This window comes from Erythrolamprus reginae, chromosome 1, assembly GCF_031021105.1.
Source record: "Erythrolamprus reginae isolate rEryReg1 chromosome 1, rEryReg1.hap1, whole genome shotgun sequence".
NCBI lineage: Eukaryota > Metazoa > Chordata > Lepidosauria > Squamata > Dipsadidae > Erythrolamprus > Erythrolamprus reginae.
In genome coordinates this window covers 225,318,346-225,458,312 of record NC_091950.1, presented here as the reverse complement: position 1 = coordinate 225,458,312, position 139,967 = coordinate 225,318,346, and the positions used below count along the sequence as shown (strand labels likewise).

The 139,967-nt window shown below is 42.2% G+C and overlaps 1 protein-coding gene across 9 annotated transcripts; it reads right to left on the bottom strand.

Annotated features, from left to right (window-relative positions):
- Positions 1-28,515: 28,515 nt before the first annotated feature.
- On the bottom strand, positions 28,516-118,315 carry PCBP3 (poly(rC) binding protein 3). Of its 9 annotated transcripts, none has more exons than XM_070732291.1 (13): positions 118,247-118,315; positions 111,206-111,229; positions 105,150-105,182; positions 100,443-100,559; positions 99,438-99,569; positions 98,013-98,162; positions 95,747-95,890; positions 79,353-79,394; positions 53,418-53,496; positions 52,679-52,738; positions 42,662-42,714; positions 35,148-35,317; positions 28,516-28,599 (listed from the first exon to the last, which is right to left on the bottom strand). In XM_070732291.1, exons 1-13 carry the CDS (start codon positions 118,313-118,315, stop codon positions 28,563-28,565), a joined length of 1,110 nt encoding a protein of 369 aa, XP_070588392.1. In that variant the 3' UTR covers positions 28,516-28,562. The 9 variants fall into 9 exon arrangements, with proteins under 9 accessions (XP_070588392.1, XP_070588393.1, XP_070588394.1 ...); XM_070732292.1 differs by having other exon boundaries at positions 98,034-98,162; XM_070732293.1 differs by having other exon boundaries at positions 53,418-53,493; positions 98,034-98,162.
- Between the last annotated feature and the right edge of the window lie 21,652 nt (positions 118,316-139,967).

The window sequence follows — 139,967 nt, the reverse complement described above, 5'->3', positions numbered from 1 at the left end:
CCTTTTTAAATGTCAAGGGGATTTTCTGGTACACACAAGGCACAGGTTAAATGCAATCCAATTTCTCACCCAGTAACTAGCAAATTGAGTCCAAATTCCAAAGTCCAGAAAGTCCACACACAGTCTTGAACAGGGAAACAGCAAAACCACGATCTTGACGAACTATGAATCAGATAAACTTCCACAAGGCTAAACCAGCACGCTGTTCTTTTTATCTGTAGCACTAATTACAGCAGCCCCACCCAACCACAGGTGGCCTCATTTATCTCCTGTAATAATCCTTCAATTGTTCTCTCCTATGCATCACTCTACGCATGTGTGGATCTGTCATAAGTTCTTGTTCAGAATCCAGGGATGATAAGGATGATTGATCTCCTCCTGGGCTGTCTGCCAAACTCTCCCCTTCCCTGCTACTTACGCTTCCTTCGTCAGAGGAGCCTTCGTTGGGAGATTCTATTGGGAGCAAAACAGACCTGTGGCATGTGGATGTTTCCCCCACATCCATCTCCACATTCCTTGGGGCAGGAGCTGGACCAGAGCCAACCACAACAATATAGGTACATAAAAATGTGTGTATTTAAATTTCAAAGCAGTTACTGAACTTTTGAAGATTTAAGGTTTTGAACAAACAAACATTTACATTTTTATTTATATAGATTTATTCTTCCTTAACTAAAATGGCAGGTGGATTTCGTTCCTCATCACCACCTATTATACATCCTTTCCCCCCACAATACCTCATCTTTACTAAGAGGGTGAGATGGCAACATCTTCATGCAGTATTTATTTATTTATTGGATTTATATGCCGCCCCTCTCCGAGGACTCAGGGTGGCTTACAACATGTAAAATGGCTAAATCCAATTAATTAAAACTAAATAAATTGATCTAAAATCCCCAAGTATGTTAAAAATCAATTGTACCCATTCAGGCATCGACCATACATAACAGTCATCGGCCAGGGGACCAAGATCTAATTGCCCCAAGCCTGGTGACATAAATGAGTCTTAAGACTCTTGCGGAAGGCAAGGAGGGTGGGGCAGGGTGAATATCCAGAGGGAGCTGATTCCAGAGGGCCGGGCCCCCACAGAGAAGGCTCTTCCCCTAGGCCCCACCAACCATCATTGTCTGGTTGATGGGACCTGGAGAAGGCCAACTCTGTGGGACCTAACCGGTTGCTGGGACTCATATGGCAGAAGGCGGTCCCATAAGTAATCTGATCCAATGCCAAGTAGGGCTTTATAGGACATTACCAACACTTTGAATTGTGTCCGGAAACCAATCAGCAGCCAATGCAGTCCACAGATTGTTGGAAAAACATGGGCATATCTAGGAAGGCCCATGATGGCTCTCACGGCTGCATTTTGCACAATTTGCCATTTTCAAACACTCTTCAAAGATAGCCTCCAATCTGTAGAGAGCAATGCAATAATTAAATATCAAGGTGATAAGGGCATGACTGACTGTGAGTTGAGACTCTTGGTCCAAATAGGTCGCAACTGGTGCATCAGACAAACTTGGGCAAACGTCCCCCTTGCTACAGCTGAAAGATGATATTCCAAAGTCAGCTGTGGATCGAGGAGGATGCCCAAGTTGTGGACCCTCTCTGAGGGGGTCAAAAGTTCTCCCTGCCCCAGAATAATGGATGGACAGATGGAAGTGTCCTTGGGAGGCAGGACCCACTGCCACTCCGTCTTGTCGGGGTTGAATCTGAGCCTGTTAACACCCAACCAGTCCCTAACAACCTCCAGACACTGGCACATTACTACCATTACTTCACTGAGTGGACACGGGGTGGAGATGTATAATTGGGTATCATTAGCATACTGATGGTAACTCACCTCGTGCCCTCAGATAATCTCACCCAGTGGTTTCATGTAGCTATTAAACAGCGGGGGGACAGGACTGACCCCTGAGGAACCCGACAAGGGAGAGAGCTAGGCGTTGACCTCTGACCCCCTGCTAACACCAACCGATCAGAGAGGTAGAAGGAGAACCATTGTAAAATGGTGCCCCCCATTCCCATATCATAGTTGATGGTTTTGAAAGCCACTGAGAGATCAAGAAACACCAGGATGGAGGATTGACCCATTTCCCAGGCCCGCCAGAGATCAGTGCAACCAAAGCAGTTTCTGTGCTGTAGCTGGGCCTGAATCCTGACTTTTGAGTACCCAGATAATCAGCTTCGTCCATGGACCATTGGGGCTGGAGTGACACCATCTTCTCAACAATCTTCCCCATGAAGGGAAGGTTGGAGACTGGACAATAGTTATTGAATACAGCTGAGTCCATGAAAGGCTTCTTGAAGAGGGGGCACACAAGTGCCTCCTTGTAGGGAGCTGGAAAGGGCCCATCCCTCAAGGAAACATTGAAAATCTCCAGCTCTGTGTCATCTCCCTGCTGCCAAAACCAGTCAGGAGGGACACGTGTCCAACAAACAGGTGGCAGAGCTCACAGCTCCCATGGCTTTGTCCACTTCATCAGGTGTTATTAGGTCAAACTCCTCCCACCAAACAGGACTAAGACAAGCCCCTGTCATCTCAACTGATTCGTTGTCAGTTGACACTGCATTACAATTGGAGTCAAGGTCTGTCGGATCTGAGCAATTTTATCCACAAAAAACTTATTAAAATCCTCAGCACTACCCTGCAAGAGTTTGTCAACCCCTTCCCTGCTTAAGGAGGGAGAGAGTCACCCTAAACAGGGCGGCTGGGCAGGATTCCGCGGATGCAATCAGGGCAACATGATATGCACATCTTGTTGCTCTGAGAGCCACCTGGTAAGTCTTAACATAAGCATTTACCAGTGTTCAGTTGGATTCAGATTTATTTTCCCTTTAGTGCTTCTCTAGACATCTCTTCTGGCATTTCATCCCCCGGAGTTCCTCAGTGAACCAAGGAGATCTCCAGGGTCTACGGCCACAGAGAGGTCGCAAAGGCGCAATCTGGTAAAAAGTCCCTGCTGCTGCCGTATTCCAGGCTGCAATAAGGGACTCTGCTGGACTATGTACAAACGAATCCAGCAAAACCCCAAGAGCCCTCTGAAAGCCCTCCGGGTCTTGATTTGGTTCAAGATTAATCAAACAATTGCGACATAGTGGTGTTAACAGTTGAGTCAGCCTGTAGTAGGCTGCAATATTCATTGGCATTAGATGGGTTAATATTTTCCCAGTTAACTCATGTTGGCTTCTGATTATATGGAAAATTTCAAAGCATCTGGTAATAATATATCTTTTAATAGCTGTCTGCCTTTGCGGAAAAGTTTGACTTGATTTTCTTAAAAATTAGGATAGATTTGGTTTGAAGAATGCAATACAGAAAAGGCAGTCTAAAAGAAGGTAGTGTGCAAATGAACCTCCCCAGATGAACAATATATGCGTTCATATTAAGAGTTAGATTAAAAACAAAACCCTTTTTAAAAAGCTTGTAGATAAAATGTTTAGGATAGCCAACTTTGGTATCTATAAGGAAATAGCACAGTGGTATGTGCTACAGTGTTTTTTTAAGGAATTCATATTTAGTAGGAACATACCCATCTAGGATTCTTTGCTGTAGGAAATTGGAAAGTGTGACTTCAGATATATAATGTCTGGTTTCAAACAGAGAATGATTAAAAGATGATTAAAAGTGTCTGAACTAAGATATAATGTTCAATAATTTTTTTGAATAAACTTGCAACATTAAGTACTGTATTTTTTGAAGTATAAGACACACCTTTCCCCCGTCCTGGGAGAAATGTAGCCATTTTTTGCCGTCCTAAAGCCCTGTCCCTGCATCCCAGTTTTGTGAAAAAAAGGCCCATTTTTCACAAAAATGGAGTGGACAAAGGAGCTGGGGAAAAAATTGATGAAAAATGGCCATTTTCATCAAAATGAGACTGTTTTTGCCTTCTAATGATCTCATCTAGCATGACTGGAAGAGAAATTCCACTAGTCTTAAAGCTGTCAAGTTTGAAATTTGTAAAAAGTGTAGATGGTTGTAAAAGTATACACGTTTGTAAAAGGTATTCTGCTATACTGGTATTTTATTAAATAATATATTACTACACCATTTGGTTCAAAATACTTTCCCCTTGCTTTTCCCCTCTAAAATCTAGGTGTGTCTTATACTCTGAAAAATATAATTTTATTTATTTATTTATTTATTGGATTTGTATGCCGCCCCTCTCCGTAGACTCGGGGCGGTTAACAACAATGATAAAAACAGCATGTAACAATCCAATCCAATACTAAAATAACTAAAAAAAACCTTATTATAATATATATTAATATGTAATAATTGGCTTGAAATTCAACATTAGGAAAACTAAGACCATGGCATCTGGCCCTCTCAATTCCTGGTCAATAGATGGGAAAGAAATGGAGGAAATGACAGATTTTATTTTCCTGGGCTCCAAGATCACCTCAGAAGGGGACTGCAGCCAAGAAATTAAAAGACGCTTGCTCTTGGGGAGGAAAGCTATGGCGAATCTAGATAGCAAACTAAAAAGCAAAGACATCAAATGCGTATAGTTAAGGCTACGGCTTTCCCAGTTGCAATGTATGGCTGTGGAAGTTGGACCATAAGAAAGACTGAGTACCAAAGAATTGAGGCCTTTGAACGATGATGCTGGAGAAGATTCCTGCAAGTCCTTTGGACTGCAAGGTGATCAAGTTGGTCAGTTCTAGAGGGTATCAATCCTGATTGTTCTTTAGAAGGCAAGATCCTGAAGATACTTTGATCATCTAATGAGAAGGAGGGACTCACTGGAGAAGCGCCTAATGCTGGGAAAGATTGAGGGCAAAAGATTGAGAGTGTGCATAGGTGCACCACTGTGCTTACCATCCCTGTCCTATTGTCCAAATTTACCCATACCTACTTTGCTTTTGTTTATGTTTATACCATGCCTATTATCTTGTACACATTTTGACAAATAAATAAAATAATAATAAAGAAAGGGATGGACACAACTTCACAACTAATGGCCTGGAGCCGTTGAGCGTTAACATTCTGCTCCGGCCGATAGTATGCTTTTGGTATGACTTTGGTTGAATGGTTTCTTTTAATATTAAGGTTTTTAGATTTTGTATTGTTGTATCTTGTATGGTCTTTGACGTTTGGGTTTTTAATTTTTTTTAAATTCTTTTATCTTGTTCGCTACCCTGAGTCTACTGGAGTAGGGCAGCCTACAAATGCAAACAAATAAACAAAGAAATAAGCAACAACAATAAATGATAAACTGTAGGACTGTGCATAAATAGCTTTTCAGAATTCTCCAGGAATTTAGTGGAGAGAGAAATAGGGTAGATAATTTCTCTGAATTTCTCCAGAAGGAGAAATTCTCCATAAATTTTGCAAGAGCAGGATTTTACATTCATAATTGTGATAGTTCTTCTCCTGAAACAGTTCATCTGGCAGAGTGCATCATGATGATTTCTTTAGAATTTAATTGAAGTATGAGAAATCAGAGATGAGGACCAATGTACAAGGTCATTGTATGCTGAAAAATAGTATCTTTATTCCTGGAAACATTGCAATTAAATTAAGTGCAAGAGGACAAATTGTAAATATTTTTTTCATAAGAGGAAGAATTGGAAGGAGCATTTCACTGCCTAGCACTCAAAAGTCCCTTTCAAAATGTTCCATGTGTTTAATTTTATCTTTATTTATTTGATGCATTAGGTGCTACACAGTGCATAATAGTTAAAAATCATCATTCTAAGACATCAGAGCATCAGAAAACACATCATTTGCATTGGCATCCTTCAGTCTTGAAAGACCATGGTGTCATGCTCTGGATTCCCCAGAAAACACATACAGCAGTAATAAAAACATTTAAAACTATTATTAAAAAACTGATTAAAATATTATTGGCAATTTCTATGTTTCAAAAATTGCACATAATATTTTTCACACATTCTTCCTTTTTTTGCTGAAACTCCGCCCCCCCAAATGTAGCTTCTAGACTGAAACTGAATCCAACAGTTTGTCATCCATTCTGAAGTATTTTGCTTGGTTCCCATTAACTTTTCCCATTAACTGTCCTTGATGGTTAACACTGTAATCTCAAAGAGTTGGATCCCTTTCATATACATAGTTTGGCGGAAGAGCCAATCAGATAGTGACCATTTTATCTGCATCTTAGTAACATAAAAACATATGATAATTTCTTTTTAAAATCAATCCCTAGTGTCAGTATGGGACTAGATTTAGGGCTAAATGGAACAATAACAAAAACTTGAATTTCTCTTTTCTGATTTTATCTACCATAACTGAGGGTATGTCTGAGAACTCTGTTACAGAGATATACCAAACATATTCAGTTATTCCAGCCAGCATTATCAGCTCTAATTAATTAATTAATTAATTTATCAAACATAAAATTAAAGGTTTACTGACAGTAAGGCTTACTCCTGTCGTTCCTGATTTGATCCTGAGTGCTTTGAGTCCAAAATTTAATTGGTTAGGCAGTTTAAACCATATAATGATGATCCATTCCATATACCATTCATGATATTTTACTACTAAGAAAGCAGTAGAAACACTATAAATTTTTAAAAAGAGAATTTACCTGTGTTTTCCCAAAAATAAGACCAAATAATTTTTAATATGATAATCAGGAACATCAATTCATGATGTTCCTTGTGTTTGTTTTCTTCACAATGATTGGGACTAGGTCATCATTGCTTTCTTCTTAGTCCTCTCTGTAGCTGTAGAATGCCTTAGTGGTCCACATACATATACTAACAAAGCCTAATTCTGTTTAACATCTTTTTTTGAATCAGTCAAGGTCACCTATATATAATCCTGATATATATATCTATATATCTCATTCCCTCTCTCTTGTCCCCCCCCCTTCTCTCAAACACTCCTGTTTTTACAGATCATACTTGGTACATAGACCTAATCTCCTACCTTATCAGGAGATTCTTAATCTGGCCTGAATTTGATATTGTGCTAATTCTATAGAGAGTAATATACATATTTGTGTGTGTATCCTTCAATATACCAGGGTCACTTGACAAAAAAAAAAAATCACACATAACCCTTCTTTGGTACAAGCTGATAAAGGAGTTGAGCCGCTAGTGTAATGGTTCAAATCCCAATAAGGATGTGGCTACCTATCCTGAAGGCAAATAAGCCCAAAATAGATCCATAGTAGTCTCCCTTCCTTTTCATTATCAGCAAAAATATGTTACATCTATATAGTTGTCGGCTATAAAAATTTATCTGCCTTGGAATATAATCACTTATAAAAGTCACAAAATTCTATGGTTCAGCAATTGCATTTAGAAGATGATGGGTGACATGAATGGCATTGACTGCCCCATTGTACATATAGTTACTCATGTATGTACATATACGTCCTGTATCCTCACTTTTCCCTTTTATTCATACTTAGTTTAAGTCTTCCTTAATGTTCGTGATGCTATGTTTCTATCATTTTAACAAATCATTTATAAACATTTAAATGAAAAAAAATGTCAGTGATTTCAGAATATCATATAGGAAGTCTCACTTTTCAGATTCTTACAAAAGAGAGAAAAAAAGAATTCTATTCTAGGATTGATACAAGAGCTCCTTCTAGTGGTTACTGTGGTTATTTATGTTATTCATACATCAAAGAAAACCAGGGGAAATAAAATTGAGCAAAATGCAACCTTTTTCCTTTCTTATTTGATTCAAGAAGCTAAGACTGAAAAATGTGAATTGAATATTGTTCTCTGAATCAGTGAAAGTAAGATGAAACATTTGTAGCAGGGGTGAAATGTTACCAGTTCGAAGTGGTCCTGGTGTCCGGGTAGGGAAATTTTTGATTGGTTTGGAGAATCATTGGGGAAATTTTTGATTGGCCCCACCCACCTGCCCTCCCCCTCCTCTCACATCTCCTATATTCTGTTGTTTATTAGCTCATCTGATTCTCACGGCTGGTGGCTTTCAAGGTAGTAGTAAACCAGAAATGTAGTTAATCAGCACACTTCTGTTTCTTTGGGTATTTTATTGGTTTTCGATGGAGCTACATTTACATATACCATCTGTGATGCATTGCTTGTTCATGTTTTAATCCTTGAGCAGTATGGAGACAAGTCAGACATTTTGATGAATGGCTCAAATGCTGTTCTTTCTTTAGTAGTGTTCAAGAAAACCCTCCAACTAGCTTGAAGCTATTAAGGCACTGCTGGAATAACATTAGACTTGGTGACATGGTGACCTGGCGACATAGTGCTGTTTTAGAGCTTGGTACACTCTCCCAAGTTCATAGCTGCACTCCTTGAAAGAACTGAAACTTTTACACATAGCAGTGAAACCTCATCCCGTTATAATAGTGCCAGTATTGAGAGGGAAAGTACTGAAAATACTTTCAAGATGAATTTTCCACGTGGACTTTGGATGAAAACTGACTTGGCTCTGAGCATGAAGTACAGATAGTTCTACTTCAGAAAAGTAAATGGGAGGCCAACTAATTATGTATAAATTTTGCTGCCTACCAGCATTGATCTTGAATCCTCTGACACAGCTGGTCAGAAGAGGGAAGTAAACAAAGACTAGAATGTGCAACTGTTAAGTAAACCCTAAGAGAAACCTCACCTCACCCTTCTGAAACAGAATATTGAGAATAAACCTCTGGAGATATCGATGGCCTTCAAGCTGTCATGCTGGATATCAGAACTTTCAGCTTGGCAAGGATAAACCACTGAGGACAGTGAGGGCTTTGACTTTCAGAGAAGTTGCAAATTTCAGAGCTTTGCCATTTGCAGATGCTCTAGCAGTAACTTTCCCAAGCATTCCAGCGACGACAATAAAGCTCCCGGGCCAGTGCTGGATCTCCTATGTGATTTCCTCAGAACTGTCAGCTCTAACAGTGATACATAGCATTTTACCCTGGGAAGTACAAGAGATGGCAGGAATTGTAAAATTGAAAGTCCTGCTAGGAGGAAGATATAAACCTCTTCATGGACTCTACATAATATTCTTATTATTGCTTTGATAGAATTAAATAAAAGGAAGCTGCAGAATGTTCTGTGTCTTTTTATCTGGAAAGCTATCCTGCTGTATGTCTTTGATTTTAATCATGTCTGTTCTTAATAATACCTTTCCCCCAACCAATTGACACTACTTTTTCCCTTACATGGTGAATGAATGAATGAATGAATCAATCAATCAATCAATTAATGTTTAATTTTCTAATTGCACAGCATTCCTACTGTAATATACCAGGGGCTGGGCAAAAAAATGGAAACACCTTGAAAAATCATCAAAATATCTTTTAATATAGTGTTGGTCCACCTTTTGCGGCAAATACAGCCTAACTCTCTGAGGTATTGATTCATACAAATTGTGAATTGTTTCCAAAGGAATTTTAGCCCATTCTAAAGCCCATTCTTCAGTTAAAGCACCCTCCAGTTCTTTTAGAGACGATGGTGGTGGAAATCAACTTCTTACTTGAATCTCTAAAATCGACCATAAATGCTCAATAATGTTGAGGTCTGGTGATTGTGGTGGCCAGATGAGATGCTGAACTTCATTAGAATGTTCCTCGTGCCATTCTTTAACAATTCTTGCTATATGGATTGGTGCACTATCATCTTGAAAGATGGCATCCCCCTCTGGAAACAGTTCTTGAACCATAGGATGAATTTGGTCGGCCAAAATTCCTAAAAAGTGATGGCTGTTAATTCTTCCATGAAGGGAAATCATTGGCCTCGTGGATTTCCAAGAAATAGCACCCCAGATCATCACTGAACCCCCGCCATGTTTGACGGTTGGGAGAAGGCAGTCTAGATGAAATGATTCTTTTGGCTGTCTCCAAATGTAAACACGGTCGAAGGTCGGAAAAAGGGTAAACAATGATTCATCAGAGAAAAATCACATTTTGCTACTGCTCGAGGGACCATTTCTAGTGGTTTCGACACCACTCTAAACGCTTTGAAACATTTGTCTTTGAGAGTAGAAGTTTTCTAATTGCAGCTCTTCCATGGAATCCAGATTTCTGAAGTTCCCTTCAAACAGTTTTTGTGGAAACTGGGTTCTGTACATATCTATTGAGCTCTGCAGTGATTTTAGGAGCTGTGGTCTTGCGATCCGCTCTAACAATTTGCTTTAGAGTCCAACGGTCTCTCTCAGACAACTTTGACTTTTGACCAGATCTGTGCTTGACTGAGGATGTTTTCCCTTCTCTTTCAAAAGCAGTCAATACTTTTGAGACATTACCTCTTGAAACGCCAAACATTCGGGCACGTTCTATTACACTAGCGCCTGCCATTCAAGCGCCAATAATTTGGCCTCTTTGAAAGTCTGAGAGGTCTGCCATTTCTAGAAAGTTATAACCAATTTCCTTAAATTTCTATAAAAATCATATCAAATAACAGAATTAAAAAAACACCATTAAAATATGTCAAGTTTTGATTGATTTGAACATGTTCAAACATTATGATGCCAAAAAGTCACAAACACAATTAGAGAAGTGTATAGTAATAAGCTACGTATATCCTTCATACACACATAGGACAGATTCTAATGGATGTATCAAAACTTTCACTAACAGAATGAAAAAGGGACAATTTCCCTAGTGCCTTTTTGCAAAATCTGCTCTGAAAAGCTCTTCTGGATAAAGCTCTATTAAGATAATAGTCTGGAGGGGGAAACTAGAAAAGGGGTATTTTGTGTTCTCATACTTACTTGGATGCAACTTATAATCATTTGGTATTTTTACATTTTCATTTAAGTGCTCATTTAAAATGTACAGGTAACTTAACCCAAAAAAAGTAATGATATACTGTATACACATTTCTTACTGAAATTGGCAATGATAATTTACTCTAAAATATTTTTTAAATAATTCATTGAATTATTCATTGTGAAAAATAAAGGACTTAATTAAAACCAGAACCTTATTAAATTCAGCCAGAATTAGCATTCTTTAGCTGAAAATGGGAATTATGGCCTGGAAAGTTTATGCAATAACTACTGACCAGTGCTTACCTCTGACAATTTAAAGAACAAATTTCTTCCCTGTTTTGATTAGCATTTATTTTCTGTTCCTCATGGTCCACTGAAAAAAAATGGGTTCTTTTATAGAAAAAAAGATGCAAAATAGGAATGAAAGTAGTTCCACCTTTCTTCTTGTTGTTAGTCACCATCTTGCCATCTTCTTCAAACAGCTGATTATTTTCCTGACTCTTCTCTGGTTCCACAAATAGCCAATTTGGAAAATGCCCTGGTCTGCTTAAAGATCTCCTCCTTGCTTATAAACAATTTTTTAAAACCAGCATCTGATCTTGTTCATGTTACATGTTTAAATGGTTTAAAGATTAACATACTCTTTAGGCAGGGCCACCATCAGGAATTTTGGGGCCCCATACAGCCTAAGTGTCTGCCCCCCCCCACCATTTAAAAACTATTTTAAGTCGCCAAGCCACTCCATCCCCCGGGGATCATTTCCCGCTTCACGCCAAGTGAGGCGGTCCCATAGGCCAGTGTTTCCCAACCTTGGCAACTTGAAGATATCTGGACTTTAACTCCCAGAATTCCCCAGCCAGCGAATGCTGGCTGGGGAATTCTGGGAGTTGAAGTCCAAATATCTTCAAGTTGTCAAGGTTGGGAAGCACTGCCATAGGCCATTTCAGGAACTGGGTTAAGCCGATTGTGTGGACTCGTCCAGGAGAAAGAAAGAAGCGGGAGTGACAAGGGAAAGAAAGATCCTGGCATCGGTCAGGCGGAGCGAGGCTTATTTACGGCTCCTTGGCACTTCTCCCTTCTTGTTGACAAAACCATGTGCTTTCTAGTGAGGGGAGAGGGGAGGGGGATCCCACACCCGGCAGCCACCTGCGAGGAGCTGGAAAGGACGAGGGGAGAGAAAAAGCAGGGTACCAGCAGTCAGGCAGGTGTCTTGAGGGGGCACTCCCATCTGGAAGGAAGGGAAGAAAGGCGAGGGCGAGCTATGAAGGAAGGAAGGAAGGAAGGAAGTGGGAGGGAGGAAAGAAGGGGAGGGAGGAAGAGGGAGGAAGGAAAGAAGAAAGGAAGGGGAGAAGGAAGGAAGGAAGGAAGAGGGAGGGAGGGAGGAAAGAAGGGGAGGAAGGAAGAGGGAGGAAGGAAGGAAGGGGGAGAAGGAAGGAAGGGGGAGAAGGAAGGAAGGGGGAGAAGGAAGGAAGGGGGAGAAGGAAGGAAGGGAGGGAGGGGGAGGGAGGGAGGGAGGAAAGAAGGGGAGGGAGGAAGAGGGAGGAAGGAAGGGGAGAAGGAAGGAAGGAAGGAAGGAAGGAAGGAAGAAAGGAAGGAAGGCTTTGATCAACCCAAAGAGAAAAAGAAAAGGGTCTCGGAGATCTCCTTGACTTTTGGGAAGAAAAGCTGAAACCGAACCTTCGAAGAAAAGAAGTTTGGCCAAGCGGGGGAACTCCGCTCCTTCGAAGTGAGTCTTCCTCCTTTGGCGGCCGCCCTCCGCTTCACCCTGGTGGAGGGGGTGGGGCCACGACATCCGGATACAATCGGAATCTCCTGAGCGCCAGGACTGAAAGGGCGGCTCCACTTGCGTTCCAAGGGGGCGGGGCAAGAGACTCTTCGCGGTGGCCTCATTGGAGGAGGGAAGGAAAGAAGGAGTGGCCGAAGGGACGCTTGGAAATCTCTGGGTAATTAGCAGCGCCGGCGCCGGCTGGAGACGGAGGGCGAAGGCGGGAAAGGTGCCCAAAAGGGAGCCCTCAGAACGGGAGGGTTCCTGTTTCCCTGCAAAACCACGAGGAGGTGGCCCAGTCGGAAATGTGGGAAGCAATTATATCACTGTTATTATTTAAAAGCCTCCAACCATTCTCTCTGCCTTATTATGTTCAAGCCTACAATAAATGTAACTCTATAGAGTCCAGGGTCCCCAAGCTTGGCCATTAGGGGAAGAAAGAACAGAAATAATGTGCAATGGATTATTTTTTCTTTTTCTTTCTGCTGTGCTTTGTCTTGACTGGAATTCTTGGGCTGGCCTCTATATCAAGTTTCCTAGAGGACAAGTATTTTATTTATTTGTAGGTCATTTAGTCCAACCTTCTGCAGAAGCAGGAGACCCTACACCACCCAGTCAGATGGCAGTCCAATCTCTTTTTGAATGTATCGAGTGTTGGGGTGTTCATAACCTCAGCTGGCAAGCTGTTTCCACTGGTTGATCGCTCTCATTGTCAGAAAGTTCCTCCTAATTTCCACGTTGAATCTCTCCTTGGTCAGTTTCCATCCATTTCTTTCCTTCTTTCTTTCCTTCCTTCCTTCCTTCCTTCCTTCTTTCCTTCCTTCCTTCCTTCCTTCCTTCCTTCCTTCCTACCTACCTACCTACCTACCTACCTACTTACTTACTTACTTACTTACTTATTGGATTTGTATGCCGCCCCTCTCCCTGGCTTACATCTTACATCTCTTTTCTCTCATTTTGATGACCAAAACTTCAGAGATGCAGTTTCTCGATCATTACATGTAATTCAGCTAATAAACCTGTTATTTTGCATCTTAAGCATATGTCTGTAAATTTGCTTAATGAGCTTGATTCTACTGAGCCACATACCATCTTCTAATTATGGATCCCAATCAAGGTTATCTCAACCTTTTCTCTACAAAGCCTCCCTTGGCTGTCTCCAAACAGATCAGGTCAGCATGAGTTTGTTCCGCCAGGAAAAAAAGAGCAGGGAACTGACAGTGTCCTCGTTTTCTTTTCAGCAGCTGAGTTCTGTTCTAAAATGGCTACTGTCCAGTTCATTGGGTTGCTACTGACAATCATATACTTCAAGAGCAAAAGGGGCACAGGATCTTCTATGAAATCAAACATCTACATAATTAAGTAGGGGATGGAAGTATATATGCATGTGGATAAGGAAGAATGAAACTGGGGTCATATGGCTCTTCTCTGAACTGTTGGGGAATTTGACTGTCTTTGCATAGCCTACATATTTAAGCTTTGTGTAGGAAATGAGATAAATTTGAATTTGTTTGAGTTCTATGCCATCCAATCCTGTAGGACTCAGGGTGGCTTACAACAATATAGAACAAAATAAAATACAATAATAAAAGAAGTCAATATTAATACTAAAAGATTAAAATAATAATAAAAAATATTACAATACCCCACAGAGATCCAACCAACCAAGCATACATACCTATCCAATGAACACTATTCAGCCATGACAGATGGTAGTATTCATGGCCCCAAGGCTTGCTGGCACAGCCAGGTCTTTACTGCCTTTCGGAAGACCAGTAGGGTGGGAGCAGTACAAACATCGGGGGGGGGGGTAGTTGGTTCTATAGAGTCGGGGCAGCTACAGAGAAGGCCCTCCCGCAAGGCCCCGCTAACCTGCATTGCTTAATTGACGGGATCTGAAGCAGGCCAACGCTATGAGATCTTATTGGTCTCTGGGAGGTATGTGGCAGAAGACGGTCCTGAAGATAGTCTGGTTCTAAGTCATGTAGAGCTTTATAGGTAATAACCAACACCTTGAATTGTGACCCAAAACTAATTGGTAGCCAGTGCAGTTTGCAGAGCGCTGGTGTTATATGGGTGTATCGAGGTACACCCATAATGGCTCGCACGGCTATGTTCTGGACTACTTGCAGTCTCCGAACACTCTTCAAGGGTAGCCCCATGTAGAGCACATTGCACTAATCAAGACAGCAGGTGATGAGGGCCTGAGTGACTGTGCACAAAGCCTCTTGGTCCAAATAGGTCCGCAACTGGTATACAAGACAAATCTGGGCAAAGGTCCCCCTGGCCACAGCCAAGAGATGGTAATCAAGGCTCAGCTATGGGTCCAGGAGGACACTCAAGTTACAGACCTTGTCTGAGGGGGGCAGAGTCCCCTCCCCCCACCGAACAATGGAAGGAGAGATGGAGCAGTCCTTTGGAGTGAATGCCCAAAGCCACTCGGTCTTGTCTGGGTTGAACCTGAGCCTGTTGGTTTTTATCCAGACCCTTACTGCTTCCAGGCACATCAACTGCTTCACTGAATTGGCATGAGGTGGAGATGTATAACTGGGTATCATCAGCCTACCGGTGATACCTCATCCCATGCTGTTGGATGATCTCACCCAGCGGCTTCAAAACATGTTCAAACCCCACAGAGAACCGGCACCAGCCTCTCAGCCAGCAGCTGAAACAGACAACCCCCAAAAGCTGGTCACAAACAAATGGATTGTTTGAAGAGATCATGAATTACCTGGGTGAAAAGATCTAAGAGTATGTGCTTGAGAGAGGTGGAGAAGTACTGAAGCCGGTGAGTGCTTGGCCAATATAAAGATTAAAAGAAGAAAATTAAAATGTAAAGGAGAACAAAAGAGGCTTTAAAATGGAGGGAGCAGCTATCTAGCAATTTGAAAGATCCTAGAGAAATTTAAAGGAACAGGATCAAAAGCCCAACTTGGAGGGATGTTTTTATAACAGACTAGGTGGAAGTTAAAAAGAAAATAACTTACAAGTGCTAAGTGGATCCAAAATACAGAAATATAGAAACTTACTCCTTAAAAAAAAGCTGATTTGCTATACAGTATTAGGAAGTTACAGTGCTATTTGTTGGTTAAAAGAAAACATTGTAATAGGCTATGAAAGCATGTTTATGTGAACAGCTGGAAATTGACCTTGGCTAAAGGAAAATATCTAAGAGACTGAAATAACTTAAGTAACTGGTTATTGTGTTTGATGGTATAATGCTTTGGTGAACGAAGATAAGAAGATTTTGAATTGGATTGGACAGGTGTGGACTGCATTAATAATAATCCTTTGAATTTGACATTATGGAGGTATGTGATGGAGGCATGTGATTATGAGGAATTGGTTGGGATGCTAAAATTAAAAAGATTTGTGATATTGGGAATAGACAATACTATCTATTGTTTTGAAAAATAATTATTGAGCGTTGGTGGCACAGTTGTTAGAGTGCAGTATTGCAAGCTGTAGTATCTGCTGACTGCTGCTGTAGTTCACCAGTTCAAATCAAACCAGGTTCAAGGTTGACTCAGCCTTCAATCCTTCCGAGGTGGGTAAAATGGGAGTCCAGATTGTTGGGGGCAATATGCTGATTCTGTAAACCGCTAGGAGAAGGCTGTAAAAGCACTATGAGGTGGTATATGTTTAATTGCTAATGCTAAATGCTATTGCTATCTACTTACATATCAATGCTGACTTTGGATCTGAGAAAGGAAGCTTATTTTATGTATGATGATTTCTTCATTCTAATTTCTTTTATTATATAAAATCGTTTATATGCACAAATAGTCAAATAATATAGTTTCTTTAACCTCATTACTTTTCCAAATGAAAGCAAACATGTGTCCCAGAATAATGTTAGAGGATCCAGTCTGGGTCAGTCACCAGAACCAGAGGTTTAGTCTTCTGATCTTTCAGACTCAGGAAACTTCTTTCTGTTGGAATGTAAACTGCTTTGAGAGGGCTGTAAAGCACTGTAAAGTGGTATATAAGTCTAAGTGCTATTGCTATTAGAACAGACTGTAGAAACTTGTTCAGGTTGACAGCTGAGACTGACCTTGAATAGAAGGAATTATGTTAGAGTTGAAAAAAATTCAAAGACAGTGTATTTTGGTTTGGACTGGATTAGACTTTATTTCTGAAACCTAGTGAACTGGATCAGATTATTTTAAAAGACTATAAACTTGAAACGATGTGATTGGAAAAAAAGAATTCAAAGAAAATAATCTTTAAAGCACTAAGTGGATCTAAAATAGTTCTTTGTTAAAAAGACTTGCCTCATTAATTGATAATTTTATTTATTTATTTATTTATTCATTCATTCATTTCATTCATTCATTCGATTTTTATGCCGTCCTTCTCCTTAGACTCAGGGCGGCTTACAACATGTTAGCAATAGCACTTTTTAACAGAGCCAGCATATTGCCCCCACCATCCGGGTCCTCATTATACCCACCTCGGAAGGATGGAAGGCTAAGTTAACCTTGAGCCGGTGATGAGATTTGAACCGCTAACCTTCAGATCTACAGTCAGCTTCAGTGGCCTGCAGTGTAGCACTCTACCTGCTGCGCCACCCCGGCTCATTTACTATCTAAAAGAAAATATTATAAAAGGCTGTGGAAGTAGCTTAATGCTAACAGTTGGAGACTGAATTTAAACTTTTAAGTTTGTGAAGTGTGATTTTGATGATATGGAAGCATATGTTTATGAGGAGTTGGTTGGATTTTTAAAATACCTTTGTGAAGAGTTAAAAAGATGTTTTATGGAAATTGGAGGTGGAAATAGAAAACAGTTGGATTACAATGAACATTTAGAAATAATATCAGTTAAAAATGGAAATAAGGAGGATGGAAGAAGAAGAATAGAGCAAAGAGAAGAAGAGAAAAACAAAACAAAACAGATGGATGATTATACTGGGAGCTACAGTGACAAAAAGGAAAAAGACATTGAAAATGAAGGACATATTGATTATTATATTGGGACTTATAATGATTACATTGGGATTTACAGTGACAAAAAAAAGCAAGAGGGGAAAATTGGTATCAGAGGAAAAAATTTAAAAACAAGAGGGGAAAGAACAGAGAAAAGATTAAGAGGAATTGAAGGTAGACCTACACAAATAATACATTTAAAAGGGAGAAAAGGAGTTTGGGGGAAAATAAGTTATTGGTATTTGGTACAAAAGTAAAAGAAAGAGAAAGAAGCTAAGAAAATGGGTGTGGAAGAGATCCATTTATAAGAATGGAATAGTGAAAGATTAAAAGAAAACGGATGATTGATGGTGGAATGTCACAGAATTTTTTCTCTTTTTAGAATTATTCTATTATATTTAATTGTGATAAGAATATTAATTGTTTATTATTATTATTATTATTATTATTATTATTATTATTATTATTATTATTATATATTAATTGTCTATCAAAAACTGCCCAAAAGCTAAAGAAATTTTTAATCTAAAATCATATTTTTAAAATGTTTTTCTATGGAAAAAAATCATGAAGCAATACTGAGAGCCATGCATTTTAGAGGGTAGAAGGAAACATGCCATTCATGAAAAGTGTGTCCATCACTTCTTAGTGTGCAATGTTTGGATCTTGGTACGTCTAAAGGAGCATATACAGAAGTGCTGTCAAGCATAGAATAAATGAGGAAAGGCAAAGTGTTTCATTTTTTTCAGGGCTGTAATTGTCCAATTCATAGCATCCTGTGCAGAGCAATTAATACACAAATATTTTTAAAGATTTTCTTCTCCACTGGAGCCCCATTTGCCACTTACTGTGAGCTTTAATTGGAGAATATCAGAAGTTTGGTAGCAGCTTTTCCAACAAATTTTATAAGAGGAGAAACTAAGTTTAGATACTAAATTTAATTATTTAAAGTTAGAAAAGGTGCTCATTGGATTTTTTTTTGCCACCATACAGTAACACAGTTCTCCTCCTGTAACAGGCAGAATGTTTTTGAGCACAGAAATACAGTGGTACCTCTACTTAAGAACTTTTCTAGATAAGAACTGGGTGTTCAAGATTTTTTTGTCTCTTCTTAAGAACCATTTTCTACTTAAGAACCCGAGCCCGGAAAAATTTCTCGGGCTTTTCTGGGCTGCCAGAGGAGCCTTTCGGTGTTAAGGAGGCTTTGGCAGTCTAGAGCGAACAAAGCATTTTCCTTACTCTGGGTGCTTGGAGAGGGAATAAACCACTTTGCTGTGGTGACTCCCTCATGCTGCCTCCCATACACCCAGCGCGAGGTTGCCTCCCGCAGCGTCTGGGTGCGGAAAGGCAAAAGGGGACGCTTTACCCTAGCCGGATCAACTCGGCTTCAGCCAAACCAAGGAGTCACCACAGTGAAGGAAAGGGCTGGCTACAAAGCGAACGAGTGAGAGGAGAGGGAAGCCCTTTAGCATGGGAAGGAAGAGGAAGCAGGTAGCAGCAGCAGCCACCTTTCGGTCAAAGGAGCGGGAGGTTCCTCCCTCTCGCCCACCTGGGTTTCTCTCTCTGGCGCAGTGCATGAGAGGCAGCCTTGTGCTGGGTGCATGAGAGGTGCGTGCTCCTCCTCGCCGCTTCAGAGTCCCTCTTTTTTTTTTAAGCCTTAAAGTTTTGGATTTTTTTGATTCCCTTCACCTCACCTTCTTCCTTTGGCAGTGACTGACCTCCTCCTCTTCTTCTTCCTCCTCCTCCCACCCAAATTCCGAGCTTTTATTTCTTTCCTAATGGTTTTGCACGCATTATTTGCTTTTACATTGATTCCTATGGGAAAAATTGCTTCTACTTACAAACTTTTCTACTTAAGAACCTGGTCATGGAATGAATTAAGTTCTTAAGTAGAGGTACCACTGTACTGTAGAATAATCACCATGAATACACTGAACCTGGTTAATGGTTGCAACAGGAATAACATTTTTTTTCTTTCAAAATACTTTAAACTTCAATTAGGACTCCAAATATCCATAGCAACCAGCAGAAAATATTGAAAAGTTCTCAGAAAATGCTTCTGATCCAGGAAGCTGTCTTAAAAATTATGTGGCTGTTGTTTCAGATGATTGGCAAGCACAATGGAATTCTGAAGCTTCTACAAAAGAATTTAAGTAGGACATTTGTTGGTCTTGGCTGTATTTGCCCGTTAGAATATCCAGCAATAAAATAGGTCCAAAGGCTGAATGAATCTCTGCTGGTTCTGAACAATAATTTTGAAAAACATCCCCAGAGATACTTTATTTAATAATAAAACAGTCAGAAAAAGTCCTCAATCATACTGCAAGAATGTAACATGTCCTTAAATATTTTGGATAGCCTTACACAGAAGTTATCATATTGATGATGGGCCTGTTCTCCTGAAATTACACTGAATAGATTAGCAAATACTGCACAGTTCATAAACTCTGTTTCTTCATGCAATTATTCCTTGATTTGAAAATCTTAATAGGTTGCTTCAGCATGAAATATGTGCTCGTATATGGAAGCTATATGTGGGCTTGTTGTGATATTTTATTAAACCACAGATGTGTGAACAAATTTAGAGTACAGTACTATTTCTTAAAATCATCAAGAGGTTTCAGACAACACATTCCTAATTAGGTTTTGTTGTAAATAAAAAAAAGTTGATCTTGATAGGTCATCTGAAATTGGCAAGTAAATAGATATTGCTTATAAAATAGTTGTGTTCAACCTATAAAAATAAAATCTGAGAATGTCCTAATGTTTTATTGCAGAACATAAAAATGATCACTGTGTGACATTTGCTTCTAACATTTCACAATATTTCAGTATTTTCTTTTTTTCTGTAAAACATGTTTTTAATATCCCACAAAAATATTTTCAGCTTGTTTAAAGAGTAAAAGCACAGAAACTCTTTAAGGAAATTAGGGATATGGCATGTATTTCTGGAGTTTATGGATACGGTAAAGTATAAAAAAATAGAGACTGTTCAGGGAGAAGAGGGCCATCTTTTTCCATATGATATTTGGAGTTACTGAATAATATTTTCCAAACCCTGTCTTTGTAGGTTTTTTTAATTGTTCTAATTGCTCTGAATGTTTCTTTCTAGCACTAACCAGGTACTAATAATGTTCTCAGCTCTTACCAGCTTGAAAGATCTCTCTTTGTTACTCTCTGCTAATGTTTCCCAAGCCCTAAGTCTTTGCGTGTATTTTTTTCATTGATCTAACCTGCTCCAAATGTTTCTTTCCAGCCCTAACCAGGTGCCAATAATGTTCCCAGCTCTTACTGGCGTGCAAGTCTTTCATTGTTATTCTCTGCAAAGAATGTTTTCCAAGCCCTAAATCTACAGCTTTTTTTAATTGCTCTACTTGCTCAGAATTTTTCTTTCCAGCCCTAACCAGGTTCTAACAATGTTCCAGTTCTTACTGGCTTGCAAGCTCTTTCATTGTTACTCTCTCCAAATAAAGTTTTTTTAAAGCCCTCACCAGGAGATAAAATAATGTGCTGAAACTGACCAAACTAAGGACGCAAGCCAGATGAATATCTGGTAAACAGATTCTTTTTCCTATTTTCCTTCTCCAAAACTAAGGTGCGTCTTATACTCTGGTGCGTCTTATTCTCCAAAAATACAGTACTTCTTTTTAATTTTGGGGGGTATTTGGACAGTAATTCATGGACATATTTCTCCCTCGTTTAGGAATGTATCTTGCCAAATTCAGATAGATAGGCCTAAAGGAATTTTATTATTATTATTTATTAGATTTGTATGCCGCCCTTATCCGAAGACTCGTAACGGCTTTTGCTAAGGATATGTTTACAAACCAGCACACACACACACACACACACACACACATATAGTCTAGTATGTATTGGTAATACACATAAATATAATGCTGTTTATATACATGAGATGGGTACTAATAAGAGGGAAACATTAGGACAGGGATGGTAGGCATGCTAGTGCACTTATGCACGCCCCTTACTGATCTCTTAGGAATCAGGTGAGGTTAACAGTGGATAGACTAAGGATAAAGTTTTGGGGGTTTGGTGACAAAACTACAGAGTCAGGTAGTGAGTTCCAGGTATTAACTACTTGGTTGCTGAAGTTGTATTTTCTACAATCTAATTTGGAGTGGTTTACTTTGAGTTTGTATCTCATATGTGCTTGTGTATTGTTGTGGTTGAAGCTGAAGTAGTCATTGATAGGAAGGACATTGTAGCAGATGATTTTATGAGCTATGCTTAAGTCGTGTTCAAGGTGACATAGTTCTAAGCTTTCTAAATTTATTATTTCAAGTCTGGTTGCATAAGATATCCTGTTGGAAGTAGAGGAGTAGAGCCTCTTCTCGTAAAATATCTCTGGACACTTTCTAATGTATTTATGTCCAAAATATGGTGTGGATTCCAGACAGATGAGCTGTATTCAAGGATTGGTCTGGCGAACGTTTTGTATGCTCTGGTTAGTAGTGTGATATTATTGGAGAAGAAGGTACGTGTGGACTTCAACTTCCAGAATTCCTGAGCTAGAATGATTGGTTTAGGAATTGGGGAGTTGAAGTTCACAAGTCATAGAAGAACCAATTTTGCCTACCTCTGTGTTAATATAAACCACTATTTATGGTCTTTTAAAATTATCAAGTCATTGTTGAATCCAGGGGTGGGTTCTAATTTTTTTTACTGCTGGTTCTAAAAGCACAGCTTATTTTGTGGTCATGGCTTTGTGGTCATGTGATGATGGGTGTGGCTCCATGGTCATGTGACTGAGCGTGCATGGCCAACTCAATGTCACTCATGTCAAGGGGTGCCTCTCCTGGCCCTTTCCCTCCCGGCCATTCCTTCTCACACCTAGCCTCAACATATCTATAATTGCATAAAAATGTTGTTCATCTTTTTTCAACTTTATTATCTACATACTAAAGATGTACTTTCATGGACCACTGAAAGGAAGAAATGGCTCACATGCTTTGCCCAAGAATGTGATAGGCAACAGTCTTTTAAGGTGCTGCCACAAAGAAGGGGGGCAATGCATTTCCAAACAAGCAAAAGGAAAAACAAATAGCAATGGATGGAAATTGAACAAAGAGAGAAGCAACCTAAAACTAAAGAGAAACTTCCCGAGAGTGAGAACAATTAACCAGTGGAACTGCTTGCTTCTGGAAGTTCTGGGTGCTCCAACACTGCAGGTTTTTAAGAGGAAACTGGACAGCCATTTAGGGCAGTGGTTCTCAACCTGGGGGCTGGGACACCTTTGGGGGTCGAATGACCATTTCACGGGGGTCTCCAAAGGCCATGGGAAAAGACAAATTTCCCATGGTTGTTAGGAACTAAAGCTTCTATTCTGGCACCTTGGAACATATTTTTACAATCTGACCAATCAGGTGCTTACAGTGGGAGTGTCCCTCTTACATTCCTGCCAATCAGTTTAAAGCTCTGTTGGGACTTATGGTTGGGGTTCACCACAACATGAGGAATGGTATTAAGGGGTTGTAGCATTAGAAAGGTTGAGAACCACTGGTATAAGACCCCCCCAAGGTCCTTTCTAAGTATTATTGTGACACCTTTACCAGACCCTCTACTCAGATTTTGGCATCCTCAATTTCTCTGCCTGAGCAGAGGGTTGGAATCTTTTTTGCTTCCTTTGGAGCTAAGCTGCCTCTAGACGTTCATTTTAATAAGAGTTTTAGAAACCTGCAGTTGACAGTTCTTCATATCTCCTTACCCTGAAGACCCAATTTCATTTGGAATTTAATCCCAAACTGATTGCCTTTTTAGCATTTATTTTGATCTCCAAATTCTCACAAATTCTTTGTGTCTCCAATCACACTTGGACAATAAAACATTATATTCTGTTCCGTTCCATTCCATTCTGAAATGCACCCCTAAGAAGCCACATATCAAAAAGCAGCAGGGCTGCTGGTAACCAAATGCTAGGGCAGGATTTATCTCAGACCCTCACTATCTCTCATTATAATCTTCCTTCCTGCCTCCCCCTCCTCGCAGCTCTTTTGTTAAAAAAGAAATCAGAGAAAGGGAGAAAAAAAGCTACACACAAACACACGCTCTCTTGCTCTCTCTCTCTCCAGGTGCCCCCTGTGTATGATACAGATAGCCCATTTTCACTTCCCAGCAGGAGGAGATGTGGTTCAACAGGGCTGTTTTGTTTGTTACCAAAGGAGCCATTGACCAACTGACTGACCTGATCCCAGTGTAGTGAAGGCTGTGGGGTTGATTCAGTGAAGGGCTACCAAAATTTTTACTACCACACTGTGGGCGTGGCTTATGCATTTTCTTTCAACATCTTTCAGTGCAAATTGGGTGCTCTGGAGTGGAGCTCCATTTTTACTACCCCACTGCATCCTCCCCCCACTGGTCTGGGCAGTAGCCCACCTCTGGGTTAGTTTGGCCAGGCAAATTATCCCCTCCCCTTTGCTATCAAAGTGGATCATCCTGCAGCTCCACTGCGATTTAGAAATGGGAAATAGAGCAGATAACATGAGGGAAGGAGATGCAGCAGGGAGAAGAGAGTTTGTCATCACTTGCCCCACCCACCACCAGCCAGATGCCCTCACTTCTCCGAAACATTTTTTTGCCTACCTGATTTCCAGCACTGTCACATTTCTGGGTGTCGTGTGTGTAGGAAAACAAAAGTTTGTAGGATTTTTTTCTTTTGTGAGCAGTTGAAATCCATTGATTGCACTTTATTTTTAGCCCCACAACCTTTTGTTTCTTTGCATAAGAAACGCAGGTAGGCTTTTGCCACCTTTCTCCCCTCCCATAATACCACAAGCCACATGCCTTCAAATAGCACCCATGTACAGGTATTGATCGAACCAGATCCATGACATGTACAGGTATTGATCGAACCAGATCCATGACATCATCGTGATTGATTGATTTTATTTATTATTAGAGTTGGAAGGGACCTTGTAGGTCATCTAGTCCAATCCCTGCTGGTGCAGGAGATCCTATGTCACACTAGACAAATGGCAGTCCAGTCTCTTCTTGAATGTTTCTAGTGTTGGAGTGTTCATATCTTCCACAGGCAAGACGTTCCACTAGTTCAGAGGTAGGGAATGTTGGCTCTTCTATGACAATGTTGGCTCTTCTATGACATGTGGACTTCAATCCCCAGGATTCCTGAGCTAGCATGATTGGCTCAGGAACTCTGGGAATTGAAGTCCACAAGGCGATAGAAGAGCCAACGTTCCCTACCCCTGCACTAGTTGATAGCTCTCACCATCAGAAAGTTCTTCCTTATTTCCAGGTTGAGTCTCTCCTTGGTCAGCTTCCAACCGTTGCTCCTTGTCTGGCCTTCTGGTGCTTTGGAAAACAGTGTGACCCTCTCCTCTCTGTGGCAGCCCTTCAAGTATTTGTAATATATGTCTCCCCTGGACCTCCTCTTCTCTAGACTATCCATGCCTAGTTCCTGCAACATTTCTTCGTATGTTTTACTTTTCAGTCCTCTTATCATTCTGGTTGCTCTCTTCTTCATTTTCTCTAGTGTTTCAATGTTGTTGTTGTTTTGTAGTGTGATGACCAAAACTGAACACAGTACTCTAGGTGTGGTCTAACTTGGGCTTTATAGAGTGGTATTAGTACCTCCCTAGTCTTAGAGTGTATCCCTCTGTTAATGCAACTCAGGATTGTATTGACTTTTTAAGCTGCCGCTGCACATTGCTGGCTCATGTTTGGTGAGTTGTCCACTAAGACTCCAAGATCTTTCTCATAGTCACTGCTGTTGAATGTGGTTTCACCCAGTTTCTATGTATGTTTTGGGTTTTTCTTACCTAGGTGTAGGATTTTACTTTTCTCAGCAATGAACTTCATTTTGTTTGTTCGGGCCTACTGTACTAGTCTGTCAAGAGCCATCTGTATCCTGAGTCCATCCTCTGGGGTATTGGCTACTCCCACCAGTTTGATATCATCTGCAAATTTAATTACTTCCACCTCTATTTCCTTGTCTGGGTTATTGATGAATATGTTAGAGCAGTGTTTCCCAACCTTTTTTGAGCCGCGGCACATTATTCATGTTTTCAAAATTCTGGGGAACACTGAAGGGGTGGGTGGGTGGGGGGCTAAAGAAAAGTTTGGACAAAAAAAATATCTCTTCCTCCATTTCACTCTATTTCTCCCTCCCTCTTTCTCTCTCTTCCTTCCTTCCCTTCTTTCTCTCCATCCCTCTTTCTTTCTTTCTTCCTCTCTTTTTTGCTCTCTTTCTCTCTCCCTCCTTCCCTCCCTCTATGTCTTTCCCTCTCCCTCCTTCCCCCCTTTCTTTCTCTCTCTCTCTTGCTTTCTTTCCCTCTCTTTCTCTTGCTTTCTTTCTCTCATTCTCTCTCCCCTCCTTTTTCTCTCTCTCTCTTTCTCTCTCGTTCACCACGCCAGCAACAGAGAGAAAAAGAAAGAGCGAGAGAGAGCCGGAGATAGAGTGGAGTGCGCAGCAGCCATCAGCCTCCTCGCCCTCCCAGACGTCCCCAGCACCCGGCCTCGCGCCGCCTCCCGTTAGCCCGGCCGAAAGCCACACAGTCCCGGACTCCCGGATCGCTCGCTTCTCCGGCCAGCGTGGCGCTTTCCTGGGCAGATGGCTTTGCTGACCGGAGAAGCGAGTGATCCGGGAGTCCGGGACTGTGTGGCTTTGCGCCATGAAGAGAAAACGGCAGCAGGGAAAAGTCGGCCGTTTTCTCTTCATGGCGCAAAGCCACACAGTCCCGGACTCCCGGATTGCTCGCCCCAAGGCAGGAGGCGGCGGCGGAGGAGAGTGGGCGGATCGGGTGGGTAATGGGGCAGGGCGGAGAAGCCAGGGGCGCGTTTGGCCGGAGGCACCGTGGGGAGGCAGGGGCAGGGAGGTGCGGCAGTAGGTGCCTCCGGCCAAACGCGCCCCTGGCTTCTCCGCCCTGCCCCATTGCCCGCCCGATCCGCCCACTCTCCTCCGCCGCCTCTCGCCGCGGCACACCTGACGTTGTCTCGCGGCACACTAGTGTGCCGCGGCACACCGGTTGGGAAACGCTGTGTTAGAGTACAGGGCCTAGGACTGATCCTTGTGGTACTCCACTTACTTCTTTCCATGTGAACGTGGACCCATTGAGGACTACTCGTTGGATGCAGTTGGTCAGCCAATTGTCAATCCATCTGGTGTGTTGTTGTCTATCACACTTTTTACTAATTTGCAGATTATGGTCCACCTTGTTGAATGCTTTACTGAAGACCAAGTATACTAGGTCCGCTGCGTTTTGCTGGTCAATTGATTTGGTCACAGTGTTGAAGAATGAGAGGAGGTTGGTTTGGCATGATTTGTTCCTGACAAACCCATGTTGGCTGTTGGTTAATACATTGTTTATCTCTAGGTGGTGGCAGATTTATTTTGTATTTTTTCTCCTATTTTCACAGGTATTGACGTTTAGCTGATTGGTCTGTAGTGATGTCACCAGAGGGTTGCTATGGGTTTGGGTGAACCACTCCAAACTGTGAGGAAACCACCTCTGGTTAACTCTCCGCATCACAAAGATTTTCTCCATGACAATCTGATCTATTAGACAAGTCTTCTAATAGTGCACTGATTGCTATTGTAACTGAGCCCATCCAACTTATTACTAATAGCTAGTGGCTGTGAAAACCCCCAATACTGTGAAGATACATGTAGTCCTCAACTTATGACCACAATAGAGCCCAACATTTCTGTTGCTAAGTGAAACAGTTGTTAAGTGATTTTTGTCCCATTTTACAAGCTTTTGCATCACAGGCTATTATGTGAATCACTTGAATTATTGGCTCTTAAATGAATCTAGCTTCCCCATTGACTTTGCTTGCCAGGTCACAAAAGGTGATTATATGACGGTGGGACATTGCAGTTGTTATAAATACATGCCAGTTGCCAAGTATTAGAATTTTGATCACATAACTATGGGGATGCTGCAACAGTTGTAAGTGTGAAAAATGGTAATAAGTCTCTTTCTGGTCTCTCTACGCCGTTTATACCTAAACTAATTCTCTATTATACAGGAAGTCTTCGAGTTACAAATATAATGTAACTGTTGTACATCAAGGACTACATGTACTGGGAAATCAGACAAGGATGAGTACATTTAGAATTGTGCTTCTTGAATTTTTAGTTTGTTTGCTTGCTTGCTTAAGTAGTGCCTTAAACATTTGGAGGGAGAGGGAGGGATGTCTTCATTAGGACATTTAGTGTACATAAAGCCCTCTGAATTCACTGTAATTTAAACCCTCCCATTATAAAAGGTCACTCCAATGGCTATATCGTAAGTTCTCTCTTTCCCAATCAAAGTGTGAAATAAATTAAGAAGATAAATGATACACAAACTTCACCAACAAACCCCCCCCCCACTGAAATCAACATGAGGACTTATTACTAGCAAAGCTGCACAGACTTTATTGGATTTAAACAATGGCAAACACAGCTGGCTCACAGAAACTGGAGCTTCCTAACCTAAGTCCAAAAGTCTGTGGGTGGCTGTTTTCAGCAGTTCCTGCCACACTTTGAATTTAATTTAGTTTCATGCTGTTTTCCACATTTCAGGAAAAGGGTTTTCTCCCCCCACCCCTTTGTTGATTCTTGTAGATTATGAGAAGAGCCTATTCTAGCTATGCCACTACAAAGCAGCAGGAACCACCAAGGAACCAATGAGATTTCCTGTTGATGCTCACTGGCTCTTGCCTGCTCTGTTTAATGGGAGAAATCATGCCAGATTCAAAGGGTAATTTTAAGGATGAAGCAGGAACCCATAAGGTTTAGAAACCGAGAGAATAATGACATAACTGAATATCTACTTCAAAGAAACTCTTGCTCTAAATGAGGTTCAGTCTCAGAGTAACTGCAGGTGCTGAAAAAAAGCTGAGAGAATGAAGGTCCAGCTAAACTCTGGTTAAGATAATGCCTTCTCTAAAGAATCAATGAAAGAAAACCCCAGCAAAATCTATTTAGATCAGTATGCACTTTACATCTGAAACACAGACTTCCTGGAGTATAAATTAAATTATAAGAAGAAAACCAGGAGCACAAAATGGAAAGACATTTATCAACATGAGTGTGTGAATGTGGATGTTCATGCACACATTCTTTTTTGAAAAAAAAAATTCTAAGAGATAAACTAGGCATGTAAGGTAGTAAATATGCAGACTGTACAAGCTGAGTGAAGGATAATTAACTTGATGGAGTCAGATGATGTAGAATTAAAGATGATGAGACAAATTAGAGTGCGCCCATTCCAGTGACCTCAGACGTCAGCCTAGAAGAAATAAAGATACATACAGATGAAAAACAACAGAAGTGCTTGGAGTTCATGAGGAAGAAATCAAAGGACTTGTATATTATTCATCATGCTCCATCCTTCATATAATGAGTTTGTTTCTTTGTTTGTTTAATAGATTTATATGCTGCCCAACTCCTGAAGGACTCTGGGTGGCTTACAACATCTAGTTGTAGTTGTTATGTCCATTCCTACTGTGTTCAAATGCTGGTGCTCTATCAAAAGAAATGCTTCTAAACACAATGGAGATTGGTAGAATCTGTACTTGTAAACTCCTGTAAATAAAATTGCTTTGATTCAACACTACAGATATAACTCATTCCTTTTCCTATCTAATAGATTGGGATAAATAAATAGCCGGGCAAGGCCGGCTAATCAGCTAGCTATTTGGAACGCTGGCAGTTTACTATGAAAAAAAAAGCAGCTGCTGTAACTTTCATGTTAATGATTCTTTTTATTTATGAAAAAATATTGTTAAAATGAAAAGAATTTGACATATCTGGCTAAAGTAAATTTGACATATCTGGCTAAAGTAAAATGGCTATAAACTGGAAAATAAGAAGTATTTGTTTTAATGCAATTAATTGAATAATTTGATAATTTACTGAATTGTTGCACAATACCAATCAAAATGGCGATGATGTTACATTAGCCAGGAGGCTACAATAGCGCTGGCGGACTTACCCGCCGGCGGCGTTTGCGGGAGGGGCCGGGAAGACACCGGACCCCATGGCGGCCGCCATCTTTGTTCTCGGGCGAAGTCTCGCAACGCGAGACTTCACCCGAGAGTTGGGCCTGCGAGGCCCGGCTGCTGATTGGTCCGGGCGGGGCCTGCTCGCCCTATTTAAGGGCGAGCAGGCCCGGGGCTCTGCCTGTTCGCCCGGACCATCGCCACGAGCAGACGCTTGTCAGTTCTGCTCGCGGCGGCCATTTTGGGTGCGGCCTCGTGCGCGGCCGCCATTTTGTGGCCTGCTTGGTTGGCGAAAAGGCCTCTCGGAGTGTCGGCGGCATTTTGGGCGGCAGGAGCTGTTTCTCCAGTGACGGAGCCAGCATCGGCTGGGCTCCGTTCCAGTTTGACCCTCCGGTTGCCCCCAGGATCGGGGGCGTGGAGGGGGTGCCCTTTGGGGGGTGCGGCCTGGTTTCCCCTTCGAGGTTGGGGGGCATTCTTCGCGACATACAGGGAGCCCTTAGGGTGGGCCAGTTCCTCCAGGCCCCCTTGCTGAAGCGGTGGGCAGTGAGGCCTTACTCCCACTGCTGGGGGGAGGGTGGATTGGCCTTCCTGGTGAGGCCTACTGTGCTCGTGCCGGCCTTGCTTCCCGGCTCGGGCCCCCTTTTTGGGTCAGGTTTAATATTAGAGTTGTATTAACTGTAAAGGTATGGCCCCAAAGAAGAGGCAAGCTCGGGCCCCCCCGGCCCAACCGGTGGCTCGGCCTAGGAGGGCTTTGAGGCCTTCTGCCCGGGCTCGGGCTGCTATGGAGGGGCCACCTGTGGTGGTCCCATCTGAGGGGGCGGTGGGATTTATGCCCGCAGCCCCTCAACCCGAGGTTTCTCCCTCTCTCTCTTGGGCCAGGGTCCTGGAGAGGCTTGATGACCTGGAGTGCTGGCGGTCCGGTGCGGGCCCAGGTGGGCTCCCCCTGGCTGCATCGGCGGCCTGGGGAAGGGATCCAGAAGAAGAGGCGGCCCAGGCCGGGCAGATGGCCCAGACCGGGCAGATGGCCCAAACCGGGCAGATGGCCCACACCGGGCAGATGGCCCAGGTCGGGCAGATGGCCCAGTCGGGGCAGATGTCAGCTTTCCAGGGCCCAGCTTGGATGGGCCCTCCATGGATGTCTTCCACCCCATATGGGGCAGGTGAGGTTGCACCACACTTAGCTACTACACCGCTCCTCCCCGTGCGGGGTCCGGGGTTTAGCCCGCCTGCATTGGGGAGTGGCACTAGTTTTTTGGGGTCCACTTCAGGCACATGTGGTCAGGTGTGGGCTCCGCCGGCCCCGCCGGCAGTAGCACCGGGGGTGGCTTTCCCACCTGGGGCAGGGGTGGGGGGTTGGATCCCTCCAGCGCCTGCTATTATGCCCCCGCCCCCTTTGGTGTATCCACCGGGGCTAGGAGTGCTGGGAACGGGGGTATCCACCGTGTGGGACCCGTTTGCCAGCATCAAGCCTGGGGCCATCCCATGCGGACTCCCTGCTACGCCCTTAGGGTACCACCTCCACCCATCAGTGAAGGAGGCAATTTGACGGGGGGAGTATGTGGACCTCTTCTCCCTATTAAATAGGGAGGTCCCCAAGCAGGACAAAGATGTCGTGCCCGGGGAAAAAGTGAAGAAAACGAAAGTCACAAAGTGTTTCAGCTCTTGGCTGTACGCTTTTTTGACTTTCGCGTCCGTAGTGATTCAGAGGCAGCCGGTTAGGGCTGCTGCTCTGCTTAAATATATTGATTTGATTGCCAGGGCTCACTTTGAGTATGGTGGCACCATTTGGAGGCATTACGATAAGGGGTTTCGGATGCGCATAGCCCATGACCCCTCCTTGCCCTGGGATATGGTGGTCCCGGACCTGTGGTTCCAGGCCACTTATATGTCCGGCAAGGAAGGTTGTGACAGGACCGACAGCGGTCACTTCATGGAAGAGGAGCCCGTGTCTTCCACGCCAGCCAAGGCGGCTGCGGGGGGAGCGGGAAAGGGGGTTTCCCAGGCGTGCCATGAGTTTGCCGCAAAGGGGGCGTGTTTTCGTCCCTTTTGCAGGTTTAAGCATGCGTGCGGTAACTGTGGGGGGAACCATGCCTCTTCCGTGTGCCCCCGCCCCAAGAAAGGGGCGGAAAAGAAGGGTGGGGGTCCACCAAAGCCTCCCCCACCAGCTGGGGGTAAAGGGGCCCAGCCCAATTAATTTACAGGTGCTTGAGGGTTGGTTAAAGGACTACCACCCTCGCTCGAGAGTGGCTGCTCTCTTGCTAGGTTTTTCTAAGGGATTTAGGATCCCTTACGTGGGGGTTAGGAAGGCCTTCATGTCCGACAACCTCAGGTCGGTTGTTGGACATGAAGACATTGTTAGAGACAAGCTTCGGAAGGAGATGGCTGAGGGCAGGATCCTTGGGCCCTTCCCGGAGCCGCCCTTCCCGAATCTTAGGGTGTCTCCCTTAGGTGTTGTCCCCAAAAAGGCGAGTGGTGAATTTAGGTTGATTCACCATTTGTCTTTTCCAAAAGGTGAGTCAGTGAATGACTACATTCCTGACGAGCTTTGTTCAGTCCGGTACGCGTCCTTTGACGCTACCGTGGCTATGGTTAGGAAGTGTGGGGTGGGAGCCCTTATGGGTAAATGCGACATTAAGTCGGCATTCCGGCTCCTCCCCATACACCCAGACGACTTTGAGCTGTTGGGCTTCCATTTTGAGGGAGGTTATTACGTGGACAGAGCTTTACCCATGGGTTGCTCTGTCTCGTGCTCTCTTTTTGAGGGTTTCAGTACCTTCTTGGAATGGGCGCTCAGGAGGCACAGTGGTCTGGGTTTGGTCGTTCACTACCTTGATGATTTCTTGTTGGCGGGGCCTGCGCGTTCGGAGCAATGTTTTGCTCTAATGCGTGCCTTCGAAGCCCTTTGTACTCAGCTAGGGGTGCCTTTAGCCTCTGAGAAGACCGAAGGCCCCACCACCAAGATTACCTTCCTCGGTATTGAATTGGACTCAGAGGAGCAATCTTCTAGATTGCCCCTCGATAAGTTACTTAAAATTAAAGGGAAGCTTGATGAGGTTCTTGGTTGCCGGAAGGTCACTCTCCGGCAGCTCCAGGAACTAGCGGGGATACTCAATTTCGCCTGTCGGGTGGTGGTCCCGGGCAGGGCTTTTTCAAGGAGATTGTACAACGCGATGAAGGGGCTACGTTTGCCCCATCATCATACCCGCCTCTGCGCAGGGGTCAGGGCGGACCTCCGCGTGTGGCGGGAGTTCCTGGACAAGTTTAATGGCCTGTCTTTTTGGAGGCACGAGCTTCTTTTGGAAGCTGAGTTGCAGCTCTGCTCCGATGCTGCGGGGACTTGCGGTTTTGGGGTAGTGTTAGGTGACCAGTGGTGCTGGTCGGCGTGGCCTCCGGAATGGAGTGCCTCTTCTCTGGTTAAGGACCTGACTTTCTTAGAGCTCTTCCCCTTGATAGTGGCCTTAGAGCTTTGGGGGGAGCAGTTTAGGGACAAGACTGTGCATTTTTGGTGCGACAACCTAGTGGTTGTCGATGTGGTGAACGCCCTGTCCTCTAAGAGTGACAGGGTCATGCGGCTTGTCCGCCATTTTGTGCACAGGTCCTTGTCCCTAAACACGTTGTTTTTGGCCAGGCATGTCCCCGGGTTGGATAACGGGGTCGCTGATGCCTTGTCCCGTGGTCAGTTGTCCAGGTTTCGGACCCTGGCCCCGTGGGCCCGAGAGTCGCCAGAGGCATTCCCAGACCATCTTTGGGACCTGGGCGGGCTCCCGAGCGTTGGAGTGTAAAGGTCTGCTGGGCTACGGCCCTCCCTGTGGTGCCTGGCACTCTGGGGGCGTAGCAGCAGACAAGTGCAGAGTTCGGGGAGTTCAGGCAGGATACGGGTTACCCCTATAGCTGGCCTGCCCCAGTTGTGTACCTGGCTATATTTATGTCCAGCTTAGGCAGTGTGGCCTTTCAGTTAGGACTTTGAGGCCCAGGTTGGCCGGCCTCACCTTTTGTCTAAAGCGGGGGCTGGTTTGTTTGATTTATGGTGACTTCCGCATGGTGAAGATGCAGGAAGGCTGGGCCAGGGCCTTATCGCAGGTTGCTAGGTCCTTTCGGCCTTCCATCTCATTGCCTTAGTCGGGTGGGTTCTGGAGTACAGGGTTTGGCCAGGCCAAGCGTGGATCCCGCCGCTTGGGGAACGCTCGTTCCGTAGTGGCGCCGCCTCTAGTGCGGTGACGGCGTTCTCGATACAGAGGATTCGGGGATGCCGACCACTGGTGGTCGACGGCCTGTTTTAGGGTACGAACGGCCAGTTGAGGGTCCGGGGTAAGATCTTAGGCCAGGGCTCCCTTTGGTCCCCTTCTATTCAACCCCGCCAGGGCGCGACCGATGGTGTTGCTTTGGGTCATTGTGCTCCACCGACCACTCAGCAACAAGGTACCGCCGGGAAGTGGGACCCTGCTGTCGCGGCGGCTGGGTCATTGTTGCCTGGTTGGGGAGGAGGGGTGTGCGGTGGGACGGGTGTTTCTACCGCTATGGCTGGGAGGGCGGCATCCCATTGCTGCACCCAGGTGGTCCTAGGAGGGCGGCATCCCATTGCTGCGCCCAGGTGGTCCTGGGAGAGCGGCATTCCATTGCTGCGCCCAGGCGGTGCTGGGTGGGTGGCATCCCATGGCTACGCCCAGTTGTTCGGGGAGGGCGGCATCCCATTGCTGCGCCCCGGTCGCTGGTCTTGCTCTTCGAGCAAGGACCGGTACTGCTTGGGGGTCGGAGGGGACCTGCCAGGCTTGCGGTAGCCTGGGGTGGCTTCACGCTGTGTGGCCCGCCATGCATGTGGTGCGGTCTTCGATCCTCTTGGGGATCTTTGTGGGTCGCCATTTCCCTTAGGGCCATTCACCGGGTCAGGTGTAGAGGCAATAAGGCCCTGGGAAGGGTAGTCAGGGACTCAGGTGGGTTGTAGTGGCCCATCCCCTCATCACTGTAGATCGGCCGTGGCTTTCCCGGGCCGATGGCGTCCACCTGTCAGAACAGGGGAACAACATTTTCTTACAGGACCTGCAGCGGTCTCTGCGTGAGCTGGCGCAGCTAGAAGGGGGAGTCGGGGGGCCAAGATAGAGATCTGACCCCCGCTCCGTGACAGGTTAGGGGCGGAAAACTGGGTGGTGGTCTAGCAACTGGTGTTCTCCATTGGGCATCTTTGGGGATGATTGACAGGTTCTCTCCAAGCTTGTGGTGGAAGCGACCTGAGCAGTTGGGGGGAACCTGTCTTTGGGTCACGCACCTTTAAGTCCCCTGTTAGGGGTTAGCCGGTGTGACCCCCCTCATGCAAGGCATGGCAGGGTCTCAGGTGAGGGAGGGGTCCCTCACCTTGACTAGCATCGAGCTACGCCCATAAGTTGCCCAGGAAGTTTATGTGACGTAACTTTTCCGCCCCGGAAGCAATTGTTTGACCCTGCAGGTCCATTGTTTGGGTCATAGTTTGTTATGCAAATTTATGCTAATTTATTGGAATAAATTATGCTAATTTAATTTAATAAAAATGACCCAGTTAAATCCAGCTCTTGTGTCCGTGTCGTTACTCCGCCTCTCCTGCAATGCTAATACAAAATATTAGTTTGGTTGCTTAAGACTGCTACCCGTTTAGTTCACACTTGCATGCTTTCCAAGATGTGCCACAGAGGGCAGCTAGCTCTGCATTGTATTCAGCAGAAATAGATTTCTAAAGAAATTTATTTCCTGGAAATTCTGTGATGCAGTGGAAATGAACATGCTGTGAGTATTATAGCCACTTTGTTTAACCAATTATGAACAAGTTGCTAAAAATAAGAATGAGGGTCTAAGGAGGAAATCTCACCTGGCATTGATGAGGTACTGAGCAAGGCTGATATTAGCTGGGGTTCCTGTGATGGTGATCTGCCGCTCTGATGAGCCTTCTGTGGCATTGGCAATTTTGATCTGGGCTCCAGACATCTGCCTGATTTCATTAATTTTGGTCCCTTGGCGTCCAATTATGCAGCCTATTAACTAGGAAAAGAGATATTAGGACTGTCTTAAACTAACCCTTATGGTAATAAGAATTGTGAACAACAAATAGCACAAAACATACCAGATATCTCAGTATTAGTTTCTCTTTTGTTACTAACAATATGCTGTAACTGTGCTTTTCTATAAGGTAGCATAGAGCAATTTTCAAACTACTACTGTTTTTAGCACTACCCACTATAACTATGGAAACATTACTAATGGAGATTAGAACTACACTAGCTGAAGAAAGCTTTTAATTATTAAGGCAGAAATTTTCCTAGAAGTTTCCTTATTTTAAAATGTTATTTCTAACTATGTATATATATATGAGATTCACTGGGCAAGTGTGCTTTGTTGTGATTGAATATAGCACATGTAGAACATATAGCAAATATAATCATTCCTATATACAACTGAAAAAACTGTATATTATTATTTTTAATAATTATTCTGCCTTTTTATATGTAACTCAAAGTGGCAAACTTAATATTCCAGTCTCCTATGGCTGATTAGGGATTTCATTGCTCCACAATGGAGCACTGAATTTATTTCCAGAAGTGGTTAATCTTAGTACAGTGATACCTCATCTTACGAACCTCTCGCCATACGAACTTTTCGAGTTACAAACCCGGGGTTTAAGACTTTTTTGCCTCTTCTTCCGAACTATTTTTACCTTACAAACCCGCCCCCGCCGCTGGGATGCCCCGCCTCCAGATTTCCGTTGCAAGCCAAAATGCCCGTTTTCATGCTTGTGGGATTCCCCTGAGGCTCCCCTCCATGGGAAACCCCACCTCCGGATTTTGCGATGCTGCAGGGGAATCCCAGCAGGGAAATCCCACCAGCGCGAAAACGGGCACTTTGGCTGGCAAAAGGAATGAATTTTGGGCTCTCATTAATCGCTTTTCCATTGATTCCTATGGGAAACATTGTTTCATCTTATGAACTTTTCACCTTACGAACCTCGTCCTGGAACCAATTATGTTCGTAAGACATGGTATCACTGTACTTACAAACCACCACCACCTAAGTTCTAGAGCTCACTGTAACAACATTGCCAAAAAGGTTTTAAGAGTTGTTAACCTAATCCTTCACAGCTTCTTCTCTGGTAATACAGTGATCCCTCGATTAGTGCGGTCTCGATTAGTGCGAAACGCTATACCACGGTTTTTCAAAAAATATTAATTAAAAAATACTCCACGGTTTTTTTGCTATACCACGGTTTTTCCCACCAGATGACGTCATACGTCATCACCAAGAGTCACTTCTCTGTCTCTTTCTCTTTCTTTCCTGTCATTCTCTGCTTCAATCATTTTCTCATTTCTCTTTTTTTCTCCCCTTTTTTCTATCATTTCTCTCTCTCTTCCTTCCACTCTTCTCTCTCTCTCTTTCTTCCTCTCTCTCACTCTCTTCCTTCCTTTCTCATCTTTCTTTCTCTCTCTCTTTCTCTATCTTGCTTCTTCCTCTCACACTCTCTTCCTCCCTCTCTCATCTCTTTCTTTCCTTCTCTCTCTTTCTCTATCTCTCCCCCTCTTGCTCTCAAGCGGCGAGCGAGCAAGCGAGCGGCCGGGCGGGTGAACGGGCGAGCGAACGGGCGGGGCGGGCGGGTGAATGGGCGAGCGAGCGGCCGGGCGGGCGGGCGGGTGAATGGCGGGCGGGCGGGTGTTGGGGTGTGTGGGGGGAACCGACATTCAAAGCAATCTTTGTCGGCTTCCGCACTTTCGTTGCTCCCCGGCTCCACCATCTGCGCATGCGTGGTCATGGAAAAAGGGCGCGCATGCACAGATGGTGTTTTTACTTCTGCACCACTATACCGCGGAAAATCGATTAGTGCGGGAGGTCTTGGAACGTAACCCCCGCACTAATCGAGGGATCACTGTATTGATCTGCTAACGAGAACATACAAAACATTTGTCAGACCAATCCTAGAATATAGCTCACCTGTGTGGAACCCACATTGTATATCTGACATCAACACAATTGAGAGAGTCCACAAATATTTCACAAGAAGAGTCCTTCACTTCTCTTCCCACAACAAAATACATTACTCCGCTAACCTTCTATTAGATAACTTACAACTCCGTTGTCTCCATTCCGACTTAACTATAGTTCATAAAATCATATACCAAAATGTCCTTCCTGTTAGTGACTACTTCACCTTCAACCGGAACAACACACAAGCACATAATAGATTTAAACTAAATGTCAACTGCTTTAAACTAGACTGCAAAAAATATGACTTCAGCAATAGAGGAACCAACACCTGGAATGTACTACCTGACTCTGTGTTTTCTACTCCTAACCCCAAAATCTTTAAACTTCGATTATCTATAATTGACCTCTCCCCCTTTCTAAGAGGTCTATAAGGGGCATGCATAAGCACACCATTGTGCCTACCGTCCCTGTCCTACTGTCTTTTATCATTAGTTTTTATCATTACTTTTCCAATGTATGCTTATACAAATTACCATCCTATAATTGTTTGACAAATATATATAAATAAAATGCATATAAATAAAAATAAATTGCAATCAATCTCATGCCCCATTTTGCCTCTATCATAACATCAGATGGCGATGGGAAGCCTTAGGTGAATGATTTCTCTCCATTTTTTTGTTCTACAACACAATCAGAGGTGGTATTCAGTCGGGTCTGTTTGATTCAGATGGAGTAGTAATGGCCATTTTGACCAGTTTGGAGAAGCAGCCAATGCCACCTCTGGTTGGCTCTGCCCTCCTTCCTCTGCCGTTCCCTGTGCTATATTCTGGGTTTTTTTGCTCAGCTGATTTGCAGGGTAGAACAGATTGCCGCGGCTCAGCTGAGCTAAACAACAGCTCAGCTCACCAATGCTGACACCAAGGGCTGACTTGGAGTGCTGCCACGTCTTGGAGTCACATGTGTGAGCCAAGCGCATGTATGGAAGGTTTTGTGCATGTGCGGATGAGGTGCATGTGTGCACTCGCATTTTTGATGCTGCCAGATGAACCGGTAGGTAAATTATGTGAATCCCACCCAGTGAAGGGCTACCAAAATTTTTACTACCACACTGTGGGCATGGTTTATGCAGGACGCCCTGCATTTTCTTTCAACATGTTTCAGTGCAAATTGGGTGCTCTGGGGTGGAGCTCCATTTTCTCTACCCCACTGCATCCCCCCCGACTTGGCAATAGCTGACCCCTGATCCCACCCCAGAACACAATCCCAAAGACTGTTTGTTTTGCAGGCCCAGGCTTTATCCTAGCTTTCTACTGTTTTATCTTCCCTGTATGCTCAGAATAGTATGGGGGGCTTCTGCTTTAAGGAAGCAACTGAGACAGGAGGGCGTATTAATTGCTTTGTCAATGGTTAATTAATTGGCTACTGGGCTTCTTTCTCTTCTTGAAGTGTTTGGCGTGGAGTAGAAGTGAGTCAGTGGTCACAAGCAAAACTGAGAAGATGAGTCATTCTACTATAAAGTAACAAGTAGGAATATATATTATTAATATAAAAAACAACGGTAAATTTTGAATCATCCTACATCTAATCATAAATGTTTAGATGTGAAAATAAACAGAGAAAGGATAGAAGGTAAAGCCAAGCCAAAACCCTCTTAATGTACAATTTTTTTAAAAAACTGACCAAACAAAAGACAAAAAGTTAGGACTCAAATATAGCAACATCCATTAAAATTTCATAAGAAATATAGAACTTTTGCTCTTTAGAAATTGTTTTAAACATTTGCTTTCTCTTTTGCTAAAAATTACCATAATTAAGTTTAAGGAATCCATGGATCTATGGAATGTCAGAATAGGCAGTGACACGGGATTGTGGCAGAGGTGGGTTCCTACCCTAACAATGAGCCCTGGGGCAGTAATCTGGTAGTGGCCCGCCAATTATGTAATTTGCACGCGACAGCTCCAGTGCTGTCTTTGCTGATCTCTGCGTGGCACCATTTCCTCCCCAATTTTTGCCTTTTTGTTTTGCTTCTGTGCATGTGCAGAAGCAAAATCACACAAGGAGACACTTGCCCATGTGTGATTTTCAATGATTTTTTTCTTCTGTGCATGCGAGGAAGCAAAATTGCATGAGGGGATGCTTGCGTGTGTGTGATTTTTGCTTCTGCACATGCACCAGTATGAAGGTAAGAGGAACCCGCCGCTGGATTATGGGGTCTATAATCCAAAATTAGCCAGTGGCACTCCAAAGCCCCAGAGAAGCAATTTTCACATCCAATACCAATTTGTTATTTATTTTGCTATTCGTAGCATAGATAGATACAAATGCTTGCTTACTGACTGATTGATGTTATGATGGATTTGAAAAAAGTTACAACCTTCACCATCACATGGATATTTGATTGCATTTTGACTTCTTGATAACTAGCTCACATTTATGATCCTGTCATTGTGTTTTGCAAAGGGATTTTTTTTTTGCCATTTTCTGGTCAAAAGAAGGGCAAAAATGCCTACTGGATAAAGCAAAAAGCTGCTTATTGAATAAGCTGGGTTCAGATTTAGGATCATTTGATTTATTAATGACTTGCTTAATGACAAATATAAAAACTGTAATAAAATCAAGTCCAGTTACATGGTCACTCAACTTATGATCATAATGACTTATGATCAAAATTCCAGGCTCAGCTGTGGAAGTTGTAAGTTGAGGACTATCTGTAGATAGATACAGGAGACAGAAAGAGAGGGGGGGGGGGCAAGGAGACAGACAATCCTAACAAGTGGATTTTAAGAAAAAGAAAATTGTATCTAAATTGTAGATTTTCTTGAGTTGTGTAGTATAGAACATGTGAAGAAAAATCTATATTTGTACTTCTGCAATTTCAGTGAATATTTAGAATTTCTAATTAAGTTAAGAACAGAAACAAGCTGTATTTGATGAACATGTTTGCTCATCAGTGTCTTAGTATGTGCAATTTTTTACATGAAGGAATTCAGTATCAATTAAATCTTCTGGATTGACAGGTGCCATGGAAGCTTATGGTTGTAAAGCAGTAGCTAGGAAACCCAAACTATTATAAGAAAATTGTATTTGGATTTAGAACATCACATTTGGATTTAGTCATAGATGGAGGTTCTTTGCTTTCCAAAAAAGTTATGTTTGTATATTCCGTCTTTCTACTCTAATTTGGTTTAAATAAAATTGATAATGGGGTATATTGAATGAACCTTCTGACATTCTTCTTTTGAATAGATGTCATGATCTAGTATATTTGTGTGTTAGAATTATAACTGCAACTGAAACTCTAAGATAGGGAGACTGTTGTGAATGCAATAATCTATTTATTCCAGACTTCATCTGAGTAGAATCACACTGGCACTATGGCATTGAAATCTGTTATTCTATAGGTTTGTAAGACACCTATTTCAAGCCACAATCAATAATATTTTTAATTAGGTCTATTCTGGAAGTTAATTTTATATGCATTTTGTGGAATTATCTCTAACCCTTCATTAACTTCATGTTGTGAGCCGCCCCGAGTCTTCGGAGAGGGGCAGCATACAAATCTAATAAATTGAATTGAATTATCATTATCATTATCATTAAGAGCTGTGGTGGCGCAGTGGTTAGAATACAGTATTGCAGGCTGACTTTGCTCACTGTCTTGAGTTTGATCCTGGCAGGTCTCAAAGTTGACTCAGCCTTCCATCCTTCCAAGATTGGTAAAATATAGACCCAGATTGTCAAGGGCAATATGCTGATTCTGTAAATTGCTTAGAGAGTGCTGTAAAGCAATCTGAAGTTATATAGAAGTCTAAGTACTAAGTGCAAGTGCTATCAGTGCTTTTACATGGTGAGGGATATTGTTCTATGTACAATCATTTTTTAAATTGATCATATATAATATTCTAATTTTCTGAGATGGGGGATTTGGTGTTTTCATAAGCTGTATGCCATAATCATCACAATGCTGACAAATCATGGCTTGAACTATCTTGCCTTGCATGTAATGAGTTTTTCTCGCATATTAAGTTCCACCTTTTAAGTTGCATTACTGAAATAAATGAACTTTTGCACAATATTCTAATTTTTTGAGTTTCACCTGTACCTATTGGATTTATCATTAATTAATAGAATATTTTTTGCAATAATTTTACATAGAAATAGAAAATAGCCATTTATTCTAAAACAATAAAAATTATACCTCAGAATTGAGACTTTTTATTTTCATTTCTATCATATAAAAACATCGGCTTGTCCCACCCAGTCAGACAGGGAAGATATGTTGCAGACCCAGTCTGCAACAGAAATCCAACTGGTGGGATCCCTGAAGAGAGCCTTTTTTCTCTTGCCCTCCAGCCAATGGAATATTCTTCCCCCACTTTCATGGCTTTCTGAAAGGAAGTTAAAATACGGCTCTGCAGTCTTATTTATTTATTTGTTTGTTTGTTTTTTTTTTGTTTGTTTGTTTATTTATTGATTGATTTGATTTGATTTGATTTGATTTGATTTGATTTGATTTGATTTGATTTGATTTGTATGCCGCCCCTCTCCGTAGACTCGGGGCGGCTCCCAGTCTTGCATGGGGAGTCCAGAGGAATGAGTAGCTATGGGGCTGGCTGTCCTGAGAACCCTTCTTCTATCTTTGAATTAATTTTTTAAAAGTTTTATCATCCTTCTCTCTCTCTAAATTTTTCAACTTAATATATTGTTTTTATATTTGAATACTTTGTTGTATACTGTCTAGACTCTCTACTTGAGATAAATGAGCAGTTCAGAGATATGAAAAATAAAAAAACAAAAAATAATAATTTGAACTTTTAAAAAATTTATTAAGAATACAATTTCTTCACTAGTAATTCCAAAAGAAGTACAATATATTTGATTGCTTTTTTAAACATGATTTGGGTTACTTTGTGTCTGAAATGTGGGACTATGACATTTACATGAACACCATTCCAATGAAAATGAACTATTCTAATATAAGAGTACAGTACTAGACTTATAACATATTCTTCCATCACAAAAGAAGGGCCATAATGAGACTTATCAGGATCGGGATGGGTGAGGAAAACAATTCCCTTCTCATATAGTAACATGGGTAGGCTGCAGATGCCCAGCTGAAAGGGGCAGGTAGATTTTTCCAACCGGAGTTCTTGATTCAAGCAAAAAATGCTGTTGTTTATCAGAAATGCTAACCAAGCAAATTTTCCAAGCACCAAGAAAATTAGCAAAAGCAGTCCTCCCCAAATCGTTGTTTTATTTCTCAGTTTAATAGCTTTATGTACCCACAAAATGAAATTGCATGCCTAAAGTCAATGAAGGGGCTTTTTTGACAACATGTCACAATGGAAAGTCATTGTTGACTACATACATTTATTAAATGATAAGCAGAACACGAGATGCGATACTCACATCATTGGGAATGGTGAGTTCATGAGTACTGGCCGGGGGATTGGCATCCAAACCTGAGCATATGTAAAAGAAAATGGTCATTGCTTAAGGAGAAAGTATTTCACTTTTGATGGCATTTCACCAAAATAGTAAATCTTGTGAATTTCCAGACTGCACAAGAGCCAAAGTATAAGGAAGGTTGAAGGTTTCAATAAATAACAGATAAAAAATGGAGCTCTGAAAACAGTTGCTGTAATATTTCACTAGATGACAATTCAATAGATTCTAATGCAGTAATATTGTGTTCTTTGAATACTGATATCCTCACCTCATTTTTTCCCCTTCTGGAATAAACAATCTGGCCTGTACTGCATTTTCAGTTTTCAGTGTTCTAAATGTCACTATTGATTGATGAAATAAAACATACAGCTGCTTAGAAATATTAGGGAGTACTTGTGGCTATTTAGAAGGCAAGCTATGACACAGTGGTTATTTTACTCCCCCCCCCCCCGGATGAATTAATATCCTCTACACTGCTGGTTATGTATGGATGCCATTTGCAAGGAAAAGGATACTGCATTTTAAACCCAGTTTTGGTGAAAATGGTTTTATAGCAAAATTACTTTGAATTATATAGCATGAATGACAGACATATTTTGCCATTAGGGAAATTTAATTTCTTAAGAATTAATTTTTTGAGAGTTAATAGCAAGGATTATTTATATATTTTTTGCAAAGTACAAAAACAAATTATTATAGGCAGTAAAACCATAATAAAATGAATGTTTTGACATGTTTAGAAAACATATTCTTTGTGTTGAAATTACAGAAATCCAAACATAAATGTCAACTTCAGCCAATAAATTGCAGACATCATAATCTGTTTTCTAAAACTGTGTTTTTTACAATGTACAGTAATACTGGAAGTGTACTGCTATAGTTAATTCTTTATGATTCTACATAGTTCTGGCAGGACCGTGTTGCAAAATAAATGTTTCAGAATGGAAAGCAATGACCTACCTAATCACTTGTTAATGTAGCCTAAATAGATAAATGCTCAAAAAACAAGTAATATTTATTTATGATCCCCCCCCCAAAATCCCACCTTTATTACTTTATAACTAATAAAATCACCTAGCCAAGTGTGCATGCCTACAGTGGGACTAGAATTCACTGTCTAATATCTAATAAAAAGCGCCCATCCACCTAGGAATTGTGCTTTTTAATAAGAGCCCCAGAAGACCAATACAGTGATCCCCCGCTCGTTGCGAGGGTTCCGTTCCAGGACCCCCCGCAACGAGCGGGTTTTCGCGAAGTAGCGCTGTGGAAGTAAAAGCACCATCTGCGCATGTGCAGATGGTGTTTTTACTCCCGCAGCGCTAGCGAGGAGCCGAAGATTGGGGGCGGCGCGGCTGTTTTAAAACGTCGCCGCCGGCATGGGGGGCTTCCTAGCAGCCCCCCAAACCCGGGTTGGGGGGCCGGGGGGTGCTGGCAAGCCCCCCATGCCGGCGGCGACATTTTAAAACAGCCGCGCCGCCCCCAATCTTCGGCTCCTCGCTAGCGGGCAGGCAGGCGGCGGACAAGCCGTTCGCTGGCGCTGGCTCTCGGCGCTTTCGAGCTGAGTCCTGGAGCGAATTCGCTTCAGGACTCAGCTCGAAAGCGCCGAGAGCCAGCGCCAGCGAACGGCTTGTCCCCGCTGGCTCTCGGCGCTTTCGAGCTGAGTCCTGGAGCGAATTCGCTTCAGGACTCAGCTCGAAAGCGCTGAGAGCCAGCGCCAGCGAACAGCTTGTCCCCGCTGGCTCTCGGCGCTTTCGAGCTGAGTCCTGGAGCGAATTCGCTTCAGGACTCAGCTCAAAAGCGCCGAGAGCCAGCGCCAGAGAAAGGCTTGTCCCCGCTGGCTCTCGGCGCTTTCGAGCTGAGTCCTGGAGCGAATTCGCTTCAGGACTCAGCTCAAAAGCGCCGAGAGCCAGCGCCAGCGAACGGCTTGTCCCCGCTGGCTCTCGGCGCTTTCGAGCTGAGTCCTGGAGCGAATTCGCTTCAGGACTCAGCTCGAAAGCGCCGAGAGCCAGCGCCAGCGAACGGCTTGTCCCCGCTGGCTCTCGGCGCTTTCGAGCTGAGTCCTGGAGCGAATTCGCTTCAGGACTCAGCTCGAAAGCGGCGAGAATGAACGGCGTGGGCGGGCGAAGGGCGGGCGGCAGCGAGGAGTTTGCGTGGGCGGTGGGGAAACTCCTTGCTGATGCCCGCTGCTCGCCCTCCCGCCAGCAAGAGGGGGAAGACCCAGGGAAGCCGCCCAGCAGCTGATCTGCCGGGCCCCAACTACGCATGCGTGCCCATAGAAAAAAAGGGCACGCATGCGTAGATGGTATTTTGACTTTCGGGTTCAAAAATCGCAAATTACCCTGTTCGCAATGGTTGGGGACGCAATAACCGGGGGATCACTGTAGTTTGTCCAAGTATAAGAATGAACACTATTCTAAAAGCTTTGTTATGACAGTGCATAAAATACCGCCGGTGGTCTTCATCGCCCAGCGCATTTTGCAGGAGGCCCGGGGGACACAGAGACCGGTGGCAGCCGCCATTTTGGAATCGGCCGAGATCTCGCGAGGCTTCGCGAGATCTCGGCCAAATGATCAGACCAGAGTGGTCTGATCAGTGACACGTCCGGGCGGGGCCTGCCGGCCCTATAAAAGGGCTGGCAGGCTCAGAGTCGGCCTTTTTGCCCAGACTCCATCTCTGCAGACACTCGGCCGGGTGTTTGCTCATCGCGGCGGCCATTTTAGGTGGCCTCGTGGCTGGCGGCCATTTCGGGAAGGCCTCATTGGAGGCTTTAAGTGGTTTGGGTCGGGCGGGAAGCCTTTTTAAGTCCTCCTCGGGACCAAGGAGGGCGTTTTCCCCTACTTCCCCTCAGTGGGGGCAGTTTTGGGTGGTCCCAGGGGGGTAGTTGCAGCGCTGGGGAGGTGCCCAATAGGCCCGGGTTCCTTGGGTCCTTGAGCTTTGGGCGCTGATTTTCTCCTCGGGACCGAGGAGTGAATTGTTCCCTGGCTGTTCTTTCCCTTGGGGGGGGGGTGTTCATCCAGCGGTCCCCTGGGGACAGGAGGGTGCGGCCCAGTAGGCCTCAATTTTGGTTAAGCCTTTTGGGCTTTAGGCCATCAGGTTTCAGTTTTAAAATAATAATAATAATAATAATAATAATAATAATAATAATAATAATAATAATAATAAAACATTCTAATGGCCCCTAAGGGGCAAAAGGCCTCAGCTCCACCGGCTGAGCCCGTGACAAGGCCGAGAAGGGCAGTTAGGCCCTCGGCCTGGGCTCGTGCCAGCAAGGGAGAATCCCAGGGTGGAGCCCCGGAGGGGGTAGGAGGTCTGGGCCCCCGGTTGCTGATGATAACATGTCCTCTCTTTCCTGGGCCAGGGTCATTGAAAGACTGGACGACCTTGAACGTTGGCGGTCTGGGTCCGGCCCAGGGGGTGCCTCCCCATCAGTGCCGGCGGCCCTCAGCAGAGCTCCGGATGACTCAATGGCCCAGCCCGGGCAGATGGCCCAGCCCGAGCAGATGGCGGCGTTGCCGGGCCCCGTCGGAACAGGGCTCCCATGGATGGCTTCTACCCCTTTTGGGGCAGGTGAGATCGCACCACACCTAACATGCTCACCGCTCCTCCCTCTGCCCAGACAGGCCATTGTTCCACCGGGTTTCGGGAGTGGGGTCAACTTTCTAGGTACACCTGCGGGCACCTGTAGCCAGGTTTGGACCCCGCCAGCTCCAGCTGTGCTTGCTCAGGCCCCTATGACGGCTTTTCCATCGGGGTCAGGGGTGTCAGGGGTGGAGGTCACCACAGCTTGGGACCCTCTAGCTAGTATTAGGGCGGGGGCCATCCCCTGGGGGCTGCCAGCCACACCTCTAGGGTTTCACTTACATCCCTCAGTCAGGGAAACCATTTGGAAAGGGGAATATGTCGATCTTTTCTCCCTCCTTAATAGGGAGGTCCCCAAAAAAGATAAGGATGGGGAGGCACAGGTAGAGAAGCCTAAAAAGACGAAAGTCAGTAAGTGCTTCAGCTCTTGGCTGTATGCTTATCTGACTTACCCCACCATAGTGAATCAGAGGCAGCCTGCTAGGGCTGCATCGATGCTTAAATATATTGATCTGATAGCCCGTGCTCATTTCGAGTACAAGGGCACAATTTGGCGTCACTATGACAAGGCTTTCAGGATGCGGGTGGCATTCGATCCCACTCTCCCCTGGGACATGGTCCTTCCCGACTTGTGGTTTGCAGCAACCTACATGTCTGGGAAAGAGGGTTGTGATCGCACAGATAGTGGGCGCTTTATGGAAGAGGAGTGTCCAGGTTCCACCCCAGCTAAGGCCGCCACGGGGGGGTGCAGCAAAGGCTGCCCCTCCCCCATGTCATGAATTCTCTGCAAAGGGGGCTTGTTTTCACCCCTTTTGCAAGTTCAGGCATGCTTGTGGGAACTGTGGGGGTACCCATGCCGCTTCAGTGTGTCCCAGGCCAAAAAAGGGGAAGGATAGGAAGTGAGGGGGTCAGGCTAAACAACCCCCGCCCGCTGGGGGAAAAGGGGCCCAGCCCAATTAAGCTTCCAGTGCTCAGGGATTGGCTAACGAATTATTACCCTCGCTCGAGAGCGGCTGCTCTCCTGCAGGGCTTCTGTGAGGGATTTAGGATCCCTTATGTGGAGATACGGAAAGCTTTCATGTCCGACAACCTCAAGTCGTTTGTGGGACATGAAGACATTGTTAGTGCAAAAATACAAAAGGAGGTGGCCGAGGGCAGGGTTCTGGGGCCTTTCCCAGAGCCGCCCTCCCCAACTCTAAGGGTGTCCCCTTTAGGTATGGTCCCCAAAAAGGCGAGTGGTGAATTTAGGTTAATTCACCACCTGTCTTTTCCAAAAGGGGAATCAGTGAATGATTTCATTCCTGATGAACTTTGTTCAGTCTGGTATGCATCTTTTGATGCGGCCGTGGCCATGGTTAGGAAGTGTGGGGTTGGAGCCCTTATGGGAAAATGTGACATTAAGTCGGCATTCCGGCTCCTCCCCATACACCCAGACAACTTCGAGCTCTTGGGCTTCCACTTCGAAGGTGGCTTTTATGTTGACAGAGCATTGCCAATGGGATGCTCTGTCTCGTGCTCTCTTTTTGAGAGCTTTAGCACCTTCTTGGAGTGGGTGCTCCGGAGGCGCAGCGGTCTGGGTTCGGTCGTTCACTACCTCGATGATTTCTTGTTTGCGGGGCCTGCGCGTTCAGAGCAATGCTTTGCTCTAATGCAGGACTTCGAAGCCCTTTGCGCTCAATTGGGGGTGCCCCTGAGAAGACCGAGGGCCCTGCTACCAAGATTACCTTTCTGGGTATTGAATTGGACTCAGAGGAGCAATCTTCTAGATTGCCCCTAGATAAATAGGTTAAGATACGGGGCAAGCTTGATTTATTGTTGGGTTGTTGGAAGGTCACCCTTCGACAGCTGCAAGAATTAGCGGGGCTTCTTAATTTTGCCTGCTGGATCATTGTTCCCAGTCGGGCTTTTTCCCGGAGGTTGTACAACGCGATGAAGGGGCTGCGTTTGCCCTATCATCGTACCCGCCTATGCACTGGGGTCAGGGATGACCTATGTGTATGGCGGGAATTTTTAGATCATTTTAATGGGTTGTCATTTTGGAGGCACGAGCTTCTTTTGGAAGCTGAGTTGCAGTTGTGCTCGGATGCTGCGGGGACCCGAGGGTTCGGGGTTATATTAGGAGACCAGTGGTGTCATTCCGCTTGTCTGGAATGGAGGGCCTCTCCCCTGGTCAAGGAGTTGACCTTTTTAGAGCTCTTTCCCTTGGTAGTGGCCTTAGAGCTTTGGGGGGAGCAGTTTAGGGACAAAACCGTGCACTTCTGGTGTGATAACCTGGCTGTAGTCCATGTTGTGAATGCCCTGTCCTCTAAGAGCAACAGGGTCATGCGGCTTGTCCGCCATTTTGTGCACAGGTCTTTGTCCCTAAACGCCTTATTTTTGGCTCGACACGTCCCCGGGTTAGACAACGGGATTGCTGATGCCTTGTCCCATGGTCAGTTGTCCAGGTTTCGGACCCTGCTCCATGGGCCCGCGCGCCACCAGAGACTTTTCCCGACCACCTTTGGAGCCTGGGTGGGCTCCCGAGCAGTGGAGAGCAGAAGCCTGCAGGGCCATGGCCCTCTCAGTGGCACCAAGCACCCTGAGAGCTTATCAGCAGGCAGGTGAGGAGTTCTGGGGATTTCAGGCAGGATAGGGGTTACACCCATATTTGGCCTGCCCCAGTTGAACACCTGATGGAATTTTGAGTCCAGCTTAGGCAGCTTGGCCTTTCAGTTAGGACAATTAGGTCCAAGTTAGCCAGTCTCGCCTTTCTGTCCAAGGTAGGTGGGTTTATGGACCTTTCTGGTGACTTCCGCATTCGGAAGATGCTGGAAGGCTGGGTGAGGGAGCGACAGGGGTCCCATTTAGATAGTCGCCATGCTCTGACGGTGCAGCAGCTGTCGCTTATTAATCAAGCTTTGGACAGTCTGTGTGCCTCTCTGTATGAGGCCCGTCTCTTTAGGGCAGCGACTTGTGTCATGTTTTTTGGGGCCCTGCGGGTCAGCGAGGCTATGGCCTCCTTGCAGGCTGACAGGTCGCTCCATGCCTTCCAGTTCACTGATTTAGAGTTCAGAGTTACATAGTGATGAGGGGACCAGGGCAGAGGTACCTTTTTAAGCATTAGGATGGTACCCCTCTGACCCACTATCTATTCTGGGTTCTAGTGTCCAGGGGTCTGTCAGGCTAGGCATTGATCCCGCCTGCTATGGAACACACTCGTTCCGTATCGGCGCTGCCACTAGTGCAGCAATTAGGGGTTTCTCGATACGGAGGATTCGGGAAATCGGTCGCTGGCGGTCAGCAGCCTATTTAGGGTACGAACGGCCGGCTGAGGGTCCGGGGTAAGGTCTTAGGCTAGGTTACCTCTCTTGGCTCTCTTCTAGTTAGCCCCGCAAGTACGAGACCGTCGGCGTTGCTTTGCGGTCACAGCATGATATTTTGGGGCTGGCCGCTCAGCAGCAAGAACCGCCGGGGGGACCCAACTGTCATTGGGCTGATGGGCAACGTTGTCTGGCTGGGGAGAAGAGGCGTTCGGTGGGAAGGGTTTTTCTACCGCTATTGCTGGGAGGGCGGCATCCCATTGCTGTGCCCAGGTGGTGCTGGGAGGGCAGCATCTCATTGCTGCACCCAGGTGGTATTGGGAGGGCGGCATCCCATTGCTGCGCCCAGGTGGTTGGTCTTGCACCTCGGTGGCAAGGACCTATGTATGCTTGGAGGTCTACCTTTGATCTGCCAGGCTCGCGAAGACCTGTGGTGGCTTTGCACTGTGTGGCCCACCACGCAAGTGGTTTGGTCTGAGATCCTCCCAAGGATCACTTGGAGGGACGCCATTTCCCTTAGGGCCATTCACCGAGTAGAAGGAAAGTGAATAAGGCCCTGGGTACGGTAGTCAGAGAGTTAGGTGGAGTTGTAGTGGCCCATCCCCGCATCACCATAGATCAGCCATGGCTTTACCAGGCTGACAGCATTCACCTGTCAGAACAAGGGAACACCATCTTCTTACAGGACCTGCAGCGGTCACTGCACGAGCTGGTGCAGTTAGAGGGGGGAGTCGGGGGGCCAAGATAGAGATCTGACCCCCACTCCGTGGCAGGTTAGGGGCGGAAAACTGGGTGGTGGTTTAGCAACTGCCTGTTCTCCGTTGGGCATCTTTGGGGATGATTGACAGGTTCTCTCCAAAGGCTTGTGGTTTTGGCGACCTGAGCAGTTGGGGGGAACCTGTCTTTCGGTCCCGCCCATTAAATTCCCCTTGTAGGGGTTAGCCGGCGGGACCTCCCACATGCAAGTGCATGGCAAGGTCTCAGGTGAGGGAGTGGTCCCTCACCTGGATTAGCATGGAGCTACGCCCATAAGTTGCCCCGGAAGTTTATTATACGTCATTTTCCGCCCCGGAAGCAATTGTTTGACCCTGCAGGTCCTTGTTAGGGTTATAGTTAATTATGCTAATTATGCTAATTTATTTAAAATAAATTATGCACATTTATTTCAATAAAAATGACCCAGTTTTAAATCCAGCTCTTGTGTCCGTGTCGTTACTCCACCTCTCCTGCAAAATTGTGCAGTCTGTTGCGGAACCTTTAATGGAACAGTATGCACAATATTTCTTTCTTTCTTTCTGAAATCAATACAACTCCAAGACAAGGAATGAAAATACATTCTTAATCACCCAATGCAAGTTATCATTTTTTTTAAAAAAAATCTGTATTTATATAGTGAACTTCCAGTGCCTAAATTGCTCCTTGTTAGAACTTTGCATGCTATCTTAGCCATGTGTATTGATTGAGGATGCAAATCTACATAAAATCTACATATGAATTAATAACAAGATTTCCAGGGCGTAGGTACATGCAGTAATTTTAAAAAATCTAAGTGAACAAGCTCTTTGTTATGAATAATTCATAACATACACAAATACAATATGTGAAAATCTTATGATTTGTACCTTATTACAAAACAGAGGATGTGTAAGATATATAGTCTACACAATATTCTGTAGTTACGAAACTTTCCAGATCAGATAATGAAGAGTTGCTAGGGAGGACTTGGTATAATTTCAACTTCATAACCTCCATAGATATTCATACTAAATATTTATAAGTGTTGACAATGATAGTTTGAAGACTGTGTCTCAGAGAAAGAACAGAAAGTATGTTCCATTAAGACTAATAGGATTTACTTCCACGGAACTGTGCTGGAATCAATCTGAATTTTTTTTTTAATACTGCCCAGTAATCGAATCTGGTTTTGAGCCTCTTTCTGAATTGTTTGAAGGCAAATTACTCCATGCTATATGCTGAAAATTTTCAGTATAATACACAGTACTAACCAAAAACCAAAAGAAAGGAATGGGAGAGAAGCTATAGTCTGCTTTCCAGTACCTGGGAAGTAATAAGGAGGAATATGAGAGAAGAGAGTCACTAAACAATCAACCAAACACCAGTTCAGACTGCTGAAACTTAGAAAGGAAGATTAGTAATATTGAAGTCTGCACCCATCCACTTACAGATTTAATTTGTAAAATTTTTAACAAAGCCAATAAAAATATACAGCTGTATAGGATTGTAGATGCAAATATAAGAATTTTATGGGTCTTGGGGCCTGATCTGGTAATGTGAGGGTCTGAATTTATTTTAAATTTATTTATTGATGTCTGAATTTATTTTCAGAGACATTCCTAGTTCCAGGAGAACTTATGTGAATTGTCAGATTGAAAGAGAATGGGGCATCACATACTATGCTGTGGTAAATTTGTTATTATAACAGCACAATAATATTAATTTCTTTCATTTGTAAGACTTTTATATAATTTTATATAATAGTGATACCTTATAGAATGGTACATGAAAAATAAATATTTTTATGCAGAAGTTTTTTAATATGGATATTATTTTTGCTTTGCTCATTCTTTTCTAATAGTACTGTATCTAGTAAATGTCTTTAATACAGCTACAGAACATACAAAAATCTTTCCATGAACCAGGATCTAAGGATAAACACAGTAATTTAACTTGGATTTTTAAATTTGTTATGGCTTCTGCTAAATCACAGTTTCCTTTGGAAAGAGGGTATGGAATGCAATGGAAAGTGAAAGGATGCTGTTTAATCCAAGACAAAATTTGAGGATGAAAGAACAGTTTCAAAGCTGAAGAGAGACATAAAGATGAAAGAATTAAGATATAAAGAGGAGCCATTTTAACAGTGACATGTCATTCTGCTAGAGAGTTATTCTGAAAAAGGGACAGGTTTTGTTAACTGCTGCCATTTTCTTATTGTAGTATCATAACTATTATTATGCTGTGTCTTGCCTCCTGAACATCAGGCAAACTATCCCTTCAATATAATCAGAACAGCTGCTTTATTATATTACTTTTGGCAATGACAAAAATAATTCTCTGATTGTATTTCCTGTGTTTATTTTACCTGAGGATTGGCCCATCAGATTTTGAGCTTCTTCGGAGGAATGTAAGGGCAGCTTTTCTCCTGAAGAGCAAAGAAGAAATACATTTAATTTTTATTTTTTTTTGCCTTCAAGGAGAGAAGCAATGTCACTTCATCTAGGAAGCTCAAAATATGATGAACAAAATGGCAGAAAAAGCAAGTTTTCTCTCAAATCAAATGCAATGCTATTAGAACTTATGTTCAGTAACATGTAAATAATATCTGCCATCCTAGTTTCTATAGAAAATATTCCCTTTTCCTAACTCAGAAATGATTTTTCAGAAATCTAGTTGATCTAAAAGGCTGGCTTATGCTTAGTTTTCAACAAAAACAATGGTTCAAATGCTAAGCATTCATTAGTCATCTATATATCTTTGACTACTAGTAATATAACTTAGAATATCACAAACAATCAGGGACAAGTATGAGGAATTAATCTTTGCCTATCAGTGCAAAATGCATCCCTAACAACCCTAACCCTAACCCTAACCGCTGACTAAAGGATTGTTATGACATAGGTCTCTTAGAGCAGATAATAGTAACACAGCTTGCAAATATATGACCTGATCTTTTCTCAACTCTAGTATCTGTCCCTTGTCCTCTCTTAATATTTCCACTGCAATTATACATCCTATTTCTTTTAATCTAACAAACCAAGAAAAAGAGAGCACTGCATAGGTAAAAAGAGAAGGAAATCTGTAAAGGGATTTTGGGTACGTACCAGGGAAAGCAGGGGTGGTCTGTCCAAGGGGAGTAAAGGGGGTTTGCTGCATAGCCAACTGGTGGAGCTTGGTCAACTGCTGAGGGGTAGGAGGGATATTAGAACTAAGAAGGTTATTGTTATAGAATACAAGTCACACTGAAATCCAAGAACAAAATTATAATAGTAATGTTTTAAGAAAGAAATCAGGAAGCCATGTGAAATCATGACAACATACAGGTTTTATAGAAGGACTTGGCCTGGGAAATTATAATTGGTCAAATTTCTGGCAGATGTGCTCAATCAGGATCTGAAACACAGCAGCTTAGTTTTGGTGTTGTGTCTTTCCATATGAAATTGTACATACATGTGATCATCACAAAACCTGAACCAAGTAGAATAATATATGGATATGAGAATACCATCTCCCAAATAGGTTCTACTGCAGAGAGACTATCAGTGCTTCTGGAGCTGTAGCCTGGAATTGGTAGTTTCTTCAAAATGTTGAAAGTTTCAGAACTAGGTAGATGTCCCAATGAAAAGTCCAGTATGTGTTTTGGCCAAAATAGGTATGTATTTCAGATCCTGTTCATCCCTTCTTGTGCTTTTAGCATTAGACTTCTAATTCACAAAAAGGAAGGCAATTCCAATATATTCAATGCCAAATTCATACTGTTATTTAAAGACCAAAATGACATGAAACCAAATCTGTTTTTAAAGCCTTGCTGTGTAACAGTCTGAGGTAGTAGGGTGATAATTACATTCTGATGCCATTACAGAAACTCCCTACAGCATAGTAATTGGCTGTGGGAAGTTCCCCTAAAGTCATCCAGGCCAGCCAACTAAGGTAAACTATGAGGTTCAGATCTTTTAAACTCAGAAGAGAAAAAATAAAAAAAAACAACCCCCCCCCCCCCCCAATATCTGAGTGAAAGGGTTCAGGGAAGTCTGATATCGGTGTTAACAACAGTCAAATGAAGCATTGCAATCAGAATATCAGAGACTCAAGAAGACAGGAATGTTACAAGGAGTTTGAAAAGTAGAGCTTTTATTAGTCAACAAAGAAGGCAAGCAAAGCAGAAGAAACAAATGCCATTGCACAAACTATGTTGTCTTGAAATAACTTAGCAGATTGGGGATAGAATCTAAAACAATTAAGTTTCTATATGAAGTACTCCAAAATAAAATCTGTTCTTCAAAAGTGTGATATTCATTTCTCTCTATGCAACCTTTACTATCACTAATCACAAATTGGATATTGTTTAGGTTAGTGTTCTGTGAGCACTGTGGAATTATGGAACAACAAGTAAGGAAAAGCAAACCAAGATTTGGTTACTGCTTCTTAGCCAGAAGATTGTCTGTAGAATCTTTCTGGTTTAATCAACAAATTGTGGTTTTAATTTATAGTAAAGTGATGGGATATAGAACTTCTTTACTGGAAAATTAAACTATAAAGTTCACACATCATCCTAATCCATAATACAGTTAGTTTACTTTAGTATGAAGTGTAAACAGAGACAGGAAGTAACACACAATTATGATCAAACCCACTATGGTAGGAAGGGAAGATTTGGCTTTGCAAAAGCCACATCTGGTATACGTAGGAATTTTAAAAGAAAACAATTCATGGATGATTTAGTAGTGCTTCTTTCTTGTGAGGTTTTGTTTTTGCCAACAAAATATGTTCTTCATATCTTCTTTACAGGATTGTCTCAAATTTGATATCACCTATTGAATATGAATTTGATTCAGCCTTTTCCTCTCCTACAAGAAACTACATGTTCCACCAGGAAATTTGATACGACCAGTTGCAGAGGCAGGATTAAAACTGGAGAAGAGCAGACATTGTCCATGTCTACTGAAGGGAAGGGTCCAGAGACAAAGGCTTAAGTTCCTTTATTCAGCTCTTAAAAGGGAAGTGACAATCAGCAGGAACACGTCTGGCTTAACCTGGAGAGCAGCCGCTCTTTTATACATTTGCGGCTCCCGCCAAAAGAGAGCAGTCAGCGTCTGAGCCAATCAGGCGCGACTTCCTGTTTCAGCACAGACAGCGTTTTTTTCATGGAACCAACTATTTACATAGGATTCAACATCTACCAAAGAAAAAGGAAAAATCCATCAAACTTCAGTCTGACATTACCCTAATACAAGGGAAAATCCCAGAGCAGGTGCTAAAGATTTTGAAACATTTTGCCAGACTAATCTTATGTTTTGAACAAGAAACGTCCTTAATAAATTGTGAGCATGTTGCAGATACAATATACAGTGATCCCCCGCTCGTTGCGAGGGTTCCGTTCCAGGACCCCCCGCAACGAGCGGGTTTTCGCGAAGTAGCGCTGCGGAAGTAAAAACACCATCTGCGCATGTGCAGATGGTGTTTTCACTCCCACAGCGCTAGCGAGGAGCCGAAGATTGGGGGCGGCGCGGCTGTTTTAAAACGTCGCCGCCGGCATGGGGGGCTTCCTAGCAGCCCCCCAAACCCGGGTTGGGGGTCCGGGGGGTGCTGGCAAGCCCCCCATGCCGGCGGCGACATTTCAAAACAGCCGCGCCGCCCCCAATCTTCGGCTCCTCGCTAGCGGGCAGGCAGGCGGCGGACAAGCCGTTCGCTGGCGCTGGCTCTCGGTGCTTTCGAGCTGAGTCCTGGAGCGAATTCGCTTCAGGACTCAGCTCAAAAGCGCCGAGAGCCAGCGCCAGCGAACGGCTTGTCCCTGCTGGCTCTCGGCGCTTTCGAGCTGAGTCCTGGAGCGAATTCGCTTCAGGACTCAGCTCAAAAGCGCCGAGAGCCAGCGCCAGCGAACGGCTTGTCCCCGCTGGCTCTCGGCGCTTTCGAACTGAGTCCTGGAGCGAATTCGCTTCAGGACTCAGCTCGAAAGTGGCGAGAATGAACGGCGTGGGCGGGCGAAGGGCGGGCAGCAGCGAGGAGTTTGCGTGGGTGGTGGGGAAACTCCTTGCTGATGCCCGCTGCTCGCCCTCCCGCCAGCAAGAGGGGGAAGACCCAGGGAAGCCGCCCAGCAGCTGATCTGCCGGGCCCCATCTACACATGCGTGCCCATAGAAAAAAAGGGCACGCATGCGTAGATGGTGTTTTGACTTCCGGGTTCAAAAATCGCAAATTACCCTGTTCGCAATGGTTGGGGACGCAATAACCGGGGGATCACTGTATATCTTGACTTCGATAAAGCATTGATTAATTATTCAATGACATGCTAATTTAGTTAAGCATGGACTGAATAGCATGACATTTAATAGCTGGCTCAAACTCAACCATGTCTTAAACTTAACCATGTAAGGAGTTAAATTGGTTAACTAGCTAAGCTAGTTAAACCTAACCATAGCTTAAAATTGCCAATTTAGCTAAGCATGACAGTTCATAGGTGACTCAAGTTTCTTCAAAGAATGTTAATCAAAGGGTCCTCATCAAATTAGAGGTATCAAATGGGGTTCATAAGGATTGGTTCTCTGTCTCTATTTTTTGCTAATGATTTCATTAATGGTTTGAGTGCAAATAATAGAAATTTACAGATATAAAACTTTGATGGGTTAGCCAATATCTTAGAAGATTGAAATAAAATTCAAAAATCTTTGATACATGATAGAAATTATCTGAAAGTAACAGAGTGAAATTTAACAAACAAATGCAAACCTCTTCATTTAGGAAACAAAATCACATACACCGTTATATAATATGGGATAGATCCAAAAGATCTTGGATTAGTAATTGCATCGGACGGGAAATGAATACTCGGACACCAAGCTAGGTAAAATGGGTCACTTTATTAAATATTAACAGAAAGACCTGCAGGGGTCGCTAAATGGGCAACCTGCTTGGGCAACTGAATGGGCGTAACTCCCATGCCTGGTCAGGTTGAGGCATGCTCCACCTACACCCAGCCCGTAAAGCCATGCCCAGCATGTGGGAGGGTTCACCCTGCATGACCCAGAACCGGAAATGATGTAGGTGAGCCCCAAGGTCACCCTCTTCACAGCGCTCTGTCTGGTGAGGTAGCATGAGTTGTACAATGGGGGTGCCAATCATCTTACAAAAGATGCCCAAAGGAGAACACATAGTTGCTACTGATACCCTTTCCGCCCTGTTTCTGCCTCAGCAGTAGGTCAGAACTCTATCTTGGCCCCCAGCTCCCATGCAGGCACCACTGCAGGTCTGTGGAAAAATGCTGGTCCCGACATCTGAACTACATTGACCCAGTAAAGGCTAGGGGAGTTTAAACACATTTATTTATTTATTAGATTTGTATCACTGTGCTACCCACTGCCATGTTAACCCGTATCATTGTCCCGTCCACCACCATTAGTGTGACGGCGTCTCTTCACCCACTTCATGGAAGAGTACCAAAAAACCACACAATGGCCGTAGGCCCATGGGTTTACCATGACATGACATCCCTGTGCCAAGTCCTTCACAACCACAAGGTCGTTGCCACCGATGTGCAACACCAACCATCTGGGTCTGGCCCATCAAGGCTCCCAACTTTCCACAATGGTAGAGGCCCGTCTCAAACGGAGACCTCTGGGCTCAAGCCTTTCAACTGAAGCCCAGCAACTCAGCAACATCCACATTCCTGAAGATAATGTTGCAGCTCAACATCCAGCCACCATGCCACACTGTGGCCGCAGTTCAATACTGTGGGCAAACGGAAGGGCAGCTCCTTCACGCTTCACACATAACAAAGTAGAGCAGGGCCAGGACCTGGAGAAATGGTAAGAACACAAAAAGAGTTAGCCACCCGAGCCAAAAATAGCTTATACTCAGGTGCTCTGAATCTACTTCCTGAAAGCCAACTGACTTCCATCTGCCACTGGATTCATTACTTCGCCAAGTAACCTGCTGAAACCTGCATTCAGTATTGTCAAGGGAATCCCCCTGATATCCCACCGGTCCTTCTTGTAACGGCCCATAACTGTCAGTTATTCAGTGGAGGCCTGTCCTATGGTATAAAAGGTACCATTCACTGGCTTCCTCGCATTCCTTGTACTGAGTCCATACTACCCAGGTGTATTTCCTTGTTTCATATACCCGAAAGCTGAGCAATCTCCTTTCAGAGCTATTGATCAGCCATGGTACGTAACCAATGCGGCTGCCCCAGCACTCATTTATCATCGGATCGCTGGCCCAAGGAGCCTTGAATGATCCACTGCTATGCAATAATGTCAGCACCTTGCAGATCTACCGTGCTCCGAAGACCATTTTAATGGCTGCTGTGTGAAACAGCATTGCCTCCTGGAGTGAGGAGCTGCATCTCATCCAATGTCTGCTGCTCCCTGAAACTGGGTAATGTATAGTGGCTTACTAATGTCTCCCCCTATCTGAGTCCTTTCCTTGGACCATCCCTTGATCATTCTCCCTAGCCTTAAGTAGCTTGATGCCTCCTGGAAGCTGAGGTCTTTGGCTAGGAAAGCTAAACCCGCCCTTTGTATAGCTGGGCCCTACCGAGCCACCCCTGGAGAATTATAATATATCTAGTAGAATAAATTACTTCCAGCGATTTTGAGTTACTAATACCTCAAAGGCACAACTGGGGTTATACTCTGTGCCATTGTTGGCCTGTAAAATTCTGTGTGTGCCGATAACGCACTGACATATTGTGCCTGCTGCCCCTAGATGTTGGCACGTAACTATGTGGTCCAACCTGTACTCCTCTGCTTGAGCCGTGGTGCCATCCACTAATTCTGGGTAGCCCCCAGTCTATGCCATGTGGCTGCCAACTCCCCGCCCATGTACACATACTCCCTGTTAATGGACTGGCCATCCTGTTGCTTTCTTGCTTCCTTCCACCGATGGGCAAGCTGTACATCATAGCAGCTGTCCAGTGCTCCTGTATTCCTGTCAGGAAATCAGAATACTCCTCCTCCAACATTAAAAGCGCTGGGGAGATTAGCAAACATGCTCCAGTGGCCTTGCCTGCTTGCTCAGGGTGTAAAATAATTGAAAGAAAATTTATGAAGACAAACATAGGCTCATGCCAATGCTTTCTTTAATGTTAGCAAATGGATTAGCTTTACCAATATGACTTAATAAATTTAATCATAATATTAATGGTACTATCCCAAAACCATAACCTCAATATTGATAACAATAATAACATTATCTAAATTATTATTCATTAATAAACAATTAATATAATGCGGAGAGAGGCGGCATACAAATCTAAATAATAAAATAAAATAAATAAATAAATAAATAAATAACTCATATTAAGCTTAAAACAGCTCAAGCATGAATTTGATTCAGGGGACCTCAATGCATTAGCGTTCTTGCAAGCCACCCATAATGGTAAGTGACTACACCGTTTTTCATGAACAAACTAAAGGAGCTGAGATAAACTGGCTAATTGATTTTACCCATGAGAGGATTAGCCAGAGATTGGGAGATTTTCAACCCTCAGCGCAGTAATGACATGGAGATCTGCAGGCCGTAACTATGGTTTTAATATTATCTTTCAGTTTTGCGTGTACAGAAAAGGCCTGCTACCGACTGCACCCATACTATTATAGTCAATCAGTACAATAACTTTACATTTGAAAATGTGGAAAAATTCAGAATATTAGTAACACAATTCATGGAAACATAATGACCTCAGTGCGCAACTGTTTCAGGATCTGATAAACAATCAAAATACACGGGAGCAAGGACATAGAAATCTTGTTTAACAAGTAATCCCTTAGTGCAGTACATAACTAGTTAAGTATGGTCATAAGAATAACAAAGATAATTCATAAGAAAAAAAAATGGGGGGGGGGCAAACATGTTTGACCAGGAGGGGTTGCTATTAAGGGCAACTTAAAAGTGAAGAGAAAAACATACTAAAGTAAACCTCCAGCATGATAACATGTACATGTTCAAGAGCTTTAATAAGCAAGTTTTGCTATGTAAGGTGTAGAACATAACTCTCTATATTCAACATGCATTAAATACTCTATACAGTACAGTATTAACACTGTCATTTAGAAATCACTGTAGCACCAAGTCTTAATTTAGAAATGGTTCTACAGATGTCTCCAAATTTGGTAATTTTAAGGTTTGTGGAGTTAAACTCCCAGAATTCTCCAGCCAGCTGCATTATATTATTAATTCATTGCCATACAGGACAGGATATATATTGATTCCCAACAGCTACATTCCTTGTTACTAAGAATTTCATCCAAATCAGAAAACTAACATTTATGGCCTGAACAAACCAATGTATTAATGAAAACAATAAGTTCATAGCATTCCAAAGTTATTAAATCATAGCTCCCCAGTTCAGCTGAAGGAAGCTGTGTTTTACATGCAAAAAAGGGGAGGCAGTGGTAGAGGAATTCAATGCTTAAATAGGGGGTTGGACTAGAAGACCCTCAAGATCTTTTTTACTTCTGTTATTCTGTTAAGCATTCTGTTAATTGCTTTCTGTGTGAAGGAGAATAAAATCTGCTATGCCAAGAGAAGATTTCTACTTCATTCTCTAACATGTCCAGCAGAGTGGGGAAGAGTGGTAGGGCAGTGTTTCCCAACCTTTTTTGAGCCGCGGCACATTATTCATATTTTCAAAATCCTGGAGAACACTGAAGGGGGGGGGGTGCGCTAAAGAAAAATTTTGACAAAAAAAAATCTTCCTCCATTTCGCTCTATTTCTCCCTCACTCTTTCTCTCTCTTCCTTCCTTCCCTTCTTTCTCTCTCTCCACCCCTCTTTCTTTCTTCCTCTCTTTTTTGCTCTCTTTCTCTCTCCCTCCTTCCCTCCCTATATGTCTTTCTCTCTCCCTTGCTCTCTCTGCCTCTCTTGCTATCTCTTTCATTCTCTCTCTTTCTTTCTCTCTCTTTCTCTCTCTTTCTCTGCCTCTCTTGCTATCTCTTTCTCTCTCTCTGTCTCTTTTTCTCTGTCTCTCTTTCTCTCTTGCTAGCTCTCTTTCTTTCTCTCTCTTTCTCTTTCTCTGTCTCTCTTTCTCTCTCTCTGTCTCTCTTGCTATGTCTCTCTTTCTCTCTCTCTCTCTGCCTCTCTTTCTCTGTCTCTCTTTCTCTCGCTTCCTTTCTTCTCTGCGGAGGCCGGCGAAGGTTTTTCTTATTTTAAATGTTCCGGGTGGCAGGGGGATGCGGAGCCCGCACGCACCCCCCCCGACATTCCAAATCCTGCCTCAGCTGTGAGAAGAACGCCTGCCCCGCCTGTCCTGTAGCCCTTGCGCTGACAGCCTGGGACAAAAGTGCTCGGTGAAGGGACTGCAAGAGGGGCCGGGCGGGTGTTAGCAGCTGGATGAGGAGGACGAGAAGCTGCTGCAGCCACCCCCAATCCCCCCCTTCCCTGGGTACTTTCCAAAGGTCCCTGGAAAAAGGCAGGAGGTAGCAACGAGGCGCGAGGACAAGCAGGCACCTTGGCGGAGGGGAAGCGCTGAGGGGCTCTCCTCCTTCCCCAACCCCACGCTTCTCTCCCGCCCTGGTTTTTGCTTCGCCCACAGATTTTCCCTGCAGTTCAAAAGGAGGCAAGAGGTGGCCTGAATGAAATTGTGGGGAAATCATGGGGCGAAGCGAAAGCCAGGGCGGACTCGCAAAGGCGGGCTCAGGCTGCATGAGGAGAAAGAGGCGGAGGGAAAGAAAGCGACGGCAACGGGACCTGCAGCTCGGTGGGCGTCTCCTCGTTGGATGGAATCCTCTCTTTCTCACGCTACTCCCACCATGGCTGCGCGCAGTCCCGGCGCCCCTGGCTGAAGGTCGTCCTGTGGCTGGACTTGGGCTTTACGGTTGCTTCCTGGTTCCCTCTCCTCCCACCGCCTGTGTCTACCGCCAGCGCCTCATTCCTCAGGCTGGAGCTGCCGCTTCCTTCCAGGCAGCCCAGCCACGCTGCCGTAGAAAGTGCAGAAGTTATTGCCACTGCCTCTGGCTCCACTCAGGGAGCCATCGTGGTTGAGCTGAGCGAGAGGAAAAGGTGCAGTGACCACGGTGGCTCCCTGAGTGGAGGCAGAAGCGGTGGCAATAACCTCTGTGCTTTCTATGGCAGCGTGGCTGGGCTGGCCGGAGGGAAGCAGCAGCTCCCACTCGAGGAACCCACAGCAACGGCTGCCGGCTTGGTGGGAGGCGACGGCGGGAGACACAGGCGGTGGGAGGAGAGGGAACCAGGAAGCGACTGTGAAGCCCAAGACCATCCACAGGACGACACTCAGGCAGGGGCGCCGGCAGCGCCCTGCCCAGCTGGAGCTTCCCTAGGAGCTTCGCGGCACACCTGGCCGTGTCTCATGGCACACTAGTGTGCCTCGGCACACCGGTTGGGAAACGCTGTGGTAGGGAATCCTGCACAGTCACTACCTGTTTGTGTAGATCAGGATTTCTCAAACTTGGCAATTTTAAGCTGCCTAGATGTCAGCTTCCAAATTTCCTAGCCAGCCATGAAAATACAAGCAGCACAGAACATGCTGGAGCAGTGACCTGACTTTTGCTGCAGGACAAGGGTTAATGCCATTGCGCTGCACAGGAAAGGGAGGGGGGCAGCCCGGCCTATCTGTCCTCCCCTCCCTCATCCAAAGAATGCTGCTGCTGCCTCAGCCAACACCGGGCCAAACCCAGGAGCTGGCCGCCATCATGCCACACAGGAAAGGAGGGGGGCGGCCCAGCCTATCCATCCCCGCCTCATCCAAAAACGCCACCGCCACCTAGTCAGCACCCGCCTAAACCCAGGGGGCTATGCAGCATCGCCACAGGGGGCTGGCCGCCATTGCACCGCACAGGAAAGTGGGGGGGCGGCCCGGCCTATCCGTCCTCTCCCCGTCATCCAAAAACACCACCGCCGCCTAGCCAGCACTCGCCTGAACCCAGGGGGCTATGGAGCGATGCCGCAGGGGGGCAGCTGGCCTCGTACTGCACATGAAAGGAGGAGGGGGAGTGGCAGCCCGGCCTATCCATCCCCCCCAGCCTAGCCAGCACCCACCCAAACCCAGGGACACCTGCTTGATCCCAGGGGATACACTGCCATCATCAAGGAGGGGGGGCAGCCCAGCCCAGCCCATCCCCCCCATCTCACACACCGCCACCGTCTCTGCTAGGAAAAGGAAGGAAGCAGCCCATCCAGGCCACACCTCCACATTCCTGCCCAGCACCAGAGACACTCTGTGCGGCACAAAGGAATGGAGGGAGGGGAGGCAGCCTGGCCCGTCCTTCTGTCATTGCCACCGCCCGCCACCTCCATGCCAAACCTGTGTTGCCCCTGGCGATTGCATTGATCCCAGAGGCTGCAAGGGGGACGTCCTTCTTCATCCCCGCATCGTGCCCGATCCAAATCGGGTCTGCCTGGCGTCGAACTCGGAGGGCAAGGGAAGCCAGGGTGGTGAGCAACGCCTGATAAAGGGTGCTCGCCCCGTCCCTGTTTCCCAGAATGCCGAGCAGCCAACGGTACCCAGCTGATAGATGGTGCCGAGTTGGTTCCCGCCTTCAGCAAATGTCGGCTGGGCATTAATTCACCTGGGCTCTCAATTGATTGCAAACTGAATTCATTGCCAAAAATGTGATGTGGCTGCAAAGACGGCAAATGCAATTTTAGGTTGCATCAACATATATTTAGTTTCCAAATCACAGGAAATAACCCACTCCATTTTATCATCTCCACTTCAAATATTAAGTTTATTCTGGTCAGCATACATTAAGGATTCAGAGAAATTGAACATACTTCAAAAAGGTCAGTGAAGAGGATCAGGGGACTAGACACCAAGGCCTACAAAGAGAAATTGAAGAAACCGGACATTGCTTGGGCGGGGGGTTGGACTAGATGACCTGTAAGGTCCCTTCCAACTTTGTTAATCTTTATCTATTTTTAGAAACGATAACTGGAGATCCCACACTGTCCTCTTGTATTCCACAGAATAGATTTCAGAACAAGATGGTATATCCTGATTGAAGTTTAAAAAAAATTATCAGAAAGAGTATTTGATAATGGAACCAATTATCTAGGAAGTTGGTGGGCACCTCCTCATTGGACATTTTAAAGTGGAACCTAGGCAGTCTTCTGTCTTGGATATATGAATCTGAATTCCTAAATTAAACGGCAGCTGGCTCAAGTGATTTATTTTTTCTTCTTTTCTTCAGTCATGTTCAATTCTCAGAGAGTACCTGCTCAAATCCCTAATGTTTTCTTGGCAAGGTTTTTCAGAAGTGGTTTGCTAGGGCTGTGAGAAAATAGCCAGCTCAAAATCAGCCAGTTAATGCTTTAATCAGTCTGATGCTTTAATCACTAAATCAAAGTGGTTCTCAAGTGGTTAGGTTAGGTTAGGTTTATTGGATTTATATGCCGCCCCTCTCCGCAAACTCGGGGCGGCTCACAACAATAATAAAAAACAGTACAGTACACAATACCAAATCCAATGCCCATCCATCCAGTTCCAATTTAAATTAATAATCTCATAAAAAACAGTATATATAAAAAACAGGCACACACTCAATCAATCAACAAAACAACATGGGCAAGGGGGAGGTGTTTTAGTTCCCCCATGCCTGACGGCAAAGGTGGGTCTTAAGGAGTTTACGAAAGGCAGGGAGGGTGGGGGCAATCCTAATCTCAGGGGGGAGCTGGTTCCAGAGGATCGGGGCCCCCCACAGAGAAGGCTCTTCCCCTGGGTCCCGCCAGACGACATTGTTTAGTCGACGGGACCCGGAGAAGGCCAACTCTGTGGGACCTAACCGGTCGCTGGGATTCGTGCGGCAGGAGGCGGTCCCGAAGATATTCTGGTCCGGTGCCATGAAGGGCTTTATAGGTCATAACCAACACTTTGAATTGTGACCGGAAACTGATCGGCAGCCAATGCAGACTGCGGAGTGTTGGAGTGATATGGGCATACTTGGAGAAGCCCATAATTGCTCTCGCAGCTGCATTCTGCACGATCTGAAGTTTCCGAACACTTTTCAAAGGTAGCCCCATGTAGAGAGCGTTACAGTAGTCGAGCCTCGAGGTGATGAGGGCATGAGTGACTGTGAGCAATGACTCCCGGCCCAAATAGGGCCGCAACTGGCGCACCAGGCGAATCTGGGCAAACGTCCCCCTCGCCACAGCTGAAAGGTGTTTTTCTAATGTGAGCTGTGGATCGAGGAGGACGCCCAAGTTGCAGACCCTCTCTGAGGGGGTCAATAATTCCCCCCCCCCAGGGTAATGGACGGACAGATAGAATTGTCCTTGGGAGGCAAAACCCACAGCCACTCCGTCTTGTCTGGGTTGAGTTTGAGTTTGTTGACACCCATCCAGGCCCCAACAGCCTCCAGGCACCGGCACATCACTTCCACTGCTTCATTGACTGGACATGGGGTGGAGATGTACAACTGGGTATCATCGGCATATTGATGATACCTCACCCCATGCCCTTGGATGATCTCACCCAGCGGTTTCATGTAGACCCTTATAACCAGACAAACAGAAAAGCCTTCTTAACCAACCAACCTACTCTGACTTTATTGCCATCAGATGTACTGGCTGTATTTCAGGTGGATTTAACAGAAGATTAAAAAATCAGATGGAAGAGAGAGAAATAGGATATTTGTGTTTTATGCATTTTCAGAAGGTAAGGTGTTGAATACTACATATACCTCAGAAGTTGAGAATCATGACCTCTGGTTACCTGCCACCTGTTTGTTGGACCCATGTCCCTCTTGGCTGGTCTCGGCCAGCAGGGAGGTGACACAGAGCTGGATCCAGGAGATTATCAACACTTTGTTGAGGGAGGGGTCCTTTCTGGCTCCCTACAAGGAGGCAATTGTGTGCCTCCTCCTCAAGAAGCCTTCCCTGAATCCAGCTGTATTTAACAACTATTGTCCTGTCTCCAACCTTCCCTTCAATGGGAAAGTTGTTGAGTAGGGGGTGTCACTCCAACTCAAACGGTCCTTGGATGAAGCCAATTATCTAGGCCTTCAATAGTCAGGATTCAGGCCCAGCTACAGTATGGAAACTTTTTGATCATGCTGACGGATGATCTCTGGTGGGCGCAGGATAGGGGTTTATCCTCTCTCCTGGTGCTTCTTGACCTCTCAGTGGTTTTCGATACCATCGACCATGGTATCTGCATGGGCTGGAGGGGTTGGTAGTGCAAAGTACCATTTTATGGTGGTTTGCCTCCTACCTTTCTGGTTGGTCGCAGTCGGTGCTAGCAGGGGGTCAGAGGTCAACTCCTAGGTCCCTACCTTGTGGGGCTCATCAGGAGTTGGTTCTCACCCCCTGCTGTTTAATATCTACATGAAACCATGGGTGGGATCATCCGAGGGCATGGGTTGAGTTATCATCAGTATGCTGATGATACTCAGTTATACATCTCCACCCTATGTCCACTCAGTGAAGCAATGGAAGTAATGTATGAAGGCTGTTGGGGTCTGGATGGGTGTTAAAAGGCTCAAACTCAACCCTGACAAGATGGAGTGGCTGTGGGTTCTGCCCCCCAAGGATACTTCCACCTGTCCATCTGTTACTCTGGGGACGATGACTCTTGACCCTTCAGAGAGGGTCTGCAACTTGGGTGTCCTCCTTGATCCACAGCTGATTTTAGAACATCATATTTCGGCTGTGGCAAGGGAGGCATTTGCCCAGGTTCACCTAGTGCACCAGTTGCGGTCCTATTTGAACAGGGAGTCTCTACTCACATTCACTCATGCCCTTATCACCTTGAGGTTCAACTACTGCTTTCTACAAGGGGCTATTTTTGAAGACTGTTCGGAAACTGCAAATTGTGTAGAACGCAGCTGCCTAGGTATGCCCATATTAATACAGCACTCCGCAGACTACATTGGCTGCCGATTAGTTTCCAGATGCAATTCAAAGTGTTGGTTATGACCTATAAAGCCCTGCATGACATCAGACCAGAATATTTGCGGGACCACCTTCTGCTGCATGAGTCCCAACAATCAGTTAGGTCCCACAGAGTTGGCCTTCTCCAGGTCCCTTCAACTAGACAATGTCACTTAGTGGGACCCAGAGGAAGAGCCTAACAAGTAAGAGAACATAAACACAAATGGATAAGCAGTAATAGTTTTTCACATATTAACTTCTGTATCTATTTTTCAAGGCTACTCAATGATATATCTATACACTTATAAGTATAATTAACTACTACTAATCTATTTTGCTTATCACACTTATCCTATCCTATTATGTACAGATATGTTAATAAGGAACGTAATAGAATGGCTTATGATCTGTAAATGACAACTGTGAACAATATTTGTTTTAGTCTTTAGTCTTTTGCCTTTTAGTCTTTTGTATTTGTGTAAAAACCAATAAATAAACTTTTAAAAACCCCAAAGTGTTGGTTATGATCTATAAAGCCCTGCATGGCATCGGACCAGAATACTTGCGAGACCGCCTTCTGCCGCATGAGTCCAAGCAACCAGTTATGTCCCACAGAGTCAGCCTTTTTTGTGGTTAGCTCTGGCCCAGCTCCTGCCCCAAGGAATGTAGAGGTGGATGTGGGGGAAACATCCACATGCCACAGGCCTGTTTTGCTCCCGATAGAATCTGCTGACAAAGTCTCCTCTGACCAAGGAAGTGTGAGTGACAGGGAAGAGGGGAGTTTGGCAGACAGCCCAGGAGGAGATCAATCTTCCTTATCATCCCTGGATTCTGAACAAGAACTTATGACAGACCGACCCATGCGGAGAGTGATGCATAGGAGAGAACAATTGAAGGATTATTACAGGAGATAAGTGAGGCCACCTGTGGTTGGGTGGGGCTGCTGTAATTAGTGCTACAGATAAAAAGAGCAGCGTGCTGATTTAGCTTTGTGGAAGTTTTTCTGATTCATAGTTTGTCAAGATTGTGTTTCCCTGTTCAAGATTGTGTGTGGACTTTCTGGACTTTGGTGTTTGGACTCAATTTCCCAGTTACTGGGTGAGAAATTGGATTGCATTTAACCTGTGCCTTGTGTGTACCAGAAAATCCCTTTGACATTTAAAAAGGGAGTGTTTTCTGCTTTTCTGTTGATAAAGACTTTTGGTTTTCCTTCTATTGTGTGGTGTGTGTCTTTCTGGACTAATTACCCTGTAATTACGGGCGGTTGGGACATGCCGGCAGAACAGCCTTCTCCAGGTCCCTTCAACTAGACAATGACACTTGGTGGGACCCAGAGGAAGAGCCTTCTCTGTGGGGGCCCCAGCCCTCTGGAATCAGCTCCCCCCCAGAGATTCGTACTGCCCCCATCTTCTTTGCCTTCCACAAGAGTCTGAAGACTCATCTATGCCAGGTTTTGGGCCACTACACTCTAGCCCACTGGCCGACGAATGTATTGTAAGTTAGTTGATTGAATGGGAATGAGAGTTTTTTAATGGTTTTAGGTTTTAGATTAATAAATTTAAACTAATTGGATTTAGGATACTATATTGCTTCTTTATATGTTGTAAGCCGCCCCGAGTCCTCAGAGAGGGGCAGCATATAAATCCAATCAGTCAATGCCTGTTTTGCAGTGTTCAACCCCTGTAAATTTGGTATCACCAAGTAGAATTCCCTGCCACAAAAAGAGTACAATCAGAAATCTATTCTGACAATTGCTTCCAACTTACAACTTCTCCATTTTAAAATTTATGTTTATATATTCTCATGTACTACATTAAATACTGTTCAGTATTATAATGTAATCTAATTTTTTAATCAAGAAATTTAGGACTTGGGATCCAATGGAACAATTTTTTAAAATGTTCTTTATTCACCATATCATACTCTGTGCTTGACCTTTAGAAATTATCAGGGCAGGTTTATCATAGTAATTCCTGATAAGAAAGGCTTGTCCTTTTAAATGCTCAGAACTTCAAACCCTTTCTGTTGAATCTTGACTTAACCGCCCTGGCTGCTGCCTGATTGATTGAACTTAATCAGCCAGCATGCAGGAGACTTGGATAGTTTTATTAATTATTATGTATAATATATAATACACAGAATACATTCCGCAAGAGCCTTAAGACCTATCTATGTCGCCAGGCATGGGGCAACTAGTACATGCCCGCCGCCTTCTGACCATTAAATGTTATGTGTGGTTATGATTGTGTAGTATCGATTGTTTTTAAGATAATGGGTTTTAGTTATAGTTTTAATTATTAGATTTGTACCTGTATTGTTTTATTGTTGCTGTGAGCTGCCCCAGGTCTCCGGAGAGTGGTGGCATACAAGTCTAATAAATTATTATTATTATTATTATTATTATTATTATTATTATTATTATTATTATTATTATTAATTTATTTATTGGTCTCTCCCCCTCTCCCCTCTGCAGCTTTCCCATAAATGAGGAAGTTGTCATCCCTAGTTCCATTACAACTGTTTAACCCTGGAGATGTTTTACTGGTACTGGGTACTGTTTTAACCCTGCGTCCCTTGGGATTGGGAGTCATAGAAGTCGAATTTAAAAAATAAAATAAAATAAATAAATCAAGCCCTTGAATAAACAGCTATATTTTATGCAACCTGCCTCCTGCCTCTTTTCCTAGAGTTAGCTGATGCCCAGCCTTAAGACTTCTATGGTTTTATGGAGAAGTATCTGGGTTTCTAAATTCCATCCAATTCCACAAAACATAAATATGTTACAATAATTTAGTGATTTATCTATTATACATAAGAAGACACAAAAGCTTTGGAAAAATAACACATAGTTCCTCCCTGGATCCAAAGTGAACTGCTCATCTCCCAAAAGAAGTTTTAAGTATGCATATTTTTTTTCATTTCATTTCTGTGGTAAATCCACAGTAACTGAATTTAAACATGCCTGGGATAAACATATATCCATCCTAAGATAAAACACAGGAAATAGTATAAGGGCAGACTAGATGGACCAAGAGGATGTTTTCTGCCATCAGTCTCCTATGTTTCTATTTATTTGTACCCCACCTTTATTAATTTACAAATAACTCAAGGCAGCAAAAATATCCAAGCCACCTTCTTCCTCCTATTTTCCCCACAGCACCAACTTTATGTGATGGTTGGGCTGAGAAAGAGTGACTCTCACTTAGCTTTTCCATGACTAAGGCAGGATTTGAATACATGATCTTCCACTTTGTAGTCTGGTGTCTTAACTACCAGACCAAACTAGCTCTAGTGAGTGTGTACATACATACGATACGTGCATGCATACATACACACTCACACGCACACACACAATGAATATACATTGCTTGAACATCTCTTTGTATTTACACATGCTTTGGTTAGTCAGATGCACTGAACTCAATTTGGCCAATTCAGAAAGATTTCAGGGATGCCAAACTAAAATAGATTTACTGAAATGGAGTGAATTCAAGAACTGAAATATACAGAATACATTCAGAGAATCTATTATCGAAAGCCAGCTTTATTTTACCACAAAATAAAAATCAATGGACTAATCAGAACATAATAGCTCCACTTCAAACCAATCAAGCCAGTCAATATATCTTTCGTGAATGATACTTTTCTCAGTAAGAAGCTATATAATTTATATAACCACTTATGTAATCATTTGGTTAGTCAAATTAATTACAGATACCTAACGTACAATAAAAAACCCACAATCTCTTTTCCTTCATTTACTTAACTCTTCAACAGCACACTAGGGAAAATGCATAAATATGCATATATTACAGATCTGAAAGACTGCAAATGAATATACTGTAAGTATCATTTTACAAAACCTTTTACATTAGATTTAAATGATTAAAGGACTGAAGACCAGCAGTGAGTTCTAAAATCAGTTGCTACTGGTTTGTGTGTGTGGTTGTATGTGTGCAATGCTTCTGCGCATGCGCAGAAGGGTCCCGGGCAGGTAGGCAGAACCTCCTGCCGCTGCTTCAGGTTTGCAGAACTGGGCCAAACCGGGATCAATCCATTGCTGCTGAATACTAAACATTTGCAGCAGAGGCGGAGTAACGACACGGACACAGAGAGCTGGATTTAAAATTGGGTCATTTTATTAATTAATTAATTAATTAACGTGCGAGCCCATTATTTATCCCAGAAACATGCCGGGGCAGAAACAATGCATTTAGAGACAAAGACCTGTACACAAAATGGCGGACAAGCCACATGACCCTGTCATTTTTAGAAGACAGGGCATTCACAACGTGGACTACCGCCAGGTTGTCACACCAAAAGTGCACAGTTTTGTCTCTAAATTGCTCCCCCCAAATCTCTAAAGCCACTACCAATGGGAATAGCTCCAAAAAGGTCAAATCCTTGACCACAGGAGAGGCCCTCCATTCCGGAGGCCACATGGAATAGCACCACTGGTTGCCTAAAATAACCCCGAACCCGCATGTCCCGGCAGAATCCGAGCATAATTGCAACTTAGCTTCCAATAGAAGCTCGTGCCTCCAGAAGGACCGACCATTAAAGTGGGCTAAAAAGACCCGCCAGACATGTAGGTCATTCCTGACCCCAGCACCTAATCGTGTTCGATGATGGGGCAAACAGAGCCCCTTCATTGCCATGTACACATGCCGGGAAAAAGCCCTGCCGGGAGCTACCACCCAGCAGGTGAAATTAAGTAGCCTGGCCAATTCCTGAAGCTAGCTAACACTTGGTCCAATTTACCCTGGATCTTAATTAGCTTCTCTAAGGGCAATCTGCAAGATTGCTTGACAGAGTCCAATTCAATACCCAAAAAAGGTAATCCTGGTGGCGGGGCCTTCGGTCTTCTCGGGGGTCAAAGGAACCCCCAGATGAGCACAAAGGGTCTCGAAGGCCAACATTAGAGCCGAACATTGCTCAGAATGCGCAGGCCCAGCCACCAGGAAATCATCGAGGTAATGAATTACCAAATCTGAACCGGATCGCCTCTTGCGCGCCCACTCTAGGAAGGTGCTAAAGCTCTCAAAAAGGGAGCAAGATATAGAGCAGCTCATGGGCAGTGCTCTATCTATATAATAGTCACCTTCAAAGTGGAAACCCAGAAGCTCGAAATCATCTGGGTGTATGGGAAGGAGCTGGAATGCAGACTTAATGTCGCATTTTCCCATGCGGGCTCCTATGCCACACTTCCTAACCATATCCACCACTGCGTCAAAGGACGCATAGCGAACTGAGCAAAGCTCATCAGGAATAAAATCATTCACTGATTCTCCCTTTGGGAAGGACAAATGGTGAATCAACCAAAATTCACCACTAGCTTTCTTGGGAACCACCCCCAAGGGGGATACCCTAAGAGCCGGCAAAGGCGGGTACTGGAAGGGGCCCAATATCCTTCCTTCAGCCACCTCCTTCTGGATTTTAGCTCTAACAATATCTTCATGACCCACCAATGACTTAAGGTTCTTGGCCATGAAAGCCTTCCTAGGCCCAAAATATGGTATCCTAAAGCCCTCTGTAAAACCCTGCAGGAGCGCCTCTGCGCTCTTGTGAGGGCGATACTCCTGAAGCATATCTTCCAGAACCCTTAACTTAATCGGGGTGGGGCCCTTTTGTCCTGGAATCCGATCACCGGCGAGGGCCGGGCTAACCCTGAAAGCGTTGACCCCACTCCCCAAAGCCAGTGGCCCAAAAGCCTGCCCGGATAAAGGGAGGAGCGGTGTAAATGTGGGGTGTACAACAGCCTCACCAGACACCATAGAACTAGGTGTCATCCATCGAGATCCTGTTGTGTCCAAACCAGTTGCTGCTGTCCTCTGCCCGGTCTGGGCCGCTGTTTTACTCGGTGGCCATTCAAAAGTCGAAGGAGCTGACAAGATGGGGGGCTCTGCCCGTGCACCGTCCTCCAACGTGCATCCCGGTCATCCAATCTCTCGATCACCCTGGACCAAACATGGGCAGGCAAATTAGCATCGCTCGCTGTATGATCCCTTGGCCTACCCCCGCATCTGGCCCAAGTCCAGGCCTCCTCCAGGGCCAGCCTGGCCCTAACCGAAGGCCTGATCGCCCTCCTGGGCCGCACCATCCTCCCCAGTGCCGGAGGCAGAGGTTTTTGCCTCGTGGGAGCCATTAGCAATAAAGTTAATAAATTAAATGAAACCAGTAGTTCAAAGACCCTTTCCCTCTTGCTAATAATGCAGAAAGAAAAAGCTCACCTAAGCCACTTATGCCTAGGAGGCAGAAGGCCCCACAAACAAGGCCCCAGACCTGCTAGGCCGCACCCTCCCTCCAATACCAGGCCACCCAAAGGCCAAAAAGGCAGAGAGAAAATGCTTGACAGGGCACACCTTTAATCCCCCCAAAGGCTCAGAGGCCAAAAGCCCCAGATAGGCCTGCAGGCCTATAAGGCCAACCACCTTAATGAGAAATTTAAAATGAAAAAAAACCCTCCAATCCTGTGAAAGGATGAGGGAGGCAGGCTAGCAGGGGAGGCTCAAGGCCCCGGTTAGGCCAACAGGCCTACAACGCCTAACCCCCCCCCTCTGTCCCCGGGCCAACTAAGGCCAAAAAGGAGGAGGAAATAGCCCCACAAAGAGGGAAAAGGAAGGCTCCTCAAGAGGGAATTCCTAGCCCCTTATCACCACAAAACGAGGCCTATAGGCCCGAAGCCTCGCCTAACATACAATTATTTATTTTAAATCTAACACTCCTGCCTGAAAGGCAGGGGTGGGGGAGGAAGCTCCCCTAGAGGACTCCCTCACCCGAGGCCACAAAGCTGTAGGCCCCAGCGAGGCCAGCAGGCCTGTAGACCAACCACCCCCCTATCCCAAGCCAATGAAAGCCAAAAAAGGGGGGATGGAAGCCCCGAAAGAAAAGCGGAGGGGGCCCGACCTGCTGATTCTGCCTTGTAAGGCAAAACAGCCTACTGGTGAGCAGAAAGCTCACCCCTGGGCCCCTATGCCTAAAGGCTAAAGGCCCCGACCAGGCCTGCAAGGCCGCACCCCCTCCCTGCACCAGGCCACCCAGGGCCGAAAAGGGGAAAAACCCCCCAGAGGGGAAAGGCCCCTGCCCGGGAAGATTCCCCTCTATCTCCAATGGGGGGGTCTCAAAAGCTCTCCGCCCCCCCGCGACTCCAAACCAGGCCTCTGGTGAGGATTGCAGCCTCCTAAGATGGCTGACGCCACAAGGCTGCATCCAAAATGGTGGATTGCCAAAAGCGAACCCCAGCCGAGTGTCTGCTTACTCGTCGTCAGGGCGAAAAAGAGGCCCCAAGCCTACACAGCCTCTTTTATAGGGCTGGCAGGCCCCGCCCCCGATGACGTCATCGGCCTGGGCCGATGACACCAGATGGCCAGGATCTCACGAAATCTCGCGAGATCCCAGCATTCAAGATGGCGGCTGCGCCGAGGGCCGTGTCTCCCTGGCCCTGCAACAAATCCGGGCCGGGGGTGAGTCACCGGCTGCGCAATGAAGAATGGTTGCAGGATTTGGGTTTGGCTAGTCTAGAGAAAAGAAGGAGTGGGGAGGGGGCATGATAGCAGAATTCTCAATATTGAGAGCCTGCCACAAAGAGGAGGGAATCAATTTAATTTCCAAAGCATTAGTGGGCAGGACAAGAAACAATGGATGGAAACTAATCAAAGAGAGAAGCAACCTTGAATTAAGGAGAGACGAGTTTGCGGAGAGGGGTGGCATACAAATCTAATAAATAATAAACAAACAAACAAACAAACAAACAAACAAACAAATAAATAAATAAATACTTCCTAACAGTGAGGACAATTAACCAGTGGAACAGCCTGCCTTCAAACGTTGTGGTTGCTTCATCACTGGAGGTTTTTAAGAAGAGATTGGACAGTCATTAGTCTGAAATGGCATAGGATCTCCTGCTTGAGCAGGGGGCTGGACTGGAAGACCTCCTAGGTCTCTTTCAGCTCAATTTTAATCCTGGATAACAATCCCAGAATTCTGCACCCTCTTTTTTAAAGAACCAGAAACTGGGTTGTACTGAAATACCGCAGGGATTAAGATAACAAAATTTCAATGAATTGCATATTCCAAAATTTGAGTTGGATAATTAATTGAGTTTATAAAAGGCCAGCCCTTCTTTCAAACTGTCTAATACCAATGTTTTGGATTTATGCATAAACAATTGAATCAGACAACAATGGGCAGAAATAAGAAAAAAACTCCAAATCAGCACAAAGAGAATTGTGCTGTTTTCACTGATTATGCAGTGATTCCCAACCTTTTTTGGTCATGCCCCATCTAAGTATCTCTAAAATCCTGCCCCATGACATATAATTCCCAGCCCCATGACATATAATTCTTATTATTCAAAAAGGAAACCAATCACATGGAGAAAGCCTGTGGAATTTTATTAAACTAAAGGAGAGATGGACTCAATTACCTACCTGTTTTGTAAATAATGATCAGTAAGCTCCTTTTCTAAAGAAGAGGGACCTTCAGTCATGCTGGTATGATATATAGCAGGCAGTAATGGGCAGCCAAAATTTTTACTGCCACACTGTGTGTGTGGCCTATTTTGTGGGTGTGGCTTGATGGTCATGGGTAGGAGTGGCTTGCCAGCCATGTGACCAGGTGGGAGTGGTTTGAACGATCATCATTGTTCAAGTGAACTGTTAAGTCCTCACCAATGTCGCCCCCTGCAATTCCTGCCTGTGCTGGTCTCTCTGCCGTTTTCCGAGAAGGAGGATGGGAGGGTGGGATGGTCAGCTGGAGCTGGACACACAGCTTCATTTATGTTGTGAGCCGCCCCGAGTCCAATAAATAAATAAATAAATTTCCACTGGTGGAACTGTGTTCCACCTCGTCCTGCCTGCTGCCCACCCCTGACAGCAGGGGTGTCAAACTTGTAGCCTGCGAGCACCCATCCCCAATTAGCAAGAAGGGGGAAAGTCATAATATGTCACATGATGACAATGTGATGTTGCGAGTTTGACACCATGACATATAGTGTATTGATTGCTTATGTGGTTAATTTCGAATTTTAAATTTCATATCATTCAGTGTTTTATATCACCCTGAAGCTCTTGTGCAAAGTCCTTCATTATTTATTTATTTATTTTATTTATTATTTAGATTTGTATGCCGCAACTCTCGGGGTGAAATCCAGCAGGTTCTTACCCATTCTGGAGAACTGGTAAATACCACCTCTGGCTGGCTTGCAGTATTTTCCCCCTGGAGTGGGGTTGGTGTGGCCCGCCAGCAGCTTGTGTAGCTGATAGCATATCCTGTTTGAGAGGAGACCAACATGATGATGCAAGAGCAGCCTGTATAGCTAGCACCTGAGTTGGACTGTGGGGAGGCTGTCGAGGACTTGGTGCCAGAGGCAGCGGTTCAATCAGGGCCTTTGGAACCTCCAGCACTTTATAGCAGTGATGAGGAAAAAGAGACTTCTCTTCTTCTTAATGCATGAGCACCTAGAGCTGCCAAAAGGCAGGAGTGGTTACTCCAGAGATCTCCTTGGGAGTAAGACATAGGGCTAATTGGCCACTCCCTTAGTCTAGTTAAGGAAAGCTGGAGCAATTGAATCTCTGCAGGAAACATTTGAAATTTGTGCGTGCATTGTGTAGACTCTCTGGAAAATCTCTGCTTTGCTTATCTGCTTCAGTTTATTATTTGAAGACAACTCCTGGGCATTTTGCCAAACTTCGTGGGTTATCAAAGACTAATTGCTATTCTATGATTTAAGACTTTCTGAACTTATGCCAACTATTAATGAAGACTAACAGTTGGGCTTTTGCAAGAAAATATTGCCTTTAAGTTCGTGTATGTGTGTGACATCTACTAAGACAGTTATTAGTAGTCGATTATTGATTAAAAATAAGTTCAAACAAACTGTGTTTTGCTACATTCTTAGTTGGAGCAGAACAAGGGTGGGAATGGAGATTTTGCAGTATCCTCCCTGCTACACCCACCAAGCCACGTTCACAGAGGGTTTAGGCTTCCAAAAGTAGCATTTTGTTAGAACTGTTCTGATTGGATGGCGGCGAAGTGTCCCATGTGGCCAAAAGGCTGTGGCTGAATGTGGATTTTTGTGACCAAAGGGCTGAGGCGAAGAGCTAGGGGCCTTTGGGCGAGGGAGAGAATGCAGCGGCCTATCAGCTGCTGCGGAGGAAAGAACTTCATCCAACTGGCGGAGGCAAAAAGTCCCATCCCCTTCACAGAAACGGTAGTAAAAAAAATTGGATTTCACCACTGGCAGCTATACTACTATGTAACACCAGCAGAGGGATATAAGGATAACAAACACTTTTAAATATTTGTAACTCATTATTGTAATGGGGAGTCCTCAGTGCTCTCTGAAACTTGGTTGTTTTCTTGTAGGTGTTTCATTATGTAAACGAGGTAATATCGGCAGTGCTAGTGTGTAATCAGTAGAGATGATGTTACCTAGTTTGGATAATGAAACGTTTGCAAGAAAACAATCAAGCTCAGAGAGCACCAAGGAACCCTCAACTAGCACTTTCATTTCCATATCAATTTCCCATCCCTGCATGTTGAAAGTCGCTGCATGAGAAGTAGGCTTAAGATTGTTGGAATATGTTTCCATATTGTTTCCATATTTCTTCCATATTTTTATGTATTGTATATTTATCCTATAACACTCAGTGTCATATGTAGTTGATCAGATAGACCTTTTCTAATCAATTGTTATTTATAACTACATTTTATTACATTTCTCCCAAGACATGTATTTCTGATCAGAGAACAGTAATTAATTTCACATTCTCAATATTTAGGCTATACATTTTTTCTTCCATCCATAAATATATAAGCTAGCATAAAGAATAGACATTGAAATCAGGTAAAAATGAAGCCTCAATTTTTTTCTCTCTGTATAAAATTCAGTGTGAGCATCCATTGGCAGCATAGAATGAGTTAAATAAAACTCATTCATAATCTTCATTTTGCAGCTAAAAGAGACAACAGTTGGTTGTCTCTTTTTAAGAGAAGCATTTTTACAAATGTTTCAGATGTTATTTATATGCTTTTTTTTTAGAAAGGAAGGAACATAAAGAGCTGTGGTGACCCAGTGGTTTCAGATTCCTAAGAGGTCAGTAAGGGATGTGCATAAGCGCACAAGTGTGCCTTCCGTCCCCTGTCCTATTGTCTCTCCTATATCTCCTATATCTTCTCTTCTATCCCCATATCTTTTCTTCTATTCTATCATTGATATATTTTATTCCTATATTTTCTCTTCTATTCTTTCTTTGATATATTTTACTATGGGTGTATCCTCTTTAACCTTCATTGTGTATTATTGTGTTTTGGACTAATTAACTAACTAACTAACTAACTAACTAACTAACTAACTCAATCAATCAATCAATCAATCAATCAATCAATCAATCAATCAATCAATCAATATAAATAAATAAAATGCAGTATTGCAGGTTAACTCTGTTCACATTGCCAAGGAGTTTGATTCCTTCAATCCTGACCAGCTCAAAGTTGACTTGGCTTTCCATCCTTCTGAGGTTAGTGAAATGGGGACCCAGATTGTTGGGGGCAATATACTGACTCTGTAAACTGCTTAGAGACTGCTTTAATGCACTGTGAAGTGGTATATAAGTCTTATTGCTTTTGCTATTTAAAATATTTTTGTAAAGATGAAAAACAAATAATGATGCCCCCTTCTGGTTTGGAATGACAACTGGAGAACAATAAACAACTGTTTTCCTCTCCCTCAAATTCTAAAAATAAAGGATTCAGCATCAGCAGAAATGTATTCTCCTCTTTCACTATAACTAAAGAAATGTAGTGTCTTGAGCTCTTGGCAAAAGATGGAATATAAATTAAACAAATTAGCAAAGACTAATGGAAATAGCAAGGATTCTGGGTATAACAACATCTTAAAGTAAGGAGCCGCATAAACTCAGGTTGTTTATGTCATTATCAGCATTATGGCAGAAAAAAGTAAAAGGAAAGACTCTTTAATGGCTAATATCAGGAAACAAAAAATTTAACAAAGGGATAGCACATAAAAGTTTTTGATAATTTAACAACAGGCCAAGTCCTCAATAGAAATATAATTGGGTCCTAATTATTATCAATACTACACATGGCCAATTATTTTGAAAAAAGCATATTAATATTAAATATTAATATTAATATTACTCATTTGACCAAGCATGCAGGTAACATAAAATATATTTACAAATAATAAAGAGAAACTCACATCTGGATGTGGAATTGCATATTGTCCTTGAATTGTATAGGCCTGGAAAAAAAAAGCAGTGTAAGACACTAACAGTGGCTAGTTGCTATAGGCTTCACTTCATGCTAGACTTGTATCACTAATCTACTGTACATAGGAGCAATATGTTAAGATTCTCCATAGTCTGCAATATTTGAGTCTGTTGTCACATCAGGGGCATTGGTATAACACCATACTATAAAGTGGGTGTAGGCCTAAAGTATATAATAAACTGGAATTTAACTGAACCCTTTAAAATATATCTACCCAATGAAGCACTTTCTAATGTTGATAGTAATTAATCTTTTCTATACCTCCTAAGCTTTTGCCTCTGGCCCAGCCAACAGTGAAGCCAGAAGCTAAGATTGGGACCAAATGGTGCTTCCAAATGCCAGTTACACAACCACCCTCCCCTCTTTATTGGGTAGGCTGAGGTTCATCTTCCTCCTCCCTTTTAATGCAGGCCTTTCAGTTACTTTTTCAGGGTCAGTGTTGGAGGGAGAAAATGTTTAAATAAATTCTAAACCTTATTTTAAATTTTAAATTTTAAATAATTTTTCTAAATAGATTGAATAGATTAATGAGTTTCCATCAAGAGTGGTCCTTATATGAATGAAAGTAGTTACAACCTTACCACTCCTCTCAGTTACTCCCTGTGAAATGACCTCACCTAAGTACCTGGCAGCTGAATAGAGACCTTGGGCTGGTAGTTGGGAAATGACTCACCTTAACTCTTTCATAGCAAAAATGGCACAGTTGAAGGGGAGCTGAGTTACTGGGCATTCCTTTTTCAAAAATATATTTGTTCCTATTCAGGCCAAATTGAAGCTATTGAAAACCAGGCCCATAAGAATATCTACAGGTGAAACTTGAAAAATTAGAATATCGTGCAAGCGTTCATTTATTTCTGTAATGTAATGAAGCACAGTGGACCAACATCAGCAGATGTTAGCTCCCAAATCAACACATATTGTAGAAACTTTACACTGGATCTCAAGCATCTTGCAGTGTGTGCCTCTCCATTCTTCCTCCATACTCTGGGTCCTTGGTTTCCAAATGAGATGCAAAAGTTTCCACAGTCTGTATTGATTTGAGGAGCCATGTCATCTGCTGGTGTTGGTTGGTCAATGCAGCCATCTACCAGGAAATTTTGGAGCACTCCATGCTTCTATCTGCATATGAGCTTTATGGGAATGGTGACTTAAATTTTCCAGCAGGACTTGGCACCTGCCCACACTGCCAAAGGCATTAAAAACAGACCATGGGATTACTGTCCTTGATTGGCCAGCAAACTCGTCTGACCTGAACCCCCATATAGAATCTATGGGGCATTGCCAAGAGACAAGAGACATAAGACTGAATAATGCTGAAGGCCACTATTGAAGCATCCTGGTCTTCCATAACACCTCAGCAGTGCCACAGGCTGATAGCGTACATGCCATGCTGCATTGAGGCAGTAACTGCTGCAGAAGGGGCCCAAATGAATTACTGAGTACAAATGCTTACTTATACATTTCGGAGTCTGATATTGTTCTGTGTACCATCCTTTTTATTGATTGTATGTTATATTCTAATTTTCTGAGATGAGGGATTTGGTGTTTTCATGAGGTGTACTCCATAATCATCACAATTATGACAAATCTTGGCTTGAATCATCTTGCCTTGCATGTTATGAGTATCTCTCATATATTAAGCATCACCTTTTAAGTTACATTACTGAAATAAATAAATGTTTGCATGATATTCTAATTTTTCGAGTTTCACCTATACTTTCTTTTTATGCAATTAAGTATTGACCTTAATTTTCTTCTTAATTAAACTTTAACTTGTTTTACAATTCCATTAGGGAAGAGGGTCTTTGGCACAGACTCTGCCATATTTATGCCATATTCAGGTATAAAGAAAAGTCCTTTTTGAAACAGCTATGTCCCCAATCTGAGTCTCTACTCTAACTTCTACCCAGAATAAATATTTGTCTCAATTAAGCTTTACACTGCAAATAGTTGTTGGGTAGGAACAGATCAGTATTTCCTTCTGGATTTTGCAACTAAAAATAGCAATTTTGTTGAAGCTTGTAATAGGGAAAAACTATCAGAGCTAGTTAAGGGGGACTGCACCCTGATTGTGCATGTCTTTCATCCTTTCTAAGAGAGATGCTTGACTGGATTCAATTGTGCAAGCTTTGGGCAGCCATAATTTCCTATACTGTATTGCCAAATTGCTGTGTCTGGCAATAGGTACTCAATTGTGAGTATAAACAATGATTGTTTTGTGATGCCCATCCATTGCAACATTATTGTTGGTAGGCCAGGCAAACAGTAAGATCTGACATCTGACAAGATATATTGTGGACCAGAGTTCCCTTTCTATATTTAGATATTATTATGGTTGGCCATACATTTAGCCAGACACTTAGATTGAATTTGGTAAATCCTTCCCTAAGATATGGGATACGCAGTTGTTTGATGGTATTAGAGATATTGTTACAGAATGTCAGGTGTTCTAAATAATGCCATGTGCAATTTAATGATTTTGTCAGTGCCAATAATGATCAAGTGATTCTAAAATTGGTTATTATATATGGCTGACCACCAGACAAAATTTTACACCCGATTGGCAACCAAACTTATGATATTATATAATTTCATACAATTATATTATTTTATATATGTTATGTCAGATATGTCAGTCATCATCTAGTAAGCTACATTTGATGGGTCCTAGACAGGCCTTTTCTGCTGTGGCATATGTACTGTAGCATCTTCTCACCTCAGATATAAGATATCATTACTCTTAAGCTTCCGGAGATCCCTCAAGACCTGTATACTCTCTTAAGGTCTGCTTTTAGTATCGCCCCTTTCCTAATTTTAAGCAAACAACAATGCTGTGACATCCATTAGATTGCAAATACTGGCACCATATTTTAAATTCCATTGTTGAATGAGGACATTGGAACAGAACAGAATAGAATAACAGAGTTTGAAGGATCTTGTAGGTCTTCTAGTCTAACCCCCTGTTCAACCCTACATCATTCCAGAAAAGTGACTGTTCAGTCTCTTCTTAAAAGCTTCTAGCATCCACAACTTCTGAAAGCAAACTGTTCCATTGGTTAATTGTTCTCAATGTCAAGAAATTTCTCCTTAGTTCCAGGTTGCTTCTCTCCTTAATTATTTTCCATCCACTGTATCTTGTCTTGCCTTCTGGTGCTTTGGAAAATAGGTTGATCCCCTCTTCTTTGTGGTAGCTTCTGAAATATTGGAACACTACTATCATGTCATCCCTTGTCCCTCTTTTCACTGGACTAGATATACTCAATTCCTGCAAATGTTCTTCATGTTTAGTCTCAAGCCTGTTAATAATCTTTGTTGCTATTTTCTGCACTCTTTCCCCAGTTTCAACATTTTTTATAATATGGTGACCAAAACTGGAAGCAATCTTCTGTGGTCTTACTAAGGCTTCATAAAATGGTACTAATCTTTCATGAGATCTTGATTCTATATCTCTGTTAATGCAACCTAGCATTGGCTTTTTCGGCTGCTGTCACACACTGTTGGCTCATATTTAACAATAACAAATATCACTTAGACTTATGTATATACCACTTCATAGTGCTTTACAACCCTCTCTAAATGTTTTACATAATCTGCATATTTCCCACAACAATCTGGATCTTCATTTTACCAATCTCCCAAAGGATGGAAGGTTGAGTCAACCTTGAGCCATACAGGATCAAACTTTGGCAATTGTCAGAGTTTGCTTTCAATACTGAATTCTCACCACTGTGCCACCACAGCTCTTTTAAATGATTGTCCCTAGGACTCTAAAAACCAGCTCTCACAGTTACTGCTATGGAGCCACGTTTCACTTAATCTGTAATTGTACATTTTTTTCTTGCCTCAGTGAAAAATCTTACTTTTCTCTATATTGAATTTCATTTGTTTAGATAGGGCCCAGTGCTAAAAGATTCATCTGGATCTTGAGCCTATTTTTGGGGGGTGTTGACTATTCCTGCTGGTTTAGTGTCATCTCAAAATTGATGAGTCCCCCTTCTATTCCCTCATCTAAATCATTTATGAAGATATTAAAGAATATTACAAAGATATTAAAGAATAATAAAGACAATATTAGAGAAAACTTGGGATACCCTACTGCTTACTCCATTTAGATATCTTCCCAGGCTGTAGTTTTTTTCCTTTTTTAAAGATAGGAATCACATCAGCTCTTTTCCAATCCTCTGTAGTTCTCTGGTGCTCCAGTGGTTCCAAGGTCACATCTGCCAGTTTCTTCAAATCTCTGAGATTTAATCCATCAAGTCCTGGTGACCCAGTAGGCTTGAGACCCAGGATGTGGCTTCTTTATTCTTTATATCCATCCACATATTATTCTCCTTACCTGTTTTAGGCCTTCTTCTTTAATTCCTAATTCTGTTTAATAATATTAATAATAGTTTTAACTAATAATTGTCCTATTCATTTCTACTGGTTTGTTTTATACCTTACACCTACAGTTTCTACTGGTTTGTTTTATACCTTTCAGATGAATTTTGTGAGATGGGCTGCCACATAAATTTGATTAATAACATAAATATTTTATAATTATAAAATATAATTATATAATATATAAAATATAATCACCATCTGGGGCACCTCTTAAACACAATCTGCATTGACAAAATCATTTCATTGATTACACAGGCATCACCAAAGGGTTTAGATGCAACCATAGGAGGACTTCGTTAAATTAAGGTAGCTGGATGTGGGAGGTATAATCGATAGGTGTCTTCATGGAAGGACATGAATTTAACTTGTCATCCTTCCCAACAAAAGTGGGGAGGACCAGGGACGAAGGCACTTAGGGTGGTGGTGAGCAGGCTATATAGGAGAAAAATATGTAAACTAGGAACATTACAAAAGGGAAAAGGGAATATAATTATATGCAATGAATGATTGGTCTATTATGGTTTTAAATGTGAGTGGATTGAGATCGAATTTGAATAGAAAAAATCACTTATTTTCCTGTTCTTTCGAAATTTGAGTCTCATTGAGCGTTCTATGTCTTTTCCAAGTACCGTAACTTCATAATGTGCCCAGTGAGGTAGTTTCCTAATCCATATTTGATATAGCCAAATTATGTAGCTATTGTAAAATGTTTTTAATCTGTTATTCTGCCTAATGTGCCAATAACTATAGGGTTCAGTTTTTTCATGAAGTATCTTTTTCAATAGTTAGGTTATTATTTTCTCATTATTATTACCTCTTCACAAAAAGGCTATAATGGTAATCAATGTATAGGTATGAATACTTCCATTGTAAAGGATAAGGAAGTCTGGCATAAAAACATTTGGTTTCCCAATAATTTATTGCTGAACTAAATTTCCAGTTCCTTATTTAGGATTTCCCAGCTCTAAAAAATCTACAGTCAAATATTCTGTTTTTTAAACTCAAAGACAAGTATTTGATAAAGGGATGTAAACAATAACAAGCACAACAGTAATAATAATACTGTAATCTATGACCTCATAAAAAAGAACCTGCTGTGAGATTTCTTAGTAGAAGATGCTTAGATATACTTCCTTTGTGGTCCAATTTGTAGGGCTAGACTCTATTCAAGTCTAAAATCTTAAATATATTGCCCAGTAAATAACAATATACCTTCTATTGTTTGGCTGATAAAAGTGTGGTACTAGCACATTCCCCATATGCTTGTTTTACACACTTCTGATCCTTTTTGTGAAAAAGAGAGAATCACTGATGCATATAAGGTAATAGAATACAGTAAAAAAAACACAACCACAGTCACAAAACTCTTAAGCTTCTAATTCTTATTAATCTTATTAATTATTTCCACTGAAGAGCAGACATTTTTCTCTTTTAGCTTCTTCTCTTTTGGGGATTTATATATAAAAAGTTTGCAGACTATAAAACAACTTTCCTTTTATTGAAAATTTGAAATAAAGAACAGTTTATAAACAACAGTAAATGTGCCAAAGAAAAGCATTTTTTATAAATGATTTAGACAGTTCCATTTAAATAGGCTAGAAAGATGAACAATCACAAATAAAGGGAGAGTAAGAACAGCAAAGGAAAATAAATGAAAAATTTAGTTAAATTTCAAAATCAAACCAACTGGGTTCCTTAATTTAAGGTTCAACACGAACTGCAGAGAAGGGATTAATGATCGAGATGAAGTGGAGGGGTTCTCTTTCAATGCATTGTCAGTTTTTTCATTTCTCTTTTGTTTTAATAATATTTTATCAGTTTCCCTGCTTGAAGACACTGACACCAATTAAACAGGAAAATATTTCAGCCATATAATATAGAAAAGTGTGTTACCTTGCAATTAAGCAAAGTAATTCTTTATTTTCATTTCAACACATTCAATATTTTGGATTATATAAGATAGGGTTATTTTTTGTAAAAGAAGCAAGAATCTTTCACAGTTTATGACACATGAACAAAGATTTACAGTCTTACTTTTGTGCAACTATATGTTTATTAGCTGAATTATTTTGTCTGTCTGTCTGTCTGTCTGTCTGTCTGTCTGTCTGTCTGTCTGTCTGTCTGTCTGTCTATCTGTCTGTCTATCTATCATCTATCTATCTATCTGATTTCTATGCCGCCCTTCTCCCGAGATTCAGATTTTTGGGATCTTTACATTCCAGCACCATAGCATATGTAATGGCTAGTTGTAAAGAGGGTGGAGGTCTCAATATCTCTTCCAATGCAGATAGCCAAATGTTTTTCCCCCCAACCCTGAAATGATTTACTACCTGAAGGAAAACTACCCATTAGTTGGCTGACTCCTGTGTTTGAGCCTATAATTATCAATTCTGATGACTGCTAGAATGGCTCGCTGAATTAGATTTGGCTCATGCTGTTTTCTTTTTTGTAGCTTATTGGATTCTGACTTTAAGATCCAACAAATACTAATGTATGAAAATATTCATATGAATCTCTTGTATTTAAATGGTAGCAATAATATTATTACTTCATTGTATACCAAATATTTGTTACTATATTAGTGCTGTTGCAAGAGGAAGGAAAATCAATGTTTCTGTACTTCCTCCTTTGCTTTAGCCAATTAAATGAGCCCATAACATAAAATATTAAGTGATTGAGATATCTAATTGCTTCCTTCTCTTGAGGCACTTCTTTTGAAGGGACTTATATTTCAATTATTATAACAGTTCCTCCTGTCTTACTCTCCCTTTTGAGAAGCAAAAGCTGGACCCAAAGCTCTTTCATCAGATTGAGAGTTAAGAGAAAATGCTGCCCTGAACAAATATTTCCAGTTACAGTTGGTTGGGTCATTAATTATAGCATTTTGTTCTTCAAAATTGAACTTTAATTATTTATTTTTTAATATATAATTGTAACAGAGGGACTGCAAAGGTATTAAATTTTTAGGTAAGCTAGGAATGATCATTTACTGAGGAAAAGAACATGATTTAGATTGAGAACAAATGGGGGGGGGGGGTGTTGTCAAATAATTTACCATTTAACAATCTGACTCACCCAAGTCTCTGTCACTTACAAAAGAAAATATAGAGGTACAATTTTGGTGAGATGGATCTCTTTTTCCATATTGCTACCAAATTAAAGCAGCATTTCAGAGAAGAAACTCCCATGATATGTTCCTTAGCTCAGTGCAAACAGAGACTCTGTTCAGATTGTATGTCTGTTAGTGATTCAACCACATTATTCACTTTGTTTTAAAATGTTATATTTCCTGTTTTCAAACATTATTCTCATTTAATTTCATTAAATGAGAATGTACAATTACTTGTTATATGTAAAATTGAGATTCATCCAGATAGATTTTACTGTTTAAATTAGCTAACAATCATGTCACAGTGATTCAAATACTATTTCAAATAGAGCCTGGTGCACTTGGGATGTTTTTCTGAAGTTAATACATCAGTTAAGCAGTCAGAAAAAATATGTACTATTTATAGTGACAAATTTTAGACGAAATGCTAATAACGACATATGTTGGAAAACCATTTCAGGAAAAACTTCAGAGTTTCCAAAATTCTTCTGTGGTCTTTCTGACTGTTTCATTGTCGAGAGAGCTGAAGAAGAATCAAGAGAACTGATGATCCTAATGAGCAAGGAAGAGTCTTGAATTAGGGAATAGCTATTGAAGTTGCAAAACGAGGAGAACCTTGGAAAGAATTTTGATATTATCTTGGAATTCAAGTGTTCCAGAAACAGATTTGCACATAATCATAAGTGTACACTACAAAGTTAATTTCAACAAGTTGAGAGAAACGCTAACCAAGTCTGATTGCATTGACAGAAATCCTTAGGTGAAAGGAAATACAGGGGCTGGAAATACAATAACACAACGAAAAGGGCTGGCAGGCTCCGCCCGGACACGTCACAGATCAGACTACTCTGGTTTGATCTTTGGCTGAGATCTCGCGAAGCTTCGCGAGATCTTGGCCGATTACCCAAAATGGCGGCTGCGCCGGTCTCCGTGTCCCCCGGGCCTCCTGCAAAATGTGCCGGGGGATGAAGACCACCGGCGGTATTGCAGGAGAGGCGGAGTAACGACACGGACACAAGAGCTGAATTTAAACTGGGTCATTTTTATTGAAATAAATTTGCATAATTTATTTGAAATAAATTAGCATAATTAGCATAATTAACTATAACCCTAACAAGGACCCGCAGGGTCAAACAATTGCTTCCGGGGCGGAAAATGACGTATAATAAACTTCCGGGGCAACTTATGGGCGTAGCTCCATGCTAATCCAGGTGAGGGACCACTCCCTCAGCTGAGACCTTGCCATGCACTTGCATGTGGGAGGTTCCGCCGGCTAACCCCTACAAGGGGAATTTAATGGGCGGGACCGAAAGGTTCCCCCCAACTGCTCAGGTCGCCAATACCGCAAGCCTTTGGAGAGAACCTGTCAATCATCCCCAAAGATGCCCAACGGAGAACACGCAGTTGCTAAACCACCACCCAGTTTTCCACCCCTAACCTGCCACGGAGTGGGGGTCAGATCTCTATCTTGGCCCCCCAACTCCCCCCTCTAACTGCACCAGCTCGCGCAGTGACCACTGCAGGTCCTGTAAGAAGATGGTGTTCCCTTGTTCTGACAGATGAACACCGTCAGCCCGGTAAAGCCATGGCTGATCTATGGTGATGCGGGGATGGGCCACTATAACCCCACCTAACTCTCTGACTACCTTGCCCAGGGCCTTATTCACTCTCCTTCTAACCCGGTGAATGGCCGTAAGGGAAATGGCGTCCCTCCAGGTGATCCTCGGGAGGATCTCAGACCACACCACTTGCGTGGTGGGCCACACAGTGCGAAGCCACCGCAGGTCTTCACGAGCCTGGCGGATCAAAGGTAGACCTCCAAGCATACATATGTCCTTGCCACCGAGGTGCAAGACCAACCACCTGGGCGCAGCAATGGGATGCCGCCCTCCCAGTAGAAGCGGTAGAAGACCTTCCCACCGCATGCCTCTTCTCCCCATCCAAACGACATTGACCCATCGGCCCAAAGACAGCTGGGTCCCCATGGCGGTTCTTGCTGCTGAGCGGCCGGCCCAAAATATCATGCTGTGACCGCAAAGCAACGCCGTCGGTCACGACCTGGTGGGGCTATCTGGAAGAGGGCACAGAGAGGTTACCTAGCCTAAGACCCTGCCCTAGACCCTCAGCAGGCCGTACATAACCCAAATAGGCCACTGACCGCCAGCAGCCAATCTCCCGAATCCTCTGGCTTGGGAAACCCGAAATTGCCGTGCTAGTGGCAGCGCCGATACGGAACGAATGTGTTCCATAGCCAGCGGGATCAATACCTATCTTGACCATAGCCCTGGACACTAAAACCCAGAATTGATAGCGGGTCAAAGGGGTACCGTCCTGATGCTTAAAAGGTACCCCTGCCCCCTCATGTTACAGAAGTGAGAAAGAGCAGCCACCTGGCACACAGACTGATCGGCGGCCGCACTAAATTCTATCCTGACCCCTCTATGCAACTGATCCATCTTGGAATGTCTCACCAAAAGGGAGACACCCCTGTCCCTAAACTCTAAATCAGCGAACTGGAAGGCACGGAGCGACCTGTCAGCCTGCGAGGAGGCCATAGCCTCGCTGACCCGCAGGGCCCCAAAAAACATGACACAAGTCGCTGCTCTAAAGAGACGGGCCTCGTACAAGGAGGCACACAGACTGTCCAAAGCTTGGTTAATAAGAGACAGCTGCTGCACTGTCAGAGCCTGGCGACTATCTGAAGGGGTCCCCTGTCGCTCCCTCACCCAGCCTTCCAGCATCTTCCGAATGCGGAAGTCACCAGAAAGGTCCATAAACCCACCCGCCTTGGACAGAAAGGCGAGACCGGCTAGCTTGGACCTAATTGTCCTAACTGAAAGGCCCCGCTGCCTAAGCTGGACACAGAATTCCATCAGGTGTTCTACTGGGGCAGGCCAACTATGGGTGTAACCCTTATCCTGCCTGAAATCCCCAAACTCCTTACCTGCATGCTGATAAGCCCTCAGGGTGCATTGTGCCACTGAGAGGGCCATGGCCCTGCAGGCTTCTGCTCTCCACAGCTCGGGAGCCTGCCCAGGCTCCAAAGGTGGTTGGGAAAAGCCTCTGGTGACGGGCGTGCCCACGGAGCCAGGGTCCGAAACCTGGACAACTGACCACGGGACAAGGCGTCAGCAATCCCGTTGTCTAACCCAGGGATGTGTTGGGCCAAAAATAAGGCGTTTAGGGACAAAAACCTGTGCACAAAATGGGGTACAAGCCACATGACCCTGTCGCTCTTGGAGGACATGGCATTCACAACATGGACTACAGCCAGGTTGTCACACCAAAAGTGCACAGTTTTGTCCCTAAACTGCTCCCCCCAAAGCTCTAAGGCCACTACCAAGGGAAAGAGCTCTAAGAAGGTCAAGTCCTTGACCAGCCCTCCATTCCAGAGGCCAAGTGGAATGACACCACTGGTCACCTAATATAACCCCGAAACCATGGGTCCCCGTAGCCTCTGAGCATAACTGCAACTCAGCTTCCAAGAGAAGCTCATGCCTCCAAAATGACAACCCATTAAACTGATCTAAAAATTCCCGCCATACACGTAGGTCATCCCTGACCCCGGTGCATAGGCGGGTACGATGATGGGGCAAACGCAGCCCCTTCATCGCGTTGTATATCCTCCGGGAAAAAGCCCGGCCGGGAACAATGACCCGGCAGGCAAAATTCAGAAGCCCCGCTAATTCTTGTAGCTGTCGAAGGGTGACCTTCCGACAACCTAACAATAAATCGATTTTACCCCGTATCTTGACCAATTTGTCTAGGGGCAATCTAGAAGATTGCTCCTCTGAGTCCAATTCAATACCAAGAAAGGTAATCTTGGTAGCAGGCCCTCGGTCTTCTCAGGGGCTAAAAGCACCCCCAATTGAGCGCAAAGGGCTTCGAAGTCCCGCATTAGAGCAAAACATTGCTCTGAATGTGCAGGCCCCGCTAACAAGAAATCGTTGAGGTAGTGAACGACCGAATCCAGACTGCTGCACCTCCTGAGCGCCCACTCCAAAAAGGTGCTAAAGCTCTCAAAAAGAGAGCACAATACAGAGCATCCCTTCGGCAATGCTCGATCAACATAAAAACCACCTTCGAAGTGGAAGCCCAAGAGCTCGAAGACGTCCGGGTGTATGGGGAGGAGCCGGAATGCCGACTTAATGTCGCATTTTCCCATCCTACCCCACACTTCCTAACCATGGCCACTGCCGCATCAAAAGATGCGTAGCGGACCGAACAAAGTTCATCAGGAATGAAATCATTCATTGATTCCCCTTTTGGAAAAGACAGGTGGTGAATTAACCTAAATTCATCACTCGCCTTCTTGGGGACTACACCTAAAGGGGACACCCGTAGAGATGGGGAGGGCGGCTCTGGGAAAGGCCCCAGAACCCTGCCCTCGGCCACCTCCTTCCGTATTTTTTCCCTAACGATGTCTTCATGTCCTACAACCAACTTGAGGTTGTCGGACATGAAAGCCTTCCGTATCCCCACATACGGGATCCTAAAACCTTCTGAAAAGCCCTGCAAGAGTGCAGCCGCTCTCCAGCGAGGGTGATAATCAGCTAGCCATTCCCTGAGAACTGGAAGCTTAATTGGGCTGGGCCCCTTTTCCCCCAGCGGGCAGGGGTTGTTTAGCCTGACCCCCTCCCTTCTTATCCTTCCCTTTCTTTGGCCTGGGACACACTGCAGTGGCATGGGTACCCCCACAGTTCCCACAAGCATGTCTGAACTTGCAAAAGGGGCGAAAACAAGCCCCTTTTGCGGAAAATTCATGACATGGGGGAAGGGCGGCTTTGGTCGCACCCCCCGTGGTGGCCTTAGCTGGGGTGGACGCTGGAGGCTCCTCCTCCATGAAGTGACCGCTTTCTGTGCGATCATAACCCTCGTTCCCAGACATGTGGGTTGCTGCAAACCACAGATCGGGAACGACCATGTCCCAGGGGAGAGTGGGATCGAATGCCACCCGCATCCTGAAAGCCTTGTCATAGTGATGCCAAATTGAGCCCTTGTCCTCAAAATGAGCACGGGCTATTAAATCTATATATTTAAACATCAAGGCAGCCCTAGCGGGCTGCCTCTGAATCACTATGGAGGCGTAAGTCAGATAAGCATACAGCCAAGAGCTGAAGCATCTGCTGACTTTCGTCTTCTTAGGCTTCTCCACCTGAGCCTCCCCCTCCTTCTCCTTCTTGGGGACCTCCCTGTTAAGGAGGGAGAATAAATCAACATATTCCCCTTTCCAAATGGTTTCCCTGACTGAGGGATGTAAGTGAAACCCCAGGGGCGTCATCCCCGGGGCCTGCGGTAACGCAACAGAAGGTTGCGGGGCCCAAACTTGGCTACAGGTGACCGCTGGTGTTCCCATGAAGTTGACCCCACTCCCAAAACCTGGTGGAACAATGGCCTGTCCGGGCAGAGGGAGGAGCGGTGAAGATGTTAGGTGTGGTGCGATCTCACCTGCTCCCAAAGGGGTAGAAGCCATCCATGGGAGCCCTGTTCTGACGGGGCCTGGCAATGCCGCCATCTGCCCGGGCTGGGCCATCTGCCCGGCCGAGGCCGTCGATTCATCCGGAGCTCTGCCGAGGGCCGCAGGCACTGATGGGGAGGCACCCCCTGGGCCGTACACTGACCGCCAACGTGCGTTGAGGTCGTCCAGTCTTTCAATGACCCTGGCCCAGGAAAGAGAGGACATGTTAGCATCAGCAACCGGGGGCCCAGACCTCCTACCCCCTCCGGGGCTCCACCCTGGGGTTCTCCCATACTAGCTTGAGCCCAGGCCGAGGGCCTAACTGCCCTTCTCAGCCGTGTCACGGGCTCAGCCGGTGGAGCTGGGGCCTTCTGCCTTTTAGGGGCCATTTGAATTTATGGGTTTTTTTTAATAAAACTGTGAAGCAGGATGGCCCAAGCCTAAAAGGCCTAAGCCAAAAAGGGGACCTGCTAGGCCGGGACTGTCCCAAAGACCCCCCCCCCATTAAGGGGAAGACCGCAGGGGAAAAAAGCCCTCCTCGGTCCCAAGGAGGACTTCCAGGCTTTTCGCCCCGACCGACACCACTTAAAGCCTCCGATGAGGCCTCCCTAAGATGGCCGCCAGCCACGAGGCCACTCAAAATGGCCGCCGCGATGAGCAGACACCCGCCAAGTATCTGCTGTGACGGAGTCTGGGCGAAAAGGTCGAACTCCGAGCCTGCCAGCCCTTTTATAGGGCTGGCAGGCTCCACCCGGACACGTCACAGATCAGACCACTCTAGTCTGATCTTCAGCCGAGATCTCACGAAGCCTCGTGAGATCTCGGCCAATTACCCAAAATGGTTGCTGCGCCGGTCTCCGTATCCCCCGGGCCTCCTGCAAAATGCGCCGGGGGATGAAGACCACCGGCGGTAATTTCAACAAGTTGAGAGAAACGCTAACCAAGTCTGATTGCATTGACAGAAATCCTTAGGTGAAAGGAAATACAGGGGCTGGAAATACAATAACACATCATTCCATTGCAGGGGAAAACAGGCAATTTAGAAAACTGTTCTGAGTGAATTGGGTAATTTTGACTAACCTAAATGTCAAAGATAAAATATAGAGAAAGCAGAAAGTATATTGTAATTTCCAAGAAGTATCAGCAAGTAATTTATATTTGCAGAAAGAAATCAAGTTTAAATTGCAAAAGTTAACTTCCGCTCACAAGGAAAGCTGAAAGCAGTAAAAACAACTTTTTTGACTATTCTACCATTTTCTCCAGACAATGAACCTAGATGAATTTTGATCTGAAAAAAGAGTGGCTGACTATTGGGTTAAAATAGAAATATGTAGGACAGGTATATTAGATAACTAGAAGATGGTAAATGCTGATATTTTCAGAAAAGGAAAAAGGAGAACCTGAGGAATTACAGGTTAGTCATCTTGATATTGAAACTAGAAAAATTCTAGAATAGATTATTAAGCATTTTGTGAGCATTTAGAAAAGAATAAAGTGCTTGGAAGGCAAGCAGAAGGCAAGCATAATCAAGAATTATGAGGTTCAAAAACCTGATCTTTTTTTAAACAGACCATTTAGCTGATCATGTGGATGTGCTGCATGTAATGTACTGTATCTTGACCTCAGCAAACATTCAACAAAGTCTCCCATGAAATTCTAGTAGAGAGGATGGCAAAATGAGGGCTAGACTATGTTGCCAATTTTACACAACTGGTTGAATAATTGTAGTCAACAACTGTATATTTGTGATTATCAATTTGAAAAGTAATGTCAATGTGGTGAACTGCAAGAGTCAATTCTGTTCAATGTATTTGAGATCCAGTTTGGTGTAGTGGTGAAAGCATCACACTAGAAAGCGGGAGACCATGAATTCAAGTCCTGCCTTATCCATGGGTAACCTTAGGCCAGTCCCTATTTCTCTGCTTACCTCACCTCAAATGATAGTTCTGGGGAAAATAGGGAAAGGAAGATGTGTTGGTTATATTCACCACCTTGAGTTATTTGTAAAAAACAAAAGTAGGATACTTTTGACATGGATGACAAGTTACAAAGTGATACAAATATAGAATTTTAGGATTAGGGTCGGAGATCTTTGACAAGCAGGAAGAATGAGGAGAAACCAGTAAAATTAATTTCAATAAGGATAAATGCAAATTGAAGGCACAAGTATAGGATAAAGGAATTATATTGGATAGCAGTATGATGAAAAGAAACTAATTGTGTTGGCACATGACATAAATCAATGTGATTGCCAAAATTGTCAATACAATTCTTGACTGCATCAGCAGACGTAGAATCTAAATCAAAATAAATCATTGCTCCTCTCTATTCTCTGATAATTACATAGCATCCAGAATACTGTATCCAGTTCAGGTTACTGCATTTGAGAAAAGAAATGGGCAAACCTGAGCATGTTTTGAAGAGAAGAACAGAAATGACTGAGGACCTGGAAGTAATGAACGGTTGGAGGCACTAGTATGTTGAGCTTGCAGAAGAGAAAACTGCAGGAAGACATGATATTTAAAGGGTTGTCATTTTGTTGGGAACAGAGTGCAGATTCAGAAATAATATATTTAAATAGCAAGATTGGACAGCAAGAAGAATTTTCTAATGTTCAATAATGAAAGTGATTGATTTGTTAGATGATGGGCTTACTTTACTGGAGGTCTTTGAACAGAAGCTGCATAACCATCAGTTTAATGGTAGATTCCTGAATTGGAGGTTTGGACTTCAGTAACTGATTTCCAAGATCTCTTCCAAATCTTATGTTCTCTGATTCCATGAAGATGTATTTCATGAGCACTGAGAAGTAAATAAATTATGTAATATTGAATATAAAAATAAACATAAGCTTAAGAAATTTTAGGACAAGATGAATAGGAATTACTTTCCTTCTATTAGCATCTCACTAAAATATTGTGTAAAGGCCACAGCGTACTGTACTAGATAAACATGTGGCATGATTTGGTGGATATTTAACAGAACAAACTTTTGCTAGGTATTACAACCTCTGAATTCTGTCTGAATGTTATTTTAGAAAGTATCCTTGAATTTCCGTGAGGTCAGCCAACTCCCAATTATATTTTTGAGTGATGAATTCATGTAGAATCAGTTCACATATATCTATTGTTCTAGATCTTAGTTGATAACATTTATTGTCTTGTGATTTAAGCTAAAACTGAGGAGAGTCTGTCTTGTGCGATCTAGATCCCTATTTCCTTTTCTTGTACCAGATGGTATTCAAACTGCTTATTCAGTTGCTATCCCCAGTATTTTGCAAACAAAGAGCTTTGAGTCCACTTGTCGTGGTGTAATGCGAATGGGATGACACCATGCAAGTGAAAAGGCAACAAAACCTGAGTGCACTAACAGGCAGCGGCTGGTGCTGCAGTAAAAGGCTGAGGTTGGCAGTGGAGGCTGCAAGTGGGTCGGCTCTTACCTGACCACCTGCAAAAATGACAGGGGTGGAGGCAGGCTTTGGGCGATAGGGGATGGTGGCACCTTTCGGTGGGGACTAGGAAAAGGGACAAGGAGAGGTAGAGAGAACATTAGACCACATTTCCTAAAACAATAGCAAAAAGAGTTTTAGAGGGCAACCAAACATGTACAAATCAAACCATACTGAATATAAACTGATAAAGTTAACTTTGCAAAGTTTTGTTACCAGACCAGAAACTGGAATAATTTAGTGGAGCATTAAGCTTGGGCAGGTATTCACTTGCCTTGGAACTGCTGGACACAAGTTAAAGACTCTCCTTTCCATCGATGATCTGCTTAAGATATCAGCAGAGGGATTGTGAGGTTGCAAGGTTTCCATCCCTCTGAAGAACACTTCCAAGACCTTTCTCTGAGCCTTTAGACCAAATTATGTCTTCTATTTTTTCTGCTGACACGAAGCTGCCCCTTTTTACTTTAGTATTTTTGGACAATCACAAGATACATTTTGAAAACTATTGCAAATAGAATAGAATAAAATAAAATAGAATTCCTTATTGGCCAAGTGTGATTGGACATACAAGGAATTTGTCTTTGGTCCATATACTCCCAGTGTACATAAAAATATATGCATTTCTCAAGAATAATGAGGTATAGTTTAGTAATATAGCTCACCCACCCATTTCATTTTTTCCAAAGAGCCATCAACCTGGTATAAACTGTTTAGCCAAAAAGTGTGAATGTGACTTCCTGAAATTTTCAAAAATTATTACCCAATTCTAATTTTTAAATAAGGGAGGGGAAGAAAATTACTAAATGTGTGACTAGAAAGTAACTAAATAAATGTATTTAATGACATCTAACTAGAACTAAAATCGATTTAGGTTTTAATGCTGGCTTTACTTGCTACTTTTGGGGGCACTGCTGGCCTTAGCTACTACTCAAAAGCCAAATATGGCCCAAGAAAGAATTACACAAAATTACTTATTTTTGGATTAACATTTGCTCATTGTCATGTCAGTCAAATCTAACTGTGTCCTTATTTTTATTCTCATGTACTGCATATTTATCTGAAGAACGTTTACTTTCTTTCAAAACTTGCATATGCAGTTGTTGTGGTTTGATTTTTCAATTCTTCCCTAATATTAAAATGATTATGAATTTTGATGCTACATAGATGAAGCACCGCAAGTCACAAGATTTGCATATTCTGAGAAGACATGTCTAAGGCTGTAGCAGGAACAGAAAATAATACCAAGTGTAGCAACCATTAATTTCACTAGTGAGGCTCAAGAGAGTGAAATTCATGAAGGAAAATGAACAGAATTCTGGAAATAATGAACCCTGGCCTGGAGCCAATGGAGCATAATGAAGTTATACATAGAAAGGCTATTTAATTACATGAAAAAATATTCATGAAATGTTACCTTGAAAATCTTCAATAAAAAAAGAAAAAGCACTTCTTTTTTGGTACATTTGGAAAGCCTCTCTTTTATTTCAGTGAGGTTTAAGCACCCTATTATTTTAGTTAGAATTGCTCATTAATTTCATCTACCAAGAATCCGCTCTTGCACTGATTTCTTCAACATTTTTCGTAAACACGAGTCCAGCTCCAACCCCCACCTAATCCAATATTATCAATGTCCATTCTTGTTTCTAAATTTTCATTTACTAGCATATATATTCTAATGGTAATTCCACAGCAAACCTTCTCATGGTGTTAATGTTTTGTTTTATTTTTGAATAAAAGTGCTCTAAAAATCAAGAGAATTTTCATCTGAAAGCAGAGGATGGAGACAAATAAAATGCATGTATTTGTCTTATGCTAGAAATATCCTTGACAACTGAAGAATACAAATAATACCAGGAAATTAATGAATTAGAAAAGTCAAAGTGATATTATTAGTGCCCTCCTCTTTTCATTCCTGTCTCATTGGATTTCTGAAGAATACAATTGTTTCATATTAAATCTGCAAAAATGTATTTCACTGTATCTTTCATAACTAAAGTATATTTAATGACAATAAAAACCAATTGGGCTACTAGGTATTGCAAGTCTTTTACCCTAACGCTTCATAGAATTACTTTCTCATGTAGCCACCCAGAGCTGTTTTGAACCCCAGATTGATTGGATGCTTGAGTAGGCAAGGACTAATAACAATCCATTTTCAGCTATATACTTATGTTCCTTTATACTTTACCCCTATTGTTACAGACTGTACCTCCAGCATCACCACACAGATCTGTTTGACACACTGGATAATTGCATCAGGGGTCCCTGAAATGGTCACTGCCCTTTCTGTAGAGTTGGGCAGCATATCCCCTGCCACCTGAACCTGAGCACCTGTGGACTGAAAAAAGGAAACAGCTTATTTTTTTTCTACACAGGCAATTAAATATACTGATATAATCACTCTTTGCTCTTTTTTCATATGTGTGTGTGTGTGTGTGTGTGTGTGTGTGTGTGTGTGTGTAAAACCATAAGAACCAAAATTATCTGGGAAACAAAAAAACCCTAAATTAATAGTAACTAAATAATGGATAAATAACAATGTTCGGAGTAGGAACAGTGCATGAGTAAAAAAATAAATAAAATAAACTTAGTGAAAAATTTGGCATTAAAAAGATATGAATGTAGGCATCAAGTGAGGCTCTCTCAGGATGGCATTCAAGAAGCTCACCATCCCTTCTTGTTTCAGTGACCTAGGCATGGAGGCAACTCAATGAAAGTAATGGGTAATGAATGAGAGGGTAGGATACTATCCTACTTCAGGACCCTAGTCCAAAGCCAAAGGCTTTAGAGATTAAACCATTTAAGCCTTTGAATTCAGCCTATAAATGGACTGACATCCAGGGCAGATTTTAATGGATTAGTAATAACAATTAGATTAGCCATTCTCAGATCACTGTCAACTGCTCATTTTGGATCAATTTCATTTTCTATACAATTTTCAACATAAAATCCAAACAGAAGATTATAACTCATAGAATAATCACAGAATGACAAATAGCACCCCATCTCTTGTGGTTATGAAAGGTGCTTAAGATATGGCTGTGTTCTCAGGTCTGGGGTTAATGTGTTTGAGGAGCTCCCATTGTGTTTTCTTCTTATTATTATTATTATGGTTGTTTTTAACCCAGACCTTCCATTTTGTTTTAGATTTTTCATTGCTTTAAACTATCAGTTTAAATTCACCCAAATTTTATTAGAATGAATGTCCATAACAAATTTAGATAAATAAATAAAAATAAATTACTTAAGTTGTATTTTTGCTGGTTCTACAACAGTATTATATAAAACATAATGGAGCAGCTGGAGGGCAGTTATTCCCAGAGAATGCCCAGCTAATTTATTTATTTATTTTAATATATAAGTAACATATTTATAATTGGACTTTTGCCATTAATATTAACCCTATTTCAACATAGTAGATGAAGAGATTGTGGCTAAATGCAATTTTCTATAAGTGGAAATTCTTGCCCTCAGAATACATGAAGGTTCGCAAAATGATTCCTGCTTCAGTTTATGATAATTGAGCTCATGAAGATTTGTGAATTAGATTAGACTTTCTTTTATTTCTCATAGAAAATCATTTTCTCTGCTCATAAGGAAATCAGAGACTTACCTCCCTGATTTCTTTAATCTTGGAGCCTCCTTTGCCTATTAGTGATCCACATTGGCTTGCTGGTACAACCAACCTTAATGTAACTGGTGGTTTACTTGTAGCTGTGCTGTTACTCATTGAGTTGATTATATCCTTGAGGAAGAAAGGGAGGGAGGAACTTTGAATGGTACTTTATTAGAATGAGTCAAGCATTTTTATCACACTGTGAAACTGTGAATGAGCAAATGGGAAAATAGAATTGGTTTTCTTCTGCCTAAATTTTTAAAACCAGTAGATCTTTCACATTTAGGAAATTTGTATCTTACATTTTACAACAGTTCTTCATCGTTACCATTATTACACATTTAGGATAATGTCAAAGGAATAGAATATGAATAAACAAATTTAGTATTATGGCTCATTAGTTAAAGATGCTGATCTCGTGAAATGGAAAGCTGACAGCCTGGGTTCAAGACCCAGCCACTGCATGACTTGCCCAGATCCTGCCCACCTAACAATTTGAAAACATGCAAATGCAAGTACATATATAGGTACCACTTTGGTGGAAAGGTAACAGCATTCTGTGTGCTCTGGCCTGTAGTCATGCTGGCCACAAGACCACAAAAATGTATTTGGACAACATTGGCTCTCTTGGGTAAGACATAGAAATGAGCATTGCCCCTTAGACTTGGATGTTACTTGGTAAGGGAAAACCTTACCTTTATCTTAAAGTCATTTTGCATTGATAATCTCCTGAAAAAATGGGCACACAATTCAGTGAACAAATGTTTCCAGTTTGATATATTCTGATATACTCGCATCACAAAATTTTCTCTGGTATGGATATTTATTAGAATCCATGCTTGATTCTAGACAGATCCCAATCTAAACCATAATGAAGTGATAGGTCTGGTGTATATATACTAATTGTCATGATTCCTATAATATCTTTTTAAAAAGCATTTTGAGGAGTTTTTACTAAGAAAGGGTCAGTAGAAAACAAACATTTCTTTTGATGTTTATTACCTCTTCAAATTTATAAGCAATCATTGCAAATGCTTTGAAGATGGCATCAGTAGGGCCTGTAATGGTCACAATTCTTTCTGGACAATTTCCTTCTGAGATATTGATTCGTGCTCCACTCTATAATTGAGAAACAACATCTTTTCATACATATGGGGGATGTTGAAAATATAGTATACTCAGACTTTAGTAAGATATTTGATACAGAAGACCATAGATATTTTGGGAAAAAATGTGGACTAGATGGTCCCATTATCAAGTGGATTCAAAGTTAAATGAACAACCATAGCCAAATGTAGTCTTTAATGGCTCTGTGCCCAGATGGAGGGTGGTATGCAGGTTCTGTCCTGGGCCTATTCAACACCTGATATATGACTTAAATGAAGGAATAGAAGGGATGCCATAAAATTTGCAGATAACACAAAGCTAGGAGGAAGATAGCTAATACCTCTGAAGATAGACTCAAAATTCAAAAAGGTCTTGATAAACAGCATCATTCTGCCATATCCATCCAAATGTTGTTTGATGTTGAGGAATATAAAGCACTTAGTCTGCACTTAGACTAAGATACATGCACAAGTACAAGACAGATGATAATTGGTCTAACAATATTATTTGCCAGAAAGATCTAGGGGTCTTGGTAGACCATAGAGAAAGGGTGAGTAAGCAATGTGCTACAGACACCAAAATACCAATGCAGTTTTGAGCTGCATTAGTAGGTCTATGATGTGAAGTGGTAGGAAGGGATAGTATGATAGTATAGCTCTATGCTGCACTGCATCACACCTGTAATACTGTGTTCAATTCTGATGGCCACAATACAAAAAGGATGTTAAGGAACTGGAAAGAGCGCAGAGAATAACAAAGATAATTGGGCTTGGAGACTAAATTCCATGTAGTATTATTATAATGATCCTATAAAGAGTGGTCTATATTTAGTTTAAGAAAGAGAAAACTAAAGGGAAACATGATAGCAGTATTCTGATACATAAAAGGATGTCACAGAGAAGAGGGAATAGATTTTTCTTTTCCTCGGTCGCGCGCTCCCCATCCCCCTGCCAGCCCATGGGGGGGGCGGGAGGGGAGGCGCGGGCAGTAGAAGGGAGCCACGGCCGCCCCTGCCTCTCCATGGTGCCTCCAGTCCCCTCGCGCTCCTGGCCTCTCGGCCCTGCCCCCCGCCCGCCCGATCCGCCCCCTCTCCTCCTCCACCACCCCCTGCCTTGGGACGCGACTTCTCTTGTGGCGGCTGTGGCTTCAGCTCCTCGGGACGAAAGCGCTCCCAGCCAGGGGGCTGCGAGAGGGGCAGGGCGGGCTTTCTCGAAACGGACGGAGAAAGCCCTCTCTCGCAGCCCCCTGGCTGGGAGCGCTTTCGCTGCGAGAGAGGGCTTTCTCCATCTGTTTTGGGAATGCCCGCCCCGCCCCTCTCGCAGCCCCTTTGCTGGGAGCGCTTTCGTCCCAGACTTCCAGCAAGGGGGCTGCAGTAGAGGCAAGGCAGGCGTTTCCGACTTTTCCCTGCTGCCGGAGCTGTTTTTTCTTCATGGTGCAAAGCCACACAGTCCTGGGTGCTGGGGACACCTGGGAGGGTGAGGGGGTTGATGGTTGCTGCCTCTTAGCTGCAGAGCTGGGTGGAGGTGAAGACAATGGTGCCCTCCACTCTCTCTCCATCTCTCTCTCTCTCTCTTTTTCTCTCTGTTGCTGGCATGGTGAACGAGAGAGAAAGAGAGAGAGAAAAAGGAGGGGAGAGAGAATGAGAGAGAAAGAAAGCAAGAGAGAAAGAGAGGGAAAGAAAGCAAGAGAGAGAGAAAGTGAGTCGGGAAGGAGGGAGAGGGAAAGACATAGAGGGAGGGAAGGAGGGAGAGAGAAAGAGCAAAAAAGAGAGGAAGGAAGGAAGAGAGAAAGGAAGTGGGATGGAGAGAGAGAGGGAAAGAAAGATGAAGGAAGAGAGAGAGAGAGAAAGGGGGAGGGAGAGATAGAAAGGAGGGAGAGGGGGTAGTTAGATGGGGAGAGGGAAAAGGAAGGGCTTGGAGAAAGACAGGGGGAGAGAAAGATAGAAAGGAAAGAGGGAGGGAGAGATAGAAAGGAAAGAGAGAGAAAGGAAAGGGGGAGGGAGGAAAGAGGGAGGGAGGGAGAGATAGAAAGGAAAGAGGGAGGGAGAGATAGAAAGGAAAGAGGAAGGGAGGAAAGAGGGAGGAAGGAAAGGGAGGGAGAGATAGAAAGGAAAGAGGGAGAAAGGAAAGAGGGAGGGAGGGAGAGATAGAAAGGAAAGAGGGAGGGAGAGATAGAAAGGAAAGAGGGAGGGAGGAAAGGGAGGGAGAGATAGAAAGGAAAGAGGGAGAAAGGAAAGAGGGAGGGAGGAAAGAGGGAGGGAGGGAGAGATAGAAAGGAAAGAGGGAGGGAGAGATAGAAAGGAAAGAGGGAGGGAGGAAAGGGAGGGAGAGATAGAAAGGAAAGAGGGAGAAAGGAAAGAGGGAGGGAGAGATAGAAAGGAAAGAGGGAGGGAGGAAAGAGGGAGAAATAGAAAGGAAAGAGGGAGGGAGAGATAGAAAGGAAAGAGGGAGGGAGGATAGAGGGAGGGGGGATAGAAAGAAAAGAGGGAGGGAGGAAAGAGGGAGGGAGAGATACAAAGGAAAGAGGGAGGGAGGAAAGAGGGAGGGAGAGATACAAAGGAGGGAGAGTTGGGTAGTAGCAGGTAGGATAGGGAGAGGGAAAAGGCAGGGCTTGGAGAAAGGCAGGGGGAGAGAAAGATAAAAAAGAAAGAGGCAGGGAGAGATACAAAGGAAAGAGGCAGGGAGAGATAGAAAGGAAAGAGGGAGGGAGGAAAGAGGGAGGGAGAGATAGAAAGGATAGAGGGAGGGAGGAAAGAGGGAGGGAGGAAAGGGGGAGGGAGACATAGAAAGGATAGAATTATGGATGCAAGAACTCGCTCATGTGTGATAGCGCACGCCCACACTTTCTTTCTTTCTTTTTTATTTATTTATTTATTTATTCATTCATTCATTCATTCATTCATTCATTCATTCATTCATTTATTTATTTATTTATTTATTTATTTATTTATTTATTTATACTTCTATGCCGCCCAGTCCCAAAGGGATTGCTGCTCAGACACTATACTTTTCCGCTCACCCCGAAAAAAAATTAGAGGGAACACTGCTTGAAGGTCTTCTAATCCAACTCCCTTCCCAAGGTAGGATAAATGATTGTCCAATATTTTCTTGAAAACCTCCAGCAATGCAACCTCACAACTCCAGGAAGCAAGCTGTTCCATTGATTGATCATTCTCACTGTCAAGAAGTTCCTTCTTATTTCCAGGTTGAATCATCTTCTGACAAACTTCCACCCATTGCTTCTTATCCTGTCCTAGCAACTGGGGGGAATTAATGCCTTCTTCCCTGTGATAGAGTGCTATCGTGTCTCCTTTGAGCCTTGTCTTCATTAAGCTAAACATTCCTAGTTCCTTTAGTTGTTTGTTGTATAATTTATTTATTTTTATTTTATTTTATTTATTCATTTATTTGTCAAACATGTACAAGATAGCAGGTATAGGTATAAACATAAACATAAGCAAAGTAACTACAGATAAATGAGGACAATAGGACAGTAAGACAGGGACAGTAAGCATGATGGTGCGCTCATGCACGCCCCTTACAGACCTCTTAGGAATGGGGTGATGTTGAAAGTAGACAGTCTAAGGTTAAAGTTTTTGGGGTTTGGGGAAGAAACCATGGAGTTGGGTAGTGAATTCCAGGCATTTTGGCATAATTTAGAATCCAGGTCTCTTATCATCTTTGTTGCTCTTCTCTGGACTCTTTCTAAGGGTTCAGCATCTTTTTTGTATTGTGGTGAGTCTGGTGACCACAACTGGATGCTGTATTTAAACTGTGACATTACCTGTGCAGTATAGAATGGTACTATCATTTCTCATGATCTTGACACTATTCCTCTGTTGATCTAGCCTAGGACTGCATTGGCTTTTTGGCAGCTGCAGCACACTGTTAGCTCACACTTAAGTTGTGACTAACTAGGGCACTTAGATTCCTCTCACAGTTACTACTGTTGAGCCAAATACATCCTATTCTATACATGTACATTTGTTTTTTAGGATCTGGTTTTAAGTTTTGAAGATATTCTATATCTATGCATTTGGTTTTAAGATTCCTATACTGGGTAGGTGATTAGACTAGAATACCTTTTATATACAGCAGATTCTTAGAAAATATTTTGTTTTCATATTTTGTATTGGTTATGGATTATCAATTATTTTTAATGGAAATTTTTAGAATGACTTTTAGAACAAAGCAGACACTAAAAATATATGATAACTATAATCTAATATAAATCACATAGGTTCTAACTCAAGTATAATGTATAATTAGCTTTAGATTACAACTTATTTTGACCGATGTAAAGGCATTTAGAAATTCGGAATAGTTTGGGTGAGCTTGACCAGCTTCTTAATATCTATGTAGGAAAAATTACAGAGCAGGATCCAGGTTTTCCCTAGTAATTCAAAATGGTTATCTGTACTTTTGTCATAGGGAAGCTAATCTTCTTTCAATGCTAAAGAATGTGGCTACATGAAGAAAAAAAATCCACTGGTCAACAAATTTCAAGCCTTTCCCTTTCTATTTTTATATAATATGAATTGCTGCTTCTGGAATCTGTTACATTTATTCCTATATTATTTTAAACAATGGTAATGATGCTCACCTCCTCTCGCATCTTTTTTACTGTCTCTCCTTTCTGCAACAACAAGAACAACAGTTGTAATAACGAACTCATTAAAATGTCAGTGACACATACCGGTAATACACAGATTATCTTTTGCCTGGTGTTGGCTGCCTGCTATGTAATACTCAGTGAAGGGCTACCAAAAATTTTACTATCACACTGTGGGCATGGTTTATGCAAGACATTTTCTTTCAACATCTTTCAGTGCAAATTGGGTGCTCTGTGTTGGAGCTCCATTTTTGCTATCCCACTGCGTTCCCCGCCATCCAGGCAGTAGCCCACCCCTGGTAATACCAAATCAATAAAGTTGTATTATGGAAATAAAAGAGGTGGTGGAGTTGAACTATATATAAGAAATAACTGTATATCTCTACAAAAATAGAGCGGGTGGCGTTGGTGTTCCCCTGTTTGCCATAGGAGCAGTGCTGGGCTGAGGGAGCCCCACCGACCATTTGGATTCTGTGGACTGGAGGAGGGGAAGGGGGGGAAAGCACCACCTCCGATTAGCTCTCCGAGCAGCAAGCGCTTCATGCCCAGCTGGCGCATGGGTCACTGCGGTGCTTGAAGCGAAGAAACACATACAGGTCCGAGGAGAGAGAGAGAAAGAGAGAGCATGCACCTGCTCGGCTTGCCTACCAGGCCGGGGGCTCAGATTAGGCTTCAGTGATGGATTGGTCTCTCTCTCTCTTTCTCACTCTCTGACTAGCCGGGGCACTCGGCAGTGACTTGTTTAGAGGCGCTGCTCTCCCATGCAGTCCCTCTATCCCTCCCTCCCTCTCCCCTCTCTCTCATGGAGGAGGATGTTCATGGAGATCACGGTCTCCTGCAGGTAAAGGAAAAAATAATAATAATAAAGGGAGGGGGGAGGGAAAGCCATCACAGTCATCGAGGAATGGTGTGGGGTTTGTGGTTGATGAGGATGAGGAGGATGGGCGTGCGCGGTGTGTGTGTGGAGCGTTTCTCCATTGGGAAAGTAAGACGATGGCAAGTTTCTCGGCACGTTAAAGCCACTGCCGATGTGGTCCCCGCTGAGAAACTTGCCACCGTCTTCACTTTCCCAACAGAGAAACACTCCCCACTCATACTGTGTGCGCCCATCCTCCTTCTGACATCAAAGGGGTGCGGTGGCAGGCAGAGGGGAATCCTCTGCCCCCACTCCGCCAACCTCCCCACAATGGGATTCCAGGGGCGTGGCTTTGACGTCATGGAGACATCACTTCCTGGCCAGCCAAGGCTACCGAACACCGAACAAAACCCCGAACTTTGCCCGAAGTTTCAAAAAATTTCGTGTTCATGTTCGGCACGCTGAACACTGCAAAATCCGCACGAACCCGAATTGTGCGAGTTTGGTTCACCCAACACTATTGATCAGTGGAATGGCTTGCCTCCAGAAGTTGTGAATAATCCAACACTGGAGGTTTTTAAGAAGATGTTGGATAAACATTTGTCCAAAGTGGTGTAGGATTTCCTGCCTGAGCAGGGGGTTGGATTTAAAGACTTCCAAGATCCCTTCCAACTCTGTTGTTGTTGTTGTTATTATTATTACTATTATTATTATTTCCACAATACAAAACAGCAAACAAGATCACTAGGCTGGATTTCATATTTCATCACCAGTCGGGCACTTCCCAAGCACCTAGGACTGCAGGATGTGGCAAATTATGTGTGCCGATCCCAGAAAAGTGGCCTTTTACAATTGACAGATGGAGATTTTGTCAATTCTGATGGTTTTCAAATGACTGCTGAGATCCTTTGCCACTGCACCCAGCATGCCAAGGACCACTGGAACAACTTTCACTGGCTAATCACCACCACCACCACCACCACCACCTTAGAGTACTCTAATTTGTTAATTATGTATTGCAGTATATTAGCCAAATAATATTTTAGACCTCCTGTTATACAAGAGTTTTTGATTATCCACCATCTATATTTTGTTGTTTATATTGTATTTTTTTCATTACCATGTTTCCTAGTTTTTGTTTTTGCATATTATTCAGTTAGTCATGATTGGAGTCGTAAAAAGTAGGTTCTAGTTCAGAAAAAAATAAGCATCAATGTTATCAGTTTTATTGTGAACCCAGATGCTTTTGCTTTAAGATACGTATAAAATATTCCTGAAATTTTACCTTTAGTAAAATCTCCCTCCCTCTCTCGCTCTCTTTCTTTGGTATATTAGTAATAAATCAGCATATGAATATTTGAAGATCATTTCATTGTTCAGATAAATAAATATATAATTCTTATTTGCATGATTCTTTGAAACTGTAGCTTTATAAAGATTATTCATCATTTATCATTTATCGCTCTGAGTCCGTCAGGAGAGGGGTGGCTTATAAATTTGAAAAATAAATAAATTTGAAATCTGTCTGTCTGTCTGTCTGTCTGTCTGTCTGTCTGTCTGTCTGTCTGTCTGTCTGTCTGTCTGTCTATCTATCTATCTATCTATCTATCTATCTATCTATCTCAGTGTTTCGCAACCTTTTTTGACCCACGGCACATTATTCACATTTACAAAATCCTGGTGAACATTGAGCGGGGCGGGGGAGGGGAAGTTTGAACAAAAAAAATATCTCTCTTCCTCCCTTTCGCTCTATTTCTGTCTCCCTCTTTCTCTCTCTTCCTTCCTTCCTCTTTCTTTTCCTCTCTCTCTCCATCCCTCTTTGTTTCTCCCTTCCTTCCTCTCTTTTTTGCTCTTTCTCTCTCCCTCCTTCCTCCTCTTTCTCTCTCTCTCTCTCTCTTGCTGTCTTTCTCTTTCTCTCTCCCCCTCTCTCTCCCTCTTTCTTTCTCTTTCTTGCTCTCTCTCTCTCTTTCTCTCTCTCTCTCTTTTTGCTTTTTCTCTCTTTCTCTCTCCCCTCTCTCTCCCTCTCTTGTTATCTCTTTCTCTCTCTTGCTATCTCCTCTTTCTTTCTCTCTCTCTTTCTCATACACCACGCCACAGCAGTGGCATTGGGCAGTAGCCATGGGGCGGCGGCAGGGTGGTCAGCTGTGAGGCGAAGCTCCGGAATGGAGGCACCGACGGCAGCAGCTGGATGTGTTGCTAGATGCTGTACATTCTGGCGTTGCGCTGGGCATGGGCAGGGCTGCCATACAGCCTAAGTGTCTGCCCCCCCATTTTAAAACTACTTTATTTTGCGACATACCAATTATGTATTAAATTTACCTTTCAAAAAAATAAAATAAACCCTGCCACTACAACAAGGTACACTTGTTTGACAGATTAATAATATGTTAATAATACAGAAAATATATTCAAGTGACATCAACATATTACATACATATAAATAAATAACCAGAACAGTGCAAATACACCAAATTAACAAAATATTATTAATTTTGCCATCAACAATATTAAAAGCAGCAATAAGATGGCACAAAGGATAAAGACAAAATACTCCTGCATCACACTAGAAAAATATTTGTTTTCACAATAATACCAATAAATAACAGGTAACCAGAAGATAAATTATACGTAAACTCCACCATAGGTGTAAAAAGCACAGTGCAAGAAAAAAGAAGAGAAAGAGGAGGGAAGAGCAAAAAAACCTTCCCTCTTCTTCTCATTAACCTCTCCATCTATCTCCTTATAGAATTTTCCAAAGTTTGCAAAATTTTAAAATTGCTTTATAAAAAAGAACATACCCTCATGTATCATCAAATCCACATTATGAAGCAAATGTGCAAAAAATCCAAGATTTTTTTCTCATACATGTACCTGCGATTGAGTTCCATAACTTAATATATTTAAGCTTTTAAATGTGTAATGTATAATGTCTCTTAACAAATAGCATGTCCGTGGCTCTAAGAGCAACACCTTTTTTTCTCTTTATTCTTTCTTCTTCTTTTCCTAGGATGTTATCATATCTATTAAACATACGGTGAGATATTACTGTGTATGCATTTAACATAATTTAGAATCTAAAAAGTAAAATAACAAACTCCTGCTTCATATCTTCTCTGCATAAGTCTCAAAATATGATGTAGTTGTTTGTTTTTTTGAAAAGACCATAGTAGCTCTACCCAGCTTCTCCTTTGCATATTCAAATATTTCCACTTCCCACAATGCTTGCTTCTCGAATCCAGGATGGTGTTTGCTTCTGAAATCTAAAATGGCAAGACGGCTCCAAAAAACATGTCAACTCCAAAACAACACATCTTTTCCTCACACTTAGAAGGGAACAATTTCGGGAAAAAAAATCTAACACCATAATCAAAATGTATACCAAATTAGCTCTGATCCAAACTTCATCTTTAACAGCTATGAAGCTCTTCAGGCAGAATAGAGAAAATTAGGCATTTTTGCTGATCTGTGCTCTTGTGTGGTCCTGATTGTAACAATTTTGCAACTGAATCCAATTATCTTCCTTAGCACGCCAACTCACCGCAGAGGTTACCAGTCTTCTTCAATCGCCGGCCCCCCCTAATTTTTCAATTTGGCCGGGCTTCTGACGCCAGTACTGGTAATACTGCCCTATCGGCGGCCCTGGGCATGGGCATGGGGCTGGTGCCTCCGTCCCGGCCCAGCCAGCAGGCAAGTGCTAGCCACGCCATGCCAGCATGTACGGTGTACAACAGCATGTCCAGCTGCCGCTGTCGGTGCCTCTGTCCTGGAGTTCTGGCTCACAGCCGACCACCCTGCTGCTGCCCAGCGGCTACTGCCCGGTGCCGCTGCTGCTGCCACCCTCCCGCTGCCCTCCTGCCAGGCCCCAAAGCTCACCTGCTGCTGCCGCCAGGGAAGCTCCAGCCGGGCGGGGCACTGCAGCTGCCGGAAAATTTGGAAGGCACAAAGAAGGAAGCTCAGCTTCCGGTCTCACAACTTTTTGCTCTTCGCACTCTCAGCAAAAAGTTGTGAGACCAGAAGCTGAGCTTCCTTCTTTGCAGCACACCTGACCATGTCTCGCGGCACACTAGTGTGCCGCGGCACGCTGGTTGGGAAACACTGCTCTATCTGTCTGTCTGTCTGTCTGTCTGTCTGTCTGTCTGTCTATCTATCATCTATCTATCATCTATCATTTATCTATCCATCTATCTATCTATCTATCTATCTATCTATCTATCTATCTATCTATCTATCTATGTTTTGTAGATTTTCATGGCTACAGATATGAAGGCCTTAGCATATTCAGGTTTCTTCCCATGTAAATCATAGCATATTAATATTTGAAAACACATTCATGTGCTTTGCCTATATATATATATGTGTGTGTGTGTGTTTGACAGTAACAGGACATTAGCTTATTAGATTAGCTGCATCTCAGAGTTCCATTACATTTGATGTGAAATGAAATGATTTTTATTTTCAATGAAAATAAATATTGATTATATTTTGTTCTGGGATCCTTCTAACTAGTGCAGAGATCAGGAACAATAACAGATTGATAGATACAAAACCTGATTTATAGGGAAATTGACCAGCAGTAATATTTTCATATATTGGTTAATTGGTATGAATATTTAACTGATGTAAATACTATATTCAATTGAGCCTGAATCCTAGGGACTTCATGGATATAGCTATTTAGTTTACTTGGAGAGTGAGTTGCTTAATATTAGGAAACATATTTCCTCAAAATATTTTCAAATCAGTTTCCTATATGCAATTATTCGTATTGTTCCAGGCTTTTCTACAATTATTGACCATTTGTTTATTATAGATATGTTTTCAGTATTTCAGCAGCTCCAAATTGAATATCTGCATTTTTCTCCACGTTCCATCTAAGTGAATGCAGATGTTGCTTGATCAGTCTCGGCTGCCTTCTGCTTTTAATAAGAACCAGATTGACAAATAGCTCAGCGGAGAAAGCAGTTTACATTTAGGGGAAAGGGAGATGGCTGAATACATAGCTTCTATTTTACCAATTATAGCTCTCATGTTCTAATTATATACAGCTCTTAGTCTCTGAAGAATCAGCTAGGAAGGAAGAGGGAGAGAAGATAACATCTCGAGCACCTTGCTGGTCACCTCTCACATGTATAGCTGTGCCCACAAAGAACATGTATGAGCATTCAAGCATATAGTACATCAAATTAATTACCTTCCCAATGATGCTTCCAACTTCCTGTTGGAAAGAAAATGGCAACAAAGTAAGAATGTAAAAGTTTTAATTATCAGTAAATCATATTTATTTGGCTCATGGTGTTTAATAATTTCCTATCACAATTAAATAGGTACTCAGTGCAAAATAAACCATTTCTTTATTAGCAAGAATGTAAAACAATGCAGAAAAGAGCCACATTTTTGGAGTTCCAAAGATTTTGGGATAGCCAGTGTTCTCTTGCCCTGATAGGCTCCCTTGGACAGTTAGTTCTTACAGCCATGACTGTATAGCCATATTTAGTATTAAATGAAAAGTTGTTATTGTATATTAATGTTGGCTATGTAAAACCTAAAATCCAAAATGCATTGAATATTAAAAGAGAACCTCTGCCAGCCTTTGGTATCAATTAAACAAAGATATATGTTTGTTACATCAGTAGAGGGTTTTTCTTTTATGCGACACTCCCTCTCCACCTCTACTACAACAAGGTTTACATATTTGTACTTTGCTAGTAGATTAAAAAAAACAATAATTTTACCATGTAGCTTTCTTCCTCCACCATTCAAGCCAAACACTTTAAAAAAAATTGAATAGCCATGTCCAAATAACTACCCTAACCCTAATAACAACCCTGTCCACTCCTTTGCCCACATTTACAGTAAAATGCGTATAATGCATGAACAGATTTGTGGTAAACAGGAATGTTAGTGAACCCACTATACCACAATTTGGCAATCTGAGGTTCATGGACACTTGCTTTAAAGCTTCAATTCAGATCAATGGTTTGAATAGATATATAAAATTTTCTCTGATTTTTGAGATACAGTAATGTTACATAACGTATCATGCAAGTTGTAACAATTTGTTGTCTAACTGATATTTTAGAACCTCCAGAATTTTCAATAAAAGAATAAATCCCAGTAAGGGATTTAAGTACCAGAGTACTTTCAGGAACCCCTCCAGAAGACATCAACTCTTTTTAATCCTCTGTAATAGCAACCCTAGTTCTGCATTTCTCTGTTTCAGGCTACTCTTGATATATTGCATATATTTGACTTTCTCTGTCAATTTATTTGCCAAACTAATATGGAACATACTTCTGGAAACTCCCTGAAATCCATCTCAGTGAGGATCTTTGTTTTACAGAAGTACTATAAATTTCTCTGCTTTGTTGCTATACCTTGAATTGCTGACTTAATGTGTTTCTTCTTTAAAGGGATATCTTTATTTATTTATTTATTCATTAATAGAGTTGAAAGGGACCGTTAGGTCATCGAGTCCAACCCCCTGCCTGAGCAGGAAACCCTACAGCACCCCAGCCAAATGGAAGTCCAATCTCCTCTTGAAGGTGTCCAGAGTTGGGGAGTTCACCACCTCCCCTGGCAGGCAGTTCCATTGGTTGATCGCTCTGACCGTCAGGAAGTTCTTCCTTATTTCCAGGTTGAATCTCTCCTTGGTCAGCTTCCAACCGTTGTTCCTCGTCCGGCCCTCTGGTGCCCTGAGGAATAAAGAGACCCCCTCCTCACCATGGCAACCCCTCAAGTATCTGTAAACTGCTATCATGTCCCCTCTAGACCTTCTTTTTTCTAGGCTGTCCATGCCCAGTTCTCTCAATCTCTCTTCGTAAGTCTTGGTTTCGAGTCCCCTAATCATTTTGGTTGCTCTTTTTTGCACCTTCTCCAGAGTTTTGATGTCTTTTTTGTAGTGAGGTGACCAAAATTGGATGCAGTACTCCAGGTGGGGTCTGACCAGGGCATAGTAGAGTGGTATTAGTACTTCCCTGGTCTTGGAGCGTATTCCTCTGTTGATGCAGCTTAGGATTGAGTTGGCTTTTTTGGCTGCTGCTGCACATTGCTGACTCATGTTTAGTTGATTGTCCACCAAGACTCCAAGATCTCTTTCGCAGTCACTACTGCTGAGTGGGGTATCTCCCAGGCTGTATGTATGTCTAGGGTTCTTTTTGCTGAGGTGGAGGACTCTGCATTTGTTGGTGTTGAACCTCATTTTGTTGGTATGGGCCCACTGTGATAGTCTGTCTAGGACTTCTTGTACTCTGAGCCTGTCCTCAAGGGTGTTGGCTACCCCCGCCAGCTTGGTGTCATCTGCAAATTTTATTAGTTCCCCTTTTATTCCCTCGTCCAGGTCGTTGATGAAGATGTTAAAGAGTACAGGACCCAGAACAGAGCCCTGTGGTACTCCACTGTCTATTTTTTCCATGTGGATTTGGTGCCGTTGAGGACAACTCGTTGGGTGCGGTTGGTCAGCCAACTGTTTATCCATCTACGTGTGTAGTAATCTACTCCATTTTTTTCTAGTTTGTGGATTAGGAGATTGTGGTCGACTTTATCGAAAGCCTTACTGAAGTCCAAGTATATGAGGTCCACTGAGTTGCGTTGGTCAACTGACTTGGTTATGGTGTTGAAAAATGATATGAGATTGGTTTGGCATGATTTGTTTCTGATGAATCCGTGCTGGCTATTGGATATGATCTTGTTTGTTTCTAGGAAGTCGGTAAGTTGTTTTTTGATTATTTTCTCCAGTATTTTTCCAGGTATAGAGGTCAGACTGATTGGTCTGTAGTTGCCTGGGTCGGTCTTTTTGCCTTTTTTGTGGATGGGGACTACGTCAGCTCGCTTCCAGTCTTCCGGTAGGTCTCCAGTGATCCAGGATATTTGGTAGATGAGGAGGAGTGGTTCCGCTATGGTGTCTGCCAATTCTTTTAGGACTTTGGGGTGAAGTCCGTCTGGCCCTGGTGATTTGTATTCGTTGAGTTCCCTCAGGTAGTCCCTCACTGTGTTTTTGTCTATGTTGAGTTCGGTTCTGGGGCAGTTTGTTGCAGTTAAATTGCAGATTGGTTGGAGGGAGGTTCCCTTTTGTGTGAAGACTGATGCAAAGTAGGCGTTGAGTAGCTGTGCTTGGTCATTGCTGTCTGTGATTTCTCTACCCTCTTCGTTTTTTAGTGTGACGATTGTTTCTTTGATTTTCTTCTTATTGTTGATGTGTTGGAAGAATCTTTTTTTGTTGTCTTTGACTTCCGCTGCAAGGTGTTGTTCATATTGTGCCTTTGCTGTTTTTATTTTTTGTTTGCAGGAACTGGCTGTTTGCTGATATTCCGCTTTGGTTATGAGTCCTTCTTTCCATTGTTTGTACTTAGCTTTTTTTCCTTTTATGTCATCTGCGAGGGCTTTGTTTAGCCATGCAGGTTTAGTTTTGGTTTTCCTGTTTTTCCTTTTCATGGGGATTGCGTTGTTTTGGGCGTCTATGATGCTGTTTTTTTAGGATCGCCCAGGCTTCCTGAGTGGTTTTTCCTTCTAAGAGTTCATTCCAGGGGCATTGTTCAAGGTTCACTCTGAGCTTGTTAAAGTCCACTTTTCTGAAGTCTGGGACTGTAGTGGTGTTGGGTATAGTAGCTAGTGATTGCACTATGTTGAATTTGAGGATGACGTGGTCGCTCTCTCCCAGTTTCCCTTCTTCTTCTGTTCCCTCTATTGTTTCTTCCCTGTTTGTTAGTATTAGGTCTAATATAGCATTCCTTCTGGTTCCTGTTTCAACTTTTTGGGTTAGAAAGTTGTCAGCTAGACTGGAAAGAAATTTGGCAGACTTTCCGCTTGGTGCTGAGTTAGTTTTCCAGTTGATGTCTGGGTAGTTGAAGTCCCCCATTATTGTCGTGCTGTGTTTGTTGCATATGTCTGTTAGTTGGCATGTGAAGAGGTCGTCCATTGTGTCTGTTTGATTGGGTGGTCTGTAGTATACTCCAATTGTGGTGTTGCTCTTTTTTTCTTTTATGTTGACCCATATGATTTCTAGGGGGTTATCATCTTTGGTTGGATGTAGTTCTGTGGCAGTGTAGTGGTCTTTGATGTATAGTGCAACACCTCCTCCTTTCTTGTTTGACCTGTTCTTCTTGAAGAGGTTGTAACCCATTATCTGTGTGTTCCAGGCGTGTGTTTCGTCCCACCAGGTTTCTGTGATTCCAATTAGATCGTATTGGCCCTCGTGTATTAATAATTCCAGTTCATCCTGTTTGTTTCCCAAGCTTTGTGCGTTCGTGTACAGGCATTTTAGATGTTTGTGTTTGTTTGCAGGTAGAAATTTTTTATTCTCAGGTTTGTTTGTAGGCTTGTCCCGTTCCCCTTCCTTGTTTTGTTCAGTGTTTTGTCATATAGTTTGGTCACCCTCCCCTCTCAGAGCTAGTTTAAAGCCCTCCTGATGAGTTGGGCTAGTCGGTTGCCTAGGAGGTTCTTCCCCGCTCTAGTGAGGTGTAGCCCGTCGCTTGCTAGAAGCCCTTCTTGGAGATAGTGCAGGCCATGGTCGAGGAAGCCAAAGTTCTTATGGCGACACCATCCTTTAAGCCAGTGATTTATCTGCGGGATTTTGCGTTCTCTGGCGGGGTGTCGTCCTCTAGTGGGGAGGATGGAAGAAAAAACAACCTGAGCACCTGTTTTTCTGATTGTGTTGCCCAAGTGGTCATAGTCTTTCATAATTTGGTTCATGTCTTTCCCTGTGTCGTTGATTCCCGCATGAATCACCAATAGTGGGTAGTAGTCCATGGGTTTGAGTATTTTGGTGAGGTTTTCAGTTATGTCAGAGATTTTAGCTCCAGGGAGGCAGCACACCTCTCTAGATTGGTTGTCTGGTCTGCAGATGGGAGGCTCAGTTCCCCTGAGGATTGAGTCTCCAATTACCAGTACTCTCCTTTTCTTTTTGGCTGGCTTGGGGTGAGGGAGGTTAGCTTCTGTTGTTGAGGCTTTTGGTGGAGTTGTGTTGTGCTTGGTTCTTGGTGGTTCTTTGTCAGATGTTTGCAGGTTTTCTTGTTCCGAGAGTACTGAATATTTGTTGCTTGTAGGCAGTGGGGTTGGGAGGAGGAGGGTTGGAGTTGGTGGAGGCTTGTTTTTTCATCTTAGGGTGATGTGTGTCCAGCTATTTACTGCTTCTGGGGCATGGATTCGGCTTAGCTCGTCTGGGGTGTTGGTTTTGTTGGGAGTCTGATGGATTTTCTCATTGTGATGTTGGTGCTTCAGGGTTGTTAGGTTTTTCTCTAGGTTTTTGATTTTTTCCTCAAGTAGCTGGATGAGTTTGCATTTGTTGCAGGTAAAGTTTTGGAGGTTTGAGGGGAGGAGTGAGTACATGGAGCACAAACTGCAGCACACCATGGATTCAGTTCCGTCTTCATCTATGCTTGTTCGGGGAGTGACTTCTGTGTGCATGGTTGGTGTATCTTCTCTCTCTCTCTCTCTCTCTGTTGTTCTTTATGTGTGTGGTAGGTTGCAGGGTGGGTGCGGGAGAGTGCAGAGGTGACATGTCTGCTCTTGTTGCTGGGTTGGTGATTTCCTCTGCTTCCCTGGTCAGCAAACCCGGTGTTCTTTTGCCTCTCGGTGAGCTTTTAGCTTCTTCCCAGCATGCACCAGGAGTATGCAAATTACCCCCTGAAGCTCAGATTCTTACGTTCTAGCCGGGCTGGGGCTTCTTCGTACACTGACGTCTGGGGAACCCCCTGTGTCAGCTAGGAGATTAAGGCTTCTTCCGCTGACGTTCCCACTGTCAGCTGTATGCTAGTGCGAAGCACCGATGTCAGCTGGACGTTGGGATTGTTGTTGGGGGTTAAAGGAGGCTGCGGATACAAAGCCGGATCATGGAGCGGGTTTGGGCTACTTCCGCTGACGTTCCTACGTCAGCTGTATGCCTGTGCAAGGCTCCGCTGTCAGCTGGGTGTTGGGATTGCTGCTGGGGGTTTGAGGAGGCTGCAGAGCGAAGTCTTGGGTTACTTCCGCTGATGTCAGGGGCTCAGGGGAACCTCCTGCGTCAGCTGTGTGTCGGGAACAAGGCCCTAGCCCTGGTTTACAAGCTTCAGATGTCTCAAGCCTTAGTTGATAGCTTGGCTGGTAGATATATCTGAAAATATGATTGCTAGGATCCCTCCCAACCACTAGGGGAGCTGGAGCGTTGCTGCCAGATGAGGTGACTTTTCAAATTGATAGAAGCTTTCACTTCCGAGACCACAGGAAGTCTCTTGGTCTTTGTTAAATTGATGGAACACGTGGTAATGGCGGTGCCTAATCCTAAATCAGCATTGGGAAGGCTCAGGCATTTGCAGAGTCAGTTGGCTCCTAACGCTGTTGAAATGAGCTGCAGGAGGCTGATGGCTCTTCACTGAGGACTTTTCTTTGCAAGCTCTCAGGTAACTTTGTTGGGCTTATTGGAGTCAGTTGTGTAGGGCTGGCTAGGGAATAGGGCTCTTGGAGGTTCACCTTTCCCCCAATTTAAATTGCAGGGCTGTGGGGAATCGGCTGTGCCTTGTTTGTCTTGCTTGGTGCTGCTTCGGCAGGCACTTTAGTTGCAATTGCAGTTAAAACAGTATGGAGATCAGCTGGGAGGTTTCTATAGCATGGAAGTAATTTAAATCAGCTGGGGAGCAGCAGAACTAATCGGGTTGCCTCAGCTGGGTAATGGCAGAGTTATATACATAGGTTGCCTTTCTCTTTCTCTCTCTGGTAATGTACTCCCTCTGTTAGGTATTTTTTGGTTCCGTCTCTCTTACTTTACACTTTAGTAAATGACAGCGTGGTTTTTCTTTTCTCTTTCTCTCTGGTAAGGTGCTCTCTGTTTCACTCCCTCCCTCACTCACCTCCGTTTGCTGCTTTGAGTTTCTTGTTGTCTCTCGTGGTTCCTTATTATTAAGTTGAATCTGGTTCCTTATTGTTAAGTTGAATCTGGTTTGCTGTTTTTGCTGATTTTGCTAAATCTATAGTTGAGTTATTTTAACTTTTTTAAACTTTCACTGCCTAGCGATGTAATTAAGCATCTGCACGGATCGCCATCTTGAGAACAAGAGGTTTTGAAAAAAGCAAGAGAGAACATAATTCATAATCAATTTGCTACACTTACATGTTTAACATTTTGTTTAGCAGAAAGCTAACAGTTTTGTTAGGTAAGTGTTTTTACATGATTTATTACTTATTTCATCTTATTTCACTACCTTATTATTAATTTTAGTGCAAATTAGAAGTGATGATGTGAAAACACTTCAGTACTGCTCACCTTTCCATGCATCAATAATCTGATGGTGAGAGTCACATTCAGACCACCTTCAGAGACTTTAGATTCCATATTTTGTCTTGGAATATTTGGATGATGTAGAAAGTTTGGAAACTCAAAGAAATAAAGATGTATCTCCACGGGAGATCACCTGCCAATGAAAAAGCAAATGCTCCTTTTGTAGGATAAACAAATAAAATAAATATTTGTTGTCACTCAGCACATTAGCTGCAGCTTCAGGGCTAAAGGTGAGGATAAATTTCTATTCAGCAATCTCAATAAACCCTTCTCACCACAGAGGCCACTTATATATATAGTATAGCTCTCCTGCCACCATTATTCAATTTCTCACATGTGAAAGTATTTTGTATTATACCAGAATTGAAATTCTATTTTTTTGCCTCAAATCTTTTTATTGCAATTTTTAAAAGATTTTTTAAAAATCCCATCTTGATTATTTCTATCAATAACTTAAGTTGATGAACATATTTAATACTCCTTCTTCCTCCTGTTTTTCCTCCAATAAGCCTGTAAGGTTGATTAGGCTGAAAAAGAAAGAAAGACTGGCCCAAGGCCACTCACTTGCCGTTCAATGCAGGGCTAGAACTCTGTCTCCTGTTTCCTAGTCTACTGTTTTAACTACTAGGATTATCAGTCTTTGGCAGTGGAATTTATTTTGAAGAAAGACCCCAATTTTGGAAATTGTCCACATGGGCTATGGTATTTTTTTGTGTCTGGCAAATATAAAGCATGAAAATCAAGCTGTTATGTAAATATTTCCAATTGATTGAAAAAGTGGGTCATGTGTTAGCCAAATGCTCCCGGCTTTAAGATTTATCATTGCTATTAAATTATACACGCTTCATGCTTCAGCATGCAGGAGAGCTACATTAGCCTTTTTTCATTGTACTGGTGAAAGATAAGCATTTTTGTCAGAACCTTAATGGACATATCAGCTACATCAATACATATAGTGATACAGATATAGAAAAAGGTTGAAAACCATTTTAGAAAGTATTGGTTAGTTACTTACATTTTCTAGCTTAGACTAGAGACTTTATTCTTTGTGTATTTCATTATCATGTACTTAATTTTAAAGAAATCATGAAATGGATTATTTATACTTTTATTAGAAAAGCCTGAGGGTCTGACTACTGGATGCACATACTGGGAAATACTGGAATAAGACATACAGTATAATGAAATGCAGATTCCATTCCTCTTTAAACTATAGTCCTCTTATTTTATGTTTGTTTATTTCAGTTAATTATACCACTGCAGAATGCTCAAACATTGTCAAGAAAACAAGAGCAAGGAATATTTTAAATTCACACTTCTTGAATACATGTTTTGTATATAATTTGTATACAAATATATTGACATCTATATTATACCTTTAAAACCCTACTAATACAGATAGTCCTAGGTTTACCACCAGTCACCTAGCAAAGTTAAGATGAATCTACTCAAAGCTACTTACGACTCAGTTTCAAAGTTCTACCCAATGCCATCCCCCGGGATGTCATCTCATTTTGCGTGCTTGGCAACTGGCCCACATTCAGGACCAGCTCACTACCAAAGCTATGGTCACAAGCAACAGTCATCCCCATCTTCAAAAAAGGAAATCCCAGTCTAGTTGAAAACTACAGACCAATCTCTCTATGCTGCGTCATATGCAAAGTCATGGAATCAACCATAAACCAATCAATTACCGTCCACCTAGAAACTAACAACCTACTCTCTAACAAACAATTTGGTTTCAGAAAAAAATCTTGCAACCTGCAACTCCTTCACTGCAAAAATATATGGACTACACATCTCGACCAGGGCAAATCAATAGATGCAATTTACATTGACTTCTGTAAAGCCTTCGACTCAGTGGTTCATGACAAACTACTTCTAAAACTCAAATCCTATGTCATCTCAGGATCCCACCATAGCTGGATAATTGAGTTCCTATCAAACAGACAAGTTGTCAAAATAGGGAGAGCCATATCCAATCCTGTTCCGGTTAACAGCGGCGTACCCCAAGGCAGCGTACTTGTACCAACACTCTTCGTACTCTATATAAATGACCTTTGTGACCAGATTACAAGCAAATGCGTTCTCTTCAATGACAGTGTAAAACTTTTCAACACCACCGACAACATAGCTACTTTCCAAAAAGACCTTGACTTTGTGTCTGAATGATCAAACATCTGGCAACTCCAAATCTCAACCAAGAATGCACATTGGCAAAAAGAATCAGAACATCAAATACAAACTGCACAAACAAGACCTTACAGACAACCCTCACTCCATAAAAGACCCTGGAATACTCATATCAAATGACCTAAGTGCCAAAGCCCACTTCAACAATATCGCCAAAAAGGCTTCAAGAGTTGTTTAACCTAATCCTGCGTAGTTTCTGCTCAGGTAATCTCACACTACTAACCAGAACATACAAAACTTGAATACAGCTCATCTGTCTGAAACCCACACCGCATTTCGGACATAAATATTCTAGAAAATGTCCAGAGATATTTTACTAGAAGAGTCCTCCACTCACAACAGAATACCCACTGCAACTAGACTTACAATCCTAGGTTTAGAAGGCTTTGAACTACATCGATTTAAACATGACCTAAGCATAGTCCATAAAATCACCTGCTACAACGTCCTTCCTGTCAACAACTACTTTAGATTCAATCACAACAACATACAAGCACACAACAGATACAAACTTAAATTAAACCGCACCAAACTCGACTGCAGGAAATACGACTTTAGTAACTGAGTTGGTGATGCATACCAGACTCTGTAGTATCATCACCTAACCCCCAAAACTTTACCCTTAGACCATCCACTGTTGACCTCTCCCGATTCCTAAGAGGTCAGTAAGGGGCGTGCATAAGTGCATCGGTGTGCCTTCCATCCCCTGTCCTAATATTTCTCTCTTACTAGTATCATGTATATAAACATTGTTATATCTTTCTATTCTACCCATATGTACTTGACAAAAATAAATAAATAAATAAATAAATAAATAAAAATTTATAGCAGTTTTCAGTATCAGATAGTCATGTGACCTCAATATATGATTTTAGTTTCAACAAGAAACTGGCTTTTACTTCTGATTTCTTAGAAAAGCATCCATTGGCTGCAATGGGTGTACTAGACAACTGCGGTGTTTGTAACTTTGCTTAATAACTGCTGCAAAAAAGGTCATAAAATTGGATAGTCATATGATGATCTGCTTAATGACTGCCATAAACTCTAATTTCTAGTTCAATTACAGTTTGTCAATTTGTCAAAGACAAATATATTGAAAGATTTTAACAAGTTTAAAATTAATTTAAATTTAACAATCAGTTAGCTATTTTTAATGCAGGCAACAGAACAAAAGTTGGACATTCTACTTCAAAGGATGGTCTAATAAAAGATAAAAGCTTTGAAGACCTACCTCTGCCAGTGGGCATGGGGGCCCTGAGTGATGAGATTGTTTCCGGACGATACTATGTATGATTGAAATGGATGAATGTGTATGACTGTGTATGGGGTTTTTGATATTTTTTTAGTAATTTGTATAATCCTTTTATAACAATTGAGATTTCTTACATATTGTTACATTTATAACACTGCCCTGAGTCGCCTTGAGAAGGGCGGCATAGAAATCAATCAATCAAACAAACGAACAAACTTCAGTCTTGTCTAGCATGTTTATTAGATGGGGATAAAATACATCTTTAATTAAGATGGTATCTTTGTTGGATAAGCATCAGTCGTTTCCATTAGCTCCTGTGATATTTTTATAATTGTTTAATGGCAACTAGGGGAACTGACGCCTATTTTATATTTTGATTTTTTCAGTAAGGATCTGTAATTATAAATTAAATCAAGCTGAATGTAGCTATGAATAGGACATCTCAGCTGACAAGTCATTTAGTTTGTCTATAAAATTGATTGATTGGTTGTTTGTTTGTTTGTTTGTTTGTTTGTTTGTTTGTTTGGTTGGTTGGTTGGTTGGCCGCCCCTCTCCGAGGACTTTTATCTGATTAACTTTTACCAGTTTTACTTGGAAAGGTTATTATGGAAAAAATAAGGTCCCTGGAATTTTATTCTTCTGTGAATAGGCTCCTGAGCTCCGTTTTTGGCTGCCATGGGGGGGGGGGCTGCACAGTAACTCCATTTTCACTTTCAGAGGGTTGCAGGAGGCTGTGGCAGCCGAAAATGGAGCTCAGGAGCCTATTTTCTTTGGCAGAAGCTCCACAGACCGGCCCTTCGTTGTTTTGAGGGTGGCCCGGCAGGCCAGATCTAAGTACCTTGCAGGCCGGATCCAGCCCCCAGGTCTTGAGTTTGACACCCTGTTCTACATCTATCTAAGAACATATTTCATAATCGGATGGAATATGAATGATCTTTTCCATGAACCTATCGCTTTCATATTCTCTTGAAGTTATTTAGAAGAAAGTAAGATTTTTTAAAAATCATGTTGTGACTTATTCTGCCACATTTGTATTTAGACTGCTGAACATTTTTATATCTTGTTCCTAAATAAATAATTGCTTGTGACAGCTGAATGTTTTTGGCCACATAAAAATATTACTACAATTTCTTTTGCAATCACACTTTATTTTATTTCTCCCCATATCTCCCCCATCCGTTTACTCTTTACAGGTAGTCCTCATCATATGACCACAAATTTCTTTTGCAATCACACTTTATTTTCTTTCTCCCCATATCTCCCCCATCCGTTTACTCTTTACAGGTAGTCCTCATCATATGACCACAAATGAGAGGAACCTATGTTGCCAAGTGAGGCAATTGTTAAGTGAGCTATTCCCGATTTAATGTCCTTTTCTGAAGTTGTTAAGTAGCTCATATGGTCATTAGATGAATCATGCAGTCAGACTGAACACCAAGCCAATACCTCAGAGGATAGGCTCAAAATACAGAAAGATCTAGATAGATTAGTACTATGGGCTCAAACTAACAAAATGAAATTTAATGTTGAAAAAAGCAAAATCTTACACCTAGGTAAGAAAAATCTAAGACATGCATGCAAATTGGGAGAAACCACACTTAACAGCAGCAACTGTGAGAGAGATCTTGGAGTTTTGGTGGATAACCAACTAAATATGAGTCGGCAACTTGCAGCGGCAGCTAAAAAAGCCAACACAATCTTAAACTGCATCAACAGCGGGATACACTCCAAGACTAAGGAGGTATGCCCTAGTCCAGTGATGGCGAGCCTATGGCATGGGTGCCATAGGTGGCACGTGGAGCCATATCTTCTGGCACGTTAGCCATTGCCCTAGCTCAGCTCCAATGTGCATGTGTGTGCCAGCCACTGGGCACACCAGAAATTGGGAAACAGGACAATTCCAGCCTCCAGAGGGCCTCCGGGGGTTGGGAAAAGCATGATATTTTGGTACACAAGGGAAAAAAAGGTTCACCATCACTACCCTAGTCACACCATACCTAGAGTACCGCATTCAATTTTGGTCACCCCACTACAAAAAGGACATTGAAACTCTAGAGAAAGTACAGAAAAGAGCAGCTAAAATAATAAAGGGACTGGAAGCCAAGATATATGAAGAGAGATTGCTGGAATAGATAGATAGTTTAGCAGAAAGGAGGGCCAGAAGGGACATGATAGCAGTATACAGATATTTGAGGGGTTGCCACAGAGAGGAGGGGGTCACACTATTTTCCAGGGCACCAGAGAGTCAGACCAGGAGCAACAGATGAAAATTGACCAAGGAGAGATTCAACCTAGAAATAAGGAGAACTTTCTGATGGTGAGAGCGATCAACCAGTGGAACAGCCTGCCAGCAGAGGTTGTGAACACCCCATCACTTGACACATTCAAAAGAAAATTGAACTACCATCTGGTTGGGGTGGTGTAGGGTTTCCTGCTTGAGCAGGGGGTTGGACTTGATAACCTGCAAGGTCCTTTTCAACTCTAATAATTAATTAATTAATTAATTAATTAATCAATCAAACAAACAAACAAACAAACAAACAAATAAATAAATAAAATCTGTTTTCTTCCATTGTAAAGACATTATTATTATTATTATTATTATTATTATTATTAATTGAATTTATATGCCGCCATTCCCACAATTACCATGTGCCCAAATTTTGATCACATGCCCACAGGATGTTGCAACAATCAGATATGTGAGAACTTTTGTAAGTCACTTTTTTAGCACCATCATAACATTGAATGGTTCATTTATTTATTATTTATTTATTACTTAAATTTATAGGCTGCCTTTCTCCTAATGAACTCAGGGCGACGTACAGAATGAATCAAAGATATAACATATAAACCCCCAAATATTTAAAAAAAAATTTTAAAAAAAATTCATCCATCACTTATCCATTACTACTAGCATATTACTGGCCAGAGCAGAGTGTTATCACTCAACGGCCCCAGACCTGCCAGCAAAGCCATGTTTTTAAAGTTTTTTGAAAGGCCAGGAGGGTAGAGGCAGTGCAAATCTCTGGGGAGAGTTGATTCCAGAGGACCGGAGCCAGCACAGTGAAAGCCCTTACCCATGGTCCTACCAGTCAGCACTGCTTGGCTGATGGAACCTGAAGAAGGCCAACTCTGTGGGATCTAGTCAGCCTCTGGAACATGTGAGGCAGAAGATAGTCGTGTAAGTAATCTGGTCCTAAGCCATCTAGGGTTTTATAGGTAATAACCAACACTTTAAATTGTATTTGGAGACAGATCGAAAGCCAGTGCAACTTGCAGAGTGATGGAGCTATATGGGTTTATCTGGGTAAACCCATAGCAGCTTGCGCGACTGCATTCTGGACTAATTGAAGTCTCTGAATGTTCTTTAAAGATAGCCCCATGTAGAGCTCATTGCAGTAATCGAGCCTCGAGGTGATAAGGGTATGAGTGACTGTGAGAAAAGACTATCCAAATAGGGCCGCATATGGTGCACCAGGCGAACCTGTGCAAAAGTCCCCCTAGCCACAGCTAAAAAATGTTGCCCTAGCCTCAGCTGTGGATCAAGGAGGACTTCCAAGTTGCGAACCCTCTCTGAGGGGGTCAAAATCCACCCCCAGAGTAATGGAAGGACAGATGGAATTATCTTTGGAAGGCAGAACCCACAGCCACTTCATCTTGTCAGGGTTGAGCTTGAACCTGTTGACATGGGGTGAAAATGCACAGCTGAGTGTCATCAACGTAGTGTTGGAAACTCATCCCATGCCTTCAGATGATCTTACCCGGTAGTTTCATGTAGATGTTAAACAGTAGGGGGGAGAGAACTGCCCTAACAGAAAGGAAACAGCAGGTGAAGCTAGGAAAAGCTGTTTTGGTCGCACTGATGGATGATCTCTGGCGGGCCCGGTACATGGGTTTATCTTCTGTCCTGGTGCTCCTTGACCTCTCAGCAGTATTCAATACCATCGACCATGGTATCCTTCTGCACCGACTGGAGGGGTTGGGAGTGGGAGGCACCGTCCTGCGGTGATTCTCCTCCTAGCTCTCTGGTCAGTCAAAGTCGGTGTTAATGGGGGGTCAGAGGTCGAATCTTAGTTCCCTACCTTGTGGGGTACCACAGGGGTCGGTCCTCTCCCCCCTGCTGTTTAATATCTACATGAAACCGCTGGGTGAGATCAACCAAGGGCATGGGGTGAATTACCTCCAGTATGCTGATGATACTCAGCTGTACATCTCCACCCCGTGTACACTCAGTGAAGCAGTAGAAGTAATGTGATGGCATCTGGAGACTGTCAGGATCTGGATGGGTGCCAACAGACTCAAGCTCAATCCAGACAAGACAGAGTGGCTGTGGGTACTGCCTCCCAAGGAGAGGTTCATCTGTCTGTCCATTACCCTCAGGGGGGGAGTTACTGACCCCCTCAGAGAGGGTCTGCAACTTGGGCATCCTCCTTGATCCACAGCTGACTTTAGAACACCATCTTTCGGCTGTGGCGAGGGAGGCCTTTGCCCAGATTTGCTTGGTGCACTAATTGCTCCCCTATTTGGACAGGGAGTCTTTGCTCATGGTCACTCATGCCCTTATCACCTTGAGGTTCAATTACTGCAATGCTATCTACATGGGACTACCTTTGAAAAGTGTTTGGAAACTTTAAATTGTCCAAAGTGTAGCCGGGCGAGCGGTTATGGGCCTCCCAAGGCATACACATATTTCACAATCACTCCGCGGATTGCATTGGCTGCCGATTAATTTCCAGACACAATTCAAAGTGTTGGTTATGACATACAAAGCCCTACATGGCATCGGGCCAGATTACCTCCGAGAACACCTTCTGCCGCACGAATCCCAGCGCCCGGTCCGGTCCCACAGAGTCAGCATCCTCAGGGTCACATCAGCCAGACAATGTCAGTTGGCGGGGCCTATGGGAAGAACCTTCTCTGTGGGGATCCCAGCCCTCTGGAATCAGCTCCCCCTGGAGATTCACACTGTCCCCACCCACCTTGCCTTCCGTAAAAGTTTAAAGACCTATTTATGCCACCAGACCTGGGGCTATTAGATCCTAGCCCCCTAACCAACCTGTGTCTTAGTATGTTTTGTAGAGTTAATGATGATGAATGTTTTTAAACTATATTGGATGTTTTAAGTCTTTTTAGTCATATTAATTGGATTTTTAATTATTTGCTATGTTCTTTTGATATGTTGTGAGCCACCCCGAGTCCTCGGAGAGGGTCGACATACAAATCAAATTAATAAATAATAAATAAATAAAATAATACACGTACAATTAGCACAGCCCCCCCCCCCAAGGCTGTGTATTCTCACCACTTCTCTTCTCTCTATACACCAATGACTGCATCTCAAATGATCCATCTGTTAAACTACTGAAGTTTACAGATGATACAACAATGATCGGACTCATTTGAGACAATGATGAATCTGCATACAGACAGTAACTTGTTGCTTGTATCCTAAGATTTTTATTAATATTGATTGTTTCTTCATTGCTTATTTGACCCCTATGACAATCATTAAGTATTATACCTCTGATTCTTGACAAATCTATTTTTTTATGTACACGGAGAGCATGTGCACCAAGACAAATTCCTTGTGTGTCCAATCACACTTGGCCAATAATGAATTTCTATTCTGTTCCGTTCCGTTCTGTTCTGTTCGGTACCCCACAATGAAGGAGCCTAGGAGACAATCTCTGTCCCCCACCCACACCAACTGTGGTCAACCGGAGAGGAGGTGAGAGGAAAACCACAGTAAAACGGTGCCTCCCACTCCCAGCCCCTCAAATCGGCGCAGAAGAATATCATGGTAAATGGCATTGAAAGCTGCTGAGCGGTCAAGAAGCACCAGGATAGAAGAATATCCACTATCCCAGGCTAAATGTTATGCTCATGTTACACCAACACTCTGCAGTCTGCATTGGTTGCCGATCAGTTTCCGATCACAATTCAAAGTGTTGGTTATGACCTATAAAGCCCTTCATGGCACTGGACCAGATTATCTCAGGGACCGCCTTCTGCTGCACGAATCCTAGCGACCAGTTAGGTCCCACAGAGTGGATCTCCTCCGGGTCCCGTCAACTAAAGAATGTCGCTTGGCGGGACCCAGGGGAAGAGCCTTCTCTGTGGCAGCCCCGGCCCTCTGGAACCAACTCCCCCCAAAGATTAGAATTTCCCCCACCCTCCTTGCCTTTCGTAAGCTGCTTAAAACCCACCTCTGCCATCAGGCATGGGGGAATTGAGACCCTCTTCCCCCTAGGCCTTTACAATTCTATGCATAGTATGTATGTATGTTTGGTTTTTTATATTAATGGGTTTTTAATTGTTTCTAACATCAGACTACTATTGTACACTGCTTTATTGTTGCTGTTAGCCGCCCTGAGTCTCCGGAGAGGGGCGGCATACAAACAAACAAACAAACAAACAAACAAACAAATAAATAAAGGACTTTCTGTATTGCTTTTATTCTAAATGTGCCCTCACTTGAGTTATATACTTTAATAAATTAATCAGAATTTTTCTTTTGCTTCCCATTCCTTTATGTAATACATACATTAATAATTACCCAAATACCATGCATAGGGAGTATTAAATATGTACTGCAGAATCTTTGACTACTGCTCCTCAGAATGATTAAATTTTATTTTTAACTGTATTCAAGTTTTCTTATCCTATTGTTCTCACTTGTTGGGAAAGTCTGATATTTTGCTAGAGCATGAATGGATTTATTTTTCTTTCTTCTTGCTCATTGTTTTAAAATTGATAATATTCAAAGACAGTCTCTGCTGTAAACCTGAGATTTCAAACTATATGTAGACAAGTAATGACAAAAACACAAAGATCAATCAGAATTGAAATTTTACTTTTTGCAAGAGTCTATGGAAATGTCAACTATAAACATGCAAGAGCATGTTTCAAATTTGATCAGAAGAAACATGACATTGATTGTTAAAAAAGAAATATCAGATGCAGGAAGTATGTTTTTAAAATAATCAAGAATGGATTATCAATATCTACCTCTCCTAAATTTAAATTGCCTCAAAAAATTGTAATTGTTTTTCGTATCTTCATATTGACAATATATATAAATGAAGTTATTTGAAGCAGACATTAAATTTCTTTTCATACAGCAACAATCTATGACCTATATCCTATTTTCAATTTCATAATATATATTATGTGTCTAGATTCAGTGTAATGGATATTTAATATTCTATTAATTTGTATGTTTCATTTTTGTGAACAGTTCTTTCTTAATAATGAGCGTTTGCAAGACTTTCCTTATTTCAATAAATGTTACGAAGTACTAAATCATCTGCATGTCAATCTTCAGGGAGGAAGTTCTTAGGGAAACTGGGCAGCGGGGAGGATATTTTATAAAACTTTGATGTGCAAATTAATATAACAATTAAATAACAAGAGGGCAAAATAGAGTTTGTACTTCAATAATTGCTGGCCTTATACTGTAGGGAAGAATTAGCCTATCCATTTTGGAAAAGCAGTCATTCACATTTCTTCCAATAAAGACCATCACAAGTTTTATCACTCAAGTAAGGGAAACTGCTGATTCATGCTTTTCAAAATGTTCCATATATGTTGACCATCAAGTAAAACTCATGGCAGCATGTTAGGTGTAATCTCACTATCCAGAAACAGGCTATACATAAATTCTGGTTTCTTTGTTTTATTTTCATTTTATTTTTGCCCAAGTGGAAGTGAGTTGTATCTAGATGTTGATATCTATCTCTGTGCTCCTCTAGGGCTGCAAATTTCATCTAATCTGACTAAAAACAAATTTCATCTAATCTGACTAAAAACAAACAAACAAACAAACAAACAAACAAACAGGATTGTAAAACACTTGGGAATTTCTTATGGTAGTCAATAGCAGAGATAAAGTTTAGATTTCCAAATCTTCTAATTTAGCATTGAATGGAACCCAGTGCTAAATCATTCCAAGTTGCTTCTAGTTGTCTGAAGAAGCTCAATTTATCTGTATCACTATAAATAATCAAAAGGGTTGGAACATGTTGGAATTTTTTTTGATCTGCTGTAGGTATATTTTAAATATGTTGTTTCAAGATTTGGGTCTTATTCTGATTCATTTTAATTAAGACATGATTAAATGTTGGTCTCAAATGAACATTCCCTCAGAAAAGGTTTCTTTATAGGGCTAAAAAAGGCAAGTAAAATTGTTACTATATCAAATCTAGGTTGATTCTGAATTTTATAAAGGGCAGCCTTCCTTCAAACGTCTTATCTTATTCCAATGCAAGAAAATAAATGCGTGTGACTTTCTTCAGCAGAAACTCAGTAGATGACTATTGTAATCCCCTCCAATTAAAAAAAATATTATTATCCATTTTTTAAATTGCAAATAAAAATTGCAGTTGTTGTAATGGAGAAAATGTTGTTTAAAAAATGTTGCTCTTTGTGCAAAATTTCAGCATCAAAATGCAAAATATTTTATTAGAATATATATTTTTGTCTATATTGGCTTCCTACTGAGCCAATTGTCAGCAGTGTGTCTGTCCTATGAGATTTTTTTCCCCCATTCTAAGAGCTACCATAGAAGGGAGATAAAGTATCATGCCAGGAATCAGGCATTCTTAACCCTTTTATCAGCTTACAATTCAAGATTTATTCTGATTCACGTTTTTAACTAAATACTGTATATATGTTATATATTTTATATATTTATTAGATTTGTATGCCGCCCCTCTCTGAAGACTCAGGGTGGTATACAATTGTGATAGTGGTACATGTCTTAATTTAAGAGAAAAGCTAGGAAATCTCTAAAACTGAAGGATGCCTTCTACGTAAGCTTAGGGATTAGTTAGAAATGTGCCTTTTTGTATCAGAAACTTTTGCACTAACTCCACTTATGTATATTGGTATCCTTTCAAGCTACTTGAGTCTTATATTCTTCCCAACAGATTCTGTGCTTGATCACCCTTTGCACATTATGGGTTCTGTTTTGTTTTTATGCACACCAAATGCTTTACTCCATCCTATTAATCAATGTTTATGTAATTGACTAAGGTAAAAAGTAAATTCCTTTTACTTATTGATTGTCAAGTGAAAGAGATGATTTTGTTTCAGCTCCTTTAAAAGAAAATAGGTTGATATGGCCACAAGGCTACAATCACTAATAAGCAATATTACACTATTTAACATTCCTTGTTGTTTTAAAATTATTATTACCATTTTTGCTATTGTTGTGCCCTGTAAGGACTTGTCTCTTTCACAAACCAATGTTAAGGGGAAGGGGCAAAATCAAGGCAATTCCTCTCTCCAGGAAGAGGGGTATTTATAGTACTATGCAAGTCATTACCAAAATGTTGGACAAGGCAAAAGGAAGATAGAGTCCCATTAAAGCAAACATCTAAAAGCTATCCACTAGCATGTTTCCACACAGCCCTGATTTCTAGAAAAGGGTGAAAGAGGGGAAAATGGAAGAATGCACACCTCCTTTTATTTGCTTTGATTTATTATTTTTGCTGCCTTTGAAAGACAGCATAAAGCAGCAAACTTAGAAAACAAAGAGTTATAATAATAGTAATGCTAGAGCTGTAATCATCTTAATATTGTACTTATGCTTTGTGAAATAATGCTAAAATTTTAACCACAGATCTTAGGATCTTAACCACAGATCTTTCTTTTTTTTTTTTTTTGAAAAATACTTTATTTATTTACAAGAATAATTAAAAACAGGGAGGGGGATTGGGGGGAGGGGGGACAGAATGAAAGGTTGGGGGTAGGATAGGATAGGGGGGGGAGAATTCAAAAACAAAACATATTATAATAAAATTGTAATACAAGTGAGTTATAGTACACAAGTGTTTTAGAAAAAACGTAATAAGTCTTATTTTCTTAATCTTACTATTTATATTTTGAAATAACTCAAATATAGTATTCCTTAGTATACATATGTTGACATTAAAGTTTTAGTTGTAAAGAGGTGGAATAAAGAAAAAGAGAAAGGGAGAAAAGAAAAGAAAAAAGGAATATAAAAAAAGAAAAGAAAGAAAGAGAGAAGAGTCTGCATTTAATGCAGACGTTTTTATGGACGACTTTTGTTTAATTGTGGGGTGGGGAGTATGTGGATGATATGATGGGTGTGTATAAAGATTAATTATTTTAAAAGTAGTCAGTATGTTTGTAATGTGTGTTAAGTTAGTTAGAAAACAGATAAAAAGAGATTTGATATATTTTCTTGTTGCAAATTTGATTAGTTTTTGGTGCTTCTTTTCTAATTTATTTTAATATTAATTTAAGTGTTGAAGGTAGTTTTGGGTATGGTAATGTATAAACTTTACAATAAAAATTTTTTGTATTTTTTCTGAGAAACCCATTTATGCCAACTTTCCCATGCTTCGTAATATTCTGAGTCATTTTTGTTTTGTGCTTCCATTGCTATTTTGGACATTTCAGCACATTCGTTAATTTTCGTAATTATTGTAAAGAAAGAGGGTACTTGGTCGGATTTCCAAAGAGAGGCATATGATATTCTGGCAGCAGTTATTATTTGTAGTATAAGGTATTTTTGTGTCTTAGTAAGATTTTGTCTGAATATCCCCAAAAGATAGAGCTCAGGTTTGAGTGGTAGTTTAATTGACATGACTTGGTCGATTAGGGATTGAATTGTTGTCCAGTATTTTTGTGCAATTGGGCATGTCCACCATGTGTGGTAGTAGGTTCCAGGTTTGATCTTGCACTTCCAGCAGGTCGGTGAGAAGTTGGGAAACATTTTGGATATTCTTGCTGGGGGCAAATGCCAACGATAAAACATTTTAATTTGGTTCTCCTTATAGGACATTGCAGTTGTCATTTTATAGTTTGATGTCCATGTTTTCTCCCACTCAATTAAGTTAATCGTATATCCAAAATTCTGAGCCCAAGCTATCATACAACATTTCACTTGCTCTTCGGGATTTTCTTGAATTAGTAAGTAGTTGTACAATTTTGAAATCATTTTTGTAGAAGGGCCGAAAAGAATCGTGTCTATTACATTATTATTTTGAAATCCAAATTGCTTTTTGTGTTGTTCGTATTTTAGTTTAATTTGTAAATATGTTAACCAGTCTATATTAATTCCTTGATTGTTCAATTGTTGTTTAGAAATAAGAGCGTCTGATTCATCAAGTAGTTGTTGGTATCTCAGAGTTTTGGAGTACGAGAAAAGATTGGGAAAAGTTATTATTTCATTGGGGGATATCCATTTTGGTATTGAGGTGTAGTAATTTTTTTTTATAGTAAACCAGATTGTTATTAGTGTTTTACGTAAGTAATGATTTTTAAAGTATTTGGGTATTTTGTGGTAGTCTGCTGTCAAGAAAGTATGCCACCCAGCAAGAAGATCAAATCCTTCCAGATTTTTCAAGATCTTTCAAGCAGATACCACAGCAGACAAGTGAAGACATATTTCACTTTGTATCTTATCCAGAGACTACCCTCAATTATATCTATTCATGAAGTTGTGTTAGGAATTCAGAGGTTCACCCAAACAACTTCTGTAATCTATTTTGGATCCAAGAGTTACTGAAGTCTTATAGTGGAATCTGGTCTAATCTGTATACAGTACTTTCAGCCAGAATTGGGGAACTTGATGTTGAATACACAATGATTTGTTTTGACAGGAATACACTTGGATCAAACCTCTCTGTGTATTCTATGTTTTCACAGTACTTAGAAATACTGTACTACTTAAATACCAGCATGTGAAAACTGCATTTTTTTAAGTAGAAAGAAAAAATTCTTCCTCATAAACCCTACTATAAATTAGTTATATATAATATTATTATAGTAATGAGTCCTAACTGTGAAATCATAATTCAGAATTGAGGTCTCGTGAACCCTAACTTCAATGCCAGCTGCAACCATGGCAACATTCCTGGACCAAGCTAATTATGACTTGGCATTAATGAAAGGGTGCTAACAGACCAGGACACTCAGTTCATGTGGCAGCAACTGGGAGTTGGAGTTGGAGTGACACCCCCTACTCAACAACTTTCCCAATGAAGGGAAGGTTGGAGACAGGACAAGAACAGAGAAAGGGGGGGGGAATGTCCTTCTCCCAGATCAAGCTCTAAGGCTATAAGCATCTGAAATACCTTTAGACACACTTTTCTTGTTCTTTGATTATAGTATAATCAAAGTTATAATAGTTACAGCAATGGATTCAGGCTAAGTTCCATTGATTCCACATGACTACATATGGAGTCTAGCAAATACATTATGTTTGTATGTACCAGTATATTTTATTTTTATGACCTCCTCAGTGCCTAGGACAGCAAGAGCCTTGGGCTACTCCCTATCAATTATTGTGAGGTCAACAGAATGGAAACTTCTCTTGAACACCATCATGCCATACATTTCAGATTCACAATATTACAGCAACTTGTACTTTTGCCAGGCCTCTCCCCCAGATTGTATTTGCCTTCAGTGAGTTAGTGTAGTTGAGATTATTCCTTGTATACAATTTGCCACAAATCATGCTGCAGATAACTGTTCTGGATTTTTTTTAAAAAAAATCCATAATTTCTCTACAATTTGTATATGCAAAATGGAGTATCATTTTTCCTATGCACCCCAGCAAGAGTTCCATTTGCCTGGACAGCGGAACAAGTTGTATTTCATATGTAACACAATCACCTTTATATTATCAGAACATAATTGTGCATTCCTGATCATTCCTGGCTTTTGCTTTAATCCTGGGCAGAGAATCACTATAATAATCAACCCCGCCTTCAGTCTGTTGATCTAGTCCTGCTCCTCAAATCCTCTCAGTCCAAGAGCAAAGCAATCTCAATGGCCTCATTTCATTTGCAGATTTGCCTTGTATTTAATCTTTTGAAATGTAATATTACATTTGAATGCATGTGCTCTGTGAAAGTAATCAAGATATGGCTCTCTATTTAATAATCCATGCCACTTATGATCATAGCATAAATTTGTGTCAATAGGTAATATTTTAAAACATCTAGAGATTATTATCATTGAAAATATATCATGTGCTATTGCATTTAATGTTTTGATATGCAAGTTTTAATGTTTTAATTTTATTTCCTTAATAGCTATATTTTATTTCTAGCACATCTCCCTTTGCAAATAATTTCCTTAACACGATGCACTATTTCATATTGCTTATATTCATATATGTATTTTAAACATATTTTAAACCTTTTAATAGATAAATCGGTGTACATCAAAAATGCCAGAGAAATTTGATTTTGGAACGATCAAATATATTGGTTCAAATTACCTTGTTCAAATGAAAACTAAACAAATTTCTTCTTCATTTTTAAATAGCTTCTAGAACAGTGATGGCAAATATTTTTTTGCTTGGGTGCCAAAATGGCACGCACATATGTGATGGGGCGATGTCACTTGCCCACACTCATAATGCAATGGCCTCCTCTTGTGCATGCATATAGAAAGCCCTCCCCCACTGCCCCCGCATTTCCAAGCTTCCAGTTGGCCTATTGGGTTGTTTTTCTCCATCCACAGGCTTTGGAGGCTTTCCTGAAGCCTGGAGAGTGTGAAAACAGCCCAATGGGTGAAAATGGCCCTTCCCCTGCCCTCCAGAAGGTCGAAAATCATCTGGTTGGCATGCATATGCGTGCTGGAGTTGACATAGGGCAAAGCCTCAAGTGCCCTCAGATATGGCTCTGCGTGCCACCTATGCCATCCATGCCATAGATTTGCCATCACTGTTCTAAAACTGCAATAGGCCAGTCGGACTAGTATACATATTCTGTCTCCTTCCTCTTGCTACAAATTAAAGTTGTCAATAAGCCAAAGAGATGTTAGACAAAGATTGGGCAGACTCAGGTGCTAGTCTACTCTCAGCCATACTATAATGTTTTCTTGTCAATTCAGCCTACCTCATAGGATTGTTTTTATTTAATGAGTTCATTATTTTTTGCAAATAATTCAAGATGGTGAACATATTCAACACACCTTTCTCCTCCTAGTTTCCCCACAACAACAATGCTGTGAGGCAGACTGGACTGAGAAAGAATGACTGACCCAAAATCACCCAGCTGATTTTCATTGCTAAGGAGGGATTTGAACTCATGGCCTCCTACTTTCTTGCCTGGTGCCTTAACCACTTGACCAAACTGGCTCATCACATTATGAGAATAAAATGAAGATACCCAAATAAGTTGCTTTAAACTTTAGATACAAGTTACATATAAAACTACCAAAAGTCTTTCATATCAATGAATGGCACAAAGCAGAACTTTGATTGATTTAAAATAGGAAAACAAGACCTAATATTTTTTCTAAATTATATTATTGAAGTGACTTGGGGCATGTATATATATTTATGTCACCCTTCCAGATTTTAACAGACATCAGTAATCAGTATGTACCCCTCAAATATTTGACCTTCATAGCTTTTTCTAAAAGTGTCACCTAACACTTCACCTAAGTCTTAAGCTGAATTAAAATCCTACAGAGTCTTTGAGTTTTAAAATAATCTGCTCTTTAGGAATTATCCAAAGCACAATTAATTCTGCTTAGCTACCATTCATTTCAGAAAACCTATTTTTATGTAAAATTGTATATATGGTACATTTCAATAAGACACAGAAATATACGTAAAATAAACAAAGCATGTATCAACTGGCTGAAGAAAACTACTGTGCCATTGATTCACTGAATTAAGTACCTATAGAGTCAAGAACTATAAAGATTTAGTCAACTGATAATGTAATTTTCTTTGATGATATAATCATATGTGTATTTGTTACTATTAAAATTATTAATAATTTTAAAATTATTAATAATACTATTAAATGAAATTTGCTGTGAGTATCTGGACAAACTTCATTGTCATCCACCCTGTATAAATCATTTGAACTTGTGTATATTTTAGAGCATGGAGCAAGCAGTAAGCCTTGTCTAGATAGCATATTTTTTGATAATGATGCTGGTCATGGCTAAAAGGCTCGCTTGATCTGCTACAATTGGGGTTTAATTTTTTGCTGGGAATCCATGTTTTCCATGAATCCATCTTTCATTATCAAATACATCCCTTTACTTTAAGCTGCCTGGTCAGTTCAGAGTCAGACCTGTGCCCGTGATCTGCACACTGACCTGCATGTGGGGGCACTGGAAGAAACACCAACAAATCAATGGATATGAAATGGAGTACTACAGCAATGCTACATCAGCAAGAAGGGGGCCGGAATGATAATTTTTGATGGAGGGCATAAACAACTTTCTCTACTAGCAATCCTGGGATCCAGAGGAAATCCCGAGATTTCATTGGTTTTTTTTTTTTTTTAAGAAATCAAAATTAAGAAACTAAAGCTCGGGGGAGTGGATGACAGGAACTATTCTCAGAAACATTTGCCTAATTCCCTCCTTGGCTGAAAGAATCCTCCAGGGACCAAGGCAAGGCAATCAGTCCCAGCCATCCTCAGCATAACCAACTTAAAGCAACCAGCTCCAGGGCTACTTCTCTAAGAATACCCACCAACATCATTCCAAATGAACATATAAGGACTCTTACAGTGAAGGGCTGCCAAAAATTTTACTACCACACTGTGGGCGTGGCTTATGCAGGACGCCCTGCATTTTCTTTCAACAGCTTTCAGTGCAAATTGGGTGCTCTGAGGTGGAGCTTCATTTTCGCTACCCCACTGCGTTCTCCCCCCATACGGGCAGTAGCCCTCCCCTGGACTATTAACAGTTTGTAGGTTCTATGACCTAGAAGTGAAAATTCTCCTTTGTCTAAAAACACATTTGTGCATTTGTGGGTATGGTGCATGTGTCTTAGAGAAGGGGGGGGGGCATATGCATACATGGTGCAATCTGTATTTAGAGAAGGGGGAGAATACTTATTATATCATAGTTTTAATTTAAGACATACAATGAAAATTATTATAATGAATTTTCCTATTATTATTATTTAAATATTTTAAAAGATTTGTATAAATGCTATCTACACCAGGGATTACCTTTAGATAGTTCTAAGATACCCTGCCCTTCATGCAACCCACCTCCAAAATCTGGAATGAAATATCTGCCCCCCCCCTTGTCAGATTAATCTACAGAGTTCTCCATCAATGCTGCCATATTCTTAGTGCACCAGTGTTTATTTATAGAGATGTTTTGTAAGTACAAGATTTCCATTTCTATGTCTCTATGTACTATTCACCAACATCGTAGTTAGATTAAGACTATTTTACTATAATCTGCCATATTCTGATATTAATTCTTCTGTGAAATAAGTAAAATGCCATTAACTTAGTTACATTTAGGAATGAAAAAAGTTTCATATTTTCCTTAGCAATTATAATGTGAATTAGTATGTAGGTGTTCCAGCAGATTTGACAATAGGAAACATTAGACGAATAAGGTATGAATGCTGTTTTCTATTTGAATTTGAATTTTATTTCTGCATTAGCACTGACACAAATAAACCCCAGCTTTGTTTCTAGTATTTCACCCAGATGTTTAATGTATTCTTTAAACATATATTTGAACCATACTTAATTCCTTGTCCATGGGTATGCATGGACAAGGAATTAAGATTTAAATTTAATCAATCTGAATCCAGATTAAGGCACAAGAATTTAATACCTGTTTCTCTGGTTTTATAGAACCACAAGAATATAATTTGTTCCAAGAAACAATAACATTCAAACAGTTTAGATATATAATTGATTTAGGGGAAATTTGAATCTTTGTATTTATAATTAATTTAATGCTAAAATCCTAATTCCAGTTATGAGTTAATAAGAATTAATAAGATTCATTAGTATTGCATTTTGTATATTAATTCTTATGCTTCACTGAATCAGCATATGAATGAGCATATGCAGCTCCAGCATTTCTTTACAATGTTTGGTTCAGATTAATTTATTGTATGATATTTTAATATCAATTGTCTTAACTATATTAAGGGTTTAACTGATAAAACCAATTATGATTTTGATAGTATAAAGATATTAATATCTATATCTATTATCAAAGTATGATTTTAATAGTATATCAAATCTATCTATCTATCCAAAATAGTTATCTCCCCATGTTACATTTTCTATTAAATTTAATATTTAAGTAAGTTAAATAAAAAGTTAGTTAATTTTTTTAAAGTTAAAGTTAAAAGTTAAATTTGTCACCAATTTTAATCTTTGTTTAACATTCTTCTGATAACTGCTGCGTATCTAAATTTTATAGGATACATAACATTAAATTCATTTAAGATAACTGTATAACAATAAAAATGAGTAAAAATTAATGAAGTAAAGGAAATGTCAAAGAAAATACATAACTGAACTGTATATATTAATTTCCAGCACACTTCACAAAACAATTACTCTAAAATTATTTGCGTATTCACTGAAATCAACATTACCCACATTTCAGATTTTTCAGGTAGCTCTTTGAGATATTAAAACAAATACCTATTATCAAACTGATATCAAACTGTAGGTTTTGAAATGTAATTTGACTTGATCAGGCAATTTTAAAAAAACCCAATCCCGCCTCCTTTAGTACAATTGGCATGCTTTCTCCCATAAAGGAGTTTTAAATAAAATGCTGTTAATCCCCACATATATAGCAATATTGTAGCTTTCTGTTATAATTTTTTTAGATTTTGTTTTATATCTTCTTATTTTTATCAGTTTTGATAAATGATATATACAATAATATGCTTTCTATTTTTAGGTTAACGATATTAATCATATATGAAAACATGTTGAGAAAGTATTGTATCCCTCATTAATTTAAACATAATATACCATATTATTATTATATTGTGTGAAGGAACTGAATATAAAGGTGGGTATGCATGGACACATAAACTATTGTACTAAAATATAAGTAAAAAGAATGACATTTATTGAATTAAAATATTTCAATTAATTTTTTTCTGTTTTCTTTTAAATATACCTTGTTTTAGATTTTCTGCCATTAAAATTTTGAAAAAAAAATTATAATATCTTTTAGAAGAATTTAGGATTCATCTTTTCATACTCCCTAATACGACACATATTTCACTCTTTTTAAGAGGCATCAACAACCACCATATTCTATCAAAACAGTATATGCAATCTTCTTACCTCCAAAAGGAAAAGCTGCTTTAGAAATTATTTAGACTGATGTGGGTTTCAAACAGATGGTCACTGTTTTCATATTGAGAAAAGATGAAAATGTGAATGGATAAAATTATCTTGTTCAAATGTAAAGAGGTCTAAAAACCTCATTGGCCTCTCGATAGGAAGCATGTGATGTGAGATGAAGTGC

Bases quoted from the DNA above. Each gene is read 5' to 3' on its own strand.
- PCBP3 (XM_070732291.1), bottom strand. From the start codon at position 118,315: ATGGAATCTAAAGTCTCTGAAGGTGGTCTGAATGTGACTCTCACCATC. The intron at 111,230-118,246 runs GTGAGCAGTACT...TCTTTCCAACAG, and splicing joins GATTATTGATGCATGGAAAG to GAAGTTGGAAGCATCATTGG. The intron at 28,600-35,147 runs GTGAGATTTCCT...TATTTCTTCTAG, and splicing joins CAGTACCTCATCAATGCCAG to GCTGACGTCTGAGGTCACTG.